The sequence below is a fragment of the Meriones unguiculatus genome, chromosome 17 (genome assembly GCF_030254825.1).
Source record: "Meriones unguiculatus strain TT.TT164.6M chromosome 17, Bangor_MerUng_6.1, whole genome shotgun sequence".
Classification (NCBI taxonomy): Eukaryota; Metazoa; Chordata; class Mammalia; order Rodentia; family Muridae; genus Meriones; species Meriones unguiculatus.
Window position 1 is genome coordinate 91,229,069 of NC_083364.1, and position 144,179 is coordinate 91,373,247.

At 38.0% G+C, this 144,179-nt stretch overlaps 18 protein-coding genes across 19 annotated transcripts; 14 read left to right on the forward strand and 4 right to left on the reverse strand.

The window, feature by feature from the left end:
- Positions 1-6,730: 6,730 nt before the first annotated feature.
- LOC110543746 (keratin-associated protein 20-2-like) lies at positions 6,731-6,889 on the reverse strand. Its single transcript, XM_021629979.1, has one exon. It carries the CDS (start codon positions 6,887-6,889, stop codon positions 6,731-6,733), a length of 159 nt encoding a protein of 52 aa, XP_021485654.1.
- Positions 6,890-11,666: 4,777 nt separating this feature from the next.
- On the reverse strand, positions 11,667-11,873 carry LOC132646022 (keratin-associated protein 20-2-like). Of its 2 annotated transcripts, XM_060370144.1 has the most exons (2): positions 11,789-11,873; positions 11,667-11,743 (listed from the first exon to the last, which is right to left on the reverse strand). In XM_060370144.1, the coding sequence occupies exons 1-2, from the start codon at positions 11,871-11,873 to the stop codon at positions 11,667-11,669; spliced, it is 162 nt and encodes a 53-aa protein (XP_060226127.1). The 2 variants fall into 2 exon arrangements, with proteins under 2 accessions (XP_060226127.1, XP_060226126.1); XM_060370143.1 differs by having other exon boundaries at positions 11,667-11,873.
- Positions 11,874-26,334: 14,461 nt separating this feature from the next.
- Positions 26,335-26,493, reverse strand: LOC110544276 (keratin-associated protein 20-2-like). The gene has a single exon (XM_021630327.1). It carries the CDS (start codon positions 26,491-26,493, stop codon positions 26,335-26,337), a length of 159 nt encoding a protein of 52 aa, XP_021486002.1.
- A 7,984-nt stretch (positions 26,494-34,477) lies between these two features.
- Positions 34,478-34,657, reverse strand: LOC132648804 (keratin-associated protein 20-2-like). Its single transcript, XM_060371347.1, has one exon. It carries the CDS (start codon positions 34,655-34,657, stop codon positions 34,478-34,480), a length of 180 nt encoding a protein of 59 aa, XP_060227330.1.
- A 9,615-nt stretch (positions 34,658-44,272) lies between these two features.
- Positions 44,273-44,437, forward strand: LOC110544832 (keratin-associated protein 20-2-like). Its single transcript, XM_021630650.2, has one exon. The coding sequence runs from the start codon at positions 44,273-44,275 to the stop codon at positions 44,435-44,437; it is 165 nt and encodes a 54-aa protein (XP_021486325.2).
- Positions 44,438-53,338: 8,901 nt separating this feature from the next.
- LOC110542550 (keratin-associated protein 20-2-like) lies at positions 53,339-53,518 on the forward strand. Its single transcript, XM_021629123.1, has one exon. The coding sequence runs from the start codon at positions 53,339-53,341 to the stop codon at positions 53,516-53,518; it is 180 nt and encodes a 59-aa protein (XP_021484798.1).
- A 4,839-nt stretch (positions 53,519-58,357) lies between these two features.
- Positions 58,358-58,525, forward strand: LOC110542552 (keratin-associated protein 20-2-like). The gene has a single exon (XM_021629125.1). It carries the CDS (start codon positions 58,358-58,360, stop codon positions 58,523-58,525), a length of 168 nt encoding a protein of 55 aa, XP_021484800.1.
- Positions 58,526-65,713: 7,188 nt separating this feature from the next.
- On the forward strand, positions 65,714-65,881 carry LOC110544771 (keratin-associated protein 20-2-like). The gene has a single exon (XM_021630613.1). It carries the CDS (start codon positions 65,714-65,716, stop codon positions 65,879-65,881), a length of 168 nt encoding a protein of 55 aa, XP_021486288.1.
- A 6,318-nt stretch (positions 65,882-72,199) lies between these two features.
- Positions 72,200-72,358, forward strand: LOC110542551 (keratin-associated protein 20-2-like). The gene has a single exon (XM_021629124.1). The coding sequence runs from the start codon at positions 72,200-72,202 to the stop codon at positions 72,356-72,358; it is 159 nt and encodes a 52-aa protein (XP_021484799.1).
- Positions 72,359-77,667: 5,309 nt separating this feature from the next.
- On the forward strand, positions 77,668-77,826 carry LOC110542554 (keratin-associated protein 20-2-like). Its single transcript, XM_021629127.2, has one exon. It carries the CDS (start codon positions 77,668-77,670, stop codon positions 77,824-77,826), a length of 159 nt encoding a protein of 52 aa, XP_021484802.1.
- Positions 77,827-80,211: 2,385 nt separating this feature from the next.
- On the forward strand, positions 80,212-80,388 carry LOC110542553 (keratin-associated protein 20-2-like). The gene has a single exon (XM_021629126.1). It carries the CDS (start codon positions 80,212-80,214, stop codon positions 80,386-80,388), a length of 177 nt encoding a protein of 58 aa, XP_021484801.1.
- Positions 80,389-87,384: 6,996 nt separating this feature from the next.
- Positions 87,385-87,555, forward strand: LOC110542549 (keratin-associated protein 20-2-like). The gene has a single exon (XM_021629122.1). It carries the CDS (start codon positions 87,385-87,387, stop codon positions 87,553-87,555), a length of 171 nt encoding a protein of 56 aa, XP_021484797.1.
- An 8,835-nt stretch (positions 87,556-96,390) lies between these two features.
- On the forward strand, positions 96,391-96,561 carry LOC110543834 (keratin-associated protein 20-2-like). Its single transcript, XM_021630050.1, has one exon. It carries the CDS (start codon positions 96,391-96,393, stop codon positions 96,559-96,561), a length of 171 nt encoding a protein of 56 aa, XP_021485725.1.
- A 10,615-nt stretch (positions 96,562-107,176) lies between these two features.
- Positions 107,177-107,356, forward strand: LOC110544043 (keratin-associated protein 20-2-like). The gene has a single exon (XM_021630181.1). The coding sequence runs from the start codon at positions 107,177-107,179 to the stop codon at positions 107,354-107,356; it is 180 nt and encodes a 59-aa protein (XP_021485856.1).
- Positions 107,357-120,157: 12,801 nt separating this feature from the next.
- On the forward strand, positions 120,158-120,316 carry LOC110543250 (keratin-associated protein 20-2-like). The gene has a single exon (XM_021629630.2). The coding sequence runs from the start codon at positions 120,158-120,160 to the stop codon at positions 120,314-120,316; it is 159 nt and encodes a 52-aa protein (XP_021485305.2).
- Positions 120,317-126,132: 5,816 nt separating this feature from the next.
- LOC132648805 (keratin-associated protein 20-2-like) lies at positions 126,133-126,300 on the forward strand. The gene has a single exon (XM_060371348.1). The coding sequence runs from the start codon at positions 126,133-126,135 to the stop codon at positions 126,298-126,300; it is 168 nt and encodes a 55-aa protein (XP_060227331.1).
- Positions 126,301-133,340: 7,040 nt separating this feature from the next.
- On the forward strand, positions 133,341-133,508 carry LOC110544594 (keratin-associated protein 20-2-like). Its single transcript, XM_021630513.2, has one exon. The coding sequence runs from the start codon at positions 133,341-133,343 to the stop codon at positions 133,506-133,508; it is 168 nt and encodes a 55-aa protein (XP_021486188.2).
- A 2,109-nt stretch (positions 133,509-135,617) lies between these two features.
- Positions 135,618-135,812, forward strand: LOC110544902 (keratin-associated protein 20-2-like). The gene has a single exon (XM_021630689.1). It carries the CDS (start codon positions 135,618-135,620, stop codon positions 135,810-135,812), a length of 195 nt encoding a protein of 64 aa, XP_021486364.1.
- Positions 135,813-144,179: the final 8,367 nt, after the last annotated feature.

Here is a 144,179-nt window from a genome sequence, read left to right on the forward strand (position 1 = left end):
TAGAATGGCAGAGAAACACCTAAAGAGATGTTCAATGTCCTTAGCCATCAGAGAGATGCAAATCAAAATGTCTCTGAGATTCTACTTTACACCTGTCAGAATGGCGAAGGTTAAAAACTCACGTGACAACACGTGCTGGAGAGGTTGTGGAGAACTGGGAACCCTCCTCCACTGCTGGTAGGAATGTAAACTTGTACAACCACTGTGGAAATCAAACTGGCGCTTTCTCAGACAATTAGAAATAGCACTTCCTCAAGATCTAGCTATACTGCTCCTAGGCATATATCCAAAAGATGCTCAAGTACACAAGAACATTTGCTCAACCATGTTTGTAGCAGCTTTATTCGTAATAGCCAGAACCTGGAGACAACCCAGATGTCCCTCAGTGGAGGAATGGATACAGAAATTGTGGTACTTTTACACAATGGAATACTACTCAGCAATTAAAAACAAGGAAATCCTACATCCAATGTCCATCCCATTTGTCTTTCTAAGTGAGGATTGGTCATCTTACCTCGAGTCCTCTTTCTTGTTTATCTTCTTTAGGTTTATAGATTTCAGTTTATTTATCCTATCTTATAGATTTATATAAGTGAGTATATACCATGTGTATTTTTCTGCTTTTGGGATACTTCACTAATAAGCTAGGGTCAGATGGAAGGGGAGGAGGACCTCCCCTATTAGTGGACTTGGAAAGGGGCAGGGAGAACATGAGGGAAGGAGGGTGGGATTAGGAGGGATTGAGGGAGAGGGCTATGGCTGGGATACAAAATAAATAACTTGTGTTGAATATTTAAAACATAAAAATTAAAGAAAGAATAATTTAAAAAAAGAAAACCAGAAAAAAAAAGAAATCTCTAAAGAAATCAAACAAATTTAGCTTTGCAACATAATTAAAATTCTGGCATTAGTTTGCATAGTTTTATAAATCATATATCCTTAATAATAGTATGTGTATGTCAACATGATGCTAATTGAACTGAGAAGAAAATGTTATCCATAATCTAGAAAAGAAATGTTTCAATTACAAGAAATTCTGGAGGGAAAAAAACAAGTAAAATGTGTCTCCTTCACTGGCCGGAAATCCTCTGGCCAGTGTTAAAGGACAGAAGAGCTGCAAGGATCTTGGGAGTAATATGTGATTTAGATAAAAGCTTACATATTCCAAAGTCACATTTGGTTCCTCTACTTTTCTGAGATAATATGGCTTTCTCCTCCTTTAGCAAACCTTGTTCAATTTTGGCAAAGAGCCTTTTATTGGAATATTTATCACGAAATACTTCTAAGAAAATATCCTAAGAAGTTTCATGGTCCTGTGGTAAATAAAAATAAAAAGTAGAAACAGAGGAAATAATGTGGAGTTGTTTTTAGAAAATGCTGTGGAGTAAGTTCCACTTGGAAGCACAAGCAATATGTAACCCTTTCAAAAACATATTTCAGGTGCCATTATGCAGACCTTACTTAGAGTGCTAGGGTTAGAGAACTTTTAGTCTCATTATAACATAAGATTTTAAAGATACGAATATGTTTGGAACATAAGAAACTTAAAGACTTCTATTGTACCTATGGATATAGAAGAACATGTGATAAAGGATATAATTTTTTTTTTCCACATGGAGTTGAGAATTGTTCTTTCAAGATCTGTAAAGAATTGTGATGGAATTTTGATGGGAATTGCATTAAATCTGTAGATTTGCTTTTGCTAAAATGGCCACTTTTACTATGTTAATCCTACTGATCCATGAGCATTGGATATCTTTTCATCTTCTTTTACCTTCTTCAGTGTCTCTCTTCTGAGACGTGGAGTTCTTGTCATACAGGGTTTTCTCTTATTTGGTTATTTGTGGCTATTGTGAAGGGTATTATTTCCTTAATTTCTTTCTCAGCCCATTTGTCATTTGTGTAAAGGAGGGCCACTGATATTTTGAGTTAATTTTGTATCCAGCCACTTTGCTGAAGATGTTTATCAGCTGTAGGAGTTCTCTGGTAGAAACATGGTGCTCACTTTCATATACTATCATTTTATCTGTGAATAGCAACACTTTGACCTCTTCCTTTCCAGTTTGTATCCCCTTAGTGTCCTTTAGTTGTCTTAGTGCTTTAGCTTTAACTTTAAGTACTGTATTGAAAAGGTATGGAAAAAGTGGGCAGCCTTCTCTTGTCCCTGATGTAAGTGGCATTGTTTTCCATGTATGCATTGACTGATCACGGTAAGATGAGTCAGGTAACTTTTATTTAAGTGTGGAAAGTTGAACAGTATTCGAAGCCATCATTTGAGGTGTGTTCACTGGCTGGCTTCAGCCATGCCTTTGCTTGCTGCTCTTGGTCTAGAACCCTCTCCAGAGCTCAGAGTCTTCCTCTTATCTCCTGAGTAACCTGTGCATTAGTTTAGCAGGCCAAACAAGAGGAGAACTTATTTTACTTTGATGACATATTTTGTATAGGAACTTGGTCTTTGGTATCATTATTACATTCTTTAATTTATATTGCAGGAAAGAGGCGGGAATGAAAACATCAACCTTTCCCATTGAATTGTTTTGGCTTCTTTGTCAAAAATCAAGTATCTGTCGGTGTGCGGGTTTATTTCTGGGTCTCCAATTTTATTCTGTTGATCCACCAGTCTGTTTCTATGCTGGTACCATGCTGTTTTAACTATAGTTTCTCTATATAACACAGCTTGAGATCCGTGATGGAGATACCTCCAGAAGATCTTTTTTTTTTAAATTTATTTACAGGGTTGTTTTTAGCAATTCTGGGTTTTTTGTTTATCCATATGAAATTGAGAATTGTCCTTTCAAGTCCACTGATATGATAGGGTAACCAATGCCATAGAGGTAACCAAACACCTTGATTGCATTTCAGTCCTGCTTCCCAAGATGAAACCCATACCTGGTACTGTTATTGGGGCTAAAAACCTATGGATAAATAGGCCAAGGACTTAAGGAAGATAACATTATTACTCTACTAAGTGATCATAGTATTAAATTGACTCCCAATGATATCATTATACCCATAAATTAGTTCATCTCCAAACTCTCATCAGAGAATCTACTTTTGATGGTAGTTAACACCATCAAGGTATAACAGATAACATACTGCAAAAGACACTAGGAAGATATGTTGATACAATGTTCTTTTAAAATGTATATGCCTTACCCTTGTTAATTCAAATTCTGATTTCCCCACCCCCAACTCGCTGGTTTCAATCTTGATATTGCATTGTGATACTTACTATAAGCATCCTGTCTCAACTCTTGTGTAAACAGGACACAAATAAAGCAAGTAGATACAATGTTGTGCAATGGGAGGAGCCAGAGGATAGGAAAGAGGGGAGGAGCTAGAGAACAGGAAGGGGCGAGAAGGAGGAGGAGCTCGAGGAGAGCAGAGCACGAGGAGAGCAGAGCTGGAGGAGAGATCTTGGAGGACTTGGAGCATGAACCAGAACTAAGATTTCACAAAAAGCAAGTATAATGTGGGAAATCTAAATGTTAGGAAACTGAGGGCTTGGAGGTTTAGGAGGGAGTAAATATTGCCCAGCATTGTGTTCTAGGTTAACTAAAAACCCAGTCTCCGTGTGGTGATTTGGTTTTACAGCTGCTGAGGATTAACAGCAGCGTTACCAGAAGTTAAACCTATAGTAAATTTTAATATCCTTTTACAACAAAGATATAATATAGAAAGATATCTATATTACACTTTCTTTCCCCAAGGTTCAAAGATCATTGCAGCAGGAACAGAAAAGTTCTAAGAGCCCAAATCTGTAGATGATTAAAAAGAAACTGTTCTCTGGACATAGCAGAACATTTTCATATAGTAGCCACAGCAATTGAAACAGCACATGCAAAACGTCTGCCTGACAAAATTCCATCACAAAAAAGTGGAGGTAAGCACAAAGTTCTTTCTCCATAGAAGGATCTACTGGAAGCTGATTCCTGACGTCATTGGGAGAGTCAGTTTTCTTAAAGATATGGCCCTGTTACCCTCTAGTTAAGGTCACACAACCATTTATATATGGTGAGCACACATTTTACTGAACTAGAACACAAAGCAGGGTTGAGAGGGAAGACTGGGTAGGAAGACAGAAGGTTGGGGGGTGGATATGATCAAAATATATTGTATGAAATTCACAAAGAATTTAAAAGGGAGAAAGAGCCTTGTGAGTGACAACACCAGCTGACTTCCCATAATGAAATGGCTACAGAGAGAGAATGGTTATTAGAGAACAAGGGAAGGAAAAGAAACTCTGAATGAGTTGCGGATGTGAGTGATAACAGCCATTGCAGAAAACATTGTGTAGACTATTGTCAAAATAGTCATAGAACTTGTTTAGTGTACTTTTGAAAAGTTAACAAAAGACAAAAGAATTTAGTCTCAAAGATAGGTCTGCAACTACCAAATTCATTGTGATGTTTCTTATGATAGAAAAGGTGTGGATTTAATAACTATTAATAGCTTATCATATACAAGTAGATCAGTGTATTTCTCAACCCTGATCATGGAAACATTTAAGATAGTGATTAACAAGAAGAAACTCACAAATTATCAAAATACCAAAAATAAGAGACTAGGGATGCCTATCCCTAAACATCACAAATATCAGATATAGTTGAAGCCTATCTTCACAAATATCAGATATAGTTGAAGAAGGGCAATAAAAAGATTGTAAGAGTCATAAAGAGTATCAGAAAATCATGTTTTCTAAACAAAGAAGAACAGTTGTACATATGAATTCACAGCAGCGGAGACAGCATTCACAAGACCTCCACAGGCTGAGGCCTGACACAGTTCCAGCAAAGAGATAGACACAGTCATGAATTTCCACCCCAAGATACAGGTCTAGTGATAGTTGATGGTTTCTGGAGAGGAAGAGTCAGTTTTCTTTAAGGATGCAGTCATTGGTGGGTAGACCAAGCTTCACTGGATAGAAATCTAACCAAGATTACATGGGCACAAAACTCCATTTGATTTTAAGGGGGTTTTGTTTTGTTTTTAAAGAGTGCGCAAAGTTGGGTGAGTAAGGTAAGAGATATAAACTTGAGAACTTGAGAGGAAAAGGCTCCAAGGTGAATATGATCAAATTATATTGTATAAAATTCTCAAAAAAAAAAATAAACTGATTGGACTCTGATGGTTAAAGTCTTTCAGAGGACCTCTGTGGTAGGCTCCTGTTCTGTTTCCTATTTTCTCCTTCTTCCAATGTCCGTCCTGTTTGTCTTTCTGAGAGAGAACTGATCATCTTACCCATGGTCCTCCTTCTTGCTAAGCTTCTTTAGGTGTACAGATTTTTGTAGGTTTATCCTATATTATATATCTAGTATCCACTTAAAAGTGAGTCTATACTGTGCATGTCTTTCTGTTTCTGGGATACCTCACTCAGGATGATTTTTTTTCTAGTTCCCACCATTTGCCTGCAAATTCCATGATTTCCTTGTTTTTAATTGCTGAGTAGTATTCTATTGTGTAAATGTAGCACAATGTCTGTATCCATTCCTCCTTTGAGGGACACCTGGGTTGTTTCCAGGTTCTGGCTATTATGAATAAAACTGCTATGAACATGATTGAACACATGTCCTTGTTGTGTACATGAGCATATTTTCAATCTATGCCTAGAAGTGGTATAGCTGGATCTTAGAAAAGAAGGGGAGATAGTAAGATCTGGAGAGGACAGGAGCTCCACAAGGAGAGCAGCAGAACCAAAATATCTGGGTACAGGGGTCTTTTCTGAGACTGATACTCCAACCAAGGAACATCCAAGGATAAAACCTAGAACCCCTGCTCAGATGTAACCCATGGCAGCTCAATATCCAAGTGAGTTCTCTAGTAAGGGGAACAGGGACAGTCTCAGACAAGAACTCAGTGGCTAGCTCTTTGAAAGTCTCCCCATGTGGTGGGAGCAGCCTTGCTAGGGCACATAGGGGGACAATGCAACCAGTTCTGATGAGCTAAGGTCAGATGGAAGGAGAGGAGGACCTCCCCTAGAAGTGGACTTGGAGAAAGGCATGGCAGGAGATGAGGGAGGGAGGGTGGGATTGGAAGGAAATGAGGGAGGGGGCTACAGCTGGGATACAAAGTGAATAAACTAATTAATATAAAAAATAAAAATTTAATTAAAAACAAACAAAAATGAAAACTAAATTTTAAAAAGTGGAGGAAATGAAACTTCATCAAGTTAAATTCTATTTAATAACAAAATCAAAGTTAATTATAAATAAAAGGCAATTTTGTATGTTTGATAATAAAGAAAAGAACAACCCAAATTTCCATAAATAGATGTATGTTGAAAAGAAATATATCCCTCTCCTCTTTCTTTCTTTCTTTTCTCCCTCTCCCTTTTCTACTTCTCTGTCATTTATCCACAAACAACCTCATACATGTGATAAACTAGACACAAATACACAAATATATGTCCCAGAATGATGGAGATATTTGGTACAAGTATAAGAAAGTATTTTAATGAAATAGTTTATTGAAAAGCAAGTATTTTACACAAAATTTGAGATTGCCCCTGTTCTCATTTTACAAGGCATTATGTAGACAATGAGGAACTTCTCTGTAAGCTGTCATCTAGTTCAACTGAAGGTGAGAAGGAAGATGAGAATGTTAGTATAAGATGGGCTGTTTAGTATAATGGGAAATTTGAAATAAGGAATTTCTGATGTAAGAAAACTTGTAGTCACTTCCAGTAAGACAGCAGGTTACAACCAACAGGCAGGGTAGCTGTAGGAACTCCTTAGAAGAAGCCATAGGACCAGTACCTTCTACAGCACAGAGGGCGGCAGCAGCCATAACCATAGCCACCGTAGCCACAACCATAGCCACAGCCATAGCCATAGCCTAGGCCACCATAACCATAGCCCAGGCCTCCATAGTATCTGCCATAGTAACACATGGTATCAGTGAGTAGCAATGAATTACTGGTGATCAGTTGAAGACAGCAGTAAGTTTCTTGAGTCTGAATGTCACCACTCATCCACAGCCTTTTATACACCTGGGTAATTGTTGCCAAAAACCACAGGCATTGTAGCATCATATATGTCTCCACTGTGCTTCAGAAAACATCACAAGTGTCATGATTTATCGGTACACAAAGCTGCATAACTGAAATAATTGTGCTTCGACATCAGGATCCCAATCCCATGTACAGCCTGATTCAGTTGTCAAAACTTTGAGCCATTTTTTATTTAGTTCAGAGAATGCATGACATAATTCTGTCAGATGATAAATCATTAAGCAGTTTTCTGCTTTCTCCTTTTTACATTTCTTTGGTTTTCTTTACCCCATGGAATGTTTTTGTGTTTTCCTTCCTGTTATTCTGTTTTTGTTATTTGGAATCTATCTTACATGGTGGAGTACATTTCTGTCACTTTTCCCATGAACAGTAAGTTCATTATTAGTTACGGTATATGTCATTTGGTAGCAAGTACTAGCACATTCGGACATATACCTGAGTTCATTGTTTTCTTGCATGTTGTATAAAATAAGAAGAGAAAACTACCTTCTGTGCAGAAACTGCATATTCCCCAGGTTTCTCTCTGGGAAGCCACGTAATGGTCTTGGATATGTTACTGTGGAATGCACTACAATTGTGTGGGTAACTCAAAGACCAGAGCCAATACCTGCTCTCAACTCAGTTCTTAGGAGTGCCCTGGCACCATCTTGTCAGTTTACCAGACAGCTGGAGAGATATCTCAACAGATAAGAGTAGCTGCTGTGAATGCATAAGAGCCTTGGATCAAATCTCCTGAACCCCGTAACAAGCTACAATCTTCACATAAGTGCTGTAGGGTCCCCAGGGTCAGAAGATTGTTCAAGGTTCCTGAATAAACTGCATTGAGAAGAACAACAACAACAAAAAAAATCAGAAAGAAGGAGAGGAGGACCTCCCCTATCAGTGGACTTGGGGAGAGGCATGCATGCAAAAGGGGGGGGGGGACCGGGAGGGGAGAAGGGAGGGGCTTATGGGGGATACAAAAGGAATAAAGTGTAATTAATAAAAGTTAAATAAAAAATTAAAAAAAAAGAAGTGGAAGAGTTGGGCTCACTGGTTGCCAGGTAGTAAGAGAACCTGTCTCATGTCAGTTCAGTTTATAGAACAAGAACTGGACAACTTCTTCTCTGGATCTACACATATTCATCCAACTACCACTTACATAATTTTGCCTACTACTACTCACACATACCATCAAATTCCATGAACATGCTTCAGCAATGAGACCTTTGCCTCACACACACAAAATATTAAATGCAATTCTGAGTACTGTCCCCTCTAAAGAACTTCATACTTCTTAAAAATGATCAAATGAGTCATGTGCACTTTCTTTATCTCAGTTTGTAGGTGAAGGATAGAGTATTCATATTAATTCACAGTAATCATTGGAAGGCATAGTTGTGTTTGGTTTGTCATAGATGTATTGAAATATACATGGTATAAAATAAAACATACCTAGTAAACACATTTATTTCAGGGAGTATAACAATCTATGTTATACAAAAAATATATGTAAATGAGATCACATTATTTTAAATATATCTATTGTATGTTTCATGAAAAGACAATTTCCTTCTGATTTTACAGCACCTAACCTGAAATTCTTTGGCCCCACAAATATATCCAGTGATATAATTATGAACATTATTCAACAAAACCATTCTTGAATATATAGGTATGAAGGTTCTGTATCTGAAACCAAATAATGTATGAAAATAAAATTTTAAATGAACGGAAAATAATAAACTTCAATCCACAAAATTGTATAAAATTTCCTGGAGTATTTGAAATAAAATAACTGATACAAAAATTCAAAACCAGCATTCACAATTAGAGAAAACTTGACATTTGATTTTCTGGGTCTAGGAACCTCACTAGGAATGAATATTCTTCAGCTCTATCCTTTTACTTAAAAATTGAATAATTTCATTTTTCTTAATAGCTAAGTAATATCACACTAAATAAATATAATATGTTTTATTATTCCTTCATCTATCGATGAAGTGTGTGGGTAACTCAAAGACCAGAGCCAATACCTGCTCTCAACTCAGTTCTTAGGAGTGCCCTGGCACCATCTTGTCAGTTTACCAGACAGCTGGAGAGATATCTCAACAGATAAGAGTAGCTGCTGTGTTTTATTATCGATGGTTATCTATACTGTGCTTACTTCCTGTATGCTATGCATAAGGCAGTAATACATATTAATAAGCAGGTATGTCTGTAGCTGAACATAGATTCCTTTGTGTATATAGCTAAGACTAGTAAACATTGATCATATACTAGATCTCTTTCCAGATTTTTGAGAAACCCCCATGCTGATTTCTATGGTGGCTGAGCCAGTTTGCGCTCCCACTAGTCCCAAATAAGTGTCTCCATTCTCTGAATACACACTAGCATTTGTGGTCAGTTGTGGTTTTCATCTTAGCCATTCTAAATGAAGTAAGAAGAAATTTCAAAGTAGTTTTATTTGCAGTTCCCTGATGTCTAAAGATGCTGAACATTTAAAAAAAATGTTTTTCATGCCTTTATAGTTCAGCATTTGAGATGTTTATTTCCATGTCCTATTTTATAACAAAGATTTGTTTTCTTCATGTTTAGTTTTTTTTAATTCTTTGTGTATTTTAGATACTAAGCTTCTATTGGAAGTATAGCCATTAAAGATTTTTCCATTATATAATGATACCCCTTCAGTCAAGTAATCGTATTCTTTGCTCTTTAGAAACTTCAATTTATGAGTTCTCACTTGTCAGTTGTTGGCCTTACCAACTGTCCTTCTGGTTTTGCAGTTTGAAAACCTCTCCTGTACCAATGAGTTCTAGTGTTTTACCTACTTTGTTTTCTCTGAGATTCCATTATCAATGTGTTTATTGTTATGCTAGCTCTCTGCCATTTTTATTACTATAGATCTGTATAGGTTAGAGAATTACTGAATGGCTATATGGGGTTACACGAGCAGTGCAGAGCTTTGAAGAGAGTAAGGATAGAAGAAAAAAGTATAAATGAGTAAGGCAATAAAACAAAGGAGAAATTAAAAGGAAGATATTAAAGACTAAGAAATAAAAGGCCCATTGGCAAGAATGGGCTACCCTTTTCAAAACTGCTGTCCATACAAATACCATAGACCTCACAAATTACAGATTTTGCCAATCCTCTTGTTTACCTTCTAAGTCTTGATGATATTTCTTTCTGAAGACACAAATTCAAAAGTCATAGAACATAGAAGAATTAATCAGATAACTGAATAGAAGCTTTACCCCTATTAGCTGGCTTCCTTAGTTCTGGAAGCTTCTGTGTATTCAACATAAGTGAGAAATTAGTTCTGGGTCTTATATAGCCGTAAATCTTGCAAGCTACAGTAAGAGCTGGCCTACAAAGACACACTCACTGGCACAATACTTGTAGGAACAACATAGGAGTAAGCTTCCAGTTTCAAAGTTTGGAACAGACATTTGTCAAAAGAAAATTTAGAGGTGGACGAAGGGTGAAATAAGCTTTCATTGCACTAATATCTCAAAATTACAAATCAAAGTCACAATGAGACTGTAGTGAATGGCTGTTAATAATGTGCTTCTCTGTGAGGATGTGCACAATGACAGCCATTAGAGGAAATGGTATGTAGATGCTTTTTCAAATATTCATAGAACTAACATGTGACACTTCTGGAATTTTATCTAAGAGACAAAAGGATTTGACCTCATAAAAATATGTGAATTACCAATATCATTGTGACAGTACTCACCATAGTAAAGAAACAACACAGACTATTTTGGCTTTTCTTGTGGATCTGCTGTTCTTCTAGGTCTTTCTATCTCCCTGTTCTTTTGTAAGATTTCATAAGCCCAAATCTGGGCTCAGAGGTCTTTTCTGAGACTGATAATCTAACCAAGGACCATGAATGAATATAACCTAGAACCCCTGCACAGATGTAGCCCATGGCAGCTCAATGTCCAAGAGAGTTCCCTAGTAAAGGGAACAGGGACTGTCTCTGACATGAACTCAGTGGCTGGTTCCTTTATCACCTCTCCTTGGGTGGGCTGGGGGGCATCATACCAGGCCACAGAGGAAGACAATGCAGCCAGTCCTGGTAAGACCTGATAGGCTACGGTTAGATGGAAGGGAAGGAAGAACACCCCTATCAGTAGACTGGGGAAAGGAGGAGAAGAGGGAGGGAGGGCAGGATTGGGAAGGGATGAAGGAAGGGGCTATGACTGGGATACAAAGTGAATAAATTGTAATAAATAAAAAAATTTAAAAAAATACTCCCATAGAAAAAGAAGAAAAGAAACAATCCAATGTCTATCAATGAATGTTCAAAGGAACTACTTCCTTCTTTCTTAATTTTTATTCTTCCCGAAATTTTTACTCACAAAACACCACACCATTGTGAACGAGCAGAGAGCAGTACACTGACATACATTCCATATTGATGAAGATTATTAAATAAAACAAAGGAAGCAATACTTTCAATGAAATAGTTTATTTAAAAGTAAATTATTTTAATATAATAGGTAAGAACCCAAATAAGGCACTATGAAGACAATGAAGGACTTCTCTGCAGTCTGAGCATGCTGTATTTTATTTATTTTTCCTCAGAGAGTTTGGTATAAGATTGCAATTTAAGATGATTTAAAGGGCTCGTGACATGAAGAAAGTTGTGTTGAGCAGCTGCAGAAGCTTCTCAGTAGAAGCCACAGGACCAATACCTTCTGCAGTACAGTGGGCGGCAGCAGCAGCCAAAACCATAGCCACCATAGCCTCCATAGCCACAGCCATAGCCACAGCCATAGCCACAGCCATAGCCACAGCCATAGCCACAGCCATAGCCACAGCCTAGGCCACCATAGCCATAGCCCAGGCCTCCATAGTATCTGCCATAGTAACACATGGTGTCAGGAGTGAACTGTTCAGAGGAAGACAAGCAGTAGGTTCCTGGAGTCTGGGTGTCACCATCTGCCAGGGGCCTTTTATACACCTGGGTTGTTGTTGGGAAACCACAGGCATTGTAGTGTCACACATCTCTGCACTGTGCTTCAGAAAACATCACGAGTGTTGTGATTTCCTGGACACACAAGGCTGCATAGCTGAGATAATTGTGTTCTTACCTCAGGATCCCATAGTCAAATAATGAATCTGATATAATTTTTCAAGTATCTAGGTCATTCTTCCTGTAGTTCATTGAAAACAACACGTGATTCTGTCAGATGATATAAATCATTACATAATTTTCCTCTTTTTACATATGTTGGGTTTTCAATATCTTACAGAAGGAAATCATGTCTTCCTTCCTTCCTTCCTTCCTTCCTTCTTTTTGTTATTTTAAATTAATCTTATCTTGAGGATTAAGTTTCTTGATTTTTTCTCACAAACAGTAAAATAATAACTGGTTATATATTTGTTACCTGATGGGTAGTTGCCATCTTATGTTAATATTTTGGAATCATTCCTTAGCACTTTGTCTTATCACATCTTGATTTTAAAAATAAGACCATTTCTATCCATAAACATGACACATGTGTGGCATGTGCTTCCATTTGAAAGCCAACGTGAAGGTCTTGTTGGTATAACTGTGAATGCATTATGGTTGAGTGGGTGAACAAAGATAATAATTTTTGCATTTTCTTCCAAATTGAGGTCAATTAGTTTTGCAGAAAAACCGTAGACATATAGCTTTATGAGTTTAACTAATAGCTAGGTAGAGAACTACTTGCTGTACAAGCATGAGGAATAGAACCCATGTAAAGATTTGTTTGTATTCACATTCCTATATTCTAGTGTTAAAGGGGTAGGATGCAAGAGGATTACAATGACTTAGTGATTTTCACCCCAGCTTCATGTTCCATGAAAGAGAAATCTGGGAATACAGTAGGTAAATAGAGCAAAGAACATGATGTAATGTTTCATTTGGCATCTTCCCACATCCATCTTCTACTAAAACACATTTGTTCTTACACCACACATATATATGACACAAATGCCTGCATACATACATATACATACATACATACATACATACATACATATACATATAGACATTCACATACACATACCTACTCAGAAATTTTATAAACAATTGTGGTGATGTGCTTCAGAATATGAATACATAGAAAATGTTTATATGTAATTATCAGTATACTCCTCTAAAACAAACAAACAAACACAGTTGTATAGATTCCTTAAGAGAGACCAATTAAGTCAGGTATTCTTTGTCTCATTTTGTAGCTGATAGAGTGAGTATTATTATGAAAGGTGAAAAAGATCACTGAAAGATTTAAACTCTGAACTCTATTCCCTGGATATATTAAATAGAGCAGCAGTAATGAGCATGGGCAAGCAGATGTAGTCAGGAATAGAAACCTTTGTGTATATGTCCAAGCATCGTATAGCTGGATCACGTAGAAGATGTATTTCTAGGTTTTTGTTTGGCTCTTTGTTTTTTATTCTTCCAGGAACCTCCACATCAATTTCCACAGTGGATCAGAAAAGTCCCAAACAAAATATCCGAGAAATCAAGGATGCCATAAAAAGATGAAATCTAAGAATAACAAGAATTGATGAAAAAGAAGACTCCAAGCTCCAAGCTCCAAGGTCCAGAAAATATTTTCAAGAAAATCATAGAAGAAAAATTTCCCAACTTAAAGAAAGAGATGTCCATAAATATACAAGAGGCCTACAGAACACCAAATAGAATAGATGAGAAAAGAAACACAGCACAGCACATCATAGTCAAAACACTAAATCTACGGAACAAAGAAAAGATATTAAAAGCAGCAAGGGAAAAAGGCCAAGTAACATATGAAGGTAGACCTATCAGAATCACACCAGACTTCTCATCAGAATCTATGAAAGCCAGAAGGACCTGGGCAGGTGTCATGCAGACTCTAAGAGACCACAGATGCCAACCCAGACTACTACTGCAACGCTTTCAATTAACATAGATGGAGAAAACCAAACATTCCATGACAAAACTAAATTTATGCAATATCTACACAGCAAACCAGCTCTACAGAAGATACTGGAAGGAAAACTCCAATCCAATGAAAACAACTTCACCCAAGAAAACATAGCATACAGATAATGTCCCAACAAAAATTAAAAGAAAACAAGCAATGGAACACAGTAAGACCACCGACTCCAATATAAAGGGAACTAACGTTCATTGGTCACTATTATCTATCAACATCAATAGACTCAACTCTCCAATAAAAAGACACAGGCTAATAGAATGGGTGCAGAAACAGGATCCAACATTCTGCTGCATCCAAAAAACACACCTCTGCAACAAAGACAAACATTACCTCAGAGTAAAGGGCTGGAAAAATGTCTTTCAAGCATATGGACCCAGAAAACAAGGTGGAGTAGCTATACTAATATTTAATAAAATAGACTTTCAAGCAAAATTAATCAAAAAAGATGTGGAGGGGCACTACATTCTCATCAAAGAAAAAAATCTACCAAGAGGACATCAAAATTCTGAACATCTATGCCCCAAATACAAGAGAGCCTACATTCATAAAGGAAACATTATTAAAACTCAAATCACACAAAGATCCCAACACCTTAATAGTGGGAGACTTCAACACCCCATTCTCACCAAGGGACAGATCATCTAGACAGAAGCCTAATAAAGAAATAAAGGCACTTACGGAGGTCATAAATCAAATAGACCTAATAGATGTCTTCATAACTTTCCACACTAACTCAAAAGAGTATACCTTCTTTTCAGCACCTAATGGAACTATATAATAGACTATATAATTGGTCATAAAGCAAGCCTCAACAGATACAAGAGGATTGAAATAATCCCCTGTATTCTATCTGAACACCATGGACTAAAGTAGCACCTCAACAACAATGGAATTAGACGAAAACCTACAAACACATGGAAACTGAACTTGCTGCTCAATGATAGCTGGGTTAAGGAAGAAATAAAGAAAGAAATTAAAGATGTCCTAGAATTCAATGAAAATGAAGGTACAACATACCCTAATTTATGGGACACAATGAAAGCAGTGCTCAGGGGAAAATTTATAGCACTAAGTGCCTGCAAGAAGAAATTCGTAACATCACATACAAATAACTTAATGGCCCAACTGAAAACCCTAGGAAAAAAAGAAGCAGATACACCCAAGAGGAGCTGACGGCTGGAAATAATCGAACTCAGGGCTGAAGTCAATCAATTAGAAACAGATAAAACTATTCAAAGACTCAATGAAACCAAGAGCTGGTTCTTTGAGAAAATCAACAAGATAGACAAACCTTTAGCCAAACTAACTAAAAGGCAGAGAGAAACTATCCAATTCAGCAAAATAAAAAATGAAAAGAGGGACATAACTACAGACAATCATTGTGAGGAAATCCAAACAATCATTAGGTCATATGACAAAAAGCCTATATGCCACAAAATTCAAAAATCTAAAAGACATGGGCAATTTTTTAGATAGAGTCCATCTTCCAAAATTAAGTCAATATTAGGTACAAAGATTGAATGGTGCTATATCCTCCAAGGAAATAGAAGCAGTCATTAACAGTCTCCCTTCCAAAAAAAGCCCTGGGCCAGATGGATTCAGTGCAGAATTCTACCAGACCTTCAGAGAAGTGCTAACTCCAATTCTCTCCAAACTATTCCACAAAATAAAAACAGAAAGAACATTACCAAACTCATTCTAGGAAGCCACAGACATCTTGATACCTAAACCACACAAAGACCCAACAAAAAAAGAAAACTTCAGACCTAGCTCTCTTATGAACATTGATGAAAAAATACTCAATAAAATACTTGCAAACCAAATGCAAGAACACATTAAAGATATCATCCACCATGAGCAAGTAGGCTTCATCTCAGGCATTCAAGGGTGGTTCAAAATATGGAAATACATCAATGTAATCCACCACATAAACAAACTGAAGGAGAAAAACTACATGAACTACAGAACACCCAACAAATTTGACCAGAAAAGAAAATCCTCCCGCCACATAATAATCAAAACAGTAAGTATACAGAACAAAGAAAAAATACTAAAAGCTGCAAGGGAAAAAGGCCAAGTAACATATAATGGCAAACCCATTAGAATCACACCTGACTTTTCAACAGAGACTATGAAAGCCAGAAGGGCCTGGACGGATATCATGCAGACCCTAAGAGAACACAGATGTCAGCCAAGGCTACTATACCCGGCAAAACTCTCAGTCCTCATAGATGGAGAAAAGAAGATATTCAATGACAAAAACAAATTTCAACAATACCTACAAACAAATCCAGCATTACAGAAGACACTGGAAGGGAAAATACAACCCAAGAAAGCTAGCTACATTCAAGAAAACACAGGAAATTAATAACCTCACTTCAGTAAAACAAAAAGCAACCAAGCACACAACCGTATGACCACAGCCAACATCAAAATCAAGAGAGCTAACAGCCACTGGTCATTAATCTCTCTCAACATCAATGGACTCAACTCTCCAATAAAAAGACACAGATTAACAGAATGGATATGTAAACAAAACCCAGCAATCTGTTGCATACAAGAAACACACCTAAGACACAAAGATAGACATTACCTGAGGGTAAAGGGTTGGAAGACAACTTTCCAAGCAAACGGACCCAAGAAGCAAGCAGGAGTAGCCATTATAATATCTGATAAAATAGACTTTCAACCAAAATTAATCAAAAGAGATGAGGAAGGACACTTCATACTCATCAAGGGAAAATTCCACCAGGAAGACATCACAATCCTGAACATCTATGCCCCAAATACAAGGGCACCCACATTTGTGAAAGAAACATTGATAAAATTTAAAGCACATATAGATCCCCACACATTAATAGTGGGAGACTTCAACACCCCACTCTCAACAAAGGACAGGTCAACCAAACAGAAATTAAACAAAGAAACAATGTCTCTGACAGAGGTCATGAATCAAATGTACCTAACAGACATTTACAGAACTTTACACCCAAACACAAAAGAATTTACCTTCTTCTCAGCACCTCATGGAACCTTCTCCAAAATAGACCACATAGTGGGTCACAAAGCAAGCCTCAACAGATACAAGAAGATTGAAATAATCCCATGTATCTTGTCTGATCACCATGGAATAAAGCTGGACCTCAACAATAAGAGAAATAACAAAAAGCCTACACACACATGGAAACTGAACAACTTGTTACTAAATGACAGCTGGGTCAGGGAAGAAATAAAGAAAGAAATTAAAGTCTTTCTAGAAATCAATGAAAATGAAGACACAACATACCCGAACTTGTGGGACACAATGAAAGCAGTGCTAAGAGGAAAGTTCATAGCACTAAGTGCCTTCAAGAAGAAATTCGAGACAGCTCATTCAAGCACCCTAATGGCTCACTTAAAAACCCTAGAAAAAGAAGAAGCAGACACAACAAGAAGGAGTAGACGGCTGGAAATAATCAAACTCAGGGCTAAAATCAATCAATTGGAAACAAATAAAACAATTCAAAGAATCAATGAAACCAAGAGCTGGTTCTTTGAGAAAATCAACAAGATCGACAAACCCTTAGCCAGGCTAACTAAAAGGCAGAGAGACACCACCCAAATCAACAAAATCAGAAATGCAAAGGGGGATATAACTACAGACACTGAGGAAATCCAAACAATCATTAGGACTTACTTCAAAAGTCTATATGCCACAAAATTTGAAAATCTAAATGAAATGGACAATTTTCTTGATCGATTTGACTTACCAGAGCTGAATCAGGACCAGGTAAATCAACTAAATAGTCCTATATCCCCCAAAGAAATAGAAGCGGTCATCAAAAGTCTCCCATCCAAAAAAAGCCCAGGACCAGATGGCTTCAGGGCAGAATTCTACCAGACCTTCAAAGAAGAGCTAACACCAATTCTCTTCAAACTATTCCACAAAATAGAAACAGAAGGAATATTACCAAATTCATTCTATGAAGCCACAGTCACCTTGGTACCTAAACCTCAGAAAGACTCAACAAAGAAAGAGAATTTCCGGCCAATCTCCCTTATGAACATTGATGCAAAAATACTTAATAAAATACTTGCAAACCAAATCCAAGAACACATCAAAGATATTATCCACTATGACCAAGTAGGCTTCATCCCAGGTATGCAGGGGTGGTTCAATATACGGAAATCCATCAATGTGATCCACCATATTAACAAATTGAAAGAAAAAAAACACATGATAATCTCCCTAGATGCCTTTGACAAAATCCAACATCCATTCATGTTCAAAGTATTGGAGAGATCAGGGATACAAGGCACATATCTAAACATAGTAAAGGCGTTATACAGCAAGCCTATAGCCAACATCAAACTGAACGGAGAGAAAGTTAAAGCAATCCCACTAAAATCAGGGACAAGACAAGGCTGCCCACTCTCTCCATATCTCTTTAACATAGTGATGGAAGTCCTTGCTAGAGCAATAAGACAGTTGAAGGAGATCAAGGGATACAAATTGGAAAGGAAGAAGTCAAATTATCACTATTTGCAGATGATATGATAGTATACGTGAGTGACCCCAAAAACTCTACCAGGGAACTCCTACAGCTGATAAACACCTTCAGCAAATTGGCCAGATACAAAATTAACTCAAAAAAATCAGTAGCCCTCCTGTATACAAAAGACAAAAGGGCTGAGAAAGAAATTAGGGAAACAACACCCTTCACAATAGCCACAAATGACATAAGGTACCTCGGAGTAACCCTAACCAAGGAAGTCAAAGACTTGTATGAAAAAAATTTCAAATCTCTGAAGAAAGAATTAGAAGAAGATATGAGAAGATGGAAAGATCTCCCATGCTCATGGCTTGGCAAGATTAACATAGTAAAAATGGCCATCTTACCAAAAGCAATCTACAGATTCAATGCAATGCCCATCAAATTACCAACACAATTCTTTACAGACCTGGAAAGGAAAATTCTCAACTTCATATGGAATAACAAGAAACCCAGAATTGCTAAAACAATCCTCTACGATAAAAGATCTTCCGGAGGTATCTCCATCCCTGATCTTAAGTTGTACTATAGAGCAACAGTTTTAAAAACTGCATGGTACTGGCATAGAAACAGAATGGTGGATCAGTGGAACCGAACAGAGGACCCAGAAATAAACCCACACACTTATGGACACCTGATCTTTGACAAAGACGCCAAAACCATACAATGGAAAAAAGATAGCATCTTCAACAAATGGTGCTGGTCTAACTGGATGTCTACATGTAGAAAAATGAAAATAGATCCATACTTGTCACCCTGCACAAAAGTGAAGTCCAAGTGGATCAAAGACCTCAACATAAAACCAGACACATTAAATCGGCTTGAAAAAAAAGTGGGAAATACCCTAGAACTCATTGGTACAGGGGAAAACTTCCTGAACAGAACACCAACAGCACAGGCTCTAAGAGCAACAGTCAATAAATGGGACCTCATGAAACTGAAAAGCTTCTGTAAAGCAAAGGACACCGTCATCAAAACAAAGCGACCATCTACAGATTGGGAAAGAATCTTCACCAACCCTTTATCTGACAGAGGACTCATATCCAGTATATATAAAGAACTAAAGAAGCAGAAAAGCAGCAAACCAAGTAATCCACTTAAAAAATGGGGAACAGAGCTAAACAGAGAATTCTCTGTAGAGGAATACCGAATGGCAGAGAAGCACTTAAAGAAATGCTCAACCTCACTAGCCATTAGGGAAATGCAAATCAAAACAACCCTGAGATTTCACCTTACACCCATGAGAATGGCCAAGATCAAAAACTCAAGTGACAACACATGCTGGAGAGGTTGTGGAGAAAGGGGAACCCTTCTCCACTGCTTGTGGGAATGTAAACTTGTACAACCACTCTGGAAATCAATCTGGCGCTTTCTCAGACAACTAGGAATAGCGCTTCCTCAAGATCCAGCCATACCACTACTGGGCATATATCCAAAAGAGGCTCAAGTACACAAAAAGGACATTTGCTCAACCATGTTTATAGCAGCTTTATTTGTAATAGCCAGAAGCTGGAAACAACCCAGATGCCCCTCAACTGAAGAATGGATGCAGAAATTGTGGTACATCTACACAATGGAATATTACTCAGCAATGAAAAATAAGGAAATCATGAAATTTGCAGGTAAATGGTGGGATCTGGAAAGGATCATCCTGAGTGAGTTGTCCCAGAAGCAAAAAGACACACATGGTATATACTCACTCATATAGACATACAACATAGGACAAACCCACTAAAACCTGTGCATCTAAAGAAACTAAGCAAGAGAGAGGACCCTAACTAAAATGTCCAATCCGCATCCGGAAAGGCAAAGAGGATGAACATCAGAATAAGAAGAAAACAGGAAACAACCTAGGAACCTACCACAGAGGGCCTCTGAAAGCCTCTGCCCTTCAGACAATCAAAGCAGAAGCTGAGCCTGATGGGCAACTGTTGGGCAGAGTGAATGGAATTTTAGGTAAGAACTAGGAAATAGTAAGAGCTGGAGAGGACAGGGTCTCCAAAAGGAGAGCAACAGAACAAGAAAATTTGAACACAGGGAACTTCCCAGAGACTCATACTCCAACCAAGGACTATTCATGGAGATAACCCAGAACCCCTGCACAGATGTAGCCCAGGGCAGTTCAGAGTCCAATTGGGTTACATAGTAATGTGAAGAGGGACTGCCTCTGACATAATCTGATTGGCCTGCTCTTTGATCACCTCCCTCTGGGGGGGAGCAGCCTAACCAGGCCATAGTAGAGGACAATGCAGCCACTTTTGATGTGAACTGACAGACTAAGATCAGAAAGGAGAGGAGAACCTCCCCTATTAGTGGACTTGGGGAGTGGCATGCAAGCAGAGGGAGGAGGGATGGTGGGATTGGGAGGGGAGGAGGGAGGGGCTTATGGGAGGATGCAGAATGAATAAAGTGTAATTGATGAAAAAATTTTTAAAAAAGGGAAAAAAATAATTTAAGAACCTTAAATGACTTTCAAAAGTGGAGGAAAACATGAAGTTAGTCAATTGGCATGGAGCACGTCTCGCCCCTGGGGGCAATGGTCTCATGAACCTACTCAGACCTCGGACACCACCACTGCTAGTTCTAGAACTGATGCAGGATGTTCCAACGAGGGGGTTAAGGCTTCCCATAATATTTCCTATAAGCCCACACCTGTTTGTCTATATCCCCCATTTTTATTCATTATTAGCCAGATAGAGCCAAGTAATTGTGGTAATGATACTTGCTTTTTTGCCCAATGCTGGAATGCTAGTAAATTTAGGTATGCCCTGGTTACTCGCATGCCTCACTGGGTGCCTGTGCCTGTTGATGCCCCTCACGCTATGACTCTCTTCAGACAGAAAAGGGATCTTGGAACTACAGCCACCATTGTTACTACCATCTCATTGGCGGCTGTTGGAGCTACCACCAGGGCATTAGCCATGAGTCATACTGGGCAGACTGCCCAGAACATGAATAATCATTTAGCCAATGTAGCTCATGCCTTAGTTGTACATAAAGGAATTAATGCTCAACTAAAAGGAAGCTTGATGGTGTTCAATTAGAGGATTGACCTCGTGCAGGAGCAAATTGATACCCTATGGCAAATCGCTCAACTTGGCTGTCAATGAAAATATGCTGGACTTTGAGTCACTAGCATATAACATGAGAATTTTTCCTGTGCTGCAAATCTGTCTAAACAATTGTCGAGCTATATTTTAGGTAATTGGACTGGAGAATTCGATACTACGATGGAGCAGCTGAGAGTGGCCATTGTCACAGTAAATTCTACCAGAGTGGACGCAGGACTAGCCACAGGATTATCATCATGGATTGCTGCAGCCATGAATCATCTGAAGGAATGGGCGGGCATGGGAGCGTTAGCAGGCCTTCTGGTGTTGGTCTCCTTGGCTTGCCTGTGGTATATATGCAAGATTAGAGTCTCACAACAGTGTGATACAGCCATGATCATTCAGGCCTTTACAGCCATTGAAGCAGGACATTCTCCCCAAGCATGGTTGGATACCATAAAAAGCTAAAATGTTACGCTCAGGATGCGAGGCTAAGCACTGCACTCAGGGTCAGCCGCTTTGGACCCAGAGAAGAGCATGTCTGATTGCATGCTGGTTGATGCCCCAGGTCCCGCCTCTGAGAAAAAGGTATCAGACGGGTCTGATGCTCTTTGGGTGGATGACAGCTAAATGAACATTGGTACAAAGTCCCAATTTATTTCTAATATCAGAGATCAGACCTCTACTCTTGCCTGATGCGTCTAAAACAAAAAGGGGGAACTGTAGAGAGCTGCGGAATGCTATGCCTTAAAGATGAAGCTGGTTTCTGCCTTCCACCTTCCCGATGGTGAGTGCTCTCTGTCATGAACAATTCCACATTTGGCTAAGGCTGAGGATCTGGCTTGCTTCCATGTATGTGGACCTATCTGCATTGCCCACATGGCACGCCTGGTTTGGCTACCCAGAGGCTATTTAAGCTGTGGGCTGGCTTTCCCCAGGGTCCGAGTATTGTTCAAGGTTCCTGAATAAACTGCATTGAAAAATAAATAAATAAAAAAAATAAAAAATAAATGGACTTTAGCAATGTAGTACAAAATAAGCATTCTATGAAGCACAGACCCAAAGAAGAAAAATAACAAGGAGGATCAAAAAAAAGGATGTATAAATATCACTTGGAATGGGAGACAGAATGCACAGAGGTAGTGGTTGAAGAGAGAGAACAGGTAGGATAGGAGGCATAGAAAATTAAGATCATGGAGATCAGACCAGGACAGAGTGAGGGTGAGTTGACAGAAGGCCTGTAGAGAAAAGAGAAACTGAGGGCTGAGGTATTTTTGTGGAAAGCTGAATTCCTAAGTCAGGGTAGGCTCCTGGGAGGATATGAGGGGTGCTCAAGCAAAAACTCCTAGCAGCAGAGGCCATAGAGACAGCAGATGATACCCTCTAACTAGACTAGTCTCGAACTAGACTGTCTCCTAGTTGGAGGAGAATACCAACCCACTGACAAGAACTTCGACTTCAAACTCACTGTGCCTACTAGATTTTCAGGGATAAAGATAGAGTTTATAAAGCAGATATTGAGGGAATGTCCAACTGAAGACCAACCCTACAGATTGCCAACCCCTGAGAGGATGAATGATACTTGGAGACAGAAGCCTGTCAGAGTTGTCTTCGAGAGATTCTACCAAACAGTAACTCAAAGCAGGTGCTGAAACTCACATCCAAACATTGGGCAATGTGTAGGGAGTCTTGCAGAAAAGTGGGGCGGGGGGGGAGGATCTGAAAGTGACAGGAACTCTAAAAGAAGACCAACAGAGACAACTAACCAGGGCCCAGAGGGGCTTGCTGAGACAGAGGTATTAACAAAGGACCGTGCATGACCTGGATTCAGGCCCCTCACAAAGATGGGAAGTTCAGGCTTCACGTGGGTCCTCTAGTAAGGGAACTGGGGACTGCATCAGGCATGGACTCACTTGCTAACTTTTTGGTCACTTCCACCTGGCAGGACTGCCTTGCCAGGCCACAGGGGAAGAGGACATGCTTTATCCTGATGCAACTTGATGAGTTGGGCCCCAGCAATTATATTTCTTCATATAAGAGATGCCTATACATTTCTGTCTTCTATATAATAATTGGGTTATGTTTTTTCAATGTTTAGTTTTTTAATTCTTTGTATATTCTAGATATTAACTTTCTTTCAGATGTATAGAAGTTTAAGTTCTTCCTGATAATTAGGGATGCTTTTACTTGAATGAAGATGTTCTTTGGTGTACAGAGATCATGTTGTTGCTCCTAAATCCTGAATTACTGTGGTTCTTTCTCTAAAGTCTTTCTTTTGGCACTGAGCTCATATGTTGGGCTTTGTCAGGTTCTGTTTCAGTGTGTCTATTCATGTCAGCACCATGCAGTTTCAGTTACTACAGGTCTTTAGTGATGAAGATATTCAATAGGGCAATGTGCATGTATCTGTGTGTGGGGGGGGTGCGCTCAAAGAACTGAAATACAATGGTGATATCAAGGGGTAAAAGTTATAATGGAACAAGAAGGGCTAAAGAGTGTAGTGGATGGGAATTCAGAAAAAGAAGGATAACTGACATTGAGGACCTTACAAGAAAGTCCTATGGAAAACGTCTTAGCAATATACAAGTTTCAATATATATTCAAAATGGAGTTACCCTATAATAAACCAACAACAATCATACTAGACACCTACAGGATAGCAAACAAAATTCCAGTGCCAGGAAAGAGTTACCTCTTTTGGAAATTCTAGCTAATGGTTTCCCATATACCTCCAAATATAACAAGATATTGCCAGTGCTATTTTTACCCTCCAGAACATGGCAGTAAGACACTATTGTTGAAGATATACTTGGGTCACAGATTATGAAGAAATTCAGCTTATACAGATCTGGAATCTTTGTTCCTACTATGTAGCTTTCTTAGTGGTTTAAGGTGTTATGAAACACTTCTGGAAGATAAAATAAGTTATCGGTTTTAACTATGAACTCTGTAAAACTAACAAAATAAAATAAAATATTGGCCTGTCAGTATACCTGTGCACAAGTATAATAGCAATATAGCAGCTTGTGAGTGATCAGCCTTCATCTGATTGAATTTAAGTTCAACTGGACAGAGGCAACCCATTCCTGGCACAGTAACTGGGCCAAGAACATGCAAATGAATACAAAGGGAGGGCCTACTATTAGTATTCCATTAAATAGACTCAGTTTTAAAATTATTCCCAATGATATTGTTATACTTGTAGATTAGTTAACCTGTCAACTTTGATCAGAGGCATTCTTTGTTGCAGCCAATGGTGATTATCACAAAGATCACAAATTGGTCAAAATACACAAAATAAGACTGTGTTATTCTGAACTTTACATGAGGAAACAATAGATGACAACAAGAGTACAGCGTTTTCCAGACACAGCTGGCAGCTGCTTTTAGGAACTCAGAAAAATTGTGAGAGTAAGCACAAGACCTGTGCAACCTCAAGCCTAAAAATTTCCAACATGGTGTCAGGATTTGGCAACACATTCCTATTTCTAGCAAAGGTACTGATGCTATTTGATAGCTGTCAGGAGGTGGAGAGTCAGTTTTTGTTTCAGTATGACCCTGGTCAGGTCAACTATGCTTCAGGTGGTGGTTATACATCCTAGAGAATACAATCATCACAAACTGCACTTGATGAAATTAAGAAAAAAGAAAGAGAAAAACAAGTTGGTTGGGAATAAAATGGGAAAATGCCAGAGAATGGAAAACACAAATTGTATCCATATATGTATGAGATACTCTAAGGACTAATAAGAAAATGAATACAAAGTGTAAAAGATTTCTAGCTCATTCTAATAAACGATTGGGAGTGAATTCAGAAGCTCAAGCAGCAGAAAGAAAATTTTAAAAAGTCTCATTATACCCATTTAAAACGTGCTGCTTGGCAGGACAATACACACACTACTCTGTGCAAAAATAGGGAGTCAAAAACCATATTCATGTGAAATATCTACAAATAAACAGCATGAAGAAAATTAAATTTTACTAAAATAATAAGAGAATCATTATTTTATTTTTTCTAAATATTTATCTAAATATTTTTCTAAAGAAAATGTACAAGTGAGCAAAGGTGAATTTTTAAAATTGTAAGTCAAAATCACAATGACATTGTTCCCTATATTAATAAAATGGATATAAGATCTAAAATGGGTGTTAGAGAACACGTGAGTAAGTGGAAGCCTGTGCACAGTGAGAATGGGCATAGTGACTCTCATTATAGACTGGGCTGTGGAGAACACACGTTATTTACAGAAATGCTTTGTGCTAGATCTCCAAACTTAAGTGGCAGAAAAAATGATTTGATCTTAGAGAAAAGACTGCAATTCCAAATTCATTATGGCATCATGATTGGAAAAATATGAAGATAATAAAAAGTCCAGAAATAAACAATATTTAAAGTTTCTTTTCCCCTTCTGGTTCTATTTCTTTCTCACTTTACTATTCTCACATTTGTTCACAGTCACACACTTACAACCAAATAGATTATATTCACAAACATACATCTCACATTTAGTAAAATAATAATATAAATGTATTTTAAAATAAATACTTTATTTTGTAGTATATATATCTCCACAAAATGGGAATGGATGAAAGCAGATCACATATTACAAGGCATTATGATGACAATGGAAAGCTTTGCAGCAAATCTTCATGCAATCTAATTAAAGAAGAAGAAGAGGGTGGGCATGTTGTGTTCCATTTGTTATTCCTCAGAGAATTTAAATTAGGGTTGAAATTTATGAAGATACTTAAGAACATCTGGAGTGAAGATAGTTGTATTGAGCAGCTGCAGCATCTCCTTAGTAGAAACCATAGGACCAGTACCTTCTGCAGCACAGTGGGTAGCAGCAACCATAACCATAGCCACCATAGCCACAGCCATAGCCACAGCCATAGCCATAACCTAGGCCACCATAGCCATAGCCCAGGCCTCCATAGTAGCTGCCATAGTAACACATGGTGTCAGGAGTGGACTGTTCAGAGGAAGACAAGCAGCAGGTTCCTGGAGTCTGGATGTCACCATCTGCCAAGGGCCTTTTATACACCTGGGTTGTTGTTGGGAAACCACAGGCATTGTGGTGTCACACATCTCTGCACTGTGCTTCAGAAAACATCACGAGTGTTGTGAATTACTGGACACACAAGACTGCATAGCTGAGATAATTGTGCTCTTGACCTTTACATGGTCAAATAATGATTCTGATATAACTTTTAGGTCCCTGGGTCATTCTTCATATAGTTTATTGAATATGGTCCATGATTTTGTCATAGTTTTCTTCCTATTTTTAATTTTTAGTTTATTTTTTTTTTTTAGAAGACGCTGATTCCTAAACAAAGACTCTGAAAGCTAAAAGGGCCTGGAACAACTGTCTTGCAGACTCTAAGAGACAACACATGTCAACCTAGACAACTATATCCTATATCCAGCAAACTTCTCACCACCATAAATGGAGATCAGATATTCCAAATCAAAACCAAATTTATGTAGTATCTATCTGCAAAGCCATTTTTACAGAAAATGCTTGAAGAAAAAATCCATCCAAAGGAAGGTAATTACATCCAAGAAAACAAAAGAAATAAGTAAATCTTCTCCAGCAAAAAACAAAAGGGAAGCATACACATACTAACACCACCAACATCAAAATAAGAGGAAGTAACAATCATTAGCCATTAATATTTCTCAGCATCAGTGGAATCAGTTGCTCAATAAAAAGACGAGTGCTAACAGAATGGTTACAAGAACAGAAGTGCTCATTCTGCAGCATACAAGAAACACACCTCAGCAACAAAGACAGACCTCATCTCATAATAAAGGTCTGGAAAAGGTTTTCCAAGCAAATGTACCCAACAAGCAAGCTGGGGTAGCTATTCTAATATCTAATAAAACTGACCTTCAACCAAAATTAATCCAAAGGAGTGGGGAAAGACATTTCATATTCATCAAAGAAAATATTCACTAATATGCTGTCTCAATTCTGAAATGTATACACAAAATGTAAGAGCACCTTCATTTATAAAAGAAACATTAATAAAGGTTAAATAATACATTGAAAGCTATACATTATTAATAGGAGACTTCAATACCCCTTTCTCTAAAATAGATAGGTCATCAAGACAAAAATTAAACAGATAAATAACTAAACAACAGTATGAATCAAATGGACCTAACAGATACCTGCAGAACATTTCATCCAAACATAGAAGAATGTACCTACTTCTCAGTACTTCATGGAAGCTCTCCAAAATTGACACCATAGTTGGTCACAAAGTAAGTCTCAACAGACACAAGAAAATTGAAATAACATCATGTATTCTATCAGACTACCATGGATTAAAGCTGGACTTTAACAACAACAGAAACACCAGAAAGACTACAATCTCATGGAAATTGAACAACTCTCTACTTACTGGCCTCTAGGTCGGGGAGTAAACAAAGAAAGAAATTAAAAACTTTCCAGAATTCAATGGAAGTGAAAATGCAACATACCCAAGCTTATGGGACAAAATGAAAGAAGTGTGAAGAGGAAAGTTCATAGTACTAAGTGCCTTTATAAACTGGAAATATCTCATACTAGGAATTTTAAAGCACACCTGAAAGGCCAAGAAAGAAAGACTCCAAAAGGGAGTATACAGGAGGAAATAATCAAAATTAGGGCTGAAATCAATAAATTAGAAATGAAGGGTACAATACAAAGAATCAACAAAACCAGCATCTGGTTCTTGAAAAAATTGAAAAGTTTCACAAACCATTAGCCAAATTAACTAAAAGGCAGAGAGGCAGTATCCAGATTAACAAAATAAGAAATGAAAAGGGGGACATAACAACAGACACTGAGAAAAATCCAAAGAATCAGGAGGTCTTATTTCAAAAGCGTGAACTCCACAAAATTGAGAAATCTAAACAAAATGGATGCTTTTTTTTATAGACACCACTTACCAATGTTAATATATATATATATAAAAGCCCCAAACTACATGGTTTTAGCATAGAATTCTACTAAACTTTCAAGGAAGAGCTGATAACAGCACTCCACAAAGTATTCTGCGAAAGAGAAACAAAAGAACCATTGCCAAACTCATTCTGGAAACCACAGTCACCCTGATACCTAAAGCACATGAAAACTCAACAAAAAAAAAAAGACAATTTCAGACCAATCTCCCTTATGAATATTGATGAAAAAATACTCAATAAAATACTCCCAAACCAAATCCAATAACACATCAAAATTATCATCCACCATGATCAAGTAGGCTTTATCCTAGGGATGCAGGTATGGCCTAACATATGAAAGTGCATCACTGTAATCCACCACATAAACAAACTGAAAGGAAAAAATCACACATGACGATCTCATTACAGGCTGAAAAAGCCTTTGACAAAACCTAACACCCCATTCATGCTAAAGGTCTTAGAGATATCAGGGATACAAGGCACATACCTAAATGCAATAAAGGCAATAGGCAAGGCCAGTAACTAACACTAAATTAAATGGAGAAAAACTTAGATCAGTTCTGCTAAATTAAGCGAAAAGACAAGGCTGCCCACTCTCTCCATATTTTTTTCAATATAGTACTTGAAGTCCTAGTTAGTGCTATAAGACAACTAAAGGAGATCAAGAGGATAGAATTTGGAAAGAAAGATGTTAAAGTATTTCTGTTTGCAGATAATACGATAGTATACATAAGTGACCCTGAAGTTTTACGGGAGAAATTTTACATCTGATAAACACCTTCAGAAAAGTGGCTAAATACAAAATTAACTTAAAAAATCAGGACCCAACCCTTATACAAGGCATAAAGGAGCTGAGAAAGAAATTAGGGGGAAAATCACCCTTCATAACAGCCATAAATAATATGAAATAACTGGTGTAATACTAACCAAGCAAGTGAAAGACTTGTGAGACAAGAACTTTAGGCCTCTGATGAAAAAAACTGAAGAAGATATGAGAAGATAGGAAGATTTCCCATGCTTATGGATTTGTAGGATTAACATAATAAAAAATGGCCACCTTACCAAAAACAATTTATAGTTTCAATGCAATTCTCATCATAATTCCAATACAATTCTTCACAGATATTGAAAGAGCAATCATGAATTTCATATGAAAAGTAAAAGACCCAGCATCTTCAAGAAATGCTGCTGGTATAACTGGATGTCTGCATGTAGAAGAATGCAAATGTATCCATATTTATTACCCTGCACAAAATTCAAGTCCAGGTGGTTCAAAGATCTCAACAAAAATCTGAATATATTAAATGTGTTATAAGAGAAAGTGGGAAATAGCCTTGAACTCATTTGTACAGGATACTGCTTCCTGTAAAGAACACCAAGAGCTCAGGCTCTAAGATCAACAATTAATAAATGGGACCTCACAAAACTGAAAAGCTTCTGTAAGGCAGAGGACTCCATCAATAGGATAAAATGGTAGCCTACAGAATGGGAAAAAGAAAACATCTTACAGCTGACAGAAGGCTAATATCCAAAATACAAAATATGAAGAACTCAAGAAATTAAACACCAACAAACACAATTTAAAATGGGGAACATAGCTAAACAGAGAATGTCCAACAGAGGAATTTTAAATGTTTGAGAACCACTTAAGGAAACAACAACATCTTTAGTCATCAGGAATATAAAACTAAAAATGACTCTGAGACTCCATCTTACACCTGCCAGAATGGCTAAAATAAAAACCTAAAGTGATAGCACATGCTAAGAAGGATGTGGAGCAAGGAAACACTCTTCCCTTGCTATTGGGTGTGCAAACTTATACAACCACTTTGAGAATCAATCTGGCAGTTTTGCAGAAAATTTGAAATAGTTCTACCTCAAGACCCAGCTATACTACTCTTGGGCATATACCCAAAAGATGTTTCACCTTGCTACAAGGTGCTACTTGCTCAACTATGTTCAAAGCATCTTTATTCATAATAGTCAGAAACTGGAAACAACCTAGATATCCCTCAACTAAAGAATGGACAAAGAAAATGTGGTACATTTACACAATAGAATACTACTCAGATACTAAGAACAAGGACATTTTGAAGATTTCAGGCAAAATGATGGAAGCAGAAAAAGTTCACCCTTTCTGGGTCTGATGTAACCCAGACCCAGAAAGACACACATAGTGTGAATTCACTTATAAGTGGACATAATGTACAGGATAACCATGCTACAACCAACAGACCCAAAGAAGCCAAGGAGGGCCCAAAGAAGAATGCTTGAATATCATTCAGAAGAAGAAATAAAATAGTTATCTGAAGTAGATTGAAGAAGGGAGCTGTGTGGGAGAGGAGGTGGGGAAGGTCACAGGGATGGGGATCTGGTGTGGGGAGAGGTGGATGTGGTGTTGGTAGGGAAAGGACCAAGAGAGAAAATGGAAATCAATGTTGGAGCATCTCTGAGACAGGGGAGGCCCCTAGGAGCCTATGAGGTGACCCTAGCTGAGATCCCTAACAGAGAGGGATATGGAGCCTGAAGTTGTCACCTCCTATAACCAGGTAGTACTTCCAGTGGAGGGAAGGTGACACCAACACACCAATAAAACCTCTGACCCAAAATCTGCCTTGCCTACAAGAAGTGTAGGGATAAAGATGAAACAGAAAATGAAGGAATTGCAAACCAATGATGGTCCCAAATTTAGACCCCTCCCATGGGAGAAGGACAACCCCTGACACTATTGAAGTTATATGCTATGTTTGAAGAGAGGAGCCTAGTATAACTACCTTCTCAGAGGCTTCATTCAGCAGCTGATGAAAAGAAATGCAGAAATTAACAATGAAAAAAAAAGTAGGCAGAATTGGGGGAATCTTGTGGAAGACTGGGATAATGGATTGAGGAAGCCAGAAGGGTCAAAGACACCCAAGAAGACCTACAAAATAAGTTAACCTGGGCCCCTGCTGGCTCACAGAGATGGAGCAACCAACCAAAGAGCTTGCTTGGGCCAGACCTTGACCACTTACAAATATATAGCATATGTGCAGCATGGTCATCATGGGGATCCCCCAACAATGGGAGTAGGGGCTGTCTCTGACTCTGCTAACTGCCTTTGATTTCCTTTCCTCTGTTTGGCTGCCCTGTCTAGCTTGAGTAACAGAACTTGTGCTTAGTCCTGCTGTGACTTGAGGAGTCAGTGAGGTATGGTATGCCTTAGGGTCCTCCCCTTCTCTGAGAACAGTGAGAGGGGAGAATGGTAGATGGGGTTGTGAGGAAAGGACTGGGAGGAAAGGCAGGAGAGTCTGGGATCTAACTTTAAAGTGATTAAATAAATAAAAATTTAAAAAGACCCAACAAGGAAGAGCAGGATAATACACACACTGTTCTATACAAAAATAATACGAAAAAAAAATTCATTGGAAATATCTACAAATAAAATGCATGAAAAATAAAATTGCTATTAAAATTTAGAGAATAATCATAAATCTACAGTTGACCAAAGGTGAAATTTCACAACTGTGGGTGAAAATCGCAAGGAGATTATTTCCTATACACTTCTCCCTGAGGTTGGGGTGCAGCCATACCAGACCACAGAGGAAGACAATGCAGCCAGTCCTGATGAGACCTGATAGGCTAGGAACAGATGGAAGGGGAGGAGGACCTCCCCCATCAGTGGACATGGGGAGGGGCAGGGAGGAGATGACGGAGGGAGGGTAGGATTGGGAGGGAATAGGGGTAGGGGGTACAGCTGGGATACAAAGTGGATGAACTGTAATTTGATACGCTCAGGATGCGAGGCTAAGCACTGCACTCAGGGTCAGCCGCTTTGGACCCAGAGAAGAGCATGTCTGATTGCATGCTGGTTGATGCCCCAGGTCCCGCCTCTGAGAAAAAGGTATCGGACGGGTCCGATGCTCTTTGGGTGGATGACACCTAAATGAACATCTGTACAAAGTCCCAATTTATTTCTAATATCAGAGATCAGACCTCTACTCTTGCCTGATGCGTCTAAAACAAAAAGGGGGAACTGTAGAGAGCTGCAGAATGCTATGCCTTAAAGATGGAGCTGGTTTCCGCCTTCCACCTTCCCGATGGTGAGTGCTCTCTGTCATGAACAATTCCACATTTGGCTAAGGCTGAAGATTTGACTTGCTTCCATGTATGTGGACCTATCTGCATTGCCCCCGTGGCATGCCTGGGTTGGCTACCCAGAGGCTATTTAAGCTGTGGGCTGGCTTTCCCCAGCGTCCGAGGATTGTTCAATGTTCCTGAATAAACTGCATTAAAAAAATTAATTAATTTTAAAAAAGAAAATAATAATAATTAACAAAGTGGCTATTAGGAAGAAATGCATGTTAGAGAACATGTGAGTTAAGTGAGGCCTTACACAGTGAGAATGTACATGGCGACCCTCAGTATAGAAGATGCTGTGGAGACTGCAAGATATTTACAGAATCTCAGCATCTGCTTTGATATCGTCATGATAGAGTCTTCAAGAGGCCCTCTGTGGTTTGGTTCCAGTCCTGTTCCTGTTTTCTCCTTCTTCCGATATCCATCTGTTTGCCTTTTTGAATGAGGGATGATCATCTTTACCTGGTTCCTCCTTCTTGCTTAGCTTCTTTAGATGTACAGATTTTAGTATGTTTATCCTATTATTATAAGTCTAATATCCACTTATAAGTGAGTATATGCCATGTATGTCTTTTTGCTTCTGGGATACCTCACTCAGGATGATCATTTCTAGGTCCCACCATTTGCCTGCAAATTTCATGGTTTCCTTGTTTTTAATTGGTGAGTAGTATTTCACTGTGTAAATATACTACAATTTTTGTATCCATTCCTCCACTGAGGGGCATCTGGGTTGTTTCCAGGTTCTGGCTCTTATGAATAAAGGTGCTACAAACATGGTTGAGCAAATGTCTTGTGAACTTAGGGCAGAATGCAAGGAATCTTATGAAAGAAGGGGGAGATAGAAAGACCTGGAAGGGTCAGGATCTCCACAAGGAGAGCAACAGAACCAAAAATATCTGGGCACAGGGGTCTTTTCTGAGACTGATACTCCAACCAAGGAACATGCAATGCATGGATATAACCTAAAACCCCTGCACAGACGTAGCACATGGCAGCTCTGTATACAAACGGGTTTCCTAGAAAGGGGAACATAGACTGTCTCTGACATGAACCCAGTGGCTGGCTCTTTGTTCACTTCCCCCTGAGGGGGGAGGAGCCTTACCAGGCCACAGAGGAAGGCAAGACAGCCAGTCCTGATGGACCTGATAGGCTAGGGTCAGATGGCAGGGGAGGAGGACTGCCCCATCAGTGGATTTGGAGAGGGGCATGGGAGGAGAAGAGGAAGGAAGGGTGGGATTGGGAGAGAATGAGGGAGGGGGCTACAGCTGGTATACAAAGTGAATAAACTGTAATTAATATAAAAAATTGAAATAAAAAAGATATTTACAGAAAAAAATTGTTAGGACTCCAAGCTTAAGTAGCAGAGAGAAAAAAAATGAAATCAGAGAAATAACTGCACTTCCACATTCACTGTGGTATCATAATAACAGAAATATGAAGATAATAATAATGTCTACCAATAGACATGTTTAAAGGGAAATTGTCCTTTTATCCCCCTACTCTTTCTTTCTACCTTTACTACCCACAGTTGTTCACAAACAATCACACATTTACAACCAAACAGATATGAATTCATAAACTTACATCTCACATTCAGTAAAACCAACATAAAAATATATTTTAAGGAAATACTTTATTCTATATAATATATGTGTATAAATATACACACAGAATGGGAAAGGAGATAAGCAGTTCACATTTTACAAGGCATGACAATGAAGAGCTTTGCTGCAAATATCCATGCAATCTAATTAAAGAAGAGGAAGATAGTGGGCTGTTATTCCTCAAAGAGTTTAAATTAGGGTTGGAATTCATGAAGATTTTTAAGGTCGTCTGAAGGGGAGAAAGTTGTGTTGAGCAGCAGTAGAAGCTTCTCAGTAGAAGCCACAGGACCAGAATCTTCTATAGCATAGTGGGTGGCAGCAGCCATAACCATAGCCACCATAGCCACCATAGCCACAGCCATAGCCACAGCCATAGCCATAACCACAGCCATAGCCTAGGCCACCATAGCCATAGCCCAGGCCTCCATAGTAGCTGCCATAGTAACACATGGTGTCAGGAGTGGACTGTTCAGAGGAAGACAAGCAGTAGTCTCCTGGAGTCTGGGTGTCTCCATCTCTCAAGGGCCTTTTATACATGTGGGTTGTTGTTGGGAAACCACAGCATTGCAGTGTCACACATCTCTGTACTGTGCTTCAGAAAACATCACGAGTGTTGTGAATTACTGGACAAAAAAAAAGATTGCATAGTTGAGATATTTGCTCCTGCCTCAGGATTATAATCAAATAATGTATCTGATATAATTCTTAGGTCTTTAGGTCATTCTTTCTGTAGTTTATTGACTGTGGACCACAATTCTGCCAGAAAATAAAATAATTACATGTGTTTTTTTAGTGTTGAGTTTTTATAACACCACAAAAGATCAGATTTTTTTTTCTTTTTTTTCCTTTTTTATTATTATAATTTATTACAGTTTAATCAATTTGTATCCCAACTGTGGCCCACTCCCTCATCTCCTCCCAATCCCATCCTCCCTCCCTTTTCTCCACCTATGCCCCTCCCCTAGTCCACTGATAGGGGAGATTCTCCTCCTATTTGACCTACCCTATCAGGTCTCATCAGGAGTGATTGCATTGTCTTCCTCTTTATCCTGACAATACTGCACCCCCCAGGGGAGGGTGATCAGAGAGCCTGTCACTGAATTCATGCCAGAGAAAGCCCCTGCTCTCCTTACTAGGGAACACACTTGGTTACTGAGTCTGAAGACTACATCTCAGCTGGGGTTTTAGGACCTCTCCATGCATTTTCCTTTGTTGGGGTATCAGTCTCTGTAGGGATCCCAGGGCTCAGTTGTTTTTCATTTGTTTGTTTGTTTGTTTGTTTGTTTTTTGTTTTGTTTTGTCTTTTTTATTTTGTTTGTTTGTTTGTTTGACTCTGTTGGTCTCCTTTGGGAGCTCCTGTCCTTTACAGGTCTTTCAATCTTTCATAAAACTCTATGCTCTTTGCCCAAAGTATGGCTATGAGTCTCAGCCTCTGCTTTGATACCTTAATCAGTAGAGTCTTTCAGAGGACCTCTGTGGTAGCCTCCTGTCCTGTTCCCTGTCTTCTCCTGCTTGATAGAATTAACATAGTGAAAATGACCATCCTATCAAGAGCAATCTGCAGATGAGATGCAATTCTCATCAAAATACCAACACAATGCTTTACAGAACTTGAAAGAAAAATTTTCAGTTCATATGGAAAAACAAAAAACCCAGAATTGATAAAGCAATCCTGTATAGATCTTCTGGAGGTATCTCCATCCTGATCAAGCAGTGCTATAGAGCAACAGTAGTAAAATTTGCATGGTACTGGCTTAGAAACAAAAAGAAGGATCAATGAAATCTAATAGAAGACCAGAAATAAACCCACACACCTATGGAAACTTAATTTTTGACAAAGAAGCCAAAACAATACAATGGAAACAAGAAAGCATCTTCAACAAATGGTGCTGGTCTAACTGGATGTCTACATGTAGAAAAATGCAAATAGATCTGTATGTATCACCCTGAACAAAACTAAAGTCCATGTGGATCAAAGACCTCGATATGAAACCAGACACACTAAATATGTTAGAAGAAAAAGTGGGGAAGAGCCTTGAACTAATTTGAGTGGGAGACAACTTCTGGTACAGAACACCAAGAACACAGGCTCTTAGATCAACAATCAATAAATGGGACCTCCTGAAACTATTTTTGTTATTTTAAATGAATCTTATCTTGAGGATTATGTCTTGGATACTTTTTCATGATTAATAAGGAATATTGAATTGTAAAGAAACACTCAATATCCTTAGTCATCAGGGGAATGCAAATTAAACCCACTCTCAGATTTTATCTTATATCCAATAGAATGGCTAAGATCAAAACCTCAAGTGATAGCACATGCTGCCAAGGACATGGAGAAAGGGAAATACTTCTCCATTGCTGGTGGGAGTGCAAACTTATACAACCACTTTGGAAATCAATCTAGTGATTCCTCAGACAGTTGAGAAATGTACTACCTTAAGACCAGCTATGCCACTCCTGGGCATATAACTGAAAAAATAATCCACCATACAAGGACATTTGCTCACATATGTTCATAACAGCTTCATTTATAATAACTAGAATCTAGAAACAATCTAGATGTCCCTCAACCGAAAAATGGATAAAGAAACTGTGGTACATTTACACAGTGGGATACTACTCAGCTACTAAAAACAGGAAATGATAAATTTTGCAGGCAAATAGAGGAACACATTGTATATACTTACTTATAAGCAGATATTAGTCATATAATACAGAATAACCATTCTACAATCCACATAGCAAAAGAGGTTAAATAACAAGGATGATCCTTCGGAGGATACTTAATTTTCATTCAGCAGGGCAAATAGAATAGAAAATGGAAATGGTTGAAGAGATGGAAGAGGACAGAAGCCTACCATAGATGTTCGCTGAAAGCCTCCACCCAGCAGGGGATCAAAACAGATGCTAAAACTCACAGCCAAACTTTGAGCAGAGCACAGGGAGTCTTATGGAAGAGAGGGGGGATAGAAAGATCTGGACAAGACAGAAGCTCCATAAGAAAACCAGCAGAGCCAACAAATCTGGGCCCAGGGGCTCCTGCAGAGTCTGATGAACCATCCAAGGACCAACCATGAAGAGAATCTTGAGCCCCTGCTCTGATGTATCACATAGGCAGCTCAGTCCCCAAGTGAGTTCCCTAGAAAGGGGAGCAGGGCTGTTTCTGACATGGACTCTGTTGCCTGCTCTCTGATCACATTCCTCTCACAGGGCAGCATTGGCAGGCTACAAAAGAGGATAAAGGCAGTTCTCATGCAAATTGATAGACTAGGGTCAGATGGCAGAGGAGGAGGTCTCCTTTTTTCTAAGTACTAGGGAAGAGGAATAGTGGGGAAGAAGGAAGGAGGCTGGGACTGGGAGAAGATGGCTAAGATTGGGATGTAAAGTAAATTATAAAAAATAAATTTAGATAAAAAATAAAATAAAACAATCTCTCTAAAAAATAGTGAAATGCCATCTTTCAAAGATTTAAACTTTGAACTTCTCACAAATTTACCAAAATACCTATTGTATAAAATAAATTATTTGTAGTTGACCTTTAGTTAGGAAGTTTGATAAAGAGATAAGTCTATGTAAATGAAGTGACATCATGGTAAATGTTGGACAATTTCATAAAAAGGTTTCCCTTTGATTTTGAAATATGAAACCTGAAATTCTGACCTACAAATACTGTCAGTGCTATAATTGCATTAATTAGATAACAAAACCAGTCCTCCTTTTCATTCTTTCTTTTCTCTTTCTTTCTTTTTGTCTTTATTTTATTATTTTATGCTTTTTAGCTTTTTGTTTTTGTGAGACAGGGTTTCTCTGTGTAACAGAGCACTGGCTGTCATGGAATTCACTTTTTAGAAAAGGATAACCCCAATCTCACAGAGATCCTCCTGCCTCTGCTTCCTGAGTTCTGGAATTTTCCCAGAATTAAAGGTGTGCACCACCATCACTGGCAACAAAATAACAACAAAATCAGTCATGTGTAAAGAATTATAGAGAAAATGTTTGGATCTGGAATAATACATAAAATTTTAAATGGAAGAAATACATGCAAATTTGTAATCACAATACTATTACGACATTACAAGAAGTATTGCAAAGGGAACAAATTTGAAGATTCAAATCTAATATCTACAAAATATAGAATATGTGACATTGGCTTATGGGTCTGGATTAATTCACTGTTTCATCTCCATCCATTCACCTGCAATTGTCACAATTTCACTTTTCTCAAGATGTAGATTATGTTCTTTGTGTAAACAAAACACATTTTTAATATACATTTATCTATGGGTGGATATCAGAGCTGTTTTTGTTTCCTGGATATATTGAATAGAGAAGCAATGATAATGGATAATGAAGTATCATAGCATATAAGAGACCTTTATGTATATGCCTGAGCATGATATAACTGGATCATGTAACCGATCTATTTATTTTCTGAGGAAACTCCACATCAATTTCTGCAGTGGCTACACCGGTTTGTACTTCCACCAACTGCAAATATGTTTTGTTTCTCCAAATCCACATATCATTTACTGCTTGGCCTGGGGTCAGGTGGCCAAAGAAGAGGTGGGTGCAAATATAAAGGGCGCAATGAGTAAGGCTTAACTACCATGAGGGCACATGAAATAGTCTGCAAGTAATCTTTTGTATGTGTTCTAGTGAAATAATATCAGTATTTTCATATTTGACTCAAGATAATCCATTCATTAATCTAATTCTAGCTGAAGAAAGTTATCTAAATAAAGTGATGTGTACAAATCATACAGCATGGCTTTTCTTGAAGTGACAATAAAGTTGAGTGAAGAACAGGCTGTACTTGATCTGTGCCTGCTACTCTGCAGTGATGAACTGGATCGCCTAATTACCTGCTACACAAACTGATTCCATACATAAGAAAAAATATGCATTCTCCAAAAGTGTGCACTGTGGGTTGCATGGCTTAGGGATTAACTATAAGAATGGAGTATTGACATTTACAGGAAATCTGGGATGGGTGCACCCTGTTCTCTGATTGACAACTTTGATGGATTCAACATCAGCTTCTGAGATGGCATGGCAGAGGAAGAGGTAGATGGGTGCAGAGATAGCATGGCAGAGGAGGAGGTAGAGGGGTGCAGCCTCCAGCTTCAGGAATGCATGCACTTTAACATCTGCCCTTTGTACCGGGGAAGGTCTTGCTGTTCCCCTGATCTTGACCCAGGGGATCTTTGCTGTTCTTATGGGTCTGAGGCATTGGGATTCTTGATGAAATGGGTGTGCTCACGTTAATAATAAACATTCACTTAGTACCTCAACCACCCCAGGATCTAATTGTGGAAAAACACATGACGGTGAAATTAAAAAAAAAAAATTGAACATGCAAGATGAATGTTTTCAATACAAAATTTATTGAAATAAAACAAAAATTTCTCTTTGAAGCTATTTAGTTTCAACAAATGCCAAAGTAAGACCTCCTCAGATTGGAACATTTTTATGAATGCTAAAGCATTTTATAGGAAGCGTGCAAAGTCTGAAGCATTGTGTGTGGAGAATAACAGCATTACAATGTTGAAGTGGAAGAAAGAGTTCTACAGGCTGAGCAGTCCCAGATGCTTCTCAGTAGGATCTGTAGGACCAATATCTCCCATAGCAACATGAGGACAACATCCATATCCCCAGCTGCCATAGCCATAGTCTAGGCCACCATAGCCCAGGCCCCCATTGCAGCAGCCAGAATAACTCATAGTTTTGAGAGTGGAAGGGTTCAGTTAGGCAGATTATCACCTTCTTCTTTGTGAATGTCACCAGCTGCCTGTGGCTTTTCAACACTTTAAGTGGCTGCAGGAGCAAACCTCAGACAGGTGTTAGCCTCATGCTTTACATTAACTCACATTTTAAGGATGTGCAGTTTATGAGAGACGTGGATGTTTTTATAGTTAAGAATTCTTCTGCCATTATGTCAGTGTACCAACAACCCAAACATATATTTAACAGGGAAATTTGTGATATATGAATGCCAGAACACTGTACTTTTGTTAGCTTAATGTCTATGAAATGTTTCACTGGAGATAAATTCTTGTCATGCTTTTTACTCCATTTTGTTATACACTTTTAATTTTCCCGGCGGGATGTGCATTTAGGATACATTATTGTCTCTGTGGGGAGTTCATTCCTAGAGACACTATTGTAGCTGCAAATCTACCAATACACCTGTTCATCATTAAGTGTAAATAATCATGTCCTCTAGATAAGTGTTAACCATGGATATTTTACGTAAAATGTCATAATTCCCTTTGTTGTTTTACTTATGTTTCTTTTACTTTGATATGACAGTACCATATTAATCAATATCTAGGTGACTTTCCTACTGAACTATGGAAATTTCCAAAAAAAATTATTAATGATTCTAAATGATACGCTCAGGATGCGAGGCTAAGCACTGCACTCAGGGTCAGCCGCTTTGGACCCAGAGAAGAGCATGTCTGATTGCATGCGGGTTGATGCCCCAGGTCCCGCCTCTGAGAAAAAGGTATTGGACGGGTCTGATGCTCTTTGGGTGGATGACACCTAAATGAACATCAGTACAAAGTCCCAATTTATTTCTAATATCAGAGATCAGACCTCTACTCTTGCCTGATGCGTCTAAAACAAAAAGGGGGAACTGTAGAGAGCTGTGGAATGCTATGCCTTAAAGATGGAGCTGGTTTCCGCCTTCCACCCTCCCGATGGTGAGTGCTCTCTGTCATGAACAATTCCACATTTGGCTAAGGCTGAGGATCTGGCTTGCTTCCATGTATGTGGACCTATCTGCATTGCCCACGTGGCACGCCTGGGTTGGCTACCCAGAGGCTATTTAAGCTGTGGGCTGGCTTTCCCCAGGGTCCGAGGATTGTTCAAGGTTCCTGAATAAACTGCATTGAAAAAAAAATATTCATAAGAGAAAAAAAAAAGAATTACACCTCAAACTCTTGAGAAAGGGGCTTCATGAAGAAGGGGTAAAAGCTTGTAAGAGATGTGAGCACAGCAGTGAGAATCATGAGAAGAGAGGTCAGAGGCGTAGACAGAAGCCAGGTTATGCTGGGTCTCACTGCAGCTACAAACAATTAGATCTTATCACGACTCTCTTAGACAGTCCAAGAAGAGTTCTAGTCCTCAGAGTAGTAGGACTGCAGGGTTATTTTATAACATTGGCTTTACTGCAGAGTGAAACAGGGAAAACAGTTAAGATGCTGGAGCAGAAATCTGCATTATTTTGTGCAGAAGATGAGAATGAAGGTTGTGACCTTCATGAAGGTCTGGACCTTGTCTAAATGTTAAAGCTAGAACTTACTGAAGAACCAGATGTTTAATATGAGGGACTGAAAAATCTTTGGGAGAACTGTACATGTATTATCTATGTGTGCATTCTACTTCATCATATGGAAAACACCGACTTTTTATTGTAATTTCTTCTAGCAGCATAGGCTTTTGTTTGGAAAAGGAAGCAAAGCATTTTGTGTTTTGCACACTTGTTTATAGTTTATGTAAAATAGGATACATATATTCAAATAAACTCAGAGAATGTTTAAAAAAAAAAACAAAAAGTAAGTTTTCTACCTTAGGTAAATTAATCACTTTAGAAATTGTTTGTCTGTGCTCTACTGAAAACTAAGATATTGCTCATGACTCAATTCCAATCCAAGTACAGATAAGAGATTTTTCACAGCTACCTTCATGGGTCTAGTGTCTTTACTAGCCTTTTCTGTTGCTCTTGCACAGCTGCATGTCAACGGCAAAGAACAAGGGTCAACCTACTGCCCAGTGATAAAGTCTGCAGACTGTCGCTTAGAGGACCCAGTGCTGCCTGTTACAGATCTCACTTTCCTCTTACATAAAGTTTTGTGTCTCCTAAATAATACTATTTTTCATTCTCTTGTTTTTGTCGGTATTGTTCTTTTTCAGGATGAACATAAAGTTATATCTTTTATGTTATACATTAGCAATTCATAGTCTGAATTCGATACAAAAGTCATAAACCAAGAAGAAATTTAATGAGAGAAGTAAAAAGTACAAAATAATTCTGAAATAATTCAGTCATTTGCTTGTATATGGCACATCTTAATGTTGGCAAACTGTAGGAATCTTCAGATGATCTACAGTTTCAGCATAGTCTATGCCACTCTCTTAGTTGGTATTGCAGAAATGTGGAGAGAGACTTTAGCAAACATTTGAATATTTAAGAGAAACAACAGTTAAGACAATGATGAAAAAGAATAACATCAAAAGCTTTTCAGCTCTCAAATTTAAAACACTACAAAACTAATAGTGAGTTTAGAATTACAACAGCAGACATACCCCGGACTTAAAATTCAATCCCATGTGTGCATGAGTGTGTATAATATTGGAAGTCAATTCAATCTATTATTAATTAATTTTTGTGAAGAAAATTTGGTGGGTAACAAGTATAATCTTTTCGATAAATAGTACCATTATATTTGGATATTCTTGTAGAAAAAAATCATTACTATTATTTATTTATTTATTTATTTATTTTTTACATTTATGTTTTCAATCCCTCTTAGGTTAAATTTTTGTCAGGATAGACAAAAAAAAAGTCCACATCAGTGAGTTTTACATGTGAACATCCAGTTTTAATAATGGAATGAATATCCTAAATTCAGCCATGAAATGAATGTTCCATACCTAAGCTCCATAGGCCCAGTTATCAGAAACAGTCTGCTCTGTGAAAAAAAAATATAGTAATACAATGTGTTTGAAGAGCATAAATCCTTCATTTTCTATTGATAGCTATTCAGTTACCTCTTTTTTTTTTTTGTATTTAATGCCCACCTGTATCTACTAACAGGTAGCTCCACTCCCCAATTACTGGCTAGGAGCATTACTGGATTCTTCAGTGACGTGTTTCTGAGAAAAAGTCAGAGCTAGAAGGTTGGCAAGTGCCACATCATTTGAATTTGTATTAGCAAAAATTACATGAACTTTGGCAAGTGTTCATTTTTAAGTGTGTTATAAAAATTACTTGTTTGTACATTTCCAACAGCTATGAATTCCTGTGGACCTCTTAACGTGGTTCTCAAAGCCACATGGTTCCTTAGTCAAATAAAAAAGCATTAGATTTAATAAATCAAAGAAAAAAAACATGCACTCCCATGGTTGAATATATATTTATCTATCTGGATTAAACAACCATCTAAATATAGATAAAATAATCTCTTTTCTTAACAAAGCCTTACAAATGCTATGTAAAATTGCATTTAACAAGGTAGTCGTGTGTGTGAGGAATCACTGAAACTCTTCTGTACAGAAACGGGAGTGACAGTGCAATGATTACCTGTGTGAAGCAGTAATATAAATGTTGGACAGGAGAGTGGTACCCAAGGTGATGGTAGAAGGTATCTGTCCACGACTTACAGAAGCATCTGTATATACAAATTACAGCAGCAAGACACTTAATTTTACTAATATTTAATTGTTCTTAAAAGATAAGCGCCTTTCATGACAATTAAACAAGAAATATCCCAAAGAACAAATCTATATTTAATGAAAGTACTTCTTTCAAAATGGAATAATGGAAATGACCCCTGCTCCCATTAAAAAAAGGCTTGAAAGAAATTAACTATCTTAATGATTTGAATCACCTGATGAAACCAGGTCGTATAAATTCACGAAAGCAAATACAGAATAAACTAGAGCATTAAAAATAGAACATGAATTCTGTTTCTTTAAAGTGAATTTAAAGTCTTTATATTTTGAGAATTTCATAAGTTGATACTGTATTTACATCATTCCAACCTCTTCTCTCCTCTCTGATTACTTCCATTCCCACCTCTATGTTAAGGCCCAATGGTTTGTCTCTGGAATTCTAACATAGGAACACAAGTATCTCAGCTGTGCAGCCTGTGTGTTCAGTCATTCACACCCCTCGTGATGTTTTCTGAAGCACAGTGCAGAGATGTGTGACACCACAATGCCTGTGGTTTCCCAACAACAACCCAGGTGTATAAAAGGCCCTTGGCAGGTGGTGACACCCAGACTCCAGGAACCTGCCGCTTGTCTTCCACTGAACAGTCCACTCCTGACACCATGTGTTACTATGGAGGATACTATGGAGGCCTGGGCTATGGCTATGGTGGCCTAGGCTATGGCTATGGCTGTGGCTGTGGTTGCGGCTATGGCTATGGTGGCTATGGCTATGGCTGTTGCCGCCCACTGTGCTGCAGGAGGTACTGGTCCTGTGGCTTCTACTGAGGAGTTTCTGCAGCTATTAACTTGGACTTTCTCCACTTCCAAAGTTCTCAAATATTTTCATAAATTTCAACCTTAATTTGAACTCTGAGTAATAATGAATGAAAAACAACATGCCTACCCTATTCCTTTTATTTAATTAGATTGCACGAATATTTGCAGCAAAGCACTTCATTGTCATCATGCCTTGTTAAATTTGATCTGCTTGCATGCTTTCACATTCTGTGAATATCTATGTATAAAATAAAGTATTTCCATGAACATACACTTTTATATTTGTTTTACTAAGTGTAAGAAGTATGTTGGTGAATTTATATGTTTGGTTGTAAACGTATGATTGTGAACAAATGTAATAGAGGGAAAAAGAATGAGCAAGGGGGGAGGGAAGGCCACTTTCTCTTTAAACACTCCTCTACAGGCAGACATTTTTGTTATCTTTATGTTTTTGCTACTGTGATGTCACAATGAAATTTGGAATGCAGATACTTTTCTGAGATCAAATCCTTTTGTCTGCTACTGAAGTTTGGAGAACTAACACAAAGCTCTTCTGTTAGCACCTTGCTCTCTCCACAGCACCTTCCATGATGAGGGTCACCATGCACATGCTCACTGTGTACCCGCTTCCCTTTACTCATGTGTTCTCTAACACCATTTTTAATTTCAAATATCTATTTTATTAATTTTTGTAGGGAACAATGTCATTGTGGATTCCACTTACAATTTTTGAAAATTCATTTTTGTTCTGTAGATTTTCTTTAGAAAAATATTTAGGATAATGTTCTATTTTAATATCAATTTTCTTCATGCTGTTAATTTGTAACTATTTCACATGAATTTCAGATATTGGCCCCCAATTTTTGTACAGAACCGTGAAGGTATTGTCTTGCTATGCAGCACCTTTCAGATCTTTTAATCAGACTTTCCTATTTTCTTTCTGGTGCTTGATCTTCTGATTTCATACCCAGTCATTTATTTGCACTTTGTATTCATTTTCTTATTAGTTCTGAGAGAATCTCATACAACATATTTGGATGAAATTCATTTTTTTCCCTTTTCTTCTGAGACTCGCCCACATTATGCCCAACCAACTTTATGTCCTCTTTTTTTTATTTTTTATTTTTTTATCAGTTACATTTTATTAACTCTGTATCCCAGCCGTGTCCCCATCCCTCATTCCCTCCCAGTCCCTCCCTCCCTCCCTCATCTCCACTGTGCCCCTTTCCATGTCCACTGATAGGGGGGACCTCCTCCCCATTCATCTGATCCTGTTTTCCTTAAACCGATGAAGTCTAATATTCTCTAAAATGGGTAGTCATCATCTGAAGCTTGACCTGACTAGGGCCATACTCCTCAAGAAACTGCCCCTCCACGTCCTGACAGCTATCAAATGGTAGCAGCTCCTCAGCTAAAAGTAGGAATGTGTGGAAACTCCTGACACCATGTTGGAATTTTTCTGGCTTGAGTTTGCACAGGTCTTGCACATGTTGTTACAACTCATCTGAGTTCAGAAAAGCAGCTGCCAGCTTTGTCCAGAAAATACTGTTTCCTTGTAGGCACCCAATTTTTCCTCAGGTAGAACTGGGAAAAGTCCAGATTCTTTTTTATGTATTTTGAAGAGTTTGTCATCTCTGTGATAATCACCGTCTACTGCAGCAAGGCATGCCTCAGATCAAAACTGAGAGGTTCGCTAACAGGTACAACAATATCATCAGGACTCCTCAAAACCAAGTCTATCTGTGAGAATACTAGCAGAAGGTTCTCCCTACTTTACTGGTACTTGTCCAAATAATGGCTCTATGTTGGGCTGCATCTGTCAGGTGGACTTATATTCAATCATAAAATGGTAGATTGCTCCCAATCTGATCTTGTTCTAATTAAAGCTGTGCACATACACTTGCAGTTCAGTCTTTGGTTTTCAAACCACGGAAAATGGTTAGTTAAAAATGATCATTCATTTTATCTTCCAATACTGTGCAGGCTACCATTCAGCACTATGAAATTTACTCAACCAAGGTGAACACTTTGAGGCCAGTACAAGCTTGAGTTCTTAATTTTTTTGTGACTAATCTCTGCCTTTATCAGTAGGATCATAGTGTCACAGGATAAATGATAGCATTGGCAATAGCCTATAACATACGCAGCTGTATGGGACAACACTGGGTCAGAAATTCCAAAAGATGTAAACTTTCCTGGCACTGGAATTTTTATTTGTTAGCTTTCAGTGTCTAGTGTGGGTCTTGCTGCCTCCTTATAGGGTTAGTACGTTTCAAATATTTATGGAATGCAAGCTTCTACAGGGACAAGCAGGTCTCCGTAAAACTTTCTTGTAAGGGCATCAGTGTTAAGTATGTTTGCCTTCCTGAATTCCCATCCACTACTCTACCAAACCCTTCTTGTTCCATTATAACTCTTACCCCTTGATAACACTGAATTCTATCTCAATTGTTTGAAAGCACTCATCACAGATATATGCACATTGTCCCATATGATTATCTCCACCACTAAAGAGCCATAGTAATTAAAACTATGTGGTACTGACATAAAATAAACAAAGTGAACCACAATCCGTATGTAAAACACATGAGTTCAGTGCCACAGAAAAGATATCAGAGAAAGAACCACAGTAACTCAGGATTTAGAAGCGACAACATATAAATGTGACCTCATGAAACTAAAATTTGCTGTACAGTAAAGAATACCACTATTCAAGTAAAAGGATCCCTAAATTATCAACATTAACTTCTATACATCTGAGAGAAGGTTAATATTGAGACGAAAGAAAGAAAGAAAGAAAGAAAGAAAGAAAGAAAGAAAGAAAGAAAGAAAGAAAGAAAGAAAGAAAGAAAGAAAAGTAAACATCAAGATAGAAAACTACCCAAGTGTTAGGTTTATTTTTTATGATTGTGTCTGTCTTTCAATTTCTCTGTTATCTGACTAACACATAAATATTTGAGTCTCTAATATATTAACAAGTTTCAAAGCACAAGAACTGAGAAGCTATTACTCTATTCTTAACCATCTAAGTTAATTTGGTTTCCTTCGAGCATACATCTCAGAGTCACCCACACTTAGTAGCTTTCTCTGTTCCAGCTCTCTCTCCTGATGTCTCCTGCATCTCTCCCAGGGATGAATTCCCACCATCCTCTAACCTCTACCTCCTCTGCTTGTCATGAAACCAAGCCCTATTCTCTCCCTTGATCAGCGACTGGCTGTCAAGCCTCTTTATTGACATATCAGGTGAAAATTGTGGAGCAATGTTTACACAAAATGGAAACAGGAGATTCTCAGAACAAGGACTGCAACCAGATATAGAGGGTACAGAAATCAGCACTTAAACTACTAAATAACATTTTGCCTTCAACCAAGTATTAAATAGAAGATGGGACTACACAAGCATCTTTAAATAATGAAATATGAATGCTTGAGAAACATTTTTAAAATGTTCAACATCATAGAAAAGTAAAAAAAAAAAAAAAGACACAAACCAAAACCAATTTTAAAATTCTTCTGATCTTAGTCAGAATGGCTAAGATGAAAAGCACAAATGACTACAAATATTCGTGTGGTCTTGGAAAAACCAAATATACTTACAGTTGGTGGAAGGGCAAACTGATGCAATCATTGCAGAAATTGGTGTGGAGTTCCCTCAAAACAAATTCTATAAATAGATCTACTACATGATCCGGTTATATCATGCTTAGGTATAAACACAAAGGTCTTTATATCCTATTCTACTTGCTTATCCATAATCACTACTGCTCTATTCAGTATGTCCAGGAAACAGAAATAGCCTTGATGTCCATGTACAGATAAATGTATATTAAAATGTGTTATGTTTACAAAAGGGAAAATAGTCAACCTATTGAGTAAAGTGAAATTGTTAAAATTTGAACAATTGAATGATAATGAAACAGTGACATAATTCAGACCTAAAGCCAATGTACTTAGATGCTAGCTTTGAATCCACAAATAAGTGTTCCATTTGCAAAACTTCTTGTAATGACATAGTAGTTTTGTGGATACAAGTTCATGTATATTTCTTTAATTTAAAATTTTATAAATGGTGATAATTTGACTTCTTCTTTTCCAATTTGTATCCCCTTGATCTTCCTCAACTGTCTTATTGCTCTAGCAAGGACTTCCAGAACTATGTTAAAGAGATATGGAGAGAGTGGGCAGCCTTGTCTTGTCCCTGATTTCAGTGGGATTGCTTTAACTTTCTCTCCGTTCAGTTTGATGTTGGCTATAGGCTTGCTATATATCGCCTTTACTATGTTTAGATATGTGCCTTGTATCCCTGATCTCTCCAATACTTTGAACATGAATGGATGTTGGATTTTGTCAAAGGCTTTTTCAGCATCTAGGGAGATTATCATGTGTTTTTTTTCTTTCAATTTGTTAATATGGTGGATCACATTGATGGATTTCCGTATATTGAACCACCCCTGCATACCTGGGATGAAGCCTACTTGGTCATAGTGAATGATATCTTTGATGTGTTCTTGTATTCAGTTTGCAAGTATTTTGTTGAGTATTTTTGCATCATGCTCATAAGGGAGATTGGCCGGAAATTCTCTTTCTTTGTTGGGTCTTTGTGATGTTAAGGTACCAAGGTGGCTGTGGAAAACTGCATGGTACTGGTATAGAAACAGAATGGTGGATCAATAGAACTGAACAGAAGACCCAGAAATAAACCCACAAACTTATGAATACCTGATCTTTGACAAAGATGCCAAAAACATACAATGGAAAAAAGATAGCATCTTCAACAAATGGTGCTGGTCTAACTGGATGTCTACATGTAGAAAAATGCAAATAGATCCATACTTATCACCCTGCACAAAACTAAAGTCCAAGTGGATTGAAGACCTGAACATAAAACCAGACACAAGTAATCCAATTAAAAAATGGGGAACAGAGCTAAACAGAGAATTCTCTGTAGAGGAATATCGAATGGGAAAGAAACACTTAAAGAAATGTTCCACGTCATTAGCCATTAGGAATATGCAAATCAAAACGACCCTGAGATTTCACCTTACACCCATTAGAATGGCCAAGATAAAAAACTCAAGTGACAACACATGCTAGAGAGGCTATGGAGAAAGTGGAACCCTCCTCCACTGCTGGTGGGAATGTAAACTTGTATAACCACTCTGGAAATCAATCTGGCACTTTCTCAGACAACTAGGAATAGTGCTTCCTTAAGATCCAGCCATACCACTCTTAGGCATATATCCAAAAGAGGGTCAAGTACACAGTAAGGACATTTGCTCAATCATGTTTGTAGCAGCTTTACTTGTAACAGCCAGAAACTGGAAACAGCCTAGATGACCCTCAACTGAAGAATGGATGCAGAAATTGTGGTACATCTACACAATGGAGTATTACTCAGCAATGAAAAATAAGGAAATCATGAAATTTGCAAGTAAATGGTGGGACCTGGAAAGGATCATCCTCAGTGAGCTGTCCCAGAAGCAGAAAGACACACATGGTATATATTCACTCATATAGACATGTAATATAGAATAAACGTACTAAAATCTGTACATCTAAAGAAAGTAATCAAGAGAGAAGAGGACCCTGACTAAAATGTTCAATCCCCATCCCGAAAGGCAAAGAGGAAGGACATCAGAAGAAGAAGAAAACAGGAAACAAGGTAGGAACCTGCCAGAGAGGAGCTCTGAAAGGCTCTGCCCTGCATACTGTCAAGGCAGACGCTGAGACTTATCGCCAACTGTTGGGCAGAGTGCATGGAATCTCATGTAAGAAGTGGGAAATAGTAAGATCTGGTGAGGACAGGAACTCCACAAGGAGAGCAACAGAACCAGAAAATTTGAACACAGGGGTCTTCCCAGAGACTCATACTCCAACCAAGTACCATGCATGGAGATAACCTAGAACCCCTGCACAGATGTAGCCCATGGCAGTTTAGTGTCCAAGTGGGTTATATATTAATGGGAAGAGGGACTGCCTCTGACATAATCTGATTGGCCTGCTCCTTGATCACCTCCCCCTGAGGGGAGAGCAGCCTTACCAGGCCACAGAAGATGACAATGCAGCCACTTCTGATGATATCTGATAGACTAAGATCAGAAGGAAAGAGAGGAGAACTTCCCTTATCAGTGGACTTGGAGAGGGGCATGCGTGAAGAAGGGGGAGGGAGGGTAGGATCGGGAGGGGAAGAGGGAGGGCCTTATGGAAGGACACAAAGTGAATAAGGTGTAATTAATAAAAAAATAATAAATATTTTATAAATCGTTCCAGATATAGCCACTTTTCCTTATATTTCTATACACAAAACTTTTTAAAAATTAGATTACTTGATTTGTTGGTGTTCAACTACTTCAGTTCTTTATGTATTTTAGATATTAGCCCTCTGTCAGATATACTGTTGGTGAAGATCCTTTCCAAGTCTGTTGGCTGTAGTTTTATTCGGATGACAGTATCCTTTGCTTTACAGAAGTTTTCAGTTTCATGAGGTTCTGTTTATTAATTGTTGATCTTAGAACCTGTCCTGTTGGTGTTTTGTGCAGGAAGTTGTCTCCTGTGCCAATGAGGTCAAGGCTCTTCCCCAATTTTTCTTCTAATAGAGTTAGTGTGTCTGGTATTATATTGAGGTTTTTTATCCACTTGGACTTTAACTTTGTGCAGGGTGATAAATATGGGTCTATTTGGATTTTTCTACATTTAGACATCCAGTTATATCATGGGTGGGACTGAGAGGAGATAAGGGATGGGGCTGCAGTGGGGTACAAAGTGAATAAATTGTAATAAATGAATGTATGAATAAAATAATATTAAAAAGTCTGTTTTGTTGTTGTTGCCAATGATAGTGGTGCACACCTTTAATAACAGCATTCAAGATGGAGAAGCAGGAGGATCTCTGTGAGTTTAGGGTCAGCATGTTCTACAAAGGGGATTCCATGACAGCTAGTTTTCTGATACACAGAGAAACCCCTTCTCAAAAACCAGAAAGACCAAAGAGCAAAAAGAGAAGAAAAAGAAGAAAAGAAGAAGGAGAAGAACAGTACTAGTTTTGTTGTCTAATGGTCACTGACAATATTCGTGGGTCCGAAAAATTTCAGGTTGCACACTGCAAAATCAGAGGGAAATCTTTTCATGAAATTGTCCACAAGCTACATTTATCATGCTGTCACCTCATTTACATAAATTTGTCTCTCTGTCAACTCCTAACTAAATACTCATCTACAAATAGTATGTTGTATACATCATATATCTTGGTAAGTTTGTGAAAATTTCAAATTTTAAATATTTCAAAAATGGAATTTCACCTTTCATAACAATATTTTCTCCATCAGCTACAAAATGAGACAAAGTACATGTGGTTTGTTTGGTCTTTTTTTTTCTTTTTAAGTATCTAAACAATTGTTTTTTGTTTTATTTTACTCTACTCTTTGCTTTGTTTTGGTTTGTTTTGGTTTGGTTGGTTTCAGTTTGGTTTTGGGTTTTGATAGGAGTATAACAGAAATTCCAACTAAATTGTGTGAATGTTACATATGAATACTTCAAAGTATATTCTGGCAATTGTCCATCAAAATTCTGTGCAAAAATTTGCGTTTCATATGTATATGCATATATGCATATATAAATAAATATATATATATATGTATTTTGTGTCATGTATGTGTGTGGTGTAAGCACATAGGTGTTTGAGTAAATGAATGGATGTTTGTATTTGCCAAATGAACACATTATATCACTTTTTTAACTCTGTCTACTAACTTTGTTCCTATGATATTTATCTCTCATGGAACAAATTGTTAAAAAATGTTTTATTGCTTTTGCTGGTGATGGTGTTGCACACGTTTAATTATAACACTCAAGAGGGAGAGGCAGGAGGATCTCTGTGAGTTTAGGGTCAGCATGTTCTACAAAGGGAATTCAATGACAGCTAATTCTGTTACATAGAGAAATCCAAATAGTTCCATGAAAGATCAGCATTTCATAGTAATCCTCTTATATTCTACCTATATGGCACTGGCGTGTGAAAGGTAAACACACGCAACATTTTACTCGGGTTCTGGGCATGTATAACTATGTTCTCATGCTTTTATATCAAGTATTTTTATCCGCTGACCATTTTCTCAGCTGTTGGATAAACTCATAACACTACAAGTCTATGGTTTCTCTAAAACACTAACTTGACCATCATTTAAACAAAAGATTATAAATATTTACCTTGGTTCACCCAAAGCATACGGCCTTTCACTGTTACACCTACAAGACTTTCACATGGATGTTCAAAGGGAAGCACATTACACATATGCTTAATGCATATGTATGGTCTTATATTGTTGTGAGTTTTCAAAGAAAGATGTAATAAAACAAAATGCCTAAGACTAAATTTAAACTCATTGTGGAAATATGCCAACTACCCACCAAGTAACAAATAACATAGATAATAATAAGCTTATAATCATGAAAAAGAATCAAGAAACGAAATAATCAGTATAAAATTCATTTAAAATAACAAAAATAAAAGGAAAAAACTCACATTTTAGGGGATAATAAAGACCCAACACATGTAAAAAGAAAAAAGAACTGTGTAAAGATTTTTATCATATGACAGAATCATGTCATACTGTGCTATATTCAGTGAACTAAATGAAGAATGGTATAGACACCTGAATTATAACAGATTCATTATTCTACCATGGGGTCCTGAGGTAAGAACACAAGTATCTCAGCTATGCTGCCTTGTGTGTTCAGTCATTCACACCCCTCGTGATGTTTTCTGAAGCACAGTACAGAGATGTGTGACACTACAATGCCTGTGGTTTCCCAACAACAACCCAAGTGTATAAAAGGCCCTTGCCAGGTGGTGACAGCCAGACTCCAGGAACCTGCTGCTTGTCTTCCTCTGAACACTCCACTCCTGACACCATGTGTTACTATGGCAGATACTATGGAGGGCTGGGCTATGGCTATGGTGGCCTAGGCTATGGCTATGACTATGGCTGTGGCTGTGGCTATGGCTTTGGCTATGGTGGCTATGGGGGCTATGGTTATGGCTGTTGCCGCCCACTGTGCTGTAGAAGGTACTGGTCCTATGGCTTCTACTGAGAAAATTTTGAAGCTGTTCCTTCTTACTGTCTTCACTTCAGAAGTTCTTAAATAAATTTATAAATTGAAAACTTATACTATTCACTTAGGGGAAAAATGAATAAAACACATGATAGCTGATTCCTCTTCTTTAATTTTACTGCATAAACATTTGCAAAGAAGGTATTCACTGTCATTGTAATACCTTGGAAAATGTGCTACATTTGTAGTCTTACCCTTTTATGAACATATGTTCTTTTAAATAAACTATTTACTTAAACATATTGTTTTCCTAAATGTGGGATGAATGTTTGTGTATTTATATGTTTCTTTACTTATATATGATTGCATATAAGTGGGAGAGTAATTAAGGAGAAAAAAAGAAAGAAGGAAGAGAGAAAGAAAGAAAGAGAGAGATAGAAACTTTGGATGGAGCATAGGGGTTCTATGAAGAAGAGTGATATAGAAGAACCAGGAAGAGACAAGAACCCCAAAAGGAGGTCAACAAAGCCAAAGAAAAGCTAGGCCCAAGGGATGGGGGGCGGTGCTGAAGAGAAGGATGCATCAACAGAAGATTATGCATAGAAAAGGCCTAGACTTCCTGCTCAGATGTAGCCCACAGACATTCAGTTTCCATATGGGTTCCCTTGTAAGGGAAGAAGAGACAATCTCTGTCATGAACTAGATTGCCTGCTCTTTGATTATTTCTCCCTGGTAGAATGACCTACCCAATGCACAGAGAAAGAGGATCCAGGTAGTCCTGATAGGACCTGATAAGCTCAGACAGGAGGAAAGGCAGGCTTTTCCTATCAGTGGACTAGGGGAGAGGAATAGGAGAGTAGGAGGGAGAGAAAAAGGGAGGAAGCTACATCTAGGACACAAAGTGAACAAATTATAAAATGTTGTAATAACAAGAAGAAGAGAAGAGGAAGAAAGAGAGAGAGAGAAGAAGAAGGAAGAAAGAAGAGGAGAGGACAGAGAATGTTCTCTTTATACATTCTTATATTGGTGGACATTTTCATTATCTTCAAATTGCTTCTGTCATGATATTACATGAACTTGGCAATGCAGATATTTATCTACCACCAAATTCTTTTGTCTGTGTTTAAAAATTAGAGAACTATCACAAGTTAATTCTCTGAATATTTTGGGGAGAGTATCCAAAGTGTCTTCTGCAGAGTGTCACCATACATGTCCCACTGAGCACAAAATTCTCTAAACTTCTCTAACATCCCTTTGATTTCTAATGTCAACTTTAATAAAAAATGTGGAGAACAATCTCATTATAACATTCAGTTATGATTTGAAAATCCACCCGTGGTGATTTGTAGATTTTCCTTTGAAAAAAATATTTAAGATAATTATTTAGCTACTATAATATCAATTTATTTTCTTCATGATTTTTATTTATAGATTTTCCATGTAAGTTTTGGTTATCAACTTTCTACTCTTCTTATAGAGTAATATGTGGATTGTCCTGCTATGCAGATCATTTTTGATGAGGACAAACAGACTTTACTGTTTTATTTTTCAGGCTTGTGCTTTTGAAGTCACATTCAATTATTTATGAGAATAAGTAAAGAATCTGTTTCACTAGACGTTTCTCATGTTATTAGTTCTTAGAGAAATTTATACACTGTATTTGAAAAAAAAATGTCTTTCTCTACCACTTCTCAAGACAACCCCCTTTAGGACTGATCAACCGTGTGTACTTTTTTTTTTATCTGACTTTGCTCTCTAATATGGACAGATGACATCTGAAGTGTGGTTGAGCAATCCATGGCCACACCCTTAAAGAAACTGACTGTCTACATTCTGGCAGCTATGAAAGACAAACAGCTTCTTAGTTAAAAAGAAGATTTATGAGTACCTTCCATAACTTCTATGAGTCCATTCATGGAACTGGTGTGCTATGTCTAAAAAGTAATGATTCATTAGTGTCCTTTTAATTATGCTTGATCTATCCCTCTATTTCCCTTCAGTGTGTGCATGTGCACGTGCATCTCTCTCTCTCTCTCTCTCTCTCTTTCTCGTGTGTGTGTGTGTGTGTGTGTGTGTGTGTGTGTGTGTGTCCTCTTTGAGGCTGATGATTCCATAGTCTCTTTCTGTATATTTTGACTGGTTTTGGAACTCTGTGATAATCACCATTCTCTGTACATATGCACATTTCTGATAAAAACTAAGAGGTGCAGTAATCTGTGGGTATAACAAGATCCTTTAATACCAAGACTATTTAGCAGAACATCGCCACTAGGTTCTCCCCTTAGATCTAGGACCTGTCTATTCGCAGGTTCTTTACTGAGTAATGGTGCCAGGAATTGGTTGCATCTTTTGAAATTAAACTTAAATTTCAGTCTGAAAGGAGTTGATTGCACCCAAGCTCTTCATGATTGTGTTACAGATGGGTATATGGATTGACAGGCAGTCATTTCTGTAGATTCTGCAATTAGTTATAACTAATAAAGTATTTTATCTCCTTGTAGTGCACATAACACCTTACAGCACTAAGAAAGCTGGTAATACGAGTAAAGTTTCCATGTCAGTACAGTCTTGCATTCAACAGGATCTGTATCTCAACTATGTCTTCAGCAACAGGGTTTATTCTCAGGTACTGGAAGTAAACAATAGTACTAGCAATAGCCTGTAATTTTTGGAGGTCTCTGGAACTCTCCTGTCAAGAATTCCTCAAGAGATAACTTATTCCTGACACTGGGCCTGTTAACTTGTGGTGGCTACTATGGATATTGTTTGGCCCACTATAGGGTAACTCCATTTTGAATATATATGTGAACATGAATATATATGTCTGATTCCATTGACCAATGTACCTACTTTCAGTATGAGTACCATGCTGTTTGTTAACATAACTTCAGAGAGATCAGTATTAATACAAGGCCATGCACATGTATGCAGAATTTGTAAATGGAAGCTTCTACAATTGCAAGCATATTTCCACATAACTTTATTGTAATGTCCTTAGTGTTAGTTATCCACCATTTATTTACTCATTCCCATCCACCAACCTACTTAACCCTTTTTTCCTCCATTACTTCATTATAACTTTTACCCCTTGATACCAAATTCTTCAATGTATCTCAACTCCTTTGTGTAGTAACCAAAATAGACACATCCATAGACCCTTTACTAATATCTTGACATCTACAAAACCATAGAATTAAACACCATGGTATTTATGGAATAACAGGTGAACTGATCCATGGACTGCAATAGAGCATAATATATAAACTCACTACCACAGGAAAGTACTTTAGAGGAATAACTCAGGATTTAAGAGCCACAAATATACATGTGACCTCATGGAACTAAAAAGCTCTGTACAGTAAAGAATACCATCAATCAGAGAGGGTTAATCAATAGAGGGTAAAGCTTTAACTTCTATACATCAATAAGAAGGTTAGTATCTAGAATAAACAAAGAACTAAAAAATTTAACATAAACAGAAAAAAAACAGTCCAATCATTAAATAGAGAATGGAACTAAGCAGGCATCTCTCAAATGATAAAATATAAAAGTTAAAGAAACATTTTTTGCAATACTTAGTATCATTAGTCATCAGAGAAATATAAATGAAAACTACTTTGAAATTTCTTCTGACTTCAATCAAAACGGCTAATATGAAAAACACAAGTGGATGAAAATGCTAATGTGGACTTTGAGAAAGGGAAATATTTACTTGCACTTGGTGGTAGTACAAACTTTTTTTTTCTTTTTTTATAATAATTTTTATTTTTTTATATTAATCACAGGTTATTTACTTTGTATCCCAGCCGTAGCCCCCTCCTTCATTCCCTCCCAATCCCACCATCCCTCCCTCATCTCCTCCCTGCCCCTTTCCAAGTCTACTAATAGGGGAGGACCTCCTCCCCTTCCATCTGACCCTAGCTTATCATGTCTCTTCAGGACTGTCTGCAATGTCCTCTTCAGTGACCTAGCCAGACTGCTCCTCCCTTGGGGGGGGGGTTGTTGAAGAGCCAGCCATTGAGTGCATGTCAGAAACAGTCCCTGTTCTCCTTACTAAAGAACCCACTTGGATACTGAGCTACTATGGGCTTTATCCAAGTAGGGGTTCTAGGTTATAGCCATACATATGAGACTATTTCTCCAACCAAGGTAGTACAAACTTTTGCAGCCACTGTAGAAATTGGTGTGGAGGTTCCTGGATAAAACAAGAAAAACAAACAAACAAAACACTTATTAGACTTTAACATGGGCTTCAAAGGGAAACACATAACACATGTATGTATATAAATGGTCTTATATTTTCTGTTGATTTTAAAAGCAAGATTAAATAAAAGAAAATGCTTAGGAATAAACCCACACACATTAATACAAGGTGCCAACTACCTGCCAAGTAACAAATAAAATAGCCAGTAATAATTCATGAAAGAGAAGCAAGAAACATAATCATCAAGATAAGAATCAGTTAAAATAACAAAAAAAAAAAAAAACCTGATCTTCTTGTTTGGTGTAATGAAAACACAACATATGTAAAAATTTTTAAAAAATTATGTAATAATTTATATCATCCGATAGAATCATGTGCTGTATTCAGGGAACTACATGAAGAATGACCTAGAGACACGAATTATAACAGATTGATCATTTTACAATGGGATCCTGAGGTGAGAGGACAATTATCTCAGCTATGCAGCCTTGTGTGTCTAGTAATTCACAACACTCGTGATGTTTTCTGAAGCACAGTGCAGAGATGTGTGACACCACAATGCCTGTGGTTTCCCAACAACAACCCAGCTGTATAAAAGGCCCCTGGCAGATGATGACACCTAGACTCCAGGAACTTACTGCTTGTCTTCCTCTGAACAGTCCACTCCTGACACCATGTGTTACTATGGCAGATACTATGGAGGCCTGGGCTATGGCTATGGAGGCCTAGGCTATGGCTATGGCTGTGGCTATGGCTGTGGCTATGGTGGCTATGGTGGCTATGGTTATGGCTGCTGCCGCCCACTGTGCTGCAGAAGATATTGGTCTTACGGCTTCTACTGAGGAGATTCTGCCACCGTCATCCAAACTTTCTTCACTTCACATGTTTTTACATATCTTCATAAATTCAAACCTTAATTTAAACTCTCTGAGGAATAATTGAAACCCAACATGCCCACCCAGTTCCTCTTCTTTAATTAGATTGCATGAATATTTGAAGCAAAGCTCTTCATTGTCATCATCAAGTGTTGTAAAATGTGATTTTTATATGCTTTCCCATACTATGGAGATATATGATTTAAAATAAAGTATTTCCTTGAAAATACATTTTTATTATTATTTTACTAAGGGTGAGATGAATGTGAAGTATAATTGACCTACCTTGTGCCACACCCTAAATAAAGTTGTTCTCCAGCTCCTGACAGCCATCATATGGCAACATCTCCTTAGCTTAAAGTAGGAATGTGCACCTACCTCTGACACCATGTTGAAATTTTCCTGGCTTGAGCTTGCCTGAGCTTTGTGCATGCTGTCACAGTCTCTCTGAGTTCATAAAAGCAGCTGCCTGCTGTGTTTGTAAAACACTGTTTTCTTGTAGTCATCCGTTGTATTCTCAGGTTGAACTGGGAATAGCACAGTTTTTGTGTGTGTGTGTTTGTTTGTTTTTCACTTTTTTCCCCTATATTTTGATCAGTTTGTTGTCTGTGATAATTGCCACCCACTGCAACAAGGCATGCCTCTGATCAAAGTTGAGAGGTTCCTGAATCTACAGGTATAACTACATCATTAGGAGTCTTTTTTTTTTTTTTTTTCAATGCAGTTTATTCAGGAACCTTGAACAATCCTCGGACCCTGGGGAAAGCCAGCCCACAGCTTAAATAACCTCTGGGTAGCCAACCCAGGCGTGCCACGTGGGCAATGCAGATAGGTCCACATACATGGAAGCAAGCCAGATCCTCGGCCTTAGCCAAATGTGGAGTTGTTCGTGACAGAGAGCACTCACCATCGGGAAGGTGGAAGGCGGAAACCAGCTCCATCTTTAAGGAGTCTTTTTTTAATGGAATCTTGTAATAAAGAAATATATAAATAAAATTAAAATTTAAAAATGGAGTCTATTTCTCAGAATGCATCAGGCTCTCCCTTAGTGCTTATTTGCAAATTCTTCAACCACCTGTGGTGTCAGGTATGGGTTGCATATGCCCAGTTGAACTTAAAATCGATCACAAATGGTTTGATCACTCCAAGGCTGTTAATGTCGTTATCACACCTGTGCATGTGTATTGACAGGTCAGTCATTTTTGAATCTCATGGAGTTCATAATTAAAAATTTTAACTTATTTTCTCTTCTGGTAGGGTTTATAACACCTTAAACCACTAAGAAAGCTACATAGTAGGGATAAAGCTTCCAGGTCGGAACAAGCTTGCTTTTCTTTAAGATCCATGTCTCAACTCTGTCTTCATCAACAGGGTCTCACTATCGGATTCCTGAGAGTAAACAATAGCATTGGCAGTAGCCAACAATTAAAGGTCCCAGGGACACCATTCACCAAGAATACCTGAAGAGGCAGCCCTTTCCTGGCATCGGGAGTTTATTTGTTATCCTGCGGTTTCTGCTGTGGCTATTGTTATTCATTATAGGGTAACTCTATTTTAAATATTTTGAAAATATATATATAGTGACAAGCAAATTTCCATGCAACTTTTTTGTAAAGTCCTTAATGTTATTTATCCCTTTCTTCCTATATTTTTGTCCACTACCCTAATAAACACTTCCTGTTCCATTACAAACTTTCTACTTGATAATACTGAATATTGTCACAATTCTGCATTAGCACTCACCAGACACATTGACCCATATATATATATTAAGATATATATATATATCTTAATCCCCGTAGAGCTATAGTAATTAAAAGAGCATGAGTTGACATAAAATAGACACACTGAAACAGAATCTGACAAACCCAACCAATGAGTTCAGTGCCACAGGAATGACTTCAGGGAAAGAAACACAGTATCTCAGGGCTTAGAAGCAACAAAATATAAATATGACCTCATGAAACTAAAAACATCTCTGTGCAGTATAGAATACCACCATTAAATAAAAAGGGGTCCTAAAATATCAGGAAATGTGTTAAAATCTATAATATAGAGAAGGAATATTATAGAATTTAAAAAAATGAACATCAAACAGGAAAAAGCAAAGACTCATGACCAAACCTTTGGCAGAGTACAGGGAATCATAAGAAAGAAGGGGAGTTAGTCTGATGGGGAAAGGATAGGAGCTACACAAGAACCAAATATATCTGGGCACAGGGTCTTTTCTGAGACTGACATTCAACCAAGGACCATGTATGGATATAACCTAGAACCTCCACTCAGATGTAGCCTGTGGTAGTTCAGTAACCAATTGGTTTCCCAAAGTGAGGGGAACAGGGACTATTTCTAACAGGAACTCAATGACTGGCTCTTGGTCTCCTCCCCCCCCCCCGAAGGGAGGAGCAGTCCTGTTAGGCCACAGAGGAGGGCTTTGCAGCCAATCCTGAAGATACCTGATAAAACAGGATCAGATGAATGGGGAGGAGGTCCCCCTATCAGTGGACTTGGAAAGGGGCACGGTGGAGATGAGGGAGGGAGGGAGGGACTGGGAGGGAATGAGGGATCGGGACATGGCTGGGATACAGAGTTAATAAAATGTAACTGATAAAAAAAATAAAAAAAACATGATAAGAAAAAAAAATGATAACAAAATTCAAAAAGAAAAAAAAAAGACCTCAACATGAAAACAGATATACTGAATCTAATAGAAGAAAAAGTAGGGATGAGACTTGATTTCATCGGCACAAGATAAAACTTTCTGAACACAACACCAACAACACAGACTCTAAGATAAACAATCAATAAAAGAAACCTCATGAAGCTGAAAAGCTTCTGTAAAGCAAAGGACACTGAATCAGAACAAAACGACAGCCTACAGACTAGGAAAGGATCTTCACCAACAGTATATCTGACAGAGGGCTAATATACAGAATGTATAAAAAACTCAAGAACTTTTTGCAACAAATCAAGTAATCCAATTAAAGAGTGGGTATTGAGCTAAAAGAGAATTCTCAATAGAGGAATATCGAATTGGAGAAAAACACTCAATGTACTTAATCATCAGGGAAATGCAAATAAAAGGATCCTGAGATTTCACCTTATACGCATCAGAAAGTCTAAGATCAAAAATTCAAGTGACAATACATACTGGAGAGGATGTGAAGGAGGAGCCCTCCTCCACTGCTGGTGGTAATGTAAACTTGTACAACCACTTTGGAAATCAATCTGACACTTTCTCAGACAATTAAGAATAGCGCTTCCTCAAGATCCAGCTATACCACTCCTAGGCATATATCCAAAATATGCTTAAGCATACAAAAAGGACATTTGCTCAACCATGTTCATAGCAGCTTTATTCATAACAGCCAGAACCTGGAAACAACCCAGATGACTCTCAGCAGAGAAACGGATACAGAAATTGTGGTACATTAACACAGTGGAATACTACTCAATTAAAAGAAGGGGAATCATGAAATTTGCAGGCAAATGGAGGGAATTAGAAAAGATCATCCTGAGTGAGGTATCCCAGAAGCAGAAAGACACTCACAGTATATACTCACTTATAAGTGGACACTAGACATATAATATAGGATAAACATATTAAAATCTGTACACCTAAAGAAGCTAAGCAAGAAGGAGGACCCTGGGTAAGATGATCAATCCTCACTCAAAAAGGCAAATGAGATGGACATTGGAAGAAGGAGAAAGCAAGGAACAGGTCAGGAGCTTACCACAGAGGGCTACTGAAATACTATATCCAGCAGGGTATCAAATCAGATGCTCACAGCCAAACTTTAGGCAGAGTACAGAAATCTTACGAAAGAAGGGGGAGATAAAAAGACCTGGAGGGGACAGGGACTCCACAAGGAGAGCAACAGAACCAAGAAATCTGGGCCCAAGGGTCTTTTCTAAGACTGTTAATTCAACCAAAGACTATGCATGGAGATAACCTAAAACCCCTGCACAGATGTAGCCCATGGCAGCTCAGTGTCCAAGTGGGTACCCTAGTAAGGGGAGCAAGGGCTGTCTCTGACATGAACTCAGTGGCTGGCTCCTTGATCACCGACCCCTGAGGGAGCTTGACAGCCTTACCAGGCCACAGAAGAAGACAATGCAGCTAGTCCTGATGAGACCTGATAGGCTAGGGTTAGAGGGAAGGGGAAGAGGATCTCCCCTATCAGTGGACTTGGGGAGTGACATGGGAGGAGATGACAGAGGGAGGGTAGAATTGAGAGGGAATGGGGGTAGGGGTTACAGCTAGGATACAGAGTGAATAAATTGTAATTAATAAAAAATAAATATTTTTTAAAAGTACAATTGACTACAAATGCTGTTGTTTATTTGGAGAAAGAAAACAGTTGGTGGGATCATAAACAGTGGCAGTCATTGCAGAAATTAGTGTGGATTTTCCTTTAAAAAGTTATGTAGTAAATAGATCTACTAACATGATGCAGTTATATCATGCTTAAGTATATACTTAGGTATTATATACTATATTCTATTACACTTGCTTATCCATAATCATTGATGCTTTATTCGATATAGCCAGGAATTAGAAACAGCCCTGATATCTACTTACTTATAAATGTAGCCAGAGGAGTCAAGGATACTGCAAGAAGACCTACAGAGTAAAATAATCTGGGCCATGAAGGCTCAGAGGGACTGAACCACCAAGCAAAGACCTAGACCTCCGGTACATCTATAACAGATGTGCAGCACAGTCATCAGTGAGTCCCCTAACCAGGGGAGTAAGGCCCATCTTATCTCTACAGCCTTCCATTTCCTCAGCTGAGGTTCCTTGTCTAGCCTCAGTAGGAGAAGATGCACTTAGTCTAGCTGTGACTGGGGGTGACAAATGTGTGCCACTTATGGGTACACATTTCTCTGAGAAGAAGGAGAGGTGGGATGGAAAGAGAGGGTGTAAGGGTGGGATGGGGAGGAGATGTGGAAGGAGGCTGGGATCAGACTGTAAAGTGCTTATAAATAAATAAAAAAATAAATATATAAATATATAAAATGAAAAACTGTTAAGTTTACACAATGGAACTTAATCCAGTTTTTGAGAAAAGTGAAATAATGACAATTACATCTGACTGGATGAAGGTGGAATATTTTGTTAATCCAGACCTATAAACCAATGTTATACACTTTGTATTTTGTAGATATTAGATTTGAATCTGCAGATATGTGCTCCTTTTGCAATGCTTCTTGTAATGCCATAGTAGTTTTGTGGATATAAGTTAATATATATTCTTTTTATTTAAAATATTATATATATGTCTTAAGATACAGGCACTTTTTAATATTTCTATGCATAAGATTGGGGTTTTTTTTTTGCCAGTGATGGTGGTGTATACCTTTAATTACCTCCCTGCACTCAATAGGGAGAGGCAGGAGGATCTCTGTGAGTTTAGGGCCATCATGTTCTACAAAGGATATTCCATGACAACAAGAGCTCTGTTACACAGAGAAACCCTGTCTCAAAAAAAACAAACAAAAAGCCAAAAAATAATGGTTTTGTTATCTGTTATCTAATGGTCACAATTATACCACTGATAGTATTTAGGTTTTCCAAGGAATTTCAGCTTGGATACTGCAAAATAAAAGGGAAATCGTTTCATGAAAATTTCCTAAAGCTACATTTATCATGATCTCATGTCATTTACATAGACCTGCCTCTTTTTCACACTCCCTAACTAAATGCTTAACTACAAATATTTTACTTTACATAACATATATTTTAGAAAATTTGTGAAAAGCTCACAGTTTAAATCTTTCAATGATTTTTTTTTCCTTTCATATCCGTATTCTCTCCATCAGCTACAAACAGAGACAAAGTGCAAGCGGCTTGTTTGGTATCTTTTAAAATGTCTATACAATTGATTTTTGTTTTGTTTTTGCGGGGAGAATACCGTGGATTCCATCTAAGCTTGTGTGCCTGCTTTGTATGCATATCCTGAGGCATGTTCTTGAACCTGTGCATAGGTCTTTTGTGAGTAGGTTTGCGTGTCTGAATGTGTTTCATATGTATATGTGCATGTGCCTCTGTATATATATGTTTGTTTATATGCATGAATACACATGGGAAGGTATTTTGTGTCACATTTGCATGTGGTGTTACACAGGTTTTACAGTAAATGAATAGATACATGCAGTTCCTTGCTCTATCTACCAACTTTACTCCATGAGATGAGGTCTCTCATGGAACAATTTAATAGGCTGACAATCAGTGTGTCATAGTAATCCTCTTGTATTCTCTCTGTATAGCCCTGGGGCATAGAATGTGAACACACTCAATATTTTACTTGTATTCTGGGGATTTATAACCATGTTTTCATGCTAATACAGTAAAAACACTTATCCACTGACCATTTCCCCAGCTGATAGACAAACTCATATGGTTCATGTTTATGTTTTCTTTGCAAAGCTAACTTGATCATGATTTAAACAGATGTCTATAATTACTTACTTTGGCTCATCCCCTCAACGCCCTTCACAATTACACTTACACACATTCACCTTGTCTTTCAAGTACATACACATAACACATTCTCTATGCATATAAATATTTTCTGTTGGTGCTAAACACAGATGTAATAAAACAAAAGGCTTAAGAATATATCCAAACACATTAAGAAATGATGGAAACTGCCCAACAAGTAACAAGTGAAACACTCAATAATTATCTTATTGTTCATGAAAAAGAAACAAGAAACATAATCCTCAAAATAAGACTTATGCAAAATAGCAAAACCAAAAGTCACACAGTGACATTTTCCTGGGGTAATAAAAACCCATCACATGAAAAAAGAAGAAAACTACGTAATGATTGATATCATCTGGCAGAATCATGGTCAACATTCAATAAATTACTTGAAGAATGACCTAGATACCTGAAAATTATATCAGATTCATCATTTGACCATGGGATCCTGATGTGAGCGCACAATTATCTCAGCTATGCAGCCTGTGTGTCCAGTAATTCACAACACTTGTGATGTTTTCTGAAGCACAGTGCAGAGATGTGTGACACTGCAATGCTGTGGTTTCCCAACAACAACCCAGGTGTATAAAAGGTTCTTGGCAGATGGTGACACCCAGACTCCAGGAACCTGCTGCTTGTCTTCCTCTGAACACTCCACTCCTGACAACATGTGTTACTATGGCAGATACTATGGAGGCCTGGGCTATGGCTATGGTGGCCTAGGCTATGGCTATGGCTATGGTGGCCTAGGCTATGGCTATGGCTATGGTGGCTATGGTTATGGCTGTTGCCGCCCACTGTGCTGCAGAAGGTACTGGTCCTGTGGCTTCTACTGAGGAGCTTCTGCAGCTGCTCCCTCCAGCTTTCCTCACTTCAGATGTTCTTAAATATTTCCATAAATTCCAATCTTTATTTGAACTCTCTGAGAGATAATAAATGAAACACAACATGCCCATCCTCTTCCTCTTCTTTAATTAGATTGTATGAAGATTTGCAGCAAAGCTCTTCTTTGTCATCATCATGCCTTGTAAAATGTGATCTGCTTGTATTATTTCCCATTTTCTGTATATATATATATATATATATATATATATATATGCATATACCTATATATAATAAAGTATTTCTTTGAAAATACAATTTTTGTTTGTTTTACTACATTGGGATGTATGTTTGTGAGTTTATGTCTGGTTGTAACTGTTTGATTGTGAACAAATATAAGAGAAATAAAAATAGAAAGAGCAACGTGAGGAGAGAAGACTTTTCCTTTAAACCTTCCATTGGTAAACATTTTTATTATCTTCATATTTCTGCACTTGTGAAGCCACAATGAATTTGGAATTGCAGTTATTTCTCTGAGATCACAAAGTTGTCCTGTAAATATCTTGCAGTCTCCACAGCACCTTATATAATGAGGTGCTTTCTCATAGACTTTCTCACTGTGTAAGGCCTCGCTTTGCTCACTTATTCTCTAACACACATTTTATTTATAAATTCCATTTTATTGATTGTTATAGGGAACAATTTCATTGTGACTTTGACTTACAATTTTGAAAAAATCACCTTTGGTCATCTGTAGATTTTCTGTAGAAAAATATTTATGATGATTCTCTAATTTTAGTAACAATTTTCTGCTTGCTGCTTATTTGTAGATATTTCATATATTTTTTTCGATTTTAATTCCTTTGTTTTTATAGAATAGTGTGTGTATTATCCTGCTATGGCTTGCTTGGTCCTTATTAAAATTTATTTATATAATCACTTTACAGCGAGATCCCAACCCCCAACTCCCTTCCTTCCACTCCTGCCCTCATGACCACCTCTACCCATTTCTCCCTCTCCCTCTCAAAGAAGAGGCGGTACCTATACCAACCCACCCTTGCACTTCAATTCAACTAAATGCAGCTTCTCCCACTGAGGCCAGACAAGGCAGCCCAGGTAGGCGAAAGGGACCCAAAGACAGGTAACAGAGTCAGAGAGCCCCTACTTTCATTGTTAAGCCACTCACATGATGACCATCCTGCACATCTGCTACATATGTGTACAGGGCTAGGTCCAGCTGATGCATGCTCTTTGGCTGGTGATTTAGTCTCTGTGAGCCCCCACAGGCCCAGATTAGTCCACTCTGAAGGTCTTCTTGTGGTCTCCTTGACCCTTCCAGCTCTCTCAATCTGTCATCCCAGTCTTCCAAAAGATTTTCCCAGTTCTGCCTATTTTTTTGGCTGTGGGTCTCTGCTTGCTTCAGTTAGCTACTGCGTGAAGCCTCCCAGAACACAGTTATGCTAGGTTCCTGTCTACAAGCATAGCAGAGTATCATTAATCATGTCAGGGGTTGGCTCTCTGCCATGTTGTCAGTCATTGGTTTGCCATTTCCTCAATCTTTGCTCCATCTTTATCTCTACAGTTCTTGTAGGCAAGACAAATTTGGGGTCCAAGGAATTATGGGTGGGTTGCTGTGGTTCTCTCTCCACTGGAGGTTGCACCTAGCTACAAGAGGTGGCAACTTCAGGCTCCATATCTCCCTCTGTTAGGGATCTCAGCTAGGGTCATCCCCATAGACTGTCAGGGGCCACCCTTGTCTCAGAGATTCTACCCCACCTATTTCTGTTCTCTCCTCTGGTCCTTTCTCTGACTACCCTTCTACCCTCAACTGATCTCATCTCCCTTACCCCATGACCCTCCACTTTTCCTCTCTATATCAACTTCAGATGCCCATTTGATTTCCTTTTCTGCATAAAATTCAAGCATTCCCCCTTAGGCCCTCATTGGCTTCTTTGGGTCTGTGGGTTGTAGCATGGATTTGCTGTAAGTTAATGTTAATATCTGCTTATAAGTGAATACATATCATGTGTGTCTTTCTGGGTATGGGTTACCTCACTCAGGATGATATTTTCTAATTCCATCCATTTGCCTGCAAGTTCCATGATGTGTTCATTTTTAATAGCTGAGTAGTATTCCATTGTATAAATGTACCCACATTTTCATTATCCATTTTTGGTTGAGAGACATAGAGGTTGTTTCTAGATTCTGGCTATTACAAATACAGCTTCTATGAACATAGTTTAGCAAGTGTTCTTGTAAGTTGGAGCATCTTTTGGGTATAGGCCCAGAGATAGCATAGCTGGGTCTTGAAGTAGAACTCTTCACAGTTTTCTAAGAAAATGCCAGATTGACTTTCAAAGTGGTTTACAAGTTTGCACTCCCATAAGCAGTGAGAGTGTTTTCCTTGCTCCATATCATCATCAGCATGTGTTGTCACTTGTGTTTTTGATCATAGCCATTCTGACTGCTGTAGCATGAAATCTCAGCATCATTTTGATTTGTATTTCCCTGATGACAAAGGCTGTTAAACAGTTTTTATGTGCTTCTCCACCATTAATCATACCACTGTTGAGGATTTTCTGTTCAGCTCTGTACCCCATTTTTAATTGGATTTTTTGTTGGTGTTTAATTTCTTGAGTTATTTCTATATTTTGGATATCAGCCCTCTGTCAGGTGTAGTGTTGTGGAAGATATTTTTCCATTCTGTAGGCTGTCATTTTGTCATATATATAACAGAAGCTATTCATTTTCATGAAATCCCATTTATCAATTGTTATATCTTAGAGCCTAAGTTTGTGGTGTTCTCTTTAGGAAGTTGCCTTCTGTTCCAATGAGTTCAAGTATCCTCCCCACTTTCTCTTTTACTATAATTAGTATATCTGTTTTATGTTGAGGTCTTGGATCCATTTGAACTTGACTTTTGTGCAGGGTTATAGATATGGATCTATTTGCATTCTTCTACACCCAATTAGACCAACACCATTTGTTGAAGATTTTTTTTTTCATTGTATGGTTTTGGCTTCTTTGTCAAAAAAAAAAAAAAAAAAAAAAAACGGTGTCTGTAAGTGTGTGAGTTTATTTCTAGGTCTTTGATTCAATTCCATTGATGAATCTTTCTCTTCATGTCAATACCATGTGGCTTTAATTACTAGTGCTCTGTAGTATAGCTTGAAATTAGTAATGGTAATATCTACTGAGGTTCTTAATTGTACAGAATTGTTTTACAGATCCTGAGTCTTTTATTTTTCCATATGAAGTTGCTGTTTGCTCTTTCAAGGTCTGTAAATAATTTTGTTGGACTTTTGATAGGAGTTGCATTGAATCTGTAGATTACTTTTGGTAAGGTGGACATTTTTACTATGTTAATCCTACCAATCCATGAGCATGGGAGATTTTCCATCTTCTGATATCTTTTTTAATTTCTTTATTCAGAGACTTGAAGTTCTTGTCATCAAGGCCTTTTAACTTGTTGATTAGAATAACACCAAGATATTTTATATTATTTATAGCTATTGTAAAAAGTGTTGTTTCCCTAATTTCTGTCTTAACCTACTTATCACTTGAATAAAGGAGGGATACTAATTTTTTTAATTAATTTTGTATCCAGCCACTTAGGTGAAAGTACTTATCAGCTGTAGGTGTTCCCTGGTAAAATTTTGAGGTCACTTTTGTATAAATCATATCACCTCCAAATAGCAATACTTTTACTTCTTCCTTTACAACTTGTGTCTCTTGATCTCTTTAGTTTTCTTGTTGCTCTAACTAGGACTTCAAGTACTGTATTGATGAAATATGTAGAGTGAGAAGCCTTGTCTTGTCCCTGATTTTAGTGACATTGCTTTAAGTGTCTCTCCATTTAATTTGGTGTTGGTTATCATCATTTGCATATAGCCTTTATTGTGTGGAGGTATGTGCTTTGTATCCCTAATCTCTCCAACACTTTTAACATAAAGAGGTGTTGGGCTTTGTCAACAGCTTTTCAATAATCTAATGACAAAATTACATGTTTTTTTTTTCTTTCAAATTGTTTATGTGGTGGATTACATTGATAGATTTTCATATGTTGAACTATCTCTTCATCCTAGGGATGAAGCATACTTGATAATGAGGGATGGTATTTTTGATGTGTTCTTGGATTCAGTTTGTGAGTATCTTACTGAGTATTTTTTGCATCAATGTTTTTTAAGGGAGATTGGTCTGAAAGTACCTTTCTTTGTTGAGTTTTGTTTGGTTTAGGTATCAACTGACTTTGCTTCTGTTTCTATTTTGTGAAATAATTTGAGGTGTATTGGTATTAGCTCTTCTTTGAAAGTCTGGTAATCTGTACTAAAACCATCTTGCCCAGGGCTCTTTTTGGTTGGGAGGCTTTTGATGACACTTCTATTACCTAGGGGGTTATGGGTCTATTTAAATTGTTTTCCTGATCTTGATTTAATGTTTGTAAGTGGAATCTATCAATAACAGTTGTCCATTTTTGTTATAGATTTTCCAGTTTCTGGAGTACATGCTTTTGAAATAACACTAAATGATTCTTTAGATACCCTCATTTTCTGTTATGTTCCCCATTTCATTTCTGATTTCATTAATTTTGATACCATCTCTCTGCCTTTTAGTTAGTTTGACTAATTGATTGCCTTTCTTGTTGATTTTCTCAAAGTACCAGCTCTTGGTTTTGTTGATTTTTTTTGTATTGTGCTCTTTGTTTCTAATTTATAGATTTAAGCCCTGATTTTGATTACTTCCTGCTGTCTACCCCTCTTCTATGTGTTTGCTTCTTTTGTTCTAGAGCTTTCAGGTATGCTTTTAGATTACTGCTATGAGATATCTCCAATATCTATATGAATGTAATTGTTTCTATGAAATTTCCTCTTAGCATTGCTTTCATTGTGTCCAATAAGTTTGGGTATGTTGTGCCTTCATTTTCATTAATTTTTAGAAAGTTTTTAATTTCTTACTTATTTTCCCCCTGACCCAGTGGTCATTGAGTATAGTTGTTCAGTTTCCATGAGTTTGTAGGCTTTCTGTTGTTTCTGTTGTTGTTGAAGTCCAGATTTAATCCATGGTGGTCTGACAAGATACAAGAAGTTAGTTCAGTCTTCTTATATCTGTTGAGGCTTGCTTTGTGTTCGGATGGAATGTTCTGTAGCTACGTGTTAGGTCCATTTGTTTAATAGTGTCTATTAGTTTCATTATTTCTCTGTTTAGGTTTTTGTCTTGATAACCTGTATATTGGTGAGGGGTTTGGCATGTGATTTAAGTTTTGGTATTGTTTCTTTACTAGCATGGGTGCCCCTTTATATGGGTCATATATGTTCAGAATTGAGACATCATATTGGTGGATATTTGCTTTCTTAGAAGGAAGTGTCCTTTACCATCACTTTTTATTAATTTTGGTTGAAAGCCTGTTTTACTTGATACTAGAATGGCTACCTCAGGTTGCTTCTTGAATCTGTTTTCTTGGAAAACCTTTTTTTTCTGTCTTTTACTCTGAGGTAGTCTATCTTTACTGCTGAGATGTGTTTCTTGATTGCAGAAGAATGATAGAGTTTTTTCACATACATTCTGTGAGCCTGTGTCTTTTTATTGGGGAATTGAGACATTGACGTTGAAAGATATTAATGACCAAAGATTGCTACTTCCTCTTTTATTGATGTTATTGGTATTAGTTGTGTGTGCTTCTCTTCTTTTGTTTTGGTGGTGTGGAATTACTTATTTCCTGTGTTTTCTTGGATGTAGACAACCTCTTTGGGATGCAGTTTTCCTTTTAGTTTTTTCTGTAAGCTTGGCTTTGCAGATAGAAACTGTTTAAATTTGGTTTTGATTGGAATATCATGTCTTCTCCATTTACGGTGATAATTTTTTTGAGGTATAGTAGCCTAGGTTGGCATCTATGGTCTCTTTGAGGCTTCAAGACATTGTCCAGCCCCTTCTAGCTTTTACAGTCTATGTTGAGAAGTCAGAGTCCTCTCAAAAAAAGAAAAAAAAACTAAAAAGAAATAACGTAGTGATTTATATTATCTGGCAGAATCATGGGCCATATCAATAAACTACAGGAAGAATGACCTAGATTCCTGAAAATTACATCAAATTCATCATTTGACAATGGGATCCTGAGGTAAGAGCACAATTATCTCTGCTATGCAGCCTTGTGTGTCCAATAATTCACAACACTCGTGATGTTTTCTGAAGCACAGTGCAGAGATGTGTGACACCACAATGCCTGTGGTTTCCCAACAACAACCCAGGTGTATAAAAGGCCCATGGCAGATGGTGACACCCAGACTCCAGGAACCTGCTGCTTGTCTTCCACTGAACAGTCCACTCCAGACACAATGTGTTACTATGGCAGATACTATGGAGGCCTGGGCTATGGCTATGGTGGCCTAGGCTATGGCTATGGCTGTGGTTGTGGCTGTGGCTATGGTGGCTATGGTTATGGCTGCTGCCGCCCACTGTGCTGTGGAAGGTACTGGTCGTATGGCTTCTACTGAAGAATTTTTGCAGCTGCTCATCCCAATTCTCTTCACATTAGAAGTTCTTAAATAATTTCATAAGTTCCAGTCTTATATTAAAAATACTTAAGTAAAAAATACATGCTCACCTATTTCCTCATCTTTAATTTTAATACATAAATATTTGCCAAGAAGCTCTTCAGTGTTATTTCAAAGGATTGGAAAATGTGCTCTACTTGTGATATTACCCTTTTTATGAACTTTATATGCTTCTAAATAAACTAGTTTTTGAAAATATCGTTTTCTATAGCCTTCCTAAATGTGGATGAATGTTCATATATTTATATCTATTTCTTTACACATGTGTGATTGTATATAAAGGGGAGAAGGATAAGGAGAGAAAGAAAGAAAGAAAGAAAGAAAGAAAGAAAGAAAGAAAGAAAGAAAGAAAGAAGGAAAAAGAAAAAGGAAGGAATTACAGAAGGCAGAAAGAAAAAAATGAAGAGAGAGAGATGGAAGACACAGAGAGAAAACTTTAAACATTCTTGTACCGGTAGAGATTTTTTTATTATTATTATCTTCATATTGCTGCTATTGTGATGTCACCTTGAATTCAGGAATGCAGATATTTCTTTGAGACTAAATTATTTTGTCTGCTAGAAAATATTTGAGAATTATCATTTCAATTCTCTAAATATTCAGACTATGCATATTACCATACACATTCCCATTATGTATAAGATTCCCTCAACTTCATATGAGCTTTAACACCCATTTTCTGGCTCATATCTATTTTAATAGCAACTGTTGAGTATATGCTTACTGCGACTTTCAGATTTGAAAATTCACACTTGGTGATCTGCAGATTCTCCTTTGAAAAAAATGTTTATGAGTCTTTAAGAACTATATCATAAATGTATTTCCTTTATTTTTTATTTGTAGGTATAAGTTTTGGCTATAGACTTCTTATTCTTTGTATAGTGTGAGGATTGTCCTGTTATGTAGAAATTTTAAATGGACACTAGATAACTTTATTGTTTTATTTTTCTTGCTTGTGCTTTTGAAGTCACATGCAGTCATTTGTGAGAATATGCAAAGAAACTGTTTCATTATGTAGCCTTATTTATTATAAGTTCTTGGAGAACTTTGTATACTGTATTTGGATATAATTAATGGCTTTCTCTACCTCCTCTTAGGACAATCATCTTTATGTCTGACAAATTTTGTGTACCTTTGTTCATAAACTCATAAAGCCCAATTTATACTGCCTATACTTCAAGGATGGGTACTTACCATCTGGAGTGTGTTTGACCTACCCAGAGCCACAGCCCTAAAGAATCTGACTCTCCACATACTGGCAACTATTAAAGAGAAATAGCTCCTCAGTTAAAAGTAGGATTTTGTGACGACTTTGCCAATTCATGATGGGATTTTGTCTTGCTTGAGCTTCCTGTCATAACATCTTTGTGTCTATACATGAAACTGGCCTGTGATAGCTAAAATACAATGATCCATTGTTCCTTCATACATTCCTGATCTACACCTTGATCTCCCTGCAGTGTGTGTGTGTGTGTGTGTGTGTGTGTGTGTGTGTGTGTGTGTGTTTCCTGTTTGGGGCTGAGGATCCTCTGGTCTCTTTCTGTGTATTTTCACTAGTTTTGGAACTCTGTGATAATCACCATCCTCTGTAAGTACGAATGTCTCTGATAAAAGCTAAGCGGTGTAGAAAACTATCAGTATAACAAGAAACTTTAATACCAAGACTATTTATCAGAACACTGTCAGTAGGTTCTCTCCTTAGGTTGTAGGACCAGTCTACCCACAGGTCCTTTACTGAGTAATGGTGCCAGGTATTGATTGCATCTTTTGAAATTGAACTTAATTTCAATCTGGACGGAGATGGCTGCACCCAAGCTCTTCATGTCTGTGTTACAGATAGGTATATGGATTGACAGACCAGTCATTCTTGTAGATCACAGAGTTTGCAGTTAGTTAAAACAGATATAGCATTTTATCTTCCAGTAGTGTGCGTAACACTTTACAGCACTTAGAAAGCTGAGTAATAGGGACATAGCTCACATGTCAGTACAATCTTGAGTTCACCGGGATCTCTATTTCAACTATGTCTTTAGCAAGATGATCTTACTGTCAGTTTCTGGAAGTAAACAATTTCACTGTAATATTTGGTGGTCTATAGAGTTCCACTGATCAAGACATAAAAAGAGATAAACTTTTCCTGGCACTGGGCTTTCCATTTGTTATCAGTGGTGTCTACTGTAGGTATTGTTGGCTCACTATAGAGTAGCTCCACATATGTGTGTGTGTGTGTATGTGTGTGTGTGTGCAACCTCTTTAGTATGAAACTAAAACGTTCTCTATAGTAAAGGACACCATCATTCAAGTAAGAGGGGCCATCAATTACAAGACAAAACTTTAACTTCTATACAAGAATAAGAAGGTTTGTATCTAGAATTCACAGAAATTAAAATTTAACATAAAAAACCCAATATTAAATAGAGGATTGGACCACACAGGCTTATTTCAAATGATGAAATATAAATTATACAGAAACAATTTAAAAATATTCATTATCATTAATCATACTAGAAATACAAATCAAAATTTCTTTGGAATTTCTTCTTATTGTCAAAATGGCTAAAATGGAAAACACAAGTGCTAGTGTAGACTTGAAGAAAGAGAAACATTTATATTCAGTTGGTGGGAATATAAACTGTTGCATCCACTGTGGAAATTGGTGTAGCGTTTCCTGATTTCAAAACAAACAAACAAAAAATAAACCTAGAAACACATATTCTATGTGATCTAGCTATACCATCTTTGGACATAAGCCAAAGGTCTCTTTACTCTATTAATCTGGTTGTCTATGATCATTTCTGTGCTTTTTAATATTTCCAGAAAATATTAAAAAGAGACAGCCTTGATGTCCGTCTACAGATAAATGTATATTTAAAGGATGTTACATTTACACAATTGACTATAACACATCTGTTAAGAAGAATGAAATTGAAAATTGCAGCTGAATAGGTTAAGCTGGCACATTGAGTTGGTACCTGAAAGCTGAGTGTCATATATTTGGTGGATGTTAGCTTTGAATGTTCAATACCTGTTCATTTTGGAATACACTATATAATGTAATAAAAGTTTTGTGGATTTAAGTTTACGTTTATCCTTTTATTTAAAATGTAAATATATCTGGGCACAGGGTCTTTTCTGAGACTGACATTCAACCAAGGACCATGTATGGATATAACCTAGAACCTCCACTCAGATGTAGCCTGTGGTAGCTCAGTAACCAATTGGTTTCCCAAAGTGAGGGGAACAGGGACTATTTCTAACAGGAACTCAATGACTGGCTCTTTGGTCTCCCCACCCCCGAAGGGAGGAGCAGTCCTGTTAGGCCACAGAGGAGGGCTTTGCAGCCAGTCCTGAAGATACCTGATAAAACAGGATCAGATGAATGGGGAGGAGGTCCCCCCTATCAGTGGACTTGGAAAGGGGCACGGTGGAGATGAGGGAGGGAGGGAGGGAGGGAGGGACTGGGAGGGAATGAGGGATCGGGACATGGCTGGGATACAGAGTTAATAAAATGTAACTGATAAAAAAAAATAAAATAAAATAAAGGAAAGAAAAAGAAAAAAAAATGTATATATTGTTTCAGACACAGGCACTTTCCTTATAGCTCTATATATACAACTGGTTTTGTTAAGTAATGACCACAATTGTATCTCTGACAGTATTTGTGATTCAAAAGAATTATGGCATAACACTGTAAAATCACAGGAAAATCTCCTCATGAAAGTGTCCAATAGCTATGTGTACCATAATGTCACTTCATTTACATATATTTGTCTCTGTGTCAAACTCCCTGACTAAGTGCTTAACTAAATTATTTTATTTTATATAACATATATTTTGGTAACATTTATGAAAAGTTCAGAGTATAAGTCTTTCAATGATGTTTTTCCACCCTTCATACTAATACCCCTTCCATGACCTATAAAACGAGACAATGTGCACATGGCTTATTTTAAGAGATCTACAAAACTGTGTATGTATGTTTGTTTGGGTGTTTTTAGAAGACAATACTGATAATTTCACTCAAATGTTTGTGACTGTCATGAATGTATATTCTGAGGAATAATCTGGCTCTTGTTAATAGAGATTCTGTGAGTAGATACATGTATGTAAATGTCAATATGTATATATGTACATATGTATGAATGCATGTATGTATGTATGCATGCATTTTTGTTCCATGTATGTGTGTAGTGTAAGAACAAATGTGTTTAAGTAGATGATGTATATGTGGAGATGGCAAGACATTAAGTCATGTCCTTTGCTCTATCTACCAACTGTGTTCCCAGGAGATTGTTTCTCATGAAACATGTAGCCAGGCTGACAATCACTACGTCACAGTAACCCTCATGTATCCTACTCTTGTAGTACTGGAGTGTAGGAATGAGAAAATGTTCCGACATTTACATGGGTTCCAGGGATTCTAACTAATTTTCATGCTTGCACAACAAGCAGACATTCACCATCTATTAGTCAAACTCATAAAGATCATAGTTAATGAAGTTCATAAAATCTATGGTTTCTCTGCTAAGTTAATGACCAAAATTTAGAAGGGAATGTATAAATACTTATCTTGGTTCACCCACTCAACCATAATGTCTTTCACAGTTACACCTATATGACCTTCACATTGGCATTCAAAGGGAGGCACATGACACACATAGTTTATGCATAGAAATAGTCTTATCTTTTCTGTTAATTTTAAAAGCAAGATGTAATAAAACAAAGTGCTTAGAAATAAATCCATTAACATAAGATGGCAAATACCCATCAGACAACAAATAAATAACCAGCTATTAGTTTATTATTCATGAGAAAGAATCAAGAATAATCAAGAAAAGAATAACTTAAAAGAAAGAGAAAGAACTGACCTTTTGTTGGGTAATAAACATCTAATGTATGTAAAAATTAGAAAATTATGTAAAGATTTATATCGTCTGACAGAATCATGGACTATTCTCAAAGAACTTCGTGAAGAATGATCTACAGACTCCGAAATTATTTTAGAATCATCATTTGACCATGGGATCCTGATGTGAGCGCACAATTATCTCAGCTATAAATCCTTGTGTGTCCAGTAATTCACACCCCTCGTGATGTTTTCTGAAGCACAGTGCAGAGATGTGTGACACTACAATGCCTGTGGTTTCCCAACAACAACCCAGGTGTATAAAAGGCCCCTGGCAGATGGTGACACCCAGACTCCAGGAACCTACTGCTTGTGTTCCACTGAACAGTCCTCTCCTGACACCATGTGTTACTATGGCGGCTACTATGGAGGCCTGGGCTATGGCTATGGTGGCCTAGGCTATGGCTATGGCTATGGTTGTGGCTGTGGCTATGGTGGCTATGGTTATGGCTGTTGCCGCCCACTGTGCTGCAGAAGGTACTGGTCCTATGGCTTCTACTGAGTAGTTTTGAAGCTGCTAAATCCAAATTTCTCCACCTCAGATGTTCTTACATATTATCATGAATTCCAACCTTAATTGAAACTCTCTGAGAAATAATAAACAAAACACAATATGCCCACCCTGTTCCTCTTTAATTAAATTTCATGACTATTTGCTGTAAAGCTCTTCATTGTCATCATAATGCCTTGTAAAATGTGTCTCATTTTTATCTTTTCCCTATATGTGAATATATATTATTATAAATAAAGTACTTATTTCAAAATACTTTTTCTTATTGTTTTACTTAATGTGAGGTGTATGTTTGTGATATTATATCTGCTTGGTTGTAAATGTGTGATTGTGAATAAATTGGAGAGTAGTAAGGAAGAGGATGAATAAGAGCAAGATGAGGAGCGAAGGAAATTTTCTCCTCAAAGAGCCTTCTATTGGTAGGCATTTGCACTCTCCTTGTATTTATGGCATTACCTTGTAGCAGTGAGCAGGAGAGTACAGATACTTTTAGAGATAAATCCTTTTGTCTGCCTCTTAAGTTAGAGAACTAACCCAAAGTGGTTATGTAAATGTCTTGCATTCTCAACCTTCTATAATGAGGTCACTATGCCCACTCTCACTTGTTTGGCCCTGCCTTTACTTATGTATTCTCTAACACCCATTTTCTTTCTAATACCCATTTTATTAATTATTATAAGAAACAATCTCATGGTGACTTTAACTTACTATAATAAAAATTAAACTTTGCTGATCTGTATATTTTCTTTAGAAAGATGTTTATTGTGATTTTCTATTTTAATATCAGTTAAATTTCTTCATGCTGTTTCTTTTGTAGATAGTTCAAATGAATTTATTTTTTGTTTGTTTGTTTTTGGCTTGCTATTTTTGTATAGAACATTATGTTATTGTCCTACTAATGGCTTGTTTGTTTGTTTTTAAAGAATCTCATTAATTTTTTTAGTTTTCCTTTTGTTTTGAGAATTAGTTGTGAATTCAATCTAAACTTGTGTGCATTTTATGTATCCATATTTGAAGCATATTCTGGGAATTGTATGTAGACTTTCTGTGAGTTAATCTGTGTATTATCATGTGTTTCATATGTGAACGTGAATTGCTTATGGATGTGTATATTTCTGTGTGTTGTATGTGTGTGGTGTCAGCACACAGGTCTCTGAGTAAATGAATTGATGTGTAGAGTTGCATAATGATCTGGTTGTGTCGTGGTCTTTGCTCTATCTACTAGCTTTGATGTTCTCAGAGACCGTGTCTTCTGTGAAACAATCTGCTGGCCTGACAAGTATGACATACTAATCATCTCGGATTCTACCGAAGAGACCTGGGACATAGAATGTAAGCACACTCAAGATACAGGCAATCATCTATTATCTTTATTTTAAATTAATCTTATATAGAAGATCTTGTTTCTTGATACTTTCTCATGGGAAAAATATCTGTATTATTGGCTGTGTTGTTTGTTAATTGGTCGGTTGTTGCCAACTTTTGTTAATGTGTTTGGATTTATTCCTTAGCTCTTTGTTTTATCACATCTTGCTTTTAAAATAGACAGAAAATGTTAGTTTATATTCACAAAGTTATGTGTTTCGATCTGAAAGTCCATGTGAAGGTCTTATAAGCATGAGTATGAAAGGCATTATGGTTGAGTGGTTGAACCAAGTTAAGTATTTATAGATATAGTTATAAATCCCCAGAAATCAAGCATAATGTTGCCTGTTTCTTGATCTCCCTGGTGTGGTGACCTAGTCAGACAACAGAAGAAAAGGATGTAGACAGTCCTGATGGTACCTGATAGGCTAGAGTCAGGCAGTAGAGAAAGACATCTTCCATTTTCACTAGGGGAAAGGGATGGGAGAGAAAGAAGGAAGGAGAGTTGGAAAGGGAGGAGATTATGGAAGGTACTACAACTGGATACAAATTGAATAAATTGTAAATAATAACAATAATAAAAATAACAATAGAAAAACATCAAAGAAACATCAAAGAAGGAAAATCTGACATTTTGTGGAGTAATAAAAACCCAACACATATACCAAGAAGAAAAATATGTAATGATTTATATCATGTGATAGAATCCTGTGCTGTATCAATAAAGTGCATAAAGAATGAGATAGAGACCTGAAAGGTACACCTGATTTATTAAATGACCATGGGATCCTGATGTAGGAGCACAATTATCTCACCTATGCAGCCTTGTGTGTCCAGTAATTCACAACACTCCTGATGTTTTCTGAAGCACAGTGCAGAGATGTGTGACACCACAATGCCTGTGGTTTCCCAACAACAACCCAGCTGTATAAAAGGCCCTTGGCAGATGGTGACACCCAGACTCCAGGAACCTACTGCTTGTCTTTCTCTGAACAGTCCTCTCCTGACAACATGTGTTACTATGGCGGATACTATGGAGGCCTGGGCTATGGCTATGGTGGCCTAGGCTATGGCTATGGCTATGGTTGTGGCTGTGGCTATGGCTATGGCTGTGGCTATGGTGGCTATGGTGGCTATGGTTATGGCTGCTGCCGCCCACTGTGCTACAGAAGGTACTGGTCCTGTTGATTATAGTGAGGAGTTCCTGCAACTGTCACCTCAACTTTCCTCAGATCAGAAGTTCTTAAATAATAAGTTCATAAACTCTAATAAATAACTACATAAATCCTAATTGTTTATTAAATGATTTGAGCAAAAAATAAATAAAGCACATGATCACCCTGTTTCTCATGTTTAATTTTACTACCTGAATATTTTTAATGAAATTTTTATTTTTATATTAATTGCAGTTTATTCATTTTGTATCCCAGCTGTAACCCCCTTCCTCATTCCCTCAGAATCCCATCCTTCCTCCCTCTTCTCCTCCCATGTGCCTCTCCAAGTCCACTGATAGGGGAGGTTCTCCTCCCCTTCCATCTGAGCCTACCTTATTAGGTATCATCAGGATTGGCTGCACTGTCCTCCTCTGTGGCCTGGTAAAGCTGTTCCACCCTCAGGGGGAGGTGATCAAAGAGCCAGCCACTGAATTCATGCCAGAGACAGTCCCTGTTCCCCTTACTAGGGATCTCACTTAGATACTGAGCTGCCATGTCCTACATCTGAGCAGGGGTTCTATGTTATCCATGAATGGTCCTTGGTTGGAGCATCAGTCTCAGAAAAGACCACTGTGCCCAGATATTTTGGTTCTGTTGCTCTTCTTGTGGAGCTCCTGTCCTCTCCAGGTCTTACTATCTCCCCCTTTCTTCATAAGATTCCCTGCACTCTGCCACACAGCAAAGCTCTTCATTACCATAATACCTTGGAGAATGTGCTCTACTTGCACTTTTACCCTTTTAATAAACATATATGCTTTTAAATAAACTATTTCCTCGAAAATATTGTTTTCCTACACTTTTCCTAAATGTGGAGAAATGTTTATGTATTTACATCTGTTTCATTACATATGTGTCATGGGATATAAATGGGACAGTGGTTAAGGAGAGAAAAAGAAAGACAGAAGAGAAAGAAAAAATGACAGAAGGAAGAGACAAAGAATGAGCAAAAAGGGAAAGAAAAGAAAGAAGGAAGGAAAAAAGAAGGAAAGAGAAGAGAGAGAATGTTCTCTTTAAACATTCTTCTTTTGGTAGATGTTTATATTATCTTCTATTGCTGCAACTGTAATGTCACCATGAATTCAGGAGATCAAATTATTTTTTTTGCTAGGAAAATTTTGAGAATTACTACAAGTTGCTTCTCTAAATATCTTAAAGATAGTATCCAAATTACCTTCTATGGATTGTCACCACACCCATTGCAACTGTGTACAGGCTTCCCTTAACTTCACCAATACCCACTTTCTTTATAATATCTATAATAACAACTCTAGGTAATAATCTTATTGTGACTTTCAGTTATGATTTGAAAATTCACCCTTGGTAATCTGTAGATTCTACTTTGAAAAAAAATGGCTTAGGATAATTCTTTAACAACTATAACATCAATTTATTTTCTTCATGCATTTTATTTGTACATAGTTCAAATAAATTTTGGTTATTAACTTCCTACTCTTTGTATAGTATGTGGATTTTTCTTATATGCAGAACTTTCTAGATGTCCACAAGCAGAATTGACTGTTGTGTTTCCTTGCTTCTGCTTTTGAAGTCACATTCAATTATCAATAAGCAAAGAATCATATTCATTAGGTATTCTTCTTTGCTATTTGTTCTTAAAGAATTTTGTATACTGTGTTTGGATAAAATTAATTGTTTTCTCTGCCCCTTCTCAAAACAACCCCCTTTATTCCTGACAATTTTTCCCCTTAAACTCACCAAGTTCAGTTTACACTATCTATATATCTAGATGGTTCTCTCTGATCTAGAGTGTGGTAGACCTACTGAGGGCCACATCCCTAAAGAAACTGATCTCCACATACTGGCTGCTATCAAATCAAACAGCTCCTTAGTTAAAAGTAGAAATTTGTGACCACTTTGCCACTTCATGATGGGATTTTGTCTTGCTTGAGCTTCCTGTCATAACTTCTTTGTGTTTATACATGGAACTAACCTCCAATGTCTAAAAAACAATGATCCATTGCCCCTTAATACATTCCTGATCAACTCCTCTAACTCTCCACAATGTCTGTCTGTCTGTCTGTCTGTCTGTCTGTCTGTCTGTGTATACATGTGAGTGTGTGTGTGTGTGTGTGTGTGTGTGTGTGTGTGTGTCTTATTTGGGGCTGATGATTCTATGGTCTCTTTTTGTGTATTTTGGCTAGTTTTGGAACTCTGTGATAAGAAAATCACCATCTGTACATATGCACATCTCTGATAACAGCTAAGAGGTGCAGTAATCTATGGATATAACAAGATCCCATAATAGCAAGACTATTTATCAGAATACTACCAGCAGGTTCTCCCCTTAGGATCTAGGACCTGTTACCCACAGGTTCTTTACTGAGTAATGGTGCCAGGCATTGGTTGTATCTTTTGAAATTAAATTTCAGTCTGAAAAGAGTACATTGCACCCAAGATCCTCATGTCTATGTTACAGATGGCCATATGGATTGACAAACAGTGATTTTTGTAGATCACAGAGTTTGCAGTTATTTAAACCTGATAAAGCATTTTATCTTCCAAAAGTGCACATAACACCTTACAGCATTAAGAAAGCTGCATAATAGGAATGGTGCTTCCATGTCAGTACAATCTTGTATTCACCAGGATCTGTATCTCAACTATGTCTTCAGCAACAGGTACTGGAAGTAAACAATAGTACTAGCAATCACCCGTAATATTTGGAGGTCTGTGGTACCCCACTTATCAAGTATTCCAAAAGAGGTAATCTTTATCTGACACTGGGCTTTCATATGTTAGCTTGTGTGTCACTATGGATATTATTGGCCCACTACAGGGTAACCCCATTTATACACACACACACACACATACACACACACACACACACACACACACACACACACACACACATCTGTGTATGTATAAATCAGATTCCTTTGATCAATGCCTCTATTTCTCTTGGCAGTATTATGTTCTTTATCAACATAGCTTTGAAGAGATCAAGATCTTAGTAAGATGCCATGTGCATGTATACAGAATATGTATGTGGAAGCATGTACAATGCAAGCAGATTTCCATACAACTTTATTTTATGGCCCTTAGTGTTAGTTATCCCTCCTTCCTCTTTCCCATCCACCAATCTACTTAACACTTCTTGTTCCATTAAAAAACTGTTTCTTTCTTTATTATTATTTATTACAATTTATTAACTTTGTATCCTGGTTGTGGCCCCCTGTCCCCTAACCTCCTCCCAGTCCCACCCTCCCTCCCTCTTCTCTCTCTATGCCTCTCCCAATGTCCACTGAAGTGGGAGGTCCTCCTCCCATTCTGCTTGACCCTAGCCTATCAGGTCTCATCAGGACTGGCTGCATTGTCTTCCTCTGTGGTCTGGCAAAGCTGCATTCTCCAGGGGGAGGTGATCAAACAGCCAGCCACTGAGTTCATATCAGAGACAGCCCCTGCTCCTCTTACTAGAGAACTCACTTGGTCTTCATCTGAGCAGGGGATCTAGGTCCTCTCCATGCACAGTCCTTGGTTGGAGTAGTAGTCTCTGCAAAGACCCCTGGGCCTTGGCTCTTCGACTTTGTTGGTCTCCTTGTGGAACTCCTGTCCCCCCACCCCCAGGTAAAATTTGACCCCTTGAAACCATGGCATTCTGTCGCAACTGCTTTGAGAGCTCCCCCACAGACACATGCACAGCGCCTTTTACTAATATCTTGACATCTATGAATCTATAGAAACAAAATGATTGTACTGATGTTAAAAATAGATGAACTGAGCAATGGAATGTGGTAAAGTAAGAAAGTACTTTACAGAAATAACTCAGGACATATAAATATGACCTCATGGAACTAGAATGCTCTGTAAAATAAAGAATATCATCAATCAAATAGAGAGGGGCAATCAATTACAGTGTAAAGGTTTAACCTCTATACCTCAATAAGAAAGTTAGCATCTAGAATAAACAAAGAACTCAAAAACCTAAAAATCAAGAGAAAAAAAGCCCAATTATTAAATAGAGGAAGGAACTAAACTGATTTCTCTCAAACAATAAAATATAAATGTTAGAGAAACATTTAAAAATATCCATTATCCTTACTCATCAGAGAAATATAAATGAAAGCTGCTTTGAAATTTCTTCTTACCTCAGCCAAAATGGCTAAAATGAAAAATACAACTGGCTAAAAACGCTGGTGTGGAAATGAAGAAAGGTAAATATTTGTTTGCAGATGGTGGGAGTAAAAACTTTTGCAGCCACTGTGGAAACTGGTGTAGAGGGTCCTAAAAGAAATAAAGAAAAGAAAAAAAACAAACAAATAAAAAAAAGAAAAACCTAGAAATACATCATCTAGATGATCCAGGAATACCATGTTTGGGCATATACACAAAGGTCTATATTGTTGTGGATATAAACGTGTTTTTCGTTTTGGTCTCTTGTGTGGGATGTGGGACTGATTCTGATTGTCCACAGCAGCAGATTATTTGCTCCCTGAGGGCTCTGTGAGGAGCTCTTTGCCAGCTGCAGATAGTTTAAATCTGAGGACTCTGGAGAGAGAATAAATGCCAGAGCTCAGAGTGTGAAAATTAGGGAAAGAAAAAGGCTGCTCCTGCTTCCCCCTTGCTGCTCCTGGTTGCTGTTGTGGATAAGAAGTTAGAGATCTCCTGAAATGAAAATTGGACTAGCTCCAAGGTACTCAATGACTCCAACCAGCAGGAAGCAGCTAAGAGAACTGTGCCCCTTTCCCTCTAACCTTTTCTCTCCCCTATCTGGTGTTGGGGGTTTTGAAAGGTATTGGGGTGAAGTGAGAGAAAAGATAAAACAAATGTAATAAGAGTTATAAAAAGCTAATACCTCCACTCTATATACTTCCACATCTGCTTGAGAAGGATAATGCTGCTCTATTTAACATATCCAGAAAACAGAGACAGCCTTGATGTCCATCTACAGATAAATGTATATTAAAATGATGTTACATTTACACAAATGAACATAACTCAAATGTTAAAAAACTGAAATTGTAAAAATTGCAACTGAGTGGATGAAGCTGGAACAGTGAGTTAATTGAGACCTAAAGGTCAAACATCACATATTTTGTGGATGTTAGCTTTAAATCTTCAAATATAAAAGTTTTGCGCACTCGAGTTATTTTTTAATCCCTTCATGTAAAATCTCATATATGGTTTCAGATACAGTCACTTTCCTCATTTCTCTACAGATAAGACTGATTTTGTTAAACAATGATCACAATTATACAACTAATTGTATTTGTGGTTTGAAAGAATTTCAGATTCGACACTAAAATAAGAGGAAAAAGCTCCTCACGACGTGTCCAATAGCTGTGTTTACCATGTTGTCACCTCATTTACATAAATTTGGTCTTCTGTGTCAAACCCCTTTACTAAATGTTAACTAAATATATTTTATTATATATAACATATATTGTGCTAAATTTATTAAAAGTTTGGAGTTTAAATCTTTCGATGATGTTCTTTCACTTCTCATGCTGACACTCCCTCTGTCACCTACAAACTGAGCCAAAGTGCACATGGTCTCTGTGGCCTCTCCTAAGGAGTCTGTAGGGTGGTTGTCTTTGTTTTTTAAAGGCCTGTGCTGGAATTCCATCTGAAACTTTGTGATTGCTATGTATGCATATTCCGAGGCATATTCATGAAGTTGCCCATAGAACTGTGCATAGGTATGTGAATGTGAATTTCTACAGTATGAATGTTAGCATGTATGTATGCATGCATCTATATATGTATATATGTATTATGCATTTTGTGCCAAATATGTGCGTGGTATAAGCACAAATGTGTTTCAGTAGGTAAAGGATGTGTGAAGATGCCAAAATAAACACATTATGTCATTTCCTCTGCTCTGTCTACCAACTGTATTCCCAGGATATTGGCTTCCTTATGGAACATGAAGCTAGGCTGACAATCAATAAGTCATTTTAATACTCATGTATCCTACTCCTGTAACACTGTAGTATAGGAATGTGATACACAGATATTTACATGGGTCCTAGGGATTTTAACTAATCCTCATGATTGCACAGTAAGTACTCATCTACCCAGATATTAGTAAAACTCAAGCTTATATATCTGTGGTTTCTCTGCAGAACTAAGTTGACATGATTTTAAAAGCAAATTGTGTGTGTGTGTGTGTTTATCTTTGTCCATCCACTCAACCATAATGCCTTTCACAGTTACACTTACAAACCTTCAAAATGGCTTTTAAAGGGAAACACATAACTCATATAGCTTATGCATAAAAACAGTGTTATATTTTCTGTTGATTTTTAAATCGACAGAAGTTTTAATTTATAAAAGTGCTTAGAAATAAATCCAAACACATTAACATAGTTTGGCAACTACCCACCATAAGTACAATAAGATTATTGATAAGAAGAAATAATCGAGAAACATAATTCTCAAAATGAGATTCACTTAAAATAACAAAAAAAGGAAGTCAGGAAGAAAGAAAGAAAGTGAGAGAAAGAAAGAAAGAAAGAAAGAGAGAGAGAGAGAGGAAGGAAGGAAGGAAGGAAGGAAGGAAGGAAAGGAAGGAAGGAAGGAAGGAAGGAAGGAAGGAAGGAAGGAAGGAAGGAAGGAAGGAATCTGACATTCTTTGGTGGTATAATAAAAACACAACATATGTAAAAAGAAAAAAATAATATGTAATAATTTATATCATCTGATAGAATCACGTGCTGTATTCAATAAACTACATAAAGAATGACCTAGAGACCTGGAAGATACATCAGATCCATTATTTCATCGTGGGTTCTTAAGGTAAGAGCAAAATTATCTCAGCTATGCAGCCTTCTTTGCCCAATAATTCACAACACTCGTGATGTTTTCTGAAGCACAGTGCAGAGATGTGTGACACCACAATGCCTGTGGTTTCCCAACAACAACCCAGGTGTATAAAAGGCCCTTGGCAGATGGTGACACCCAGACTCCAGGAACCTGCTGCTTGTCTTCCTCTGAACAGTCCTCTCCTGACAACATGTGTTACTATGGCAGCTACTATGGAGGCCTGGGCTATGGCTATGGTGGCCTAGGCTATGGCTGTGGTTATGGCTATGGCTGTGGCTATGGCTGTGGCTATGGTGGCTATGGTTATGGCTGCTGCCGCCCACTGTGCTGTGGAAGGTACTGGTCCTATGGCTTCTACTGAGAAGATTCTGTAGCTGCTCAACACAAGTTTCTCCACTTCAAATATTCTTAAATATCTTCATAAATTCCAACCCCAATTTAAACTCTCTGAGGAATAGCAAATGGAACACAACATGCCCACCTGAGTCCTCGTCTTTAATTAGGTTGCATGGCTATTTGCAGCAAAGTTCTTCAGTGTCATAATACCTTATAAATGTGATCTGCTTGCATCCATTCCCGTTGTGTGGATAAATAAACGTGTGTGTATTTCCTTGAAACTGCATTTCTGTTATTGTTTTACTAAATATGAGGTTGATGTTTGTGAATTCAATCTGTTTGTAAATGTGTGATTGTGACCAAATGAGAATGCAGAATGGAGAAAGAAAGAGCAAGAAGAGGGCTAGAGAAACTTCCTCTTTAAATATTCTTCTATTGGTAGATGTTTTTATTATCTTCGTATTTCTGCTATTGTGATGTCACAGTGAATTTGAGAGTGTGGATATTTTTCTGACACCAAACCCTTTTGTCTGCTACTTAAGTTTGGAGAACTAACACAAAATAGTTTTGTTTTGTAAATATCTTGCTATCCCCACAGTATCTTTTATAATGAGGGTCACCATGCACAGTCTCACCCTGTATACAGGCTTCGCGTTACTCACGTGTTCCCAAACACTCATTTTCTTTCTAGCAGCTGTTTTATTTTAACTATAGGGAACAATCTCGTTGTGACTTTGACTTACTATTTTTGAAAGTTCACATTTGGTCACCTGTAGATTTTCTTTAGAAAAATATTTGTTTCTGGGTTACCTCAACAAGATGATCGTTCCTGGTTTCCCCCATTTGCCTGCAAATTCCCTGATTTTCTTGTTTTAATAGCTGAATAGTATTCCATTGTGTAAATGTACCATAATTTTTGTATCCATTCCTCCATTGAGAGACATCTTGGTTGTTTCCAGATTCTGGCTATTACGAATAAAGCTGCTATGAACATGGTTGAGCAAATGTTCTTGCTGTGTACTTGAGCATATTTTGGATAAATGCCTAGGAGTGGTATAGATGGAATGGTATGTACTCACTCATAAGTGGATATTAGACGTATAATATAGGATAAACATACTAAAATCTATACTCCTAAAGAAGACAAACAACAAAGAAGACCCTAGGAAAGATGCTCAATCCTCATTCGGAAGGACCAACATGACAGACATTGGAAGCCTGAGAAGATAGGGAACAGGACAGGAACCTACCGCAGACAGCCTCTGAAAGTTCTACTGATCCAGGTAGCAAAGCAGAGACTGAGATTCATAGCCAAACTTTGGGGAGAGTGCAGGGAATCTTATGAAATACGGGAGGAGATAGAAAGACCTGGAGGAGACAGGAGCTCCAAAAAAAGACAAACAGAGCCATAAAACTGAGCCCTGGGGCCCTGGAAAGAATGATACCCCAACCAAGGACAATGCATGGAGAGGACCTAAATCCCAGCCAGATGTAGCCCATAGACTCAGCCTCCAAATGGGTTCCCTGTAAGGGGAACAGAGGCTTTCTTTGGCATGAACTCAGTGACAGGCTCTCTGGTCATCTTCTCCAGGGAGGGGGGGGGGATGTGCAGCCTTGCCAGGCCACAGAGGAAGACCAGCCCTGAGGAGTCCTGATAGGATAGGGTCAAACAGAAGAGGAGGAGGAACTCCTCTATCAGTAGACTAGCAGGGGGAATGGGGGAGAAGAGGAGGGGCCACAGCTGGGATACAAACTGAATAAATTGTAACAAATGATAATAAAAAAGAAAAATATTTGTAATGATTCTCTAATCATTTTAATATAAATTAATTTTTTTCATGCTGCTGTGGATATAAACATATTTTTGTTTTGGTTCCAGTTGTGGGATGTGGGACTGTTTCAGATGGTCCACAGCAGCAGACTATTTACCTCATGTGGGCTCTGAGACGAGCTCTTTGCCAGCTGCAGACAGTTTAAATCTGAGGACTGTGGAGAGAAAATAAATGCCAGAGCCCAGACACTGTGACATACTGAGGAAGAACAATGCTGCTCCTCCTTCCTCCCTGCTGCTCCTGGTTGTGAGACAAGAAACTGGCTATCTCCTCAAATGAGGATTGGACTGGTTCCAAGGTGCCGGATGACTCTGACTAGCAGGAAGCACCTGAGAGAACAGAGCCCTGTCTCCCACTAAACCTTTCTAACCTGGTGTTGGAGTATTGGAAGGGATTGGGTGGAGGAGAAAGAAAAAGATAATAGAAATGTAAATAAGAGTTTTAAAGAAGTACACAAAGATCATGTTATTTCTAGATATTTCACATGAATTTTGTTTTTTAACCAGCTTTTTTTTTTAATACACAATAGTATGTGCAATGTCCTGCTATGAAGAAACTTTGAAATGGGTACAATGAGACTTTTCTATTTTTTTTCTCCTGCTTGGGCTTCTTAATTCACACCTAATCATTTATAGAATGAGCAAAGAATCTTTTTCACTTTGTATTCTTTTTCTTATTAGTTCTTAGACAATCTCATACAATGTATTTGGATGAATTTCATATCTTTCCCCTTTTCTTCTCAGACTCATCCACTTTATGCCCAACCTACTTTGTGTGATTTTTTTCTTAAACTCATTGAGTACTATTTATTATCCCTATATTCTCTAGGATGGGTATCAGTCACCTGAGATATAGGTGATCTAACTGGGCCACAACCCTAAAGAAACTGACTTTCCACCTCCTGACAGCTATCAATTAGCAACAATTCCTTTACTAAAAGTTGGAATGTGCGCCCACCTCCTGGTGCCATATTGGAATTTTTCTGTCTTGACCTTGCACAGGTCTTGTGCATGCTGTCTTATCCTTTCTGAGTTCATAAAAATAGCTGCCTGCTGTGTCCAGAAAAAAAAAAAAAAAAAAAAAAACTGTTTCTTGGTAGTCACCATTGTTTCCTCAAGTAGAGCTGAGAATGCCACAGTCTTATTCTGTATTTTGATCAGCTTCTGATGTCTGAGATAATCACCATCTACTGCAACAAGGCATGCCTCTGATCAATGTTGAGAGGTTCATTAACTTACAGGTAAAACAATATCACTAGGAGTTTTATTTTTAACTGAGTCTATTTCTCAGAATACCAGCAGTAGGTTCTCCCTTAGTGTTTATTTGCAAGTTCTTGGCCCAATAAAGGTGCCAGGTATGAGTTGTCTCTGTCCAATTTAATTTAAATTCAGTTGGATATGGGTTAATAAGCTGTCTGTATCACTATTACACCCACACCCATGTATTGTCAGCTCAGTCACCTTTGAGTATCACAGAGTTCATAGTTAAAACTAATAACTTCTCTTTTTCTTTCAGTAGTATTCATAACATCTTAAACAACTAAGAAAGTTACATAGCAGGGATGAGGCTTCCAGATCTGCACAAGCCTGAATTCTGCACACACTGCGTGTCAACAGTATCTGCATCAACTGTCTTCCTGCCATGCTCTGGAGGGTAAACAATAGAACTGGCAGTAGTCTGCAGTATTTGGAGGTCTATGTTATAACACTCACTGAATTCTCAGGTTCCTGGCCCTGGGACTTTATCTGTTATGTTCTGGCGTAAATGGGGGTTGCTGGCTCATTAGAGTGTAACTCAATTTTGAATATATATTAAAATTTATATAGTGACAAGCCGGTTTCTGTACATTTTTGTAAGGTCGTCAATGTCACTTGGCCCTCCTTTCCTTCATTCCCATCCACTACTCTACTAAATCCTTCTTGCTCCATTGTAACTTTCCCCTTGTTACCACAGCATTCTGTCTCCGTTCCTTGAGTGCACTCACCATACACATGTACAATGCCCTATATGAACATCTTCATCTCTAAAGAGCCATAGTAATTAAAAATGCATGGTGCTGACATAGAATAGACACACTGAAACAGAATCTCAAAAAGCCCAACACATGTATTTTCAGTGTCACAGAAAATACTTCAGAGAAGAACCACGGAGCAACAACATATAAATGAGACCTCGTAAAATTATAAAATCTCTGTACAGTAAAGAACACCACTATTCAAGTAAAAAGGGGCCCTAAATTATCAGGAAAAGTGTTAGTTTCTATACATCTGAGAGAAGGCTAATAGTTAGAATATAGAATGAATTAAAATAACTAAACATCAAGAAAGAAAACTACCCAATTATTAAATAAAGGATGGAATTATACAGCTATCTCGTAAATGATAAAATTTAAATGCCTGAAAAAACCATTTTTAAAATGTTCAACACAGGGATCTTGCAGAGACTGAGACACCAACCAAGAACCATGTATGGACTGGACCTAGGTTCCCATCACATAAGTACATGTTGGACAGCTTGGTCTTCATGTGGGTCTCCTAATAGAGGGAGCAGCGGTTGTCTCCACAAGGACTCTCTTGCATGCTTTTTGATCACTTCTCCCGGGCAGGCTGCCTGGCCAGACCACTGTGATAGAGGATGAAATTCATTCCTGATATGACTTGATGTACTGGGATGAGTAGGTATGAGGGGCCCCTTTTTCTGATGGGGAGGAGAGGACTGATAAAGGAAGCAGGGAAGGGGTGGGACCAGCAGGAGAGGCGGGAGGGGGCTATTATTGGGGTGTAAAGTGAATAAATAAATAAACAAATATATTTTTTAAAATGTTCAACATCGTTGATAATAGGAAAATACAACCCAAAACTACTTTGAAAACTCTTCTTACCTCAGTCAGAATAGCTAAGATAAAAGGAACACAAAGGCTGGTGGATTTGGAGAAGGGGAAACATTTGCAGCTGGATTTACAAACTGGCATGGCTGGGAAATCAGTGTGTAAGTTACAGGTACACAAAAACACTCACACACACATGCACACACACAAAACATAGAAATCAGTCTATCACGTGATCCAGCTATACCGCGCTTGGGCATATATACAAAAATCTCTACAGTTTTATATCTGCTTGTCCATGATCATTGCTGCTCTACTCATATACACAAAAATCTCTACAGTTTTTACATCTGCTTGTCCATGATCATTGCTGCTTGACTCAATATATCCAGGAAAAAGAGACAGTTCTGATGTCCATCTACAGATAAATGTACATTAAAACTGTCTTACATTTCACAATGGAACATAATCCAACTGTTAAGAAGAGTAAAATGGTGAAAATTGCAGCTGGATGGTTGGTGCTGGAAGGGTGAGTTATTTCAGACATAAATGTCTCTGGTCACATAATTCCTTCACTTATGGATGTAAGCTTTGAATATTCAGATCCGAGTTTCCTTTGGAATACTCCATATAATGTATTAGAAGTTTGTGAGTTGAAATTTTTGTTTTTTTTTTTTTCCTTTTATTTAAAATTGTATTTCACATATGGCTTTAGATAAAGTCATTTTCCTCATAGCTCTATACATAAGACCGGTTTGGTGCACCATGATTACAATTATATCACTGACAGTATTTGAGTCCAAATAATTTCAGGTTAGATACCGCAAAAATCAAAGAAAAATCTTTTTGTGTAATTGTCCAAAAGCTACATTTACCATGATATCATCTCATTTACATAAATTTGTTTCTTTCACTGTCAAATTCCCTAACTAAATGCTTGACTAGACATATTTTTGTCTTTTTTAATTTATTACACTTTATTCACTTTGTATCCCAGCTGTAGCGCCCTCACTTGTCCCCTCCCAATCCTGCCCTTCCTCTTCTCCTCCCATGCCCCTCCCACATCCCAATGATAAGGGAGATTCTCCTTCCTTTCCATCTGATCCTAGCCTATCAGGTCTCATCAGGACTGGCTGCATTGTCTTCCTCTGTGGCCTAGTAAAGCTGCTCCCCCCACAGGGGGAGGTGATCAAAGAGCCAGCCCCTGAGTTCATGACAAGAGACAATCCCTGTTCCCCTTACTAGACATATTTTATTTGATATATAATGGCTTGATAAATTTAGGAAAATTTCAAAGTTTAAATCATTTTTATATTTTAATTGATAGGTTTATATTATTTATTTATGATGTAAGTACATTTTTATATATAGATCCATTATGCTAGAGTTAGGTCAGTCTAAATATGTACTATCTTACAGACTTATCTTTCTGAGATAATATTTTTAATCTACTGTTGTAGACAATTTTCAAGGTACATTGTTATTAAAGATACTCACTTATTTTTTTTGTCTAAGTGAGTTTTTCCATTTTTCGAACAATAACTCGGTCACTTGTTTACCAGCCTCCTGTAGCCACCAATATGCATTTGTTTTTCTATTCCTGATTTATTTGATGGCATGTCTATGTTTCAGGCATGTTGTTTAAAGTATGAATTTGCTTTACTTTAAAAAAAATTATATTAGTTTATTTACTTTACATCCCGAGGGTGTCCCCTCTCTCCTTTCCTTCCAGTACCCTCCATTTCCCCTCCTTCCCCCTTTCCCTCTCCCTTTCACCCCAGAAAATGGAAGCTCCCCCATTAACCTTTCCCCGCACATTAAGTCACATCAGGACTAGGCATATCTTCATCCCCTGAGACCAGGCATGGCTGCCTTGAAAGGGGGAAGTGATCCAAAATCAGGTAATAGGGTCATGTTGGAAACAGTCATCACTCCCCAGGTGCCCCATATGAAGACCTTAGGCTACATGTATGTAGGAGTCCTAGGTCCAGATCATGCATGCTCACTAGCTTATGCCTCAGTCTCTGAAAGCCCCCATGAGACTGGATTAGTTGTCTCTCTTTGTCTTCTTGTGAGTTTTCTGTCCCCTTCAGGTCCTTCCATCTTTCCCCCAACACTTCTTCAGGACCCCCAGAGCTCTGCCTCATGTTTGGCTGCAAGTCCCAGCATCTGTCTCAATCTGGTGTTGGCTGGAGCCTCCCAGACAACAGCCAAGTTAGGCTCCTGTCCAAAAGCTTAGTAGAGTGTTATTATTAGTGGCAGGGGCTGGCTTTCTACCTTGGGGTGGGTCTTAGGTTGAGCCAATTGTTGTTTGGACTTTCCCTCTATCTTGGTTCCCTTGTTATCCCTACACTTCTTGTACTCAGGGTATTAGAATAGACAGCAGAAGACGATGAAGAGAGGGGACTGGGAGATGGAGCAGGTAGGGAAACAAGGGTGAGGATCACATGTGGAAAAAATAGGGGTGTGAGGTGAGAGGGCTGGGAAAAAGCAGAGAAACTAGGGAGGGACAGCTCTTTTGGTCAAGCTGGAGGCCTGCTACAGGTTAGGCTCTGGGGAGGCCATGGGTGTGATTCTAGCTGAGATTCCTAAGGGAGGGGGAGGCGCAGATGCATGAAGACTGAAGTGACCATCTCTTAGCCAGGCAGGACTAGTGGAAGGAGGGGAACAACACCCCACTGACAAAACCTGTGAACCAGAAATTACCCTGCCTACAAAGTTTAAATCTTTAAATGATGGCTTTTCACTCCTCATGCCAAAACTCCTTCCATCAGCTACAAACTGAGACAAAATGCTCACAGCTTGTTCGGGCTTTTTTTAAAGAGTCTATACATCGGGTTTTTGTTTGTTTGTTTGTTTGTTTGTTGTTTTTGAGGAGACTATTCTGAGGATTCCATCTAAAGTTTTGTGCATGCTATTTATGCATGTTCTGAAGCATATTCTGGCAATTCTCCATAGAATTTCTGGGACTAGATATGTGTGTGTGCATGTGTGTGTATATATGTTTCCCTGTGTGTGTATTTGTGCCATGTATGTGTGTAGTATAATTACAAATGTGTTTGAGCAAATGACTGGTTGTGTGTAGTTGCCACATGAGCACAATATGTCATGGTCTTTGCTCTATCTACCACCTTTATTCCCATGAGATTGGCTCTCTCGTGGAACATGGAGTTAGGCTGATAGTCACTAAGTCACAGTAATCTATAGCAATGGGTGTGGAATGTGAATATACCCAATGTTTGATTATTTTATTCTTTATAATTTATTTAATTTATATCCTGATTGTAGCCCCTCCCTCAACTCCTCCAGGCCCCACCCTCCCTCCCTCTTCACCCCATCCCCTTCCAATAGTTCACTGAAAGGGGGAGTTCTTTCCATCTGCCCCTGGCTTATCAAGACTCATCAGGACTGCCTGGATCCTCTTCCTGTGAGTTATGGGGATTTTAACTAAGTTCTCCTGCTTGCACAGCAAGTACCCAGCTGTTAATTAAACTCATAAAGTTATATGTCTATAGTTACTCTGTGAAGCTTACATGACCATGAGTTAAAAAGAAGTTTATAAATATTTATCTTGGCTCACTCACTCAAAAATAATGCCTTTGAGAAGCCATTTAATGGGCTCTCAAAAAGAAACCTGTAACACATTCAGTTTATGCATATAAAATAGTATTTTGTGCTGAGTTTAAAGCAATAAGTAATTTAAAAAGACTTAAAAACAAAGCCAAATACATTAATATAAGATAGCAAATACCACAAAGTTAGAAATAACCTAACCTATTGTTCATTAGAAATATTCAAGAAACTTATTCCTCAAGATGATATTCATTAAAAAATAACAAAACAAAAGGAGAGAAAATTCATTCTTTCTGTAGGGAAATAAAAATTGAAAACAGGAGAATACCATGTGGTGTACTCACTAATCTACAATGAATTGTGTAAAGAATTGAAAATTGAATAGATTCTATTATTTGACCATAGAATCCCATAGGAGCACAATTATCTCAACCATGCCACCTTGTGTGTCCAGTAACTCACACCCCTCGTGATGTTTTCTGAAGCACAGTGCAGAGATGTGTGACACCACAATGCCTGTGGTTTCCCAACAACAACCCAGGTGTATAAAAGGCCCTTGGCAGGTGGTGACACCCAGACTCCAGGAACCTGTTGCTTGTCTTCCTCTGAACAGTCCACTCCTGACACCATGTGTTACTATGGCGGCTACTATGGGGGCCTGGGCTATGGCTATGGTGGCCTAGGCTATGGCTATGGCTGTGGCTGCGGCTATGGCTGTGGCTGTGGCTATGGTGGCTATGGTTATGGCTGCTGCCGCCCACTGTGCTGTAGAGGATACTGGTCCTGTGGCTTCTACTGAGTGGTTGCTACAGCTGCCCTGAATGATGACTGTAACTCTCTGTCTTACTCAAGTGCCTACAACGTTCTTCACATCAAGAACTCTTAAGAAACTTCAAATATTCTAACTTTATAACTAAATAAGGTTAAAAAAACAACAACATGAAATTGAGCATCCTCTACTTGTGCCCTCACCAGCAACTGAGGAGTATGAGCACTTCTGTGTGCACCGTCAACACACTCTGTAACAAGATCAAATATGACTCAACTAGATGTAAAAATATAAGTATTCTCAAATAAAGGCTCCACTGTGAATATTTCCTTCTGGTAGTTCACTAACGTAGTTTATCAGTTTTCATGTTTGTGCATTTGTATGTTTGGTCATATTGTGCAGTCACATAGGAAAGTGATAATGGAGATACACAGGACAGGAAGAGATGGACTGGGAGGAGAAATGGGGGAAAATGGGAAGGAGAGAAACATGAAAAAAGCCAGACAGACCTACTGATGCACATTTGTTCCATACCTTTGCTATTGTGAGCAATGTGACAGTGAGCTTGCTAGTGTGGGTAGGACTTTGAGGTGGAATAAATTTCCTTTACTTAAATATGCATTAATATGACTTCCACTTCCTGTCACACATACAGGTACACACACAAATTATGTATACATGCTTAGTGTGTATATACTAACATACATGGTATAGATCATATGTGTATATTACATACTTATACATGTATGTATGTATTTATGTATGTAATTTCCAGATGGTGGCACATGCTATGCTATTTCTGTCACAGCAGTACTAACTCACATTCCCACAAACAGTGCAGAAAGCTGCCCTTTTCTCCACATGCTCTGTGATACTCATCTTTCTTCTTCTTCATATTAATTATCTAACAGTTGTGGGCTGTAAACTCATCTTGTCCTTGATTTGCATCTCTGATCTATTAGTAGAGTAGAACAGTATTGTGCCTTTTTGGTCATTTTGGATCTTCTCTTTTATAAAGGTCTGTTCTAATTCTCTACTCATTTTAGCATCAGTTAATTTTATTTTGGCTATTAAATGTGTGTAGCCCATGTCAATTATGTGTATTAACACCCTGTCTGATGTACTTTTTTTCTTTCCTTGTGTATACCTTTGCTTGTACAAGAGAGTATTCTGTTGTACATCCTGAGCTGATATGAGAAAAGTTCTCTATTTACATTGGTTTTCCTCTTGGGTATGTGGCACGCCCTTTACCAACCAAGTCATCTTCCATCCCCACTTTTTTTTTCTTTTTTAAAAAAATGTTTATTTAGTATTTATTACAGTTTATTCACTTTATCCCAGCTGTAGCCCCTCCCTAGTCTCCTCCCAGTCCCACCCACCCTCCCTTTACTCTCCCTATACCCCTTCCCCAGTCCACTGATAGGGGAGGGAGGTCCTCCTCTTCTTCTATCTGTTCTATCTGACCCTAGCCTATCAGATCTCATCAGGACTGGCTGCATTGTCTTCCTCGGATGCCTGGCAAGGCTACACTCCCTAGAAGGAGGTGATCAGAGAGTCAGCCATTGAGTTCATGCCTGAGAAAGCCCCTGTTCCCCTACAACAGGACCCACTTGGAAACTGAACTTCCAGGGGCCACATCTGAGCAGGGCTTTAGGTCCTCTCCATGAATGGTTCTTGGTTGGAGTCTCTGCAGGCCCCCCTAGGCCCAGAGATTTTTGTTCTGTTGGTCTCCTTGTGGAAATCCTGTCCCCTCAAAGTCTTTCTCTTTCCCTCTTCTTCCATAAGATTCCTTGCACTTTGCCCCAAGGTTGGCTATGAGTCTCAACATCTTCTTTGATACCCTGCTGGATAGAGTCTTTCAGAGACCCTCTGTGGAAGGCTTCTGTCCTGTTCCCTGTCTTCTCCTACTTCCCATATCTATCCTGTTTGACCTTCTGAATGAGGATTAAGCATCTTCCCTAGGGTCCTTCTTGTTGTTTTGCTTCTATAGACTTTAGTATGGATTTTTTTTCTACAGATTTTAGACTATAGATTTTGTTTATCCTATATTATATGGCTAATATCCACTTATAAGTGAATATATATCACGTGTGATTTTCTACTTCTGGGTTACCTAACTCAGGATGATCTTTTCCAGTTCCCACCATTTGTTTGCAAATTTCATGATCTCCTTGTTTTTAAACGCTGAGAGGTATTCCACTGTGTAAATGTAACACAATTTCTGTATTTATTCCTCGGTTGAGGGAGCTGGAGAGATAGCTGAGAGGTTATAAGAGCATGGGCTGTTTTTCCAAATGTCCTCACTTCCACATACTTTGAAACACCATTGTAGTATAAATACTGGCTTAACCGGAAGTCACAATACTTAGCTGTAGGAAAAGGAAATAATCTCCTGTAGTTGTGTTTTGGCATTAGTTAATTAACTTTATTATCTCTGCCTCTTACCACTTTTCTTAGTCTCAAGTGTGTATTTTCATTAAACTTAAAGTATTGGAGAAATTAATCACTGATCTGATGAATAGTTGCAGAAGACACATTGCATTACTCTGGTAATGGCTGTGCAAAAAAAGATTTTTGTTGTTGCTGTTTTGTTTTGTTTTCATGCTGTCCTGTGTTTTCATTTTACCATGCTCAAGCATTATCTTTTAGCCACTGGAGTTCCTTCCTGTTGGAAGTTGGAAAATTTTACCTGTGTTTTCTGCGAACTTTCTGGAATTTTAGAATTACAATTAAGATTTTTAGGTTCTTTTTGAGGTCATATTCTAACTTCTTTCTTGTACACATATATGTCATGTTTTTCTAGCACTATTTACAATGTAGCTTTTTTAATACCCTTGTCATAAGTAATGGTAGTGCTGTGAATTTTTCTATCTGGGCTTCTTTTCTATTGAACCATGTGTCTTTTCCATTGAACCATATGTCTGTTTATTTTATTTTATTTTTATTAATTACACTTTATTCACTTTGTATCCCCCCATAAGCCCCTCCATCCTCCACTCCCAATCCCACCCTCCCACCCCCTTCTTCACATATGCCCCTCCCCAAGTCCACTGATAGGGGAGGTCCTCCTCTCCTTCCTTCTGATCTTAGTCTATCAGATCTCATCAGGAGTGGCTGCATTGTCATCTTCTGTGGCCTGGTAAGGCTAGGGCAGGAACTCCATAACGAGAGCAACAGAATCAGAAAATTTGAACACAGGGGTCTTCCCAGAGACTCATACTCCAACCAAGTACCATGCATGAAGATTACCTAGAACCCATGCACAGATGTAGCCCATGGCAGTTTAGTGTCCAAGTGGGTTACATAGTAGTGGGAAGAGGGACTGCCTCTGACATATGTCTGTTTTTATGCTAATGGCACTTAGTATCATTAACTATGGTTCTATAGAATAATTTGCTATATTACATTACCTCCAACATCACTTATTCTTCATGGCATTGTTTTGTGTATTAAAGATCTCTTCTTTTTCACATGATTCTAGCATTATGTTGTCTAGCTCTGCTTTTTTAGGATTCAGATAGAGATTAAAATAAATCTCTATGTTAATTTAGTAAACATAATTCTTAAATTATTGATTCTGACTACTCATTATTATGGAATGTCATTCAAATATTTAGTGCTTTCTTCAGTTCTTCAACATTTTCATTCTACTGCTTACTTACCTCCTCCTATGTTAGATTTAGGACCAAATAATTCGTAAACTATTATGTGTGCAGCTGTTTTATTTTTATTTCTTTCTCTTTTATTTATTTTTATTTTTCATAATTTAAAACAAGTTTTAAATTTAAATAGTTTGATCAAATCTCTTCAAGTTCTTCCAGATCCTCTCACTATTCCTACCTACCCAACTTTAAGTCTTCTCTCATGAAATAAACAAACCCAAATCATTTAAAACAAAGAAAACAAAACCACACCAAAAAAAAAAAGGAAAAAAATAGCACCAAACAGTATCCAAATAAAAACACACAGCCAAAAATATTACAGACTACAATTCTATGTTGCTCAACAATTCCTGAACATGTGACCTGTCCTGGAGTGGTTGATATACCCAGTGTTACTCTATTGGAGAAACATGATTGTGTTAAGTGAGAGTTTAGTTGTTTATCTTTACTGTAGAGGCTAGGTTCATTCCGTTCATTTCTAAAAATAAAAGAAGACAAAATATAATAAAATATAACAAAACCTATCACTTAAGTATTGGCCATGCCAAACCAAAAGATGGAAAAGAGACCAAGAGAACACTCTCCACAAACTGACAGCAGGGCCCCATTGATAAACAGAACACCTACAGTACTCATTGAAGATGAAGATGTCAAGCCCGTGCTCACATAGAACCTTTACTCCTGCATTCCATCATATTTTCTACAGGAACATATTCTGCATGCTCTCAAGAAAAAAATGTAAACACAAAGTCAGATGTAAACTCTTTATATTCAATGATGTTCTGCCTGCAAGACATGCTATGGCAATGGTGGCACAGACCTTGTGGAAGGGACCATCTAATAACTGATTTCACATAAGCCCCATTTCAAAAGATAGAACACAAACCTTTCATTACTTGGGTGACTGAGACCTGAGACTAGATAGCCCAGGGACCTAGTAATACCTATTAAAACCAAGTAATCTGGTTTGAAATAATATGTAAAGATAAAATGTCTCCTCAAGATAATTGTGCTGTACTCCTAGATCAGTGTCTTATTGTTCAGCTGTCTTCACAGATGCAGCAGATGGGAACAAATATAGAGACCCATGGCCTGACGTTTTGGAAAGAGTGAAAGAGCTTGGAACACTCACCTCTAAATGGAATGTCTCCATCAAATCCCTCCCTTCAGAGGTAAGGAACCCCATGGAAAAGAAAGCAGAAAAAAACATAAAAGCCAGAGAGGATGGTGAACACCACAAGTCCCTACAAATCAACTGAGAAAAGCTCACATGAACTCAGAGACCGAAAGCAGGAAGCTCAGGGATTGCACAGGTCCTCTGAGTATGTATTATGGCTTCCATTTGGGGCTTTATGGGATTCGTAAGTGTGCTAGCATGTGGGGCTCTGATTCTTGTGCCATTTAGGTTTCTTCAAATGGTTCACTATTGTTATATAACTATGCTGTCAATTTTTGTAGGTTGATTTGTTAGCCTGTTCCTTGAGGCTCAAATGTTTACCACTTTCTCATGGAATCTTGGGCTCCTTTAAATATAGCATTATGTCTTATAAAAGCACACCTCTTTGAGCTCTTCCTTACTTAATGTGTTTTTTAACTGAGACCAGACTTTGTAAAGTAATAGGGGAGCCTCTCCTGAAATTATCCAGCTCCTACATGTGAGTGCTGGTACCTCACCTGTAGATATGTCTCTTTGACTGTCAATCTCACTGACTGATTTTATATTTTTCGATAGTTTATTTTTTATTTTACTGTTTCTTTTGCTTTCAGATTATATTATGATTACACCATTTTGCCTTTCTTGTTTATCCCTCCAAACCTTCCCATATAACCTTCCTTGTTCTACTTCAAATTTACAGCCTTTTTTCATTAATTGTTGTTACATGCGTATATCTGCAGGTATATACATATGCATTTACACATATAACTGTCTTGTACTATATATGTTATCTTTTGTATCTTAATTATATTACAATAAAATTTATGGTAATAAATGTTATATTTTCTCGTGATTTGGTTTCATTGTTTATACCAAGTCTTTGTCCACCAACTACAAATTGACAGACAAAGAAAGATTTCATAGATTTTTTTATTGCCTTTAAGAAATTCAGGCACATTTTGAGGGGAGCAATACTGAGGGTGGCATCTATCATTTTATTCCTAGAAGCCAAAGTTCTTACAACTGAATAATAATCCTAGAACTTCTCCAAAATTTATTCTAGAGACCAGTTATTTTTATATGTAGCTGCACAGCCATCTTGAAAGCCAATGGGACTGCAATTAAAAACTATAACTAAAAGTTGATGTTGAAGCACCCAAATAAGATATGTTTCACAGTTACATCTAAAACACTACCATATTAAACAGGGAACAAATTGTCTGACCATTAAATAGTTATTGATATTTTTCTAAAAGATTTAAATCAACATATATAAAAATACAAGCACAATAACTGAAAATATGTTTATATAAAATGTAGATCATCACACATTGCCAATTATATAACCAATAATCAGATTATTCATTAGCAAGATCCTGGAAATATATTCGCAGAGCTAGATGCGTTCTGTAGTAACAAAACAAGCAAAAGAAAAAAAAAACATGAAGAATTTTACCTATGCTATCTTGTAAAGGAGACAGATATTAAAAGTAGATTAAAAGTAGACAACTATTTTATTTGTATAATGTAACAGAGTCGTATCACATGTACACAATAAACTAAATACAAAATGAGCTAGAGAGTTGAAAATAAAACTAGACCCACATTTTCACACCCATGATTTGACCATGATCCTGACTCAGAGCATAATTATTTCTGTTATGCAGCCTTGTTCATCTAGTAAAACATGGCACTTGTTATGTTTTCAGGAGCACAGTGAGATACATGTGATACTACATTATTCTGTGATTTACTCTGCCAAATACCAGTGTATATAAAAGATCTCTGGCAGACAGTGACACCCAGACTCAAGGAACCTGCTGATTAGCTTCATCTGAATTGTCCACTCCTGGCACTGTGTATGACTAGGGCAGCTACTATGGAGGACTATGGTTATGGTGACCTAGGCTGTGGCTATGATGGCTATATAAATATGTCTGCTGCTGCCCCCTAGGCTGTAGAATCTACTGGTCCTATGGCTTCTAGGAAGAATTTCTGCAGCTGACCAGCCTTCCTTACTGGAAGGGGTTCCAAAACTTTTCACAACAGTCACTCAAGAATGACATCAAAAATTCTGACTTTACAACAAATATCTGAAAAGTAATCGAAATACAACACAACCAACTAGTTACTCATCATAGGTTATACTGTCATCTGCAAAAAGAAAAAAAAATGTTTTCATGATGATTTAAAAATGTTTTCAACTTTAACCCACAACCTTTGGGTAAAAATATTTGAATTATCAAATAAATAAATGATTAAACAGTATGAAACAATTTCTGTATGTTTTGTGCATTTGTATCTGTCTGATCACATGGGTGAGGAAGTGTAAGAAAGTGGGTGGGGAATAAAGAAGAGGAAGATGTTTCAGAAGAGTAGACATGGAAAAGAAAGAAAAAAAGAGAATGGAGGAGAGGAGAAGGTTATGGAGAGAGAGAGAAAAAAACATCCTTTTGGCATTCATCTATGCATAGAAATTTCATCTTGTTATAACTACTATTATAAACAATGTAACAACAAGTGGGGTAGTGTAGTTAGTTTTAAGATCTACTATTTTTAATCTAATTATATTAGCAGTAGTGTGACTTCCAGATCCTCTCTCACTCTTCTGCATATTTGCAAGCATGTCACATGCTATTTTCTGTCATGGCTGGACAAAATCACATTCCCATCAACAACGGAGAAGACTGCCCTTTTCTGCACATGCTCCAAATAATTCACTTTTGTTCTTTCTAATAATAATTATCTGACAACTGAAGGACATAATCTTATCTTGATATTGATTTGTATCTTCGAGATATTAGTGAAGTAGAACATTACTGTGTCCATTTGGCCATCCATATCTATTATTTTGAAAAATACCTGCTATAATTCTCAATTCATTTTAGCATCAGCTTATATTATTTTGATATTTAGTTCATCTATGTACATCCTATTTGAATTTTGTTCATTCATCCCGTCTGGTGTATTTGTTTTCTTCATTTGTGTGGGACATCTTTTTATACACTTAATATTTGGCTTTTCAGAACTTTATTAGTTGGATACATAGAGTGCTGTTTATTTCATTTTATTCTTATGCATTTATGCTTGTGGTGATGACATCTCTGTTTTATATGTGTTCACGTGCAAGTGTGTGTGTAGGTACATGTCCATGTACACACCCATGTGGTAAGGTTCCAAGTTGGGCTCTTCTGTCTTTGTCACTTGATCTCTTCCATCTTTATTGAGGTAGAGTTATTAGAGCAGGAATTGCCATTCTGGTTAGCCTTTCTCCACTTGATCTCAAAGGAGGATGAGTAAACTTCCATGTTCAACCAGGCTTTAAAGTCTGTACTGGGTCTCACGTTGTTATTTCATACTCATTGGACATTCCATTTAGTTCTCATTCAACTAATCCAAATGCTCATTCTCAGCTTTTGTGTCTTTTGTATGTTACTCTCTGCTCTACTCATCACACTGATATCTCCCCTTCTTATGGTGCCTTTTCTAGTTGAATGATCTATTATACAATTTAAATATTGATTATGTGCATGAAATATGTCATGTAACATTTGTCTTTCTTTGTAATATTTTAGTGTAAAGATGTTTGCTAATGTTTAATTTAAATAAATCAATTAACTGAAAATTCCCTACATTGATAACTTTAAAGAACATAACCCCTTGACTTTTACCCTTACCATCTCTCTTTCCACCCAACTTTGAGATTACTATTTTTATTATAATTTTTCCATTGGAGTCTTGTTTGTGATACCAAACTTTTCTTGGAACTGAGGCCTGATTTACTGTCTGGTTAGCCTACCATAAGTCACTTCATAAAAAAAAACAAAAAATTGATATTTTACCATCTATCAAATCCTAATAGCTCCTCAGCTACAGGTAATCCAATACAAGCCTCAAATCTGGGATTTTGTCTGGTTAAAGATTGCTCATATCAGAAATAATCCTTGTTCCCATTACTAATGAACACAGTTGGATACTGAGCTACCATGGGCTACATCCAAGCAGGAATTCTAGGTTATATCTATATATGGTCCTTGGTTGGAGAAACAGTCTCATAGAAGACCCCTGTGCCCTGACATGAACTCAATGGCTGGCTCTTTGACCTCCACCCACCCCCAAAGGAGGAGCAGCCTTGCTAAGCCACAGATTAGGACAATGCAGCAGTCCTGAAGATACCTGATAAGCTAGGGTCAGACGAAAGGGAAGGAGGATCTCATCTATCAGTGGATTTGGAAGGGGGCAGGGAGGAGATGAGGGAGGGAGGGAGGGTGGGATTGGGAGGAAGAGAAGGAGGGGGTATATTGTCATAATCTTAGTGAATTCAAATTCAACTTATCACCTCTTACTCTAACCATCTTTCTGTCCCCTTTTCTGCAAAGGTCCCTGAGCCTGTGGTAACAAGTATCATATGAATGTCCTTTTTAGCATTGAGAACATGACTTATTTGTTCTCTGCAATGGAGCAGGGGAGGGTGTCTCTGCAAGGAGTGGCTCTGATGAGGGTTGAGGGATGCAATGATCCATGGGCACAGTAGTAAGTTATTAATAATCATTTTCATGGTATGTACATTTAACAGTGTGATTAGCATTGGTTTCTCCCCAAGACTTAGGAACCTGTAGCTTTTTATTCTTTATCACAATTTAGTTATTTTGGTTGTTCTGCAGGTGTGTTGAAATGGAGGACATGCATATGGCATATCATTCACATGGACATCAGAGGAAAATGTGTGAGGCTGGGTCCTGTCCTTTTCCTATATGGCACACTGTGATCAAACTTAGATTAAGACCTGGTGGATATGCCTCAGCTACTAAGCCATCTCACTAGCTGAGCATATGTCTTTCTCATTCTGGCTTATTTTGCTTAACATGATAATCAGTTGCACCCTATTTTTATAAACAAAATAATTTGAAGAAGAGCTAGGATATATGAAAGAACTGTTCCTGTTCAGAAACTGGCAAGAAACAATAACATGAAATGATGTGATTTAGCAATGTACAGATTTCATACAACCTTTACCAAAGCTTCAACCATATTCTTTAAAGGACTAGACAATACAATCCTAAACATTATATGAAGGCACTAGATGAATCTTCTAGCCAAATTAATAGAAAGCAGAAAGGAAGTGCTAGAGCTACTTGATCTCAAATTATAACACAGAGCCATTGTGATAAAAGCTAGATGACAATAGCACAAAATATACAAAAATACTGAAAGAAAATATGTAGAATAGAATATATCCATGGTAAAATACACCCTGAATAGGGCACATTCAGAATGAAGTCAAAATATGTTTATGTATATATTAACCATCATCAGGTGACCAATAACACAGACAATAATCAGATCATTCTTCATTAAGAACAGTAAAGAAGCACGTTCTTCCATATAGGATCATTCTACAGTTACACAGCAAACAAAATAATAGAACACACAATGACTTTTCACCTATGGAGTGCGGTGAAACAGACATAAAAGGGAATGAAGGCTATTTCAGTGATTTTGTACTGTGGCATAAAAGAATTTCAAATGTATTAAATATGCTAAACACAGAATGAACACAGGCTTGAAAACAAGACTAGAATTTTATATTAAAATTCATGATTGACCATAAGAACTTGACATATGAGCTCAGTCATCTCAGTTATGTATCTTGGTTTTACAAACAAACCATGGCACTCTGATATTTCCTGAAGCACGGTGGAAACACGGAATACCTGTGGTTTTCCCAACAGCAACCCAGCTGTATAAAAGGCCCTCAGTAGATCATGACGTCCAGACTCAAGAAACCTACTTCTGGTCCTCAGCTGAACTGTCCTCTCCTGACACCATGTGTTACTATGGCAGCTACTATGGAGGCCTGGGCTATGGCTATAGTGGCCTAGGCTATGGCTGTGGTTATGGCTGTGGCTGTGGTTATGGCTGTGGCTATGGTGGCTATGGTGGCTATGGTTACGGCTGCTGCCGCCCACTGTGCTGTAGAAGGTACTGGTCCTATGGCTACTACTGAAGAATTTCTGCAGATGCCCAGCTTTCCTGTATTGAATGGTTTCCAAGTATTTTCACACCAGGAATGCGAAGTATCATCACAAAACCTAACTTTATATCAAAACATCTGAAAAATAAATGAAATAAACATGGCCATCTAATTGTTCATCTTCATTGGACTGTGGTTTTTATGCGATCTTCATCATGTTCTGTAAAATGTTTTCAAATTTGACTCAAAACTTTTGCGTAAAATTACAGGTATTGCATGCATGCAGAAAGGGGGGGAGGGTGAGACCAGGAGGGGAGGATGGAGGGGCGTATGGGGGGATACAAAATGAATAAAGTGTAATTAATAAAAGATAAAAAAATAAACAAACAAAAAATACGGGTATTATCAAATAACTAAGTGAATAAACAATACAAGACAATCTCTGTGTGCTTTATGCTTTTGAATCTGCTTGGAGACATGTGAAGGCTGTTATAGAAAAGTGGGAGAGGAATAAAGGAGCAGAAGATTTTCCAGAAAATTGACATAAAGAAGGAAAAAAGAGGAACTTAAGGAAATGGAAAGGAGGTTAGAGAGGGAGAGAAACACATTCTATTAGCATTCCGAAACTCCATGCGCTCCAATTCTTTTCATATAATTATGTGAGCAGCAGTGTGACCTCTAGATTCTTGCTCAAGTCCCTATATATTTGCAAACACGCCACATGCTCTGTCATGGCTGCACCAAGTTATATTCCCATCAACACTGGAGAAGGGTGACACTTCCTGCACATGCTCTGAAACATTCATCTTTCTTCTTTCTAATATTAACTGTGTAACAGTTGTGGGGAGCAGTCTCATTTTGATATTGATATGTTTCTCTGAGATATTAGTGAAATAGTACATTACTGTGTCTGTTTGTCCACCATTATCTGTTGCATTGAAAAACACCTGTTCTAAATCTCAGCTGATTTTTGCAAACTATGTTTCAGAAGTTTGTCTTAGTGGTGTATACCCAATTTGAATTTTCTTTATTAACCTTCCTTCTCACTTACATTTTTCATTTGTGTGAAACCTCTTTTTATACAAGTGAATGTTCTTCTGTTCAGAACTTTACTTGGATACATGAAAATTTGTCTACATTCATTTTAACCTTCTTATGTATTAATGCTTTGTGATGTATACATGCTTGTTTTACATATGTTAATGTGCTGGTGTCTGTGTAACTGCATATTTATGAGGTGGTCATGTGAGAAGGTTCCAAGTTGGGTTCATATTTCATTTTCTTTTTTAAATTTAATTTTATTTATATATTTATCTATTAAAATTATTCACTTCATATTCCCACTGAAGCCTCCTCCCTTGTCTCCTCCCAGTCCCACTCACCCTCCCCTATGACCTTTCCCTAGTCCCCTGATAGGGGAGGACTTCCTCCCCTTCTGTCTGACCCTAGGTTATCAGGTATCTTCAGACCTGGCTGCATCATCTTCCTCTGTGGTCTGGCAAGGCTGCACTCTCCCCAAAGGGAATTGATCAAAAAACCAGCCACTGAGTTCATGTCAGAGACAGTCCCTATTCCCCTTACTGTGGAACCCACTTGGAAACTGAGCAACCAATGGGCTTCCTTTGAACAGGGTGTCTAGGTTCTCTCGATGCATGGTATTTGGTTAGAGTATCATCTCTGCAGGTCTTTCTGGTCCCAGATACTTATAAACGCCAAAACAGCAGTTTCTTTAGGTAGAGAGAGAGAGAGAGAAAAAAAAGTGGCTCTTTAACAAGAAAACTTCTCAAAGCCAGACTTTGCTAGTCAAGTGAGAAAGTGAAATAGCTTTGAGAAGGTTTTCCAACAGTCTGAGGAGTAAACATTTGTGGACCCAATTACTTTCCAGAGTGAGTAAGGGATCAGGATACAGTGAGAGAGGCAGAAAAAAAATACCTCTCTCTGGAAGCAGGAGCAGAGATAGACTGAGAAGCCCCAAGTATGTGATCTGCTAAGGTCTAGGAGGGAAGCTGAGCCTAAGAAAGTAGTGTCCTTAGGGAGAGATTTAAAAAGATTATTTCTTATATTGAAAATCGAGGAAGACACAATGACACAGTGCTTCTGGATACCATTTGAGTTTGTTTATCTTAGCATATAAATAGTTTTGTTTTTTTATTCTCACTGATGATTTCAGTTTTGTATATCCTCTTTGGGAGAAATTGGGTTAAGACAAACTTGGAGAAAGAAGAGACTGAGGAAATAAATGAAAATTAAAGATCATAGAACAAAGTTTGGGGGAATCTTTGAATCAAAATAGAAAGCCTTTGGAGCAATCCAGTCTAGTACTTACAATAAATGGAAAGAGGTGGTTCTGGATGAGAAACGTCCACAGAGCTTGAAGATTTTGTAAAATAGCAGCCATTAAGATGCTAGAGAGAAAGTCTTCAGCTATAGGCCAACTTGGTCAGACTGAAGATTGGGTGTGTATTGTTAAGGTCCAATTACTAGGTAAAGGTCTATATACTATAATGTTGTCTTGGAAAAAGGTCATACAGTGTCTGGTGTGATCCCATTTTACAGAGTTTGAACAACTGAAATGCATGCACAATGCCATAGATTCATATTCAGAATTCCAGTGGGCTTTTGCCTTAAAATCTGTAGAGCATGATTCTAAGGTTACAGATTTATTAGAGATGGTGAATGTTTTGGAGATGCCCTTATAAATTCGTGCTGATTGTACTTCGACATGTATATCTGTTGGAATTCAACAATATTTTAGACATGACATTAGCCCTGTTACAGACATAGCTTATAATCCTACAGGTCAAACAATTATGTAAATATCTAACAGTAATTTTTAAAATATGTTCATAAAACAGAAGGAAAATATAGTATCTCTCCAAAATAGATTAAATAATGACTTATCAATTTTAAAATGTTTAAATGAGATGAGTAGCACACCTGCTAAAACACAGGAATTTAGAAAGGACTGCTGAATTAGAGAAGCATATAAATGTCCTAATTCCAAAATGGAGAACATGGAATGTGTTCTGCTGGGGAAGAGGTTTTACATATGTTCATACAGGATAAGAGAAATTATGGGTTCTATCAACTAATGAAAATCAGAAATGACAGAGAAAGACCACCTGAAGATCTTGGCCACACACAAGAAGAGAGAAATCAAGAAGACTAAACAGAGCAGGTAACATAGATTGCTGATCCCTTCACATGGGAACAACTCTGAAACTGACTGAGACATAAGAAACGTCTCCAACCAGAACTTCAATATTACACGGCCATTAAATCCTTGGTTACAATATCCTCTAAATTTATTATGCGATTCTTTTAATTGGCATAGATAAGATCAGTTTACAGTTTAGGTTCATCCTGCACATGTCATACATTTATAATTTTAGAATTGTATAATGCTTGTGAGAAGTTATATGTTTGCAGAACAAAAGAACCGGACACAGGAGACAAGGGATCAAACCTGAAAGAATTCATCTTTCCAGTATGCTGAGACTTTGACAAATCTTTTGCAGTATCTTGCATGTTCTAGCATTCTGCTTGTTCCTGTCTCAACTGCTTCCATTGCTGTTTCTCATCAAAGCCTTATCCCAAGATAACTTTGAAGACAGCTACTAATCTCAATTGGTCCAGCATTTTAGGCTTCCAATCAGGAATTCTATTAAGCCTGAAATTTCTCAACATTCAAAGACTGGACCACAAATGTTAATGCTTGTTTAATTAATCATTTTCCCAATTTCTTTTGGTCCCCTCAACAGGATTTCTGCATTTCCAAAAAGTCAGCTAGAAAAAAGTCATGAGAAAGATGTCCAATTTCCTTTAAGGGTTGTTGGGCAGGTTTTTGGTTATTTTCTGTGGCTGTGAATGTTTATTGCCATTGGGAGATTGTTATAAATTATTAATAGTCATATTCAGAGAGAAAACAAGGTTAGACTCAGGAATTTCTCTCCTTTTCTTTTCTCTTTCTTTCTTAGATAAGGAGAAAAGGGGTTGAAAAGAAAGAAAAGGGAATACAAGAATATCTTATAGAAACAATAAGACAAAGGATAGATCATAGAATCTACTCAACCTAAGGCTTTATTTGTTATTCTCAAATAAGGTTATTTTTAACTCTGCTATACAGTTTTGTATATTGATGCAAAAATAAGTTTATTTTTAATATATTGGCAAATTTTAGTATATTGATGAAAGGTTGCTTCCAATACTTTTAAACTGATATTACAAACTGTTTAAGGTATTAGGTAATGAAAGTTAATTGCTAGTTAATCAACTCATAGTCATGTCAGACACTAGTTTAATTTAACACAGGATTATACATCCTAGGTTTAACAGATACATATGATAGGTTGGTTACATAAAGATAGGTAAGTCTTCAAAAACTTCAGGGGCCTACAGAACATGGCATTTTAAAATGTCTTTATATGTGATGTCCTCAAAGAATAAATAAATAAATAAACAAATAAACTTGCTTTCAAGAAAAAAATGTCTTAGAAGATATCAGAAGATGGAAATATCTCCCATGCTCGTGACTTTGCATGATTAACATAGTAAAAATGGCCATCTTAATAAAAGCAATCTACAGATTCAATACAATTCCCATCAAATTACTAATACAATTCTTTACAGACCTTGAAAGAAAAATTCTCAGCTTCACATGGAATAACAAGAAATCCAGAATTGTTAAAACAATCCTGCACATTAGAAGATTTTCTGGAGGTATCTCCATCCCTTATCTCAAGCTGTACTATAGAGCAACTGTAACAAAAACTGCATGGTACTGGCATAGAAACAGAATTGGTGGGTCAATGGAATCAAATAAAAGACCCAGAAGTAAACCCACACACTTATGGACACCTGATTTTTGACAAAGATGCCAAAATCATATAATGAAAAAAATATAGCACCTTCAACAAATGGTGCTGGTTTAACTGCATATCTACATGTTAAAAAATGCAAATAGATCCATAATTATCACCCTACACAAAACTAAAGTACAAGTAGATCAGAGAACCTCAATATAAAACCAGACACACTAAACCTGCTAGAAGAAAAAGAGGGAAAGGGCCTTGAACTCATTGCCACAGAAGACAACTCCCTGAACAGAACACCAACAGCACAGGCTCTAAGAGCAACAATCAATAAATGGGACCTCATGAAACTGAAAAGCTTCTGTAAAGCAAAGGACACTGTTGTCAAAACAAAATGACTGCCTACAGATTGGGAAAGGATCTTCTCCAACACTATATCTGACAGAAGGCTAATATCCAGCATATATAAACAACTCAAGAAGTTAAACAGCAACAAATCAAGTAATCCAATTTAAAAAAAAAATGGGATACAGAGCTAAGCAGAGAATTCTCAATAGAGGAATACCAAATGGCAGAGAAACACTTAAAGAAATGTTCAATGTCCTTAGTCATCATGGAAATGCAAATCAAAATGACCCCGAGATTTCACCTTATACCCATCAGAATGGCTAAGATGAAAAACTCAAGTGAAAACACATGCAGGAGAGGTCGTGGAGAAAGTGGAACCCTCCTCCACTGCTGGTGGGAATGTAAACTTGTACAAACACTTGGGAAATCAATCTGGCACTTTCTCAGACAATTAAGAATAGTCCTTCCTCAAGATCCACTCTTAGACATATAACCAAAAGACACTCAAACATGCAAGAAGGACATTTGCTCAACCATGTTCATAGAATCTTTATTTGTAATAGCCAGAAGCTCAAAACAACCAAGATGCCTCTCAGTTGAGGAATGGATACAGAAATTGTGGTACATATACACAATGAAATATTACTTAGCATTAAAAAAAAACAAGGAAATCATGATTTTTTTTCAGGTAAATGGTTGGAATTGGAAAAGATCATTCTGAGTGAGGTATCCCAGAAGCAGAAAGACACACAGAGTATATTCACTCATAAGTGGATATTAGACATATAATATAGGATAAACATAGTAAAATCTGTACACTTAAGGAAGCTGATCAAGAAGGAGAATTCTGGCTAAGATACTCAATCCGCATTCAGAAAGGCAAAGATTATGGACATTAGAGGAGGAAGAAAACAGCGAACAGGGCAGGAGCCTACCACAGAGGGCCTCTGAAGAGTTCTACCCTGCAGGGTATTGAGGCAGATGCTGAAACACATGGTCAACCTTTGGGCATAGTCCAGGGAATCTTATGAAAGAAGTGGGAGATAGTGATATCTGGAGAAGATGTGAGCTCTCCAAGGAGAGCAACAAATCCAAAAAGTCTGGGCACAGGGGTCTTTTCAGAGACTGATACTTTAGCCAAGGACCACTCATGGAGATGGCCTGGAACCCCTGCACAGAGGTAGCCCATGGCAGTTCAGTGTCCAAATGGGTTCCATAGTAATGGGGACAGGGACAGTCTCTGACAAGAACTGATTGGCCTGCTCTTTGATCACCTCCCCCTAAGGGAGGAGCAGCCTTACCAGGCCACAGTGGAAGACAGTGCAGCCACTCCTGATGAGATCTGATAGACTAGGGTCAGAGGGAAGGGGAGGAGGACCTTCCCTATCAGTGGACTTGGGGAGGGGTACAGGTGGGAAAGAGAGAAGGAGGGTGGGATTGGGAGGGGAGCTACAGGGGGGATATAAAGTGAATAAACTGTAATAAATTAATTAATTTTAAAAAAATAAATAAAATGTCTTTGTATGTGATATCCTCAAAGAATAAATAAATAAATAAATAAATAAGTAAACTTGCTTTCAAGAAAAAAAAAATGACTTTATTATTTTAAAGATTCTTTTACAATAAGACAGGTCATCTCCTGGAGCACCCTGATTACCTCAAAGAAGACGATGGTGACCATCAAAAAACCACCATATGGAGATGGCTTCAAATGTGGCAAATGAGCCACTTGGGGAAAAAAAAGCCCTCATTTTATGACAGATAGAATTTTGCCAAAAATAGGCAAGCATAAATGCAGGACAAATTGATTGCAGAACTCTGCCAAGACAGGGTAAGTAAGTCCTAAATAGTTCCTGCTTCATAAAAATGTCTGTCAAATATTCTGAGCCAGAAGACTGAAGATGATGCTCTGATGTTATAGAGTTTTGGGTGATTGTTCAGGCAGCAAACTGCCTCTGTCAGGTTTGTTTGTTTGTTTTGTTTTTTTGTTTTGGAAACTGCTGACATGCACTTCCTATTTACTGCAATCACTAATAATTTTCCTTCTCAAGTCTCTGGTGGCATTGAAGAAAAATTAGTTATAGTTCCACAATAAAGCTTAAGTTGTTTAGAATTTAAGAAACTGTTTTCATATAGGTAATACCAATAGAAATAAAAGTTAATTTAGATACAGAACTCTAAACTTGTCAAGATAGGATAATCAGATACTTTCTCTTAAGTTGCCAAATACACATGGACTGGACATTGTACATGTAAATGTTACCTAATAGTTTTCATAACTTTTTATAATTATTATTGTTAATAATTAAAATGAGCCTTTTATTGGACTATAAGGGGGAAATGTTGGTATAATGTTCTTGTGGAATATGTACAATTTACCCTTGTTCATTCAAATGCTGATTTCTCTAACCCATTATCTCATTTCAATCCAGACATTTTATTGTAGAGGATTGTTTTAGCAATTCTGGGTTTCTTGTTATTCCATACGAAGTTGAGAATTTTTCTTTCCAGGTCTGTAAAGAATTGTGTTGGCATCAGACCCGTCCGATACCTTTTTCTCAGAGGTGGGACCTGGGGCATCAACCCGCATGCAACCAGACATGCTCTTCTCTGGGTCCAAAGATGCTCTTTGGGTGGATGACACCTAAACGAAAATTGGTACAAAGTCCCAATTTACTTCTAATATCAGAGATCAGACCTCTACTCTTGCCTGATGCATCTAAAACAAAAAGGGGGAACTGTAGAGAGCTGCGGAATGCTATGCCTTAAAGATGGAGCTGGTTTCCGCCTTCCACCTTCCCGATGGTGAGTGCTCTCTGTCACGAACAATTCCACATTTGGCTAAGGCTGAGGATCTGGCTTGCTTTCATGTATGTGGACCTATCTGCATTGCCCACGTGGCATGCCTGGGTTGGCTACCCAGAGGCTATTTAAGCTGTGGGCTGGCTTTCCCCAGGGTCCAAGGATTGTTCAAGGTTTCTGAATAAACTGCATTGAAAAAAAAGAAAAGAAAAGAATTGTGTTGGCAATTTGATGGGAATTGCATTAAATCTGTAGATTGCTTTTGGTAAGATGGACATTGCATTGTGATGTTTATTCTAAGCATCACCTGTTGCAAGCTTGTGTAAACATGCCACCATTTGTTCTCTGTATTTTCATAAAACAACCAGCCAGTGCTGTGCAACAGAGAGAATAGGGTGGGACATCCTGGTCCAGAGGGGAGGAGAGAGAAGTGAGTAGGAGGAGTGGGAGAACAGAAATGGGCAGGAGAGGACTTGGAACCGTGAGGAGAGATGAACCAGACTTAAGATATGACTAAAAGCAAGTATAATGTGTAAAATCTGAATGGTAGGAAACTATGCAGGCTTGGAGGTTTAGGCTGGAGTAATCATTGCTCAGCATTATGCTATAGGTTAATTAAGTAAATCCTAGTCTCTGTGTGATGATTTGGGTATACAGCTGGTTTAGGAATAAAGACTGTTTAACTAAAAGTTAAATAAATAATACATGTTAATATTCTACAACAGAGATTATCTATGAAATTGAAGAAGATATCAGTTTATTCAATTTCTTTCTTCAGAGACTTGAAGTTTTTGTCATACAGGTTTTTCACTTGCTTATTTAGTGTTACACCAAGATATTTTATATTATTCTATTGTGAAGGATGTTGCTTCACTAATTTCCTTCTCAGACCATTATCTTTTATATAAAGGAGAGCTTCTGAATTTTTTTTTAGTTAATTATGTGTCCTTTCACTTTGATGAAGGTGTTTATCAGCTTTAGGAGTTCCTGGGTAGAATTTTGAGGGTCACATATATTTTATCATATCATCATTGAATACTGAAATTTTGACTTCTTCCTTTCCAATTTGTATTCCCTTGATATCCTTTAGTTGTCTTATTGCACCAGCTAGAACTTTAAGTATTATATTATCAATAGATATGGAAAGAATGGGCAGCTTTGTTTTGTCCTCAATTTTAGTGGAATTGCTTTAAGTTTCTCACCATTTAATTTGATGTTGGCTATTGGCTTGCTATATATTGCCTTTATTGTGTTTAGATGTGTGTCTTGTATTCCTGATCTGTCCAATACAGTTTTCAGCATTAACATATTTATTTAGTCATATTACAGGCTGACTGAAGCCCCTCCTTCCTCACTTCCCAGTCTCACACTCACACTTTCCTCCCCATCCCTATCCCTTTTCCTCATAGAAAGGAGACCCACCCATGGGTACCAACACACCCTGGAACATCAAGTTGCAGCAGGACTAAGCTCTCACTGAGGCCAGGCAAGGCATCCAGGCCAGGAGAAAGAGACCCAAAGGCAGGCAACACAGTAAAAAACAGCCCCTACTCCCATTGTTAGGAGACCCACATGATGACCAAGTTACACATCTGCTACACATGTGTAGAGGGTCTATGACCAGCCCATGCATGCCATTTGGTTAGTGGTTCAGTCTCTGAGAGGCCATAAGGGTCCAGGTTAGTTCACTCTGTAGGTTTTCTTGTGATGTCATTGACCCCTCCATTTCCCTCAATCCATCTGCCCATTCTTACATAAGACTCCCAGACTGTGACATAGGGGTCTCTGCATCTGTTTCCATCAGCTGCTGGATGAAGACTTTCAGATGGTAGGCTCCTCTCTGCAGCCATAACAGAGTATCATTAATAGTGTCCGGGGCTGGCTCTCTCTCATGGGGTTGATCTCAAGTTGGGCCAATTATTGGGTTCCATGAAACTTTGTTCTATCCTTATCTCTGTACTTTTCTCTTAGCACTACTTTCATTGTAACTCATACATTTCTGTATGCTGTGCCTTTGTTTTCATTGAATTCTAAAACATCTTTAATTTTTTATTTCTTCCCTTATCCAATGATCATTGAGTAGAGAGTGCTCAGTTTCCATGAGTTTGCTGCTTTATGTTGTTTCTGCTGTTATTGAAGTCCAGCTTTAACCCATGGTGGTGTAATAAGGGGTATTTCAATCTTCTTATATCTGTTGAGGCTTGCTTTTTGCTTGGGTGAATTTATTCTTTGTGTGTGTGTGTGTGTGTGTGTGTGTGTGTGTGTGTGTGTGTGTGTGTATGTGTGTGTGTTTTCTTGGATGTAATTAAACTTATTGGGTTAGAGTTTTCCTTCTAATATTTTCTGTAGGACTGGATTTGAGGACAGATATTGTTTAAATTTGGTTGTGTCATGGAATATCTTGTTTTATCCATCTATGGTGATTGAAACTTTTACTGTGTATAGTAGTCTAGGTTGGCATCTGTGGTCTCTTGGAGGCTATAAGACATTTGTCCAGGCCCTTCTACTTTTGGCATCTCTGATGAGAAGTCAGGTTTAATTCTGATAGGTCTGCCTTTATAAGTTATTTGGCCTTTTTCTCTTGCAGATTTTAATATTCTTTTCTTGTTCTGTGGATTTAGTGTTTTGATTATTAGATGGAGGAAGGATTTTCTTTTCTGATCCAATCTAGTTGGTATTCAGTATGCTTTTTATAATTTTAATTTTTTTAAATATTAATCACAGGTTATTTACTTTATATCCCAGCCGTAGCCCCCTCCCTCATTCCTTCCCAATCCCACCCTTCCTCCCTCATCTCCTCATCTCCTCATGTCCCTTTCCAAGTCCATGCTAGGAGAGGTCCTCCTCCCCTTCCACCTGACTCTATCTTATCAGGTATCTTCAGTACTGGCTGCAATGTCCTTCTCTGTGGCTTCTTGAATGTTTATAGGCATCTCTCTCTGTAGGTTGAGGACATTTTCTTCTATGATTTTGTTGAAAATATTTTCTGGTCCTTGGAGCTGGGACTCTTCACCTTCTTCTATTCCTATTATTTTTACAGTAGTTCTTCTTAATAACCCTGATTTCCTGGATTTTTTACAGCATTTTTTAACTTAGCATTTTCTTTGTTGTATTGAGTTCTATAGTGTCTTCTATGTCTGAGAGTCTCTCTTCCATCTCATATGTTCTGTTGATGATGCTGGACCTGCTGTTCCTGTTCTTTTCCATAGGGTTTTCCATTTCAAGGATTACCTTAGTTTGGGTCATCTTTACTGCTTCTACTTCCATCTTAAGGTCATTAACAATTTTATTAATTTCCTTCACCTGTTTAATTTTATATTCCTGTGTTTCTTCTTATTTATTTATTTATCTATTTATTTATTACAATTTATTCACTTTGTATCCCCTCTGTAGTTCCTCCCCTCATCACCTCCTAGCTCCACCCACCCTCCTTCTTCTCCCCCTATACTCTTTCCCTGGTCCCCTGATAGGGGAGGACCTCCTCCCTATCTATCTGACCCTAGCCTAGCAGGTCTCATCAAGGCTGGCTGTTTCATTTTCCTTTGTGGTCTGGCAAGGCTGTACTTCCCAGGGGAAGCTGATCAAAAAGCCAGTCACTGAGTTCATGTTAGGGACAGCCTCTCACCCCCTTGCTAGAGAACCCACTTGGAATCTGAGCAGCCTACGGACTTACTTTGAGCAGGGGTCTAGGTTGGAGTATGGTCCATGCATGGTCTAGGTTGGAGTATCTGTCTTTGCAGGATCCCTGGGCATGGGTTTTTTGGCTCTGTTGGTCTCCTTGTGGAGTTCCTGACCCTCCAGCTCTTTCTATTTCCTGTATTTTTAAGAGATACATTCAATTCTTCCTTAAAGATCTCTATCCTCTTTATAATAGTGAATTTAAGGCCATTTCCCTGTGCTTCCTTTGTGTTAGGATATCCAGAGCTTGCAGTAGAGTAACTGTATTCTGAAGGTGCCATATTGCCCTGACTCTTTTAATTGTGTTCTTAGGCTGACCTTTAGCCATCTTGTTGTCTCTGGATGTTCCTGCATCTTCCTCATGAGCAGGTTTGGTGAAGGCAGGTGGTGTGATGGCTGGAAAATCTTCAATTATATTTTTAACAGAAACATGTGACACAGTCCTACTTATATGAAGGCACTAGATTACCTTAGTAACCAAAATAACACAAAGCAGAAAGGATGTGCTGGAACTACCATAGAACCTGATTTAGAATTATTACACAAAACATAGTAATAAAAACGAGTTGACAAGAGCAGAAAGGTACATGTACAAAATTGATGAAAGAACTTGTATGAAGAGAAGACATGCAGAATAAAGTCAAATCATGTTCATGAAGATATTTACTGTCATTAAATGTCATTAAATATCAAAACCGATAATCAGATCATTCTTCATTAAGATACTTAAGAAATATATTTCTCCAAATAGAACTATTTTATAGTAACACATTAAACAAAATAGTAGGAAACACAAAGACCTTTTACTTATGGAGTCTCAAAAAACAAGCAGACATTAAGGAGAAAGAGAAATAGCTATTTCAGTGATTTGTCTGTGCCACAGAAGAATTCCATAGTTATTAAATAAATAAATACAGAATGAGGCAGAGTCTTGTAAACAGGCCAGAATTTTGTTATAAAATCCCATGATTTGACCATAGGAACGTGAAATATGAGCTCAGTCATCTCAGTTATGTATCTTCGTTTTACAAACAAACCATGGCACTCTGATATTTCCTGAAGGACGGTGGAAACACGAATACCTGTGGTTTTCCCTACAACAACTCAGCTGTATAAAAGGCCCTCAGTAGATCATGACGTCCAGACTCAAGAAACCTACTTCTGGTCCTCAGCTGAACTGTCCTCTCCTAACACCATGTGTTACTATGGCAGCTACTATGGAGGCCTGGGCTATGGCTATGGTGGCCTAGGCTGCTGCTGTGGCTATGGTGGCTATGGTGGCTATGGTGGATATGGTTATGGCTGCTGCCGCCCACTGTGCTGTAGAAGGTACTGGTCCTATGGCTTCTACTGAAGAGATTCTGCAGATGCCCAGCTTTCCTGAATAGAAGGGCATCCAAGTATTTTTAAACCAGGAATTCCAAGTATCATCAACAGTTCTAACTTTATATCAAAATATCTGAAAATGATTAAAATAAACTTGGCCATCTAATTCCCCAGCTTTAATCTGACTGTGATTGTGTTTTTTTGCTATCTTCATCATGTTCTGTAAAATACTTTCAAGTTTGACACTAAACTTCTGTAAAAAAAAAAAAACCTTGTGTATTATCAAATAACTAAATGAATAAACAGTACAGAAAAAAATTATGTATTTCTTGTGCTTTTGGATCTTCTTGTACACAAGTGTGGAAGTTGTTATGGAAAAGTGGGAATAGAGTACAGGAGAGGAAGATATTTCAGAAGATGTATGTGGAGAAGGAAAAAAGGAAATGAGGGAGGAGAGAGGTTAGAGAAAGAGAGGAACACATTCTTTCAGCATTCATCAACAGATGGACATTTGGTTGTTTAAATAACTTGACTATTTTTTATTTAGTTTTTTTATTAGTTACACTTTGTTCACTTTGTATCCCCCTATAAACCTCTCTCCTCCCCTCCTAATCCCACCTTCTCTCCCCCTTCTTCATGCATTCCCTTCCCCAGATCCACTGATAGAGGAGGTCCCCTCTCCTTCCTTCTGATATTAATCTATCAATTCTCATCAGGAGTGGCTGCATTGTCATCTTCTGTGGCCTAGTAAGGCTGCTCCCCACTCAGGGAGAGGTGATCAAAGAGCAGGCCAATCAGTTTATGTGAAAGGCAGTCCCCCTTCCTATCACTATGGAACCCACTTGGACACCGAACTGCCACGGGCTACATCTGTGCAGGGGTTCTAGGCTATCTCCATGCATGGTACTTGGTTGGAATATGAGTCTCCAGAAAGACCCCTGTGTTCAAATTTTCTGGTTCTTTTGCTCTTCCTGTGGAGTTCCTGTCCTCTCCAGATCTTACTATTTCCCACTTCTTTCATAAGATTCCATGCACTCTGCCCAACAGTTGGCCATAAGTCTCAGCATCTGCTTTGATAGTCTGCAGGGCCAAGCCTTTCAGAGGCCCTCTGTGGCAGGTTCCTAACTTATTTCCTGTTTTCTTCTTCTGATGTCCATCCTCTTTGCCTTTCAGGATGGGGATTGAGCATTTTAGCCAGAGTCCTCCCTCTTGATTAGTTTCTTTAGAAGTACAGATTATAGTAAGTTTACCCTATATTATATGTCTATATGAGTGAGTATATTCCCAAAGAAATGTTCAACCTCATTAGCCATAAGAGAAATGCAAATCAAAACGACCCTGAGATTTCATCTTACACCCATCAGAATGGTCAAGATCAAAAACTCAAGTGACAAACACATGCTGGGGTGGTTGTGGAGAAAGGGGAACCATCCTCCACTGCTGGTGGAAATGTAAAATGGCACAACCACTCGGGAAATCAATCTGGCGCTTTCTCAGACAACTAGGAATAGTGCTCCCTCAAGATCCAGCTATACCACTCCTAGGCATATATCCAAAAGAGGGTCAAGTACACAATAAGGACATTTGCTTAACCATGTTTGTAGCAGCTTTATTTGTAATAGCCAGAAGCTGGAAACAACCCAGATGCCCCTCAACTGAAGAATGGATACAGGAGTTGTGGTACATCTACACAATGGAATATTTCTCAGCAATGAAAAACAAGGAAATCATGAAATTTGCAGGTAAATGGTGGGACTATTTTAAACATTGTGACAATAAACTTCGTAGTTCACTTACTTATTAAAGGTCCAATAGTTTTTATCTAGTTATGTATGCAGTTGTGTGATATTTAAATCCTCTGAAACCTTACAATTTATTTCCAATCATACCACATGCTTTTTTCTGTCATGGCCGCACCAAGTTACAGTCCCATCAATGATGAAGAAGTGTGACACTTCCTGACCATGCTCTGAAACATTCCTCTTTCTTCTTCCTAATACTAATTATCTAACAGTTATGGGAGCAATCTTATTTTGATATTCACTTTTATCTGTGAGATATTCATGGAGTATTACAGCATTGTGTCTGTTTGTCCACCATTATCTATTTCATTAAAATAATCCTGTTGTAAATCTCAGTTTATTTTATCAACTTCTTATATTTTTTGATGTTTTGTTTATCTATATACACCAATTTGAATTTTGTTTATTCATTTCCTTCCTTGTGTACATTTTTTTCATTTTTCTACAGCCTCTTTTTATACAGTTGAATTTTCTGCTGCTAAAAATTTTATTAGTTGGATACATGAAAATGTGTCTGTATTCATTTCATTCTCCTTATGTATCTATGCTTTGTGATGTCTATATATTGCTTTACATGCTTTACATGAATGTGCATTGTCTGTGTAAGTGCATGTTCACAGGTGGCCATCTGGGAAGGTTCCACTTTGGGTTCATGTTTCTTTCTCAGTTGCTATCTACCTTACGTACTAAGTAGAGTCATTGAGCAGGAATTTGTCATTCTGGTTCATCTAGCAATATACTTTTCTCCACATGATCTCTAAGGTTGACAGGTAAACTTTCACACTCAGCCAGTTCTATAAAAATTATATTTAAAAAAAGCAAACACAAATGGCCAATAAAAAATAAAATAGGAAAAAATCTAAACTGGGGTTTTCGTTGTTATTTCATACACAATGGTCATTTTATTTAGTTCCAATGCATCCCACTTTACACTGCCTCCCTCAGTTCTCCTTTGTTTTTACGTTCCGTGTTATATATATATATATATATATATATATATATATATATATATATACTCTCTTGTTTCCCTATGCCACTGATATTTTTATTCTCTTGGTGTCCCTTCTAGTTGACTTAATCTGTCATGCAAAAGCACATATATAGAAGCTGATATGAACATACAATTGAAATTGAGATGGTATGTACCACATAAATCATGCAGCATTTGTCTTTCATCTTGATTTTTTAGTCTTTCTCCTTCTGGGATATTTCACTCAGAATGATCTTTTCTAGATCCCACCATTTGCCTGCAAATTTCATGATTTCCTCCTTTTTGATTGCTGAGTAGTATTCCATTGTATAAAGATACCACAATTTCTGTACCCATTCCACCGTTGATGGACATCTGGGTTGTTTCCAGGTTCTGGCTATTACAAATAGAGCTACTATAAACATGGTTGAGCAAGTGTCCTTTTTGTGTACTTGAACAAACTTTGGGTATATACCTAGCAGTGGTATAGCTGGGTCTGGAGGAAGCACTATTCCTATTTGTCTTAGAAAGTGCCAGATAGCTTTCCAGACCCAGTTTACATTCCCACCAGCAGTGGAGGAGGGTTCCCCTTTCTCCACAACCTCTCCAGCATGTGTTATCGCTTGAGTTTTTCATCTTGGCCATTCTGATGGGTGTAAGGTGATATCTCAGGGTCGTTTTGATTTGCATTTCCCTGATGGCTAATGAGGATGAGCATTTCTTTAAGTGTTTTTCTGCCATTCGATATTCCTCTGTCAAGAATTCTCTGTTTAGCTCTGTTCCCCATTTTTTAATTGGATTACTTGGATTGCTGCTTTTCAGCTTCTTTAGTTCTTTATATATACTGGATATTAGTCCTCTGTCAGATAAAGGGTTAGTGAAGATTCTTTCCCAATCTGTAGGCAGTCGTTTTGTTTTGATGACGGTATCCTTTGCTTAAAGAGGTTCCTAATTTTAAAAATACACATTCATTGAAGATTCTAAACAATGAATTTTGAAGATAGGATAGCCACCCTGTTAACTCCTACTCTTACCCTATTTCTTTTCACCCAACTTTGATATTGCTATTTTTCTCCTAATTTCTCCCATGGAGTCTAGTTTCTGATGCCCAGATTGTCTTGGAATTAAGGCTTACTTTAGTGTTTGGTCAGCTGGGCAGATGTCTCATCTTTAATGAAAAGTGTTCTCTTAATAGCTATCATATCCTATTGGTTCCTTAATTACCAGTAGTGCAAATCCCTCTTCATTTCAATCCTGGATTTTGTCTGGTTGGAGTTTGTTCACATCTTAGGCATATTGTCATAATTTCTGTGAGTCCAAATGTATAAATGCACCATTGTGTCTAGGAAACACTTCCTTAGAAGTCAATTTCCCTCTCTGACTCTTACCACCTTTCTGTCCTCTCTTCTGCAAAGACCTGTGAGCCTGGGGTGAGAAGTTTGATATGAACGTTCTTTTTAGGATTGAGAACATCACTTAATTGTTCTCTGTGTATAGAGCACTTGTGGTGTTTCTTTGTTAATTTTATTATTGAAAAAAATTTCTGTGATGAGGGATGAACTGATATATGGGTAAAGCAGTAAGTCATTAATAATCATTTTAATGATATTTGCAATTAGCTGAATAATTAGTATTTGGGTCTCCCCTAGGACCTGTGAACCTGTGGCTTTTTATTCTTTATTACAGTTTAGCCATTTTATTCTTTATGGGGGGTGTTGTGATGGGGACATGCATATGTCAGAACGTGCACATGGATGTCAGAGGGAAATGTGTGAGGCTGGGTCTTCTCTTTCTCCTATGTGGACAGTGATCAAACTTAGATTAAAACCTGGGGGATATGTCTGTACTACTTTGCACCCCACCATCCCAGGATATGTATCTCTCAGTCTGGCTTATTTTTCTTAATGTAATTATCAGTTGTACCCAATTTTTGTAATGAATGTAATTTGAACAACAGCTACAGTATGAAACAAATGCCCCTGTTCTTGAATTTCCAGGAACTAGTGACATGAAAGTGGCTGTGTTTGGTCAAGCAATGTACAGTTTTTATGCAATCTCTGCCAACACTTTAATTATATTCTTAACAGAAGTAGACAACACAATCCTAAAGGTTATATGAAGACAGTAGATGACCCTCATAACCAAAATAATATAATACAGAAGTAAGTGCTGGATCTACCAGAGAACCTGCTCTCAAATATTAATACAAAGCCATCATGATAAATGTGAGATGGCAATAGCACAAAACCAAATATAAAAAAAATTTTGAAAGAAAATATAGGAATAGGGGACAGAAAAATGAAAATGTATTTTTGGAGATTTTTTTTCTTGGTTTTTTGTTTTGTTTGGTTTTGTTTTGTTTTTTTTGGGTTTTGTTTTTTTTTTTTGCTTTGTTTTTCTCAAGACTTATCTTCACTATGTATCCTTGACTGTCCTGGACTCACTTTGTAAACAAGGCTGACCTCAAACTCACAGAGAATTGCCTGTCTCTGTCTTCCTCAGTGCTGGGATTGCAGGCATGTGCCACTGCCCCCTTATACAAATATGTTTATGTGGATCTTAACCATTATCAAGTGACCAATAACACAAACAAAAATCAGAATATTCTTCATTAGGAACATTTAGGAAATACACTCCTCTATATAGAATCATTCTACAGTAACACAGTAAACAACAACAACAAAAAAAAAATAGAAAACACAATGACTGTTACCTATGGAGTGTTATAAAAGAGGCATAAAAAGAATGAGTGCTATGTCAGTGGTTTTTCAGTGGCACAGAACATAAGTATTAAATAAACTAAACACAGAATGATACACAACAGGATTTTATGTTAAAACCCCATTGACCATGGGATCCTGGCGTAAGAGCTCAGCTATCTCAGTTATGCAGCTTAGTTTTGCAAACAAACCATGGCACTCTGATGTTTCCCAAAGCGCAGTAGAAATGTGGAATATTTGTGGTTTTCCTAACAACAACAACCCAGCTGTATAAAAGGCCCTCAGTAGATCATGACATCAGACTCAAGAAACTTACTGCTGATCCTTAGCTGAACTGACCTTCTCTGACACCATGTGTTATTATGGCAGCTACTATGGAGGCCTGGGCTATGGCTATGGTGGCCTAGGCTATGGCTGTGGTTATGGCTGTGGCTGTGGCTATGGTGGCTATGGTGGCTATGGTTATGGCTGCTGCCGCCCACTGTGCTGTAGAAGGTACTGGTCCTGTGGCTTCTACTGAAGAGTTTTTGCAGCTGCCCTGAAAAATAATTGAAATAAATATGGCCATCTAACTACTCCTCTTTTCATACATTGGTTGTTTTTTTGCTCAGAATTTTCTTCGTGGAATAAAAAGTTTTCTATTTTCTATTTTCATGTTTTTTAGTCTTTGGTGTTTGTGACATCTTTGTGTGTTTTTATGTTTTTTTTTTCCTTTTCTTTTTTCTTTTTGTATGTGTATATAGATCTAGTGTTTTAGTATTTCCTTGTGTGTGTGTTTAAAGTTGGGGTCTTCTGTCTTTATCATTTGCTCTCTACATTACATATTGAGGTAGAGTGATTAGAGCTAGTTTCTGACATTATTGATAGTCTAGCTATTGATCTGATTCTAATTGATCTATCAGGTTTAAGGTAGGCTAGTTGAGTGTGGCCTTTAACAAGTCTGCATTGGGTCTCATGGGGTAATTTCTTAGACTGGACTACTATTTTATTCCTGTTCTTTCCTCTCTACTCTGTCACTCCTACCCCTCCTCTAGTTTCATGTCCCATGTATTACATTATTTTCTTGTTTACACATTCCACTGAAATCTTCTCTTCTCCTAGTCCCTTTTAGTATCATGTTCTATTGGGCCATCACATACACAACACTTGCATGTGCATGCATGCAATGGTGTGCTCACACACACAAACATACACAACTCAAATGTTGATTCTATCACCCAAGCCTTGTAGAATTTGTCTTTCTTTTAAACTTTTATAGTGTAAAATTTCCTTACTTTAATTTTCTTTATATTAAATGAAAATTAATTGAATTTTGAACACATTCATCTCCTCAGCTTCCCACACACCTTAGTCAATGTTCTAATGCTATAAAGAGGTATCATGACTACAGCAATTCTTGTGAAGAAATTTAATTGGGACTTGTGTGCAGTTTCAGACGGGAAGCATAATGGCATGCGGGAATAGTGATGGAGAAGAAGCTGAGAGTTCTAAATCTGGCTCAGTAGAGAGAAAGTGAAGGGAAACTCTGGGCTTGGCATGGACTATTGCAACTCCAAAGCCCGTCCTCCAAATGGGCCACACCTCCTATTCTTTTCAAATAATGCAAGTTCCTATGGATTAAGTATTCAAATTATGAGTATGGGGAATACTGTCGTTTAAACAATCATTGTACACTTCATGCCCCCAGAGGCTTATAACCAAGTCATAATATAAAATTCATTTACTGCAATTTCAAAAATCCCTATAGTCTATCACAGTCTCAACAATGTTTAAAAGTCTAAAGTTCATAGCCTCTTCTGATGATCAAGGCAATCTCTTAAATGTAATCCCTTTAAAATAAAAATAAAAATAAATCACAGACTTCCAACATACAATGGCATAGAATATACATTACCATTCCAGAGGGAGAAAAGGGTATAGTGAGAAACCACTGGACCAAAGCAAGTCCAAAACCAGATGGGCACATTCTTTTTTTTTAATTAATTACACTTTGTTTATTTTGTATCCCCCCTGTAGTTGCCTCTCTCCTCCCCTCCCAATCCCTCCCTTCGTCCTTCTTCTCCATGCATGCCCCTCCTTAAGTCCACTGGTAGGGGAGGTCTTCTTTTCCTTCCTTCTGATCCTAGTCTATCAGGTCTCATCAGGAGTGGCTGCATTGTCTTCCTCTGTGGCCTGATAAGGCTGCCCACCCCTCAGGAAGAGGTGATCAAAGAGCAGGCCAAACATTTCATGTCAGAGACAGTCTCTGTTCTCATTACTATGGAACCCACTTAACGGTCATGGGCTACACCTGTGCAGGGGTGCTGGGTTATCTCCATGCATGGTCCTTGGTTGGAGTATCAGTCTCAGGGAAGACCCCTGTGCTCAGAATTTTTGGCTCTGTTGCTCTCCTTGTGGGGCTTCTGTCCTCTCCAGCTTTTATTATTTTGCACTTCATTCATAAGATTCCCTGCAATCTGCCCAAAGGCTGGCCATAAGTCTCAGTATCTGCCTTGATAGACTATAGGGCAGAGCCTTTCAGAGGCCCTCTGTGGCATGCTCCTAACTTGTTCCTTGTTTTCTCCTTCTGATGTCCATCCTCTTTGCCTTTCTGGATGGGGATTGAGCATTTTAGTCAGAGTCCTCCCTCTTGATTAGTTTCTTTAGGTGTACAGATTGTGGTAGGTTTAACCTATATTATATTATATTATACTATATGTCTAATATCAACTTATAAGTGAGTATATACCATGTGTGTCTCTCTGCTTCTGGGATGGCTCACTCAGGATGATCTCCTCCAGTTCCCACCGTTTACCTGCAAATTTCATGATTTCCTTGTTTTTAATATCTGAGTAGTATTCCATTGTGTAGATGTACCATACATTCTGTATCCATTCCTCAGTTGAGGGGCATCTTGGTTGTTTCCAGGTTCTGGCTATTACAAATAAAGCTGCTAAAAACATGGTTTAGCAAATGTGTTTATTGTGTACATTCTAAACTCTGCATCCTCATGTCTGAAGTCAAAGACCCCTCCAGATCCACATCTCCTTTCAGCTTTGTTGACTTCAACACACTTCTTTTCCTTGTGGTGGTTCTACACTCAGTCTGCAGTTCTCCTCAGCAGTAATCTCATGACTCTGGTGACTCCAGATTTGTGAGGTCACTAACATAATCTATCTTCACAGCTTTGCGCATGGCCTTTCTATGCCTCCATGCAAGAACACCCCTGGCACATGTGTGGCCTCAGCAACTTTCCTTCGATGAGAAGAATTATAAAATCCCTTTCTTGTATCTTTGTCTCTAGAGCCCGAGCTACTTGGCCAAAATACCAAGTTCTGCTGGGTGTTGCAGTTGGAACGTGCCCCCCCCCCCAGTCAATTACATTTTATCAGTTTCTGTTTTAACTTTTCCTTCACTTGTTAAGCTTTTCTTTAATTTTTCTTCACAAGTTGAAAGCTTAGCTGGGTGGCATCTTGACCTGAGATTAACACTCCGTTACAGACATGAAGTCCTAGGTTCTGTAAGAAATCACGGTGAGTAAGCAATGATGAACAAACAACACCTCAGCGTCGCCTTTGCAAAAGCTCCTGCCTCCAGGTTTCTGCCCTGCTTGAGTTTCTTTCCTGACCTCCTTTGATGATGAACAGTGATGTGGAAGTGTGACTCAAAATAAAACCTTTCCTCCTCAACTTGCTTTTGGCCATGGTGTTTCAGCAAAGCAATGGGGACTTTAAGACACCATCTCTCTTCCTACTCAACTTTGAGATTACTATTTTAACTTCTGCAGTCAAGATTTTGTTGCCTACTTTCCTGGTACTTGAAGACTGCTCTAGCCTGTGTTCAGCCTACCAGAGGTAACATCATTGACAAAAACTGATCATTTAATAAGTTTATGTGGTAAAACCACCTTAGCTATTAGAGGTCCACCTTCTTCCTTCCTTAAGGCTGGGAATTTTTATGGTTGGAGCTTGCTCAGATCTTAGGCAAGATGAAATCACTGTGAGTTTGAATGTCAGTCTGTCCTGTTGTGTTTAGAAAACACTTCCTTTGACATCATTCACTGTCTTTAATTCTTACAACTGAAATCTGTACACCTAAAGAATATAAACAAGAAAGAGGACCCTGGGTAAAATAATCAACCATCACTTAGAAAGACAAATGGAATGGACATTAGAAGTAGGAGAAAACAATTAATAGGACAGGAGCCTGCTGCAGAGGGCCTCTGAAAGTCTCTACCTAGCAGTGTATCAAAGCAGATACTGAGACTCATAACCAAACCTTTGGCAGAGTACAGGGAATCATATGAAAGAAGGGGGAGTTAGTATGACCTGGAGAGGACAGGCGCTCCATAAGGACCAAATATATCTGGTCTTTTGTGAGACTGTTTCTCTAACCAAGGACCATGTATGGATATAACCTAGAACCCCTGCTCAGATGTAGCCCCTGGTAGCTCAGTATGCAAGTGGGTACCCTAGTAAGGGGAACAGGGACTATTTCTGACATGAACTCAATGGCTGTCTCTTTGACCTCCCTCACACATACCTGAGAGAGGAGTAGCCCTGCTAGGCCACAGAAGAGGACTTTACAGCCAGGCCTGAAACTACCTGATAAGCTAGGGTCAGATGAAAGAGGAGGAGATCCTCCCTTATCAGTGGACTTGGAAAGGGGTAGGGAGAAGATGGGGGAGGGAGAGTGGGATTGGGAGGAAAGGAGGAAACAGGATACAACTGGAATACAAAGTTAATAAACTCTAATTGAGAAAGAGTGATATAAAGGTCCAATTTAGGACTAAGAACCCCATTTTATTTTGTTATCTGCACATTTGCAAGTTGGAGAAAATATCTCTTATTATGTGGATTTTTTTTGTTGTTGTTACAAGATACTTCAGTGATTGAGGGTGAGGGAGGCACTGACCTAAGGATATAACAATAACTCATTAGAAACTATTTTAATAGTACATACACCTAGCAGAATAATTAGTATTGGGTTCTCCCTGCAGACCTGAGGAACTGTGCCTTTTAATTCTTTATAATAAATTCATTAATTTTTATTCATTCAAATTCATTCATTTTGTTGGCACGGAGTACATTCACGCACTATATCACATGCCTGGAATTCAGAGGGAAATGTGTGAGATTGGTTCTCTTTTACTACTACATGGGACCTTCAAATCAGACCAGGGCCTTGGGCAACATGGTGCGTGTCATTACCTACGGAGACATCTCATCACCTGAGCATTTGCCTTTCTCTGTTTACTTCATTTTGCTTACCACAATTACCAGTAGCATCCATTTTCTGTGAAGAAAACAATTTGAAGAAGCTAGGATATGCAATGGTATACCTTGTTCATGAATTGATAGAATTACTGACATGAAAATGACTGGTTCCTAAAACAAGATTCATATTTCATGGAATCTCCATAAAAATTACAAATGTGTTTTTAATTTTTTTTATTAATTACAGTTTATTCACTTTGTATCCCAGCTATAGCCCCCTCCCCCAACCCCTCCCAATCCCATCCTCCCTCGCTCTTCTCCTATGCCCATCTGCCAGTCCAATGATAGGGGAGAACTGCCTCCCCTTCCATCTAACCAGTCTATCAGGTCTCATTAGGATTAGCTGCATTGTCTTCCTCTGTGGAATGGTAAGGTTGCTCCCCCCTCAGGTGGAGGTGATCCAAGAGCCAGCCCATGAGTTCATGTTAGAGACGGTACTTGTTCCTAATATTGGTGAACCCTCTTGGACACTGAGCTGCCTTGGGCTACTTCTGTGCAGGGGTTCTAAATTATTTCCATGCATGATCCGTATTTGGAGTATCATTCTCAAAAAAAAGACCCCTTTGTCCAGATTTCTTTGTTCTGTTGCTCTCCTGGTGGAGCTCCTGGCCCCTCCAGGTCTTTCTATCTCCCCTTTCTTTCATAAGATTCTCTGCACTCTGCCCAAACTTTGGCTATGAGTCTCAGCATATGCTTTGATACCCTGCTGGGTGGAATCTTTCAGAGGCCATTGGTGATAGTCTTCTGTCCTGCTCCCTGTTTTCTCCCTCTTTGATGTCCATCTCATTTGCATTTCTCAATGAAGACTGAGCATCCCACCCAGGGTCTTCCTTCTTGCTTATCTTCCTTGGCACTATGTCAGACAAATAAAAATAGTGCTACCTGAAGCCCCAGCTATACCACTTTGAGGCATACATCCAAAAGATGCTCAAAAATAAAACAAGGACATTTGCTCAACCATGTTCATAGCAGATTTATTTGTAATAGCCAGAACCTGGAAACAACCCAGATGCCCCTCAGTTGAGGAATGGACACAGAAATTGTGGTATATTTACACAATGGAATTCTACTCAGCCATTAAAAACAAAGGAATCATGAAATTTGCAAGTAAATGGTGGGATCTAGAAAAGGTCATCCTGAGTGAGGTATCCCAGAAACAGAAAGACACATGTGATATATACTCACTTATAAGCGGATATTAGACATATAATATAGGATAAACATACTAAAATATGTACAGCCAACTGTGTTTTTAGCAGAACTAGGCAACACAGCCTTAAAGGTCATATGAAGACACAAGATGACTCTAAGAGCCAAAACAAACTAAACAAAAAGGAAGATGCTAGACCTACCACAGAATCTGGTCTCAAATTACATCACAGAACCGTATCAATGAAAACTAAATAATGATGGTGCATAAACAGCCATAGAAGAAAGAAGCTGAAGGGGATACCAGAAGATAGAAAGATCTCTTATGCTCATGGATCAATAGGATTATCATAGCATAGTAAAAATACAGGAAAAATATGTCTGAGTAGAATACATTTAGAAGGAAATCAAGGGGCTGGACAGATGACTCAGTAGTTAAAAGCACTGGCTGCTCTTCCAGAGGACCCAAGTTCAGTACCCAGCACCCATGTCTCAGCTCCCAGCTCTCTGTGACTCCAGTGTCAGAAAATCTGACACCCTCAGACAGACATATGCGGACAAAACACCAATTCCTACAAAATAAATAAAAATAAACAAATAAATAGAATAAAACCAAAATATGCTTATGTGTATAATTAAATGTCATCAAGTTACCAATAACATAATCAATAATCAGGTCATTCTTCATCAGGAATAGTTATACAAGCCTCCAGAAATATTTATTTTATAGTAACAAAGCAAAGCAAACAATAAAACCATCTCTGTATGACATACTACAAAACAAACTTCAATAAAAGAGAGAGCTATTACAAATATTTATATTGCAGCACAGCAGACTTTTATAAGCATTAAAATAACTGAATATAGAATTTAAAAAAAAGAAAGAAAAAGAACCAAAATTTAATGTTAAAGCCTCATGATCTGACCATGGCATCCTACCATATGATCACAATTATCTCAGCTATGCAGCCTTGTGTGTCCAGGAAATCTCAACACTCGTGATGTTTTCTGAAGCACAGTGCAGAGATGTGTGACACCACAATGCCTGTGGTTTCCCAACAACAACCCAGGTGTATAAAAGGCCCTTGGCAGATGGTGACACCTAGACTCCAGGAACCTGCTGCTGTGTTCCTCTGAACAGTCCGCTCCTGACACCATGTGTTACTATGGCAGCTACTATGGAGGCCTGGGCTATGGCTATGGTGGCCTAGGCTATGGCTATGGCTGTGGCTATGGCTGTGGCTATGGCGGCTATGGTGGCTATGGTTATGGCTGCTGCCGCCCACTGTGCTGTGGAAGATGCTGGTCTTATGGCTTCTACTGAAAATTTTCTGCAAATACTCAGCCTTCCTAACTGGAAGGGGTTCCGAGTTTTTTCACACCAGGAACTTCAAAAGTTCTAACTTTACATCAAAGTATCTAAAATATAATTGAAATACAACATGGTCAGCTAATTCCTCACCTTCATTTGGACCTTGATTGTGTTTATGTTATCTCAATCATTCTCTGTAAAATTATTTCAAGCTTGACTGTCAACCCTGGTATAAAAAATGTGTGTTATAAAATAACTAAATGATTAAACTGTACTAAATAATTTCTGTATGTTCTGTGCTTTTGTATCTGCTTGGTAACATGTGGAAGTGGTTGTGGAAAAGTGAGAGGGGAGTAAAGGAGAGGAAAACATGGAGGGAGAAGAAAAGAGGGAAATACAAAAGTGGAGAGAAGAGGTTAAAGAAACTAGAGAGGTTTCAGCATTCTTTTATGGATGGACATTTGGTTGTTTATAAAACTTGACTATTAAAGCAATATGACAAGGAACCTGGTTATGTACCTATTTCTTTAAGGTCCAGTAATTTTTATATAATAATGTCAGCAGTAATGTGACTTCTAGATCCTCTGTCACTTCCTGCATATTTGCAAGCATGCCACATGGTTTTTTTTTTTGTCATGGTTGCACCAAGTTACAGCCTACCAATAATGGAGAAGAGTGCCCTTTTCTACACATGCTATGTAACATTTGTGTTTCTTATTTTTAATATTAATAATCTAAAAGTTGTGGGGAGCAATCTCGTCTTGATCTTGATTCACATTTCTGACACATTAGTGAAGAAGAACATTATCGTGTCCATTTCTCTATCTGCATCTTTTCTTTGAAAGGTACCTGCTCTAAACCTCAGCTCATTTTTCATCATCTTATATTTTTTTGGATATTTAGCTTAGCTGTGTACAGCCCTCCCCCCAAAAAACTGTATATTAATTCCCCGCTTGATGTACTTTTCTCATCCTTTGTGCAGCACATCTTTTTATACAGTTCTTGTTCTGTCATATGGAACTTTCTTAGGTAGATACATAAAGAGTTGTCTAATTTCATTTTTATATTTATGATTCAACAACTGTGTCTTTTACATGTGTTCTTGTGGTTGTGTGTGAGTGTGCAGCTGCATTTTCATGTGTGCTTGCAGTTGAGTATTCATGTGTTTATGCAGGTGCATGTGTGCCTGTGTGGAAGGTTTCCAAGTTGAGATCGGTCTGTCTTTCTCAACATCTCTTCATCTTACCCATTGAGGTAGAGTCATCGGTTTTAGTGTTTGGCATTCTGGTTAGTCTGACTATCTTGATTTGCTGGGCTTACAGATGGACTTTCATGCTCAACTGTACTTTAAGAAGTCTGCACTGGGTCTGATGATGTTATTTAATAGACACTGGTCATTTCATATAATTTACATTCCTCCCACTAAACACTGCTTTTCCATAACCCTCCTTTCCTGTAATGCCCCATGCATTATATTACTCTCTTGTTTCTCAATTCCATTGAGATTTAGTCTTCTTAGGATGCCCATTCTAGTTTCATGACTTATTATGCTAAGACATACACACACATGCACAAGCACACACACACACAAATACTTATAAATAATCATACAAATAATCATTTGTATTGTGTCACTAAAGAGCTGAATAAGCTTTTATATTTTGAGACTGTTTTCTCTGTGTAGCCTTGGATGTCCTGGAACTTGCTCCATAGACATGGTTGGCTCAAACTCAAAGACCTGCCTGCCTCTACCTCTGGAGTGCTAGGATTAAAGGTGTGGTCCACCACCACCCAGCTGAATTTCATAAGTATTAAATAAACTAAATACAAACACAGAATTAAGCATTGTCCTTAAAAATAGTATCCTAATTTCATGTTAAAGTCCCATGATTTAACCATGGGATTCTGACATATGATCACAATTATGTCAGGTTATGCAGCTGTGTTTGGCCAGTAGGCCATGGCATGCTGATGTTTTTTTCTGAAGCCTGGTGGAGACATGGGTCACATTATAATGACTGTGGTTTTCTCCAAAAAACTCTCAGGTGTATAAAAGGTCCTTGGCAGTTGATGATATACAGACTCAAGGACCCTACTACTGAACAGAAAAATCTTGATAGCATGTTTTACTATGGCAGCTACTATGGAGGCTTGGGCTATGGCTATGGTGGCCTAGGCTGTGGCTGTGGACATGGTAGCTATGGAGGCTGTGATGGCTATGGTGGCTATGGTGGCTATGGTGGCTATGGAGGATATGGCTCTGGCTGCTGCTACCCACTATGTTATAGTATATTCAGGTCTTCTGGCTTCTACTGAGGACTTTCTACAGCTGTCCAGCTTGTTGGCTGATATCTGCTCTCTTACTGGAAGTATTTTCAAATTTCTTCACATGAAGAAATCTTATAGATCTCCGTAATTTCCAACTTTATGCTACACTATCTGAGAAATATCAACAGTGCATGACTATCTTTATCATTTTTATTTGGACTCTGTGACTGTTTGCAGATAATTGTATTAGTGTCTTTTTAAGGATCTGTAAAATGTGATCAACTGTGAACAATCCAATTTTTATCATTTTTTAATTATTACTACTGCATTTCATTGTACATTCTTCTTTCTTATAGTTCTATTAAATAGTCCCTTGGTTTGATACATGTATTTATATACTGGTATGTAATTTTTCACATATATGTGGGGTTTTGAGGTGAGAGTAAGGAGAACCAAGAGAGTTGAAGAGAAAGATTTTATTATATTTAGTTGACTAAAATGAAAAGGGAAATGAATCACTTCTTTTTTAATTAAATTTGTATTTTTATATTAATTACAGTTATTTACTTTGTATCCTAGCTGTACCCCCCTCCCTTCTCCCCTCCCAATCCTCTCCTCCCTCCCTCATCTCCTCCCATGCTCCTCTCCAAGTCCATGGATAGGGGAGGTCCTCCTCCTCTTCCATCTGACCCTTGCTTATCCGGTCTCATCGGAACTGGCTGCATTGTCCTCCTCTCAGCTTATTAAATATTTTTCATTTTCAGCATTCATTGATTGCCTGTAGGTCTTTGTATAAGACTTGGACCTCACAAGTTTTCCCCTCTCACATTAGCATGTCAACTTATATTTAGTCATGTTGGTGAAAGTTTACGAGTATATATTCTGACTTTCCTAGGTGACATAATTTCACAGTGCAGTCCCTGTTCTTTTGGCATTTATAATTTTTCCATTCTGCCTTTTTCAATGATCCCTGAGCCTTTGGTTCAGGAGTTGTTATGTATAGATGCAGATAGATAGATAGATAGATAGATAGATAGATAGATAGATGCACACATGTGTTTGTGTGTATTTCAGTGCATGCTAATTTTGTCCAAAATAAAAATTGTTCTTCTTTTTAATGTATCTGTGCCCCACAATTAAGATAAGGTAATGAAATGCTGGTGCCAAAACGGGAAACTGAGTGACCAATGTTCTGGAGAACATTCAGGGAAAAGAAAAATAGTCTCTTTTTTTTTTTTTTTTTTGAAATTTGCTTTACTTTGCTTACCATGTCTACAAATCCACATTTAGAGACATAGTGCACATACCTCTGATAACACTGTGCTAGGTGATACAAAGCTGAACACAGAGCCTGGTTTCTCTAGGGGTGTTATATTTATCTTAATTTTGTATTTATTCTTCTCCAATATATTACAGTTTACCCTCCCTCCTGCCTCCCATCCTCACCCCCAGATCCACTCCTCTTCCATTTGCCTTCAGAAAAGGGCAGGCCTCCCAAGGATTGCATCCAAACATTGCACACCAAGTTGCAATAAGACTAAGCACATCCCCTCATCTTACTGCTGGACAAGACAACACAGTGTGAGGAAAGGGGGCCCAAAAGAAAGCAAAAGACTCTGCTTTTAGACAGCTCTGCTCCCACTCTTAGGAGTCCCACAAGAAGACCAAGCTACACAACCATAACATGTATGCAGAGGACCTAGATAGGAACCATGAGGCTCCCTGGCTGTTGGCTCAGTCTCTGTGAACCCCTATGAGCTCAAGTTAGTTGGTTCTGTGGGTTTTCCTGTGGTGTCCTTGACCCTACACCAACTCCTCCATCTCTTCCTTGACATACCCCAAGCTCTGCCTAATGTTCGGCTCTGAGTTTCTAATTCTACTGTCATCAGTTGCTGGATGAAGCCTCTCTGATGACAATTATGCTAGACTCTAGTCTACAAGTATAATACAGTCTACACGTATAGCACAGTATCATTATGAATCATTTTATTGACTTTGACTTGTTGTTGTTGCTGGTCCTGTTCGGGTCTATCCTAGGTATCTGAGCTATGCAGAATCTGGTTCTGGTCCTACAGGCAATGTCAGGGGTACATTCCCTCTCATGTCATGAGTCTCAAGCTGGACCTCTCATTGGCTTGCCACTCCCAAAACTTTTGTGTCACCTCCTCCATAACACATCTTGTCGATAGCACAAATTGCAGGTTGAATGTTTTGAGGCTGGATTGGTGTCCCAATTCCTCCCCACACAGAACTCTCGAGTCCAAGTGGATCAAAGTCCTAAACATAAAACCAAATACACTAAACCTGATAGATGAAGAAGTGGGGAATAGCCTTGAATGCATTGGTACAGGAGACAACTTCCGGAACTGAACACCATTAGTACAATTTATATTTATTAGTAAAATACTAATATATTTATTAGTAAAATTAGTAAATTTATTAGTAAAATTTATACTTAATAAGCTCATGAAACTGAAAAGCTTCTATAAGGCAAAATATACAAACACAACAGCAACTCACAGAACGGAAAAAGATTTCCATTGACCCCCAAAAGATCTAAAGAACTCAAGAAACTAGACATCAACAAACCAAATAATCCAGTTATAAATGATGCACAAATGTAAACAAAATTCTCAAGAGAGGGATCTCAAACCAAATATTCCAATTATAAATATGACACAGATATAAAAAAAATTTTCAAAAGAGGAAATCTCAACTGGCTGACAAACACTTAAAAGCTATTCAACAACCTTAGCCACCAGAGAATGCAAATCAAAATGGTTCCATCTTATACTTGTCAAAATGACTAAGGAAAAAAAAAAAGCAGAAGTGATTGCTGGTTGTGATGGCACAGGCCTTTAATCACAGCACCCTGGGAGGCAGAAGTCCGTGGATTTTTATGAGTTCTAGGCCAGCCTGGTTTACAAAGCAAGTCCAGGACAGCCAGCACTGATACACTCCCCCTGACACAAAACTATCTCAAAAATAAACAAAAAACACACAAATGACAGCTCATTATGGTGAGGATGTGGAGCAAGGGAAACACTCCTTTAGTGGTGGTGGGAATGGAAACTTTTTAGAAATCAATATGGAAGCTTATCAGAAGATTGGGAATAGATCTTCTTTAAGACCCAGTTATATCACTTCTGAGCACATAATCAAAGGATGTTCTAACTTACCACAAGGACAATTAATCAGCTGCAAATGTTCATAGCAGCTTTATTCATAATAACCAGAAACTGGAAGCAACCTAGATGCACATTTACACAATGGAGTATTATCCAGATGTTAAAAAAAAAATAATGTCATGAAATTTGCAGGCAAATGGATATAACTAGAAAAAAAAAATCATCCCGAGTGAGGTAACCAAGACCAGAGACACATACATGATATATACTCACTTATAAGTGGATACTAGCTGTAAATACAGGATATCCACGCTACCATCCACAGACCCATGCCCAGAGAGGCTTAGTAACAAGGAGGGTTCAAAGGGAGCACATGAGTCTCCCTGGAAAGGGTTAATAGAATAGATACAGTGGGTTGAATGGCAGTGGGGTGGGGACAGGAACCAAAGGGATCAGATTGAGGTTACATGGAGGGAGAATTTACTGGGAGGGACAAATGGAATTAGGGGTCATTTCAGGGACAAGTTAGAAATCTAGTGCAATGGAAACTCACAGGAATCTAGGAGGTAAGTCTAGTAAAAGGGGATGAGGAGCCTGAAATGACCATCCTATAACCAGGCAAGACATTCGGAGGAAGGGCGGAAGTGCTATTTTATTTCAATTCAGAAGGTGTCAGGATGTGATTCCTATGAGACAAAACTGAATTACTTAAAAATTAGATAGAAAAGCTTTCCATATCCATGTGGGTAGGAGATAATACCTACAGTTTAAAACCTACTAATTTGAATAGTATTTAATTAAGAGAAACAAAAGACAATTGACTCTATACTGGAAAATAGAGGCAAACCCTGCCTGGAATACCAGAAATTGTCCTTTGTTGGATTTAGGAAAATATTCTCTCTCTCTCTCTCTCTCTCTCTCTCTCTCTCTCTCTCTCTCTCTCTCCCTCTGTGAGAGAAAAAGAGAAGGGCAGAGAGAGAGATATTGCTCCTGATCCTTCAAATTTTAAATTAAAAAATTTGACCTTATAAAATTCAGCAAAATAGTCACTTTTAAGTGAGTATATACCATATATGTCTTTCTGCTTCTGGGATACCTCCCTCAGGATGATCTTTTCTAGTGCCCACCATTTGCCTGCAAATTTCATGATTTCCTTGTTATTAATTGGTGTGTAGTATTCCATTGTGTATATGTACCACAATTTCTGTATCTATTCCTCAGTTGAGAGACATCTGGGTTGTTTCCAGATTCTAGTTATTACAAATAAAGCTGCTACAAACATGATTGAGCAAATGTCTTTGTTGTATACTTGAGCATATTTTGGGTATATGTCTAGGATAAACATATTAAAAATTATACACCTAAAGAAGCTAAGCAAGAAGGAGGACCCTGAGTAAGATGATCAGTCCTTATTCAGAAAGGCAAACAGAGTGGACATCAGAAGAGGGAGAAAGCAAGGAACAGGACAAAACAGGAAACAGGACAGGAACCTACCACAGAGGGCCTCTGAAAGGCTCTATCCAGCAGTGTATCAAAGCAGACACTGAGACACGTAGTCAAACTTTCGGCACAGTGCAGGAAATCTTATAAAGGAAGGGGGAGATGAAAGACCTAGAGGGGACAGGAGCTCCACAAGGAGAGCAACAGAACCAAATAATCTGGGCCCAGGTGTCTTTTCTGAGACTGATATTCAAACCAAGGGCAAGCATGGATATAATCTAGAACCCCTGCACAGATGTCGCCCATGGCAGCTCAGTGCCCAAAAGGGTTCCCTAGTAATGGGAACAGGGACTGTCTAGGACCTGAACTCAGTGGCTGGCTCTTTGATCACCTCCCCCTGATGGGGGTAGAGCTTTACCAGGCCACAGAGGAAGACAATGCAGCCAGTCATGATGAGACCTGATAAACTAGGGTCAGATGGAAGGGGAGGACCTATCAGTGGACTTGGGGAGGGGCATGGGAAAAGATGGGTGGAATTGGAAGAGAGTGAGGGAGAGAGCTACAGCTGGGATACAAAGTGAATAAATTGTAATAAGTAACAAAAATTAAAACTTAAAAAAAAATAAAGATAAAAAGTTAAAACCTGGGGGTAAAAACCCTGTGAAAGACAGAACTAACAAAATATCAGTCAGAGATTGGAGTTTTCAAGTTAGACATTTCAAATTTGTCTTGCAGAGAAGCAAGAAACTTCTCACAGTCTATATGAAAGCTGTGGAAATTCACCATCAAAACAAAGTTAGGTTCAAAATCACTAAAGCAAATGAATAGTAGAGTTAGCAACTCAATAGACTGAGCTATGTTATTAAACTTAAACTTGAGCAGACTAATTAAATTGAAGCAAAATGATTTCAAAATGGGAAGTAGAACACTGAAGACAGTATAAAAAAATCTCAGAGCTCATGGATAAGCAACACATGTGCAATCATTATTCATCAAGGGATGAAGACATGCAGTTGAGCCATTTGCTTAAATACTTTATATTTTTTCAAAAATGTTAAAAGATTGTCTATGTGCTGTCCAGAGAGAAAAATCCAATTAAAATCTTATGCAAGCATAATATAGTCACAGAAGATTAAATTCAAAACCCGAATCTTAATTTAGCCAGACAAAACAAATGTGTTATCTAGAAAGAGCAAGGAAAGGGAGACAGAAATACAACAGAAACAAAGAGAGCTGGAGGAATATATGATGGTGTTTTAAGGGTGGATTATGAATACATGTTATTCTACAATGTCTTACAATCAAAAGTGTCCATACAATAAAAATAAATAGGATTGCTGATAAAATGTAAGCAAAGAAATAATGAAGATAAAATAAAAGTTTTCAGTATATTGTAAAATTAAAAAAGCATTCATTTTAAGAGTCTCACAAAAGAAATTAATTTTTAAATATATGTAAATATTGATTATATGAAAGTAGTAATTAAATTTTTAGAGACAAATACTTGAAAATAGTATACATGACAAGCATACAAAAAAGAATAATGGTAGCTTCTGTCAAAGTCATGAACTTACTAGGAAAAGGTACATATCATATGTTTCAACAGGGTGCAACAAGTCAGTAAGCCTGAAGAAGTTTGAAAATACAAAACATAAAATTCAATAATGAGGGGAAACTGAAAATGGCCTCTCATTTGTCACCCAATGGTTTTATTCTGGTTTCTATTCAACTTGCATGCCTATTTTGACAGACCAATGTGAATGCTTACTTTTCCTAAGTGACACAGAGACAGTAATTTGTATTTTGAAGGTCTTGTAGTCTGATTTCAGGACTTAACTCCAGCACCATAGTGTCAACAGTCATATGTGATGTAAGAATGAATAGCTGTGGATCTTTTCTCGTATAATTTCTAGGTTAAGTGTTTGTTAAAAATAGTCCATTGGTTTTCAGATGCTTTTGTATACTTACTTTGCATAAGAAACAAATAATTATAGCCTTGGTTTACTGTTCTTTTTTAAAATTACATTAAAATAAGTATTAGCAAGTGCCTATTTTAATCTTCCAGTGGTTTTAAGTTCTTTGACAATTTTTTTTTTCCAATGAAGTTTATTCAGGAACATTGAACAATCCTCGGACCCCGGGGAAAGCCAGCCCACAGCTTAAATAGCCTCTGGGTAGCCAACCCAGGCGTGCCACGGGGGCAATGCAGATAGGTCCACATACATGGAAGCAAGCCAGATCCTCAGCCTTAGCCAAATGTGGAATTGTTCTTGACAGAGAGCACTCACCATCGGGAAGGTGGAAGGCGGAAACCAGCTCCATCTTTAAGGCATAGCATTCTGCAGCACTGCACTCAGGGTCAGCCGCTTTGGACCCAGAGAAGAGCATGTCTGATTGCATGCGGGTTGATGCCCCAGGTCCCGCCTCTGAGAAAAAGGTATCGGACGGGTCTGATGCTCTTTGGGTGGATGACACCTAAATGAACATCTGTACAAAGTCCCAATTTATTTCTAATATCAGAGATCAGACCTCTACTCTTGCCTGACGCGTCTAAAACAAAAAGGGGGAACTGTTCTTTGACAATTTAATGGCTATGTTTCCCATCTCTCTCTCTCTCCCACTGACTCCCTTCTTCTCAACACATTCTTCTACTTCCAGGTGTCTCTTTTTCTTTAATCCAGACAGATTAATTAGGGCTGCTGGCCCTAGCTTCAGTGGGAGTTTATTTACTAGAAGATAGGCAGTTTTTCAGTGGCAACACCACTGAAGAAAATGGCAATCATTTTCTATCAACCATAACTGCCCATAGTACCTGATGTCAGGATGGGTTCTTACCCAGCTACACCCATATCCGTGAGTCAGTCTTTTGCAACCACAGCCACGTTGTACTTGTTAGTGCAATGGCAATGCCATATGTCATAACTTTCCTTCATAGCTCTGCCACTTAACATTCTTTCCAGTTTCTTTTTAGCAATGTTTCCACAGCTCTGCAGATAATGACATTAGGATTGATTGTTTACTATTGACCACTCAACAGTTATTTTTAACACATTGACCAATAATGAATTGCTGCTCCAGAGGAAGAAAAACCTCCCCGAGGACTGCTGAAGGCAGTACACAACATGGTCATTTAGCAAAATAACAGTAGTTTCTAGGATTAGAGTTCTCAGCCTCCCTAATGCTGTGACCCTCTAATAAGGTTCCTCCTGTTATGGTGACCTCAAAAATTGTTTTTGTTGCTATGTCATAACTATAATTTTGCTACAGTTGTTAATCATAACAAACATCTAACATGGAAGATATCTGATATGCAACACCTGTGAAAGGGTCATTTCACCCACAATTTGAGAACCACTGATTTAGAGTTTATTGATTGTCTTTCATTTAAGCAAGGGAGTTCTCTATACATTCCAGAAATATGACATGTATGTATTTTGCTTAGTCTATATTTCTTAATAGCTTCACAAAAATCTTTGTCTTTGGTAGTTGTTGGTATAATGTGTGTTTTTTTTTTTTTAATATATACACCTTACCCTTGTTCATTCAAATGCTGATTTCTCCTCACCCCACCCCCAACTCTCTGGTTTCAATCCAGATATTGCATTGTGATACTCATTCTAAGCATCCTGTCTCAACTCTTGTGTAAACAGGACAAAATAAAGCAACTAGACACAATGTTGAGCAGGGAGGAGGACAGAAAAGAGGGGAGGAGCAAGAAGGCAGCAGATGAGTGGGAGGAGAAGGAGCAGGAGGAGAGCTAGGAGAGCAGAGCTGGAGGAGAGATCTTGGAGGACATGGAGCATGAACCAGACCTAAGATTTCACAAAAAGGACAAACGGACACGGGG

Bases quoted from the DNA above. Each gene is read 5' to 3' on its own strand.
- LOC110543746 (XM_021629979.1), bottom strand. From the start codon at position 6,889: ATGTGTTACTATGGCAGATACTATGGAGGCCTGGGCTATGGTTATGGT.
- LOC132646022 (XM_060370143.1), bottom strand. From the start codon at position 11,873: ATGTGTTACTATGGCAGATACTATGGAGGCCTGGGCTATGGCTATGGT.
- LOC110544276 (XM_021630327.1), bottom strand. From the start codon at position 26,493: ATGTGTTACTATGGCAGCTACTATGGAGGCCTGGGCTATGGCTATGGT.
- LOC132648804 (XM_060371347.1), bottom strand. From the start codon at position 34,657: ATGTGTTACTATGGCAGCTACTATGGAGGCCTGGGCTATGGCTATGGT.
- LOC110544832 (XM_021630650.2), top strand. From the start codon at position 44,273: ATGTGTTACTATGGAGGATACTATGGAGGCCTGGGCTATGGCTATGGT.
- LOC110542550 (XM_021629123.1), top strand. From the start codon at position 53,339: ATGTGTTACTATGGCAGATACTATGGAGGGCTGGGCTATGGCTATGGT.
- LOC110542552 (XM_021629125.1), top strand. From the start codon at position 58,358: ATGTGTTACTATGGCAGATACTATGGAGGCCTGGGCTATGGCTATGGA.
- LOC110544771 (XM_021630613.1), top strand. From the start codon at position 65,714: ATGTGTTACTATGGCAGATACTATGGAGGCCTGGGCTATGGCTATGGT.
- LOC110542551 (XM_021629124.1), top strand. From the start codon at position 72,200: ATGTGTTACTATGGCAGATACTATGGAGGCCTGGGCTATGGCTATGGT.
- LOC110542554 (XM_021629127.2), top strand. From the start codon at position 77,668: ATGTGTTACTATGGCGGCTACTATGGAGGCCTGGGCTATGGCTATGGT.
- LOC110542553 (XM_021629126.1), top strand. From the start codon at position 80,212: ATGTGTTACTATGGCGGATACTATGGAGGCCTGGGCTATGGCTATGGT.
- LOC110542549 (XM_021629122.1), top strand. From the start codon at position 87,385: ATGTGTTACTATGGCAGCTACTATGGAGGCCTGGGCTATGGCTATGGT.
- LOC110543834 (XM_021630050.1), top strand. From the start codon at position 96,391: ATGTGTTACTATGGCGGCTACTATGGGGGCCTGGGCTATGGCTATGGT.
- LOC110544043 (XM_021630181.1), top strand. From the start codon at position 107,177: ATGTGTTACTATGGCAGCTACTATGGAGGCCTGGGCTATGGCTATAGT.
- LOC110543250 (XM_021629630.2), top strand. From the start codon at position 120,158: ATGTGTTACTATGGCAGCTACTATGGAGGCCTGGGCTATGGCTATGGT.
- LOC132648805 (XM_060371348.1), top strand. From the start codon at position 126,133: ATGTGTTATTATGGCAGCTACTATGGAGGCCTGGGCTATGGCTATGGT.
- LOC110544594 (XM_021630513.2), top strand. From the start codon at position 133,341: ATGTGTTACTATGGCAGCTACTATGGAGGCCTGGGCTATGGCTATGGT.
- LOC110544902 (XM_021630689.1), top strand. From the start codon at position 135,618: ATGTTTTACTATGGCAGCTACTATGGAGGCTTGGGCTATGGCTATGGT.